This window comes from Leucopleurus acutus, assembly GCF_964270905.1.
Source record: "Leucopleurus acutus genome assembly, chromosome: 10".
In the NCBI taxonomy this organism is placed as follows: Eukaryota; Metazoa; Chordata; class Mammalia; order Artiodactyla; family Delphinidae; genus Leucopleurus; species Leucopleurus acutus.
Window position 1 is genome coordinate 47121387 of NC_139153.1, and position 144179 is coordinate 47265565.

The 144179-nt window shown below is 44.2% G+C and overlaps 1 protein-coding gene across 4 annotated transcripts; it reads left to right on the forward strand.

Moving 5' to 3' along the window:
• Positions 1 to 5267: 5267 nt before the first annotated feature.
• ABHD5 (abhydrolase domain containing 5, lysophosphatidic acid acyltransferase) lies at positions 5268 to 51641 on the forward strand. 4 transcript variants are annotated; one of them, XM_082849154.1, is made up of 8 exons: positions 5270 to 5373; positions 11315 to 11365; positions 31248 to 31333; positions 34370 to 34742; positions 41979 to 42133; positions 44865 to 44976; positions 49218 to 49404; positions 49996 to 51639. In XM_082849154.1, the coding sequence occupies exons 1-8, from the start codon at positions 5327 to 5329 to the stop codon at positions 50083 to 50085; spliced, it is 1101 nt and encodes a 366-aa protein (XP_082705280.1). In that variant the 5' UTR covers positions 5270 to 5326; the 3' UTR covers positions 50086 to 51639. The 4 variants fall into 4 exon arrangements, with proteins under 4 accessions (XP_082705278.1, XP_082705277.1, XP_082705280.1 ...); XM_082849151.1 differs by lacking the exon at positions 11315 to 11365 and having other exon boundaries at positions 5269 to 5373; positions 49996 to 51637; XM_082849153.1 differs by lacking the exons at positions 5270 to 5373; positions 11315 to 11365 and adding an exon at positions 5783 to 5925.
• Positions 51642 to 144179: the final 92538 nt, after the last annotated feature.

Consider the following 144179-nt stretch of genomic DNA (forward strand, 5'->3'; position numbering starts at 1 on the left):
GGAGATTGGGATTAGCAGATACAAACTACTCTATACAAAATAGATAAACAACAAAGTCCTACTGTAGAGCACAGGGAACTATATTCAATATCTTGGAATAAACCATATGAAAAAGAATATATATTCTGTTCACCAGAAATTAATATAACATTGTAAATCAATTATACTTCAATTTTTAAAAAAAGAAAAAAATAGGAGAAAGAAAAAAGAGGCTACCTAGTAATACATTGAAAACCATTGGTGATTTCAGGACTTCCCTGGTAGTCCAGTGGTTAAGAATCTGCTTTCCAATGCAGGGCACAAGGTTTTGATCCCTGGTCGGGGAACTAAGATCCCACATGCCGCAGGGCAACTAAACCCATGCGCTGCAACAAAGAGCCCGTGCGCAGCAATGAAAATCCTGCATGCCGCAACTAAGACCCAGCACAGCCAAAAATAAAATAAATAAATATTTTTTAAAAATTAAAAAAAACCATTGGTGATTTCAACAAATGGTGTTGGAACAATTGGATATCCATAGGCAAATAATAAAAACCCTTGACCTAAACCTCTCACCTTATACAAATACTAACTCAAAATGGATCATGGACTTAAATGTTTAAATGTAACATGTTAAACCATACAACTTTTAGAAAAAGACAAAGGAGGAAATCTTCAAGACCTCAGGTTAGGCAAATAATTCTTAGACAACATCAAAAGCATAGGCCATAAAACAAATCAATACATTGGATTTCATTAAATTAAAATATGTTTTCTCTGCAAAAGCCCATGTGAAGAGGATAAGAAGACAAGCTGCATATGGGAGAAAATATTTGCAAACCACGTATCTGACAAAGGATTAGTCGCTAGAGAATATTAAAAATTCTCAAAACTTAATAGTTAGAAAATGGGCAAAAGACATACATGAACAGACATTTCATTGAAAAGAACATACATACGGCAAATAAGCATGTAAAATAACGCTCAGCATCACTAGTCATCAGGGAAATGCAAATTAAAACCACAATGGGACATTACTACTGGTCTATCAAGATGGCTAAAATAAAAAATAGAGACAACACCAAATGTTGGTGAGGATATGGAGAAATTAGATCAATTATATTTTGCTGTTGGGAACAGAAAATGGTACAGCCATTCTGGAAGATAATTTGGTGGTTTCTTTAAAAAATCTAAATATGTAACTATCATGTGACCGGCAATTACAGTCCTGGGCAGTTATCCCAGAAAAATGAAAACCTTAGGTTTACACAAGAACCAGTTTTATTTGTAATATCCAAAAATATTGGAAACAACCCAGATGGCCTTCAACAGGTGACTGATTAAACTAACTGTGGAAAACTACTCAGCTCTAAAAAGGAATGAACTATTCTGTTCGTTCACTTGACAACTTTAATGAATCTCCAGGGAATTATGCTGAGAGGAAAAAAGTCAATCTCAAAAGGTTATACATTGTATGATTCCATTTATATAACTGCGGGGGAGGGGAAGCTCCTGGCCTTTCTCACGTGCATATAGAGGCGTGTAAAAGGAGGTTCCCTTCAGTATTCTAATAGAAAAAAAAGAAAAGAAAAATGAATGAGAATGCCTATGATTAAATAAATTCCAGTACCCCCATAATATGAAATACCGTGGTAGCAATTAAGAAAAATGAGGTAAATCTATATGCACTAATATGGAAAGCTCTCCTGAGCATATGTAGAAAAGGCAAAATCCATGAAATTACCAAAAGTTGGTTCTTTGAGACTAATAAAATTGATAAATTCTTAGCTAACTGACCAGGGGTAAAAAAGAAAGTGCAAGTGAACAATATCAGGTTTGAAGAGAGGCTATCACTACAGAGCCTAACAACATTAGAAAGATAATTAGGCAACATTACAAAGAGCCTATGCCAATAAATTTGACAACTTAGGTACAAAAAGACAAAATATTCTACATTTTAAACAGGTAACTCTCAAACTATTTTCCATTTGGTGGAACTGCCAACCCTTCAGGCTTTACTCCAGACTTTAACATCCGTCCCCTCATCAAACTCCTATCCTCACCCTCCACACACACTTTGAAAATAACATCTCAGAACCACAGGACATCAGATGGGACTGTGGGAATTGTCTGGTCTCAAACTCTCATTTTCATAAATCTGCATCTTGCTGTTCGACATGGTAGCATTAGCCACATGTGGCTTTAAAGTTAAATTAATTAAAATGAAAAATTTGGTCACACTAGCCACACTTCAAATGCTCTGTAGATACATGTGACTCATGGCTACTATACTGGAAAGTGGGGATTTAGAACACTTCCATGATTGCAGAAAGTTCTAGTGGACAGGGCTGCTCGAGAGCTTTGTTATTTAAAGGGTGGTCTGCTGACTAGCAGCCGGAACACAGGCGTCACTGGGAGCCAGTTAGAAACACAGAATCTCAGGCGCCACCCCAGACCTACAGAGGCTGAATTTGCCATCTAACAAGATCCACAGGAAGTGTGGATGCAGGTTAGCGTCTGAGAAGCCCTAATCATGTGATTCCAAACCTCCCCAGGTCATACAGCTGACTGGTATCCAGCCCTTCCCTGGATCCAGCTATCATTTTCCCTTACTATCCCACGTCCTTATTATTTCCCTGCCACACTTGCTCTCTTACTCCGTTTAATCACAGCACTTTATCAACATTTACAGGGCAGCAAGGCCATCGAAGTCCTCAGAAAACCCTTCATGCCCTTATCCTCATTCTGGTTTGCAAGTGCTAGCCTGGCAGACTTGTGATAAAGGCCCAGCCCTCTCTGACAGCCGTGGTGGTGTTCAGCATTTCTACTGGAGAATCACTGTTGAGCGGCTAGAAATTAAAGCCAATCTTGACACCAGTGGGGCACCAGTCATCACCTTCTATGATACGCTGGTATAATGGTGGTATAATGGTCTTGGTGGTATAATTGCAGCATTAGTTCTTTGGACGCCACAGCCCTGGGGTAGCGCAGGCAGAGCAGGCTATGAATTTGCCTTGATGAGTGTCACATCTGACCATCTGATGAGAGAGAGAGTTCAAAGTAGGCGCAAGTGATCCCCCAACATAAGTACTGCTGAATCAAAGTAACTGGTTAGTACGTCCTCAAAAAGAAGTGGATTTGGAAAGAGGGCACCAGGTTGGCCTGGAACTCTGGGAGGTGTGCTCTCAGGGCACCACCAAAGTACAGGGAGGCAGTGATGGAGGTCTGGCCAAGCAGTGACTGAGGGTGGTATAGGAGGAGCTGTCCAGGTACAGGTTGCATCAAAAGATGTTGGTCTCACTGTCTCCCAAGAAGACACAGTCCAGGAACTCCAGGGTGGTGTGGCAGTCACAATGGAGCAGCAGGGGTTCCTCCACTGCTGGCAGCACCCAGGGGCTGGGTGATACCAGCTTGGACTTCTTCTTGTCATAGTCAAGGACAGCTCCTCCACCAGCAGCAAAGTGAAGCCTGGGCAGAGACATCCCCAGATTTGGGGAAGATCATGAAATCCCATAGCCCTATGCACTGCTCTGTCAGTTTCTGGATAAACTCCAGCATTGGATCAATGATTTTTTTTTTTTAAACTGTGCAGCAGCCATAGGCATCTATGAGAGTGGGCTCCAGGTCCACAAAGTCTTGAGGGCGCATACTTGCCAGTCCAAGTTTCTGAAGGTGCTGCAGGAGTTGCTGACATATTCTTAGGTTTTGATACTGGACTCAGTACCACAGGGCTGGGACTGTACTCCACGCAGCAGAGTCCTCAATTACCTGTCTGGCCCATATAGAAAGAGGTGTCCCCAGTATGGATATGGTCTGATAGGTGGAGATAGTCGAGAGTCAGTTTCTGCAGACACACTGCAAGTCTCTGGCAACACCATGAATTCCTGGAACGGTGTTTTCATATGTCCTAGTCTTCCCTAACATACTTACGAATTGGATCAAATACAATAAGAATATTTATTAGTTATTGCTATGCCCAAGGGATTATGAGTTGCTTTTTTTCCCCCTGAATCACGGAAGACACCATCCCTACCCTCAAGGAACTTCCAGTGTAGTTGGAAGAATACTGATTAATGTCCATTAAAAAGCCACAACAAGTAGTCAAGGCTGAGAATCTGAGTGTCAGATGAGTGATAGAAACTGTCTGGTTTAGGGGGACTCAGAGGAGAGAAAAAGAGGCTGCAGACAGGGAGGAGAGTTAGGGAAGGAGAGGGATGAACTGCGTCTAAAATAAAGGGTAGGGCTTTCCTGGTGGCGCAGTGGTTGGGAGTCCGCCTGCCGATGCAGGGGACACGGGTTCGTGCCCCGGTCTGGGAGGATCCCACATGCCGCGGAGCGGCTGGGCCCGTGAGCCATGGCCGCTGAGCCTGCGCGTCCGGAGCCTGTGCTCCGCAACGGTAGAGGCCACAACAGTGAGAGGCCTGCGTACCGCAAAAAAAATAAAATAAAATAAAGGGTAATATATTAGCGTAGGCTCCGTAAAGAAGTGAGCCCTACTTCAATCCATTGTTTCTAAGCGCCTAGAACAGAGTAGGGATATAGTAGGCAAACGGTAAATACAAATGAATGAATGGCAGGAAGTGATATAAATACAAAAGCAGGTAGTATCTGACGGTTAAAAGGCTTGAAAACAGGTCAAGAAGTGTTGATATTTACATTAGTGGTGTACTCTCAAGAACTCATAAGTACCTAAACGCCGACTCTTTACATTCCTCCCGTGTGTACACAGCGCGGGGTGGACAGGAGTTGCTGGTTTTGGTCACTACAGTAACTCCAGGGTCTGGAGTAGTGTCCCGCACATCAGTGAATATCAACTGACTAAAGGTCGCCCTCTTCCCTAGGCCACCCACCTGCGAGGAAGGGCCGGCGGCAGGCCACACAGCTCCTCCATTACAGCATTTCCATTCGCTATTGCAGCATCTATCGAATACTAGATGGGCTCTTTCAGGGCAAGGTCGCGCCTCATTCCCCAGGGAACTGCTAGGTGCCTGTCCAGTGCCCAGCACCTGACAATCAATATCAGCGGATGATGCATTAATACGGTTATGACTGAAGTTAGTTACCACCTAACTCTGCCGGGCGAGTCTCGTTTCCCCCAGGTTGACTGCCCCGCCTAACGCCCACACCCGAGCGCGTCGGACGGGAGGACGCATGCGTGACTGGTGGATGAAGGGGGGTCAGATGGCCCGGCACGCGCAAGCGCGCGGCCGCGCCGCCCGGTCACGCGATGGGGCGGCCGACGCCTACGCTGGCGGCGGCCTTAAGGGCGGCGGCGGGTCCCGGCCTCCCAGTCGGCCTGTCAGCCGGCTTGGAAGTACAGCCGGAAGCTCGCGCGGCGACGGCGGCCATGGCGGCTGAGGAGGTGGAGGTGGACTCTGTGGACGCTAATGAGAAGTAAGTGTGGCGGGGGCTACGTCAGGTTCGGGCGCGCGGGCAGCGCCGAGGACTCTTTAACTCGCCCGGCGGCTCTGTCGTTCGGCCCCGGCGCGAATCCGCGCGGCGCCGGGAGGAGAAGCCCTGGCCTCGCTCTGCCCCCGGTGGGCGCCCTTCGGGTCTGAGTGTGACCCAGGCAGCGCCGGGAGGCCGCTTGACCCCCGCGCGGAGGGGCCGCCGCGGGGTCGTGTCAGCGGCTCGGCGGGGCGGGCGGCGGGGGTGACCCGGCACTCAGTCCGGGCTGGTCGTCCGCTGAGGTCTCCTTCCGGGCAGAGACGGCTGCGGACCCAGCCCTGCCCCCAGCGCGGCCCGCGAGTGCTGACCGGCGTCCCTGCACCTGACTCGAGTTATGGGAAACGGCTGAGTCACTCTGTCCACTTCCGAGCGCGGCTTCGGACCTCAGGTTCGCGCTGTGCTCGGTCCATCCCGGGGCGAGTGCCACCCGGCCGAGCGTCTCGGGAGCCTGAGGAAGGGGCGGCGCTTCTTCGGGACAGTGTTGGATGGCGAGCCCATGTTCACCCCAGAAGCCGCGGGAGGGAAGGGAGTGTCGGGGGAAGGAGGAGCCCAGAATGGGGGAAAGGGGCTGGGGGAGTGAGTCTGTGGCTTGAGCTTTCAGAGGACGTTTAATTTACAGATGCTTTATAGAAAGAAAATTAACACGATATGGGTAGCAAATTCAGAGTCAGTAATCTCTCAAATGGAGATCTTCCTTTGCTTCCAAGTGTTCTGGCGTTACTGGAGAGATGTGTGCGTTTGCTTCTCAGAAGACACACTATGTGTAGGAAACTTTATGGAAGTGGGGGGACAGACGTCTAACGGGAAGCTTTTTAAAAAATTTTTATTTTATTGAAGTGCAGTTGATTTACTATGTAGTGTTAGTTTCAGGTGTATAGCAAAGTGATTCAGTGTGTATATATGTGTGTGTGTATATATATATATATATATATATATACACACATATTCTTTTCAGGTTTTTTTCCATTATAGGTTATTACAAGATACTGAGTATAGTTCCTTGTGCCATACAGTAGGTCCTGTTGTTTATCTATTTTATATATAGTGGTGTGTAGCTGGTAATCCTAAACTCCTAATTTATCCCTCCCCCCTTCCCTTTTGGTAATAAGTTTGTCTTCTATGTCTGAATCTGCTTCTGTTTTGTAAATAAGTCCATCTGTATCATTTTCTTTTAGATTCCACGTGTAAGTGGTATCATGTGATAGTTGTTTTCCTCTGATTTAGTTCACTTAGTATGATAATCTCTAGGTCCATCCATGTTGCTGCAAACGGTCATATTTCATTAGTTTTTATGGCTAATATTCCATTGTGTGTGTGTGTATATACACACACACACAATGTATATATATACCACATTTTCTTTATCCATTCATCTGTTGATGGACGCTTAGGTTGCTTCCATGTCTTCCAGCACTTGTAAATAGTGCTGCTGTGAACATCGGGGTGCATGTATCATTTCAAATTCGAGTTTTCATCTTTTCTGGATATATGCCCAGGAGTGGAATTGCTGGGTCATATGGTAGCTCTATTTTTAGCTTTTTAAGGAATCTCCGTACTATTTTCCATAGTGGCTGCACCAATTTACGTTCCCATCAACAGTTTAGGAGGGTTCTAATGGGAAACTTTCTGATATACGAATATACTGTTTGTATTATTCTTTTCTACCTGTAACTTCATGCACTTGGCAGTAGATGAATAGCAGTTAATTAGTGGAAAAATTAAATTGCTGTGAACATTATTGCCCTATTTCTCAAGGCCAGTCATTCAGATTGGAAAGTAAATAAACTTCTATGCTACCCCCCATATATGTTTAATATTTTGACAACAATTCTATTTCAGATGTCGGGAGAAATTAGCATATGAAAAACTAAATGACAGAAGGGAATATAAAGTATCATGACAGACAGGGGTATTTGGAAAGATGACAGAGGGGAAGAGTTGTGAAATATTAGAAACGAGGTTCTTCTCTTGAGTTTTGTTTATATGATGAATAGGTCCATTATTTTGGTTTGTTGATGAACTTCCTTGTTGAGGTAAGATGCTGCAGGCCGTGTGAATACAAGTCAGAACCTGTTAGCTTGTTACCCTCTCCTTTGTCACAACATTTTTGGCTCTCAGATTGCTTTTAGGAGGACTCTTCGGCCTCCATGTTGTTGTGGGACTTGGGAGTCCAGGGCACAGCCATGAAAGGAATTTGTGGTTTTGGGTGATAGCAGGAGGTCACTGGGGACGGACTATAAACTATCCTTAGCAGCTAACCAGCCGCAGTCCCTTGTTAGAGGTGGGCCTCCTTGGTGCTCTTGGTGATACACTTGATCAGTGTCCAGTGTACAAACTGGTATGGCCTTGTGAACTGTATAACAAGCAAGTACCTGTTCCTGCTGGGTGTTCCCTAATGTGTTCATGTTAAACCTTAAGGTCGACCCTGTGTGCTAGGTATTACTGTTCCCATTTTTCAGGTGGAACTGCAACTGGGACTGCTGCTAGCATCCCACCAGCAAGTAGCAGGGATGGATTGGAGCCCCCTAGGTATCTGGATTTAGTCTAAGGAGCTGTCACATATCTCTGCTGCCTCTCACCACGATAGGATGTTTGGTTCATGTTTCTTTTGCTTATTCCACTGATACTTCGTTACTTATTCCTTCATTGATACAGAGCTCACTTTAAAAATTTTTTTAATTGGTTGATCAACAATAGAACTATCCCAAGAGCCAAGTGGATTGTGGGAAAACTGAAGTCTGAATCAAGTTCCCTATTCTCAAGACATCTCAGATTTATAAGGGACAATGACATTAACAAAGGAAACAATTATAAAAAAGGTCACCTGAAGGCTTTTTGGAGTATGTAATTCTTGTTGTTTCCTTCTTAGTGAAGACATGCATGCCTGGGAGCCATTTGGCTTTCAACATCTAACCCTTTTCAGATGTAATACAGTTGAGAAAGCAATATGTAACAAGAGCTGGGTAGATTTCTGTGAATTGCTGCAAGGTTGTCCCAGAGAATAATTAAGTATCAGGTGAGTTTAGAGGAAGGCTGTCACGGAATTGCTGAGTTGCAGAGTAGACCACAGAGTAGCAGTTTGCAGTGGTGGTCCAGAGTTATTACTAAATTTTCAGGAATTTTGCCAACCATTGGCACCTTGAAATCAGCCATGGTGGTAGTACTTACACCATGGAAATCATCAAATAGTAATAAATAAGGGATTTTTTTTCCCCTCCAGTGGGTTTGCACTACAGGATTTCATTAGAGTTTTACTGTATTTCTTTGCCTTGGAAATAAGAGACAGAAGTCCACTCTCCTATCTTTTAAAAGACTTCTAAGATAAGTGACTCCTCTCTGTTAACCATCTCCCCTTTCCAAGTCGTTACCTCCTGACTTATTAAACATCACAGAACTTCTCAGTGCCACATCCCAGTGGACTTTTATTTTTCTCAATACTTATATTTCTTGGGTCCTTTTTAGTGTCTGACACATTCTAGCGAATGATAAGAGCCATCTTCCGACATTTTGCTTCTTGTCTTACCTGAGATCAGTAGTTAGTTTTATTTGCCCCCCCATTCTCTAAATGGAGTCATTCTCCAATCTGCCTCCATCTATGTTTTCATTTTTGCCTTGTTTACTCACACTCCTTTTAACTATCCTGTCTGTGGAGAGGGCTGAAATCTCCTCAGGATGGAGCCGCCTTCAGTACTCAGTGATGTTTCTGTGTGCCAAATGTTTGCAACTGATTCCTCAAATGTAACAAGTGCAGACCAGAATCTCATTTGCACCGCCTTCCCCTGAACTAACAAGACAAAAATCTCAGTTCTTCCCCTTGACTTCCTATTTTTGTTAGGGCACTTAGGTATTTAGTTTCTTCTGGTCATCCAGATTAAGAACTGTGGCACCGGCTTCCCACTCGCCCTCCCCTGCCTTCATTGCTCCAAATACCAACTCCTTTACCACGTGCAGTAGATTTTAAGTGCAACATCACCTTTCCATTCCCACTGTCACCTGGGGGCCACCTGGTTCAGATCCCCGTTACTCCCTTTTCTGATTTATTGCAGGCTTTAGTAATATGTTCTGTCCCTATGCTTTCAGTGTAATTTATTCGTTACTTTCACACCCCCAAGAGGCACAGTCTTGCTTGTAGCACAGCCACACACAGTGACTTTATTATATGTCCTCAGCCTGACTTCAGAGCCCTTTACAGGCAGCATGGCTCTTGTCTTTGGAATCTTATTTCCTCCCTGTGCACTGGGCCCTGGCCAAGCTGTGTCTTTCATTGTTTCCTGAACATGTTTCTTGCTCACTTCCCTTTTCCACATGACTTGGTTCAAGTTGTTTTCTCTGACCCAAAACAGATTGTGATCTTCCTTCTCTAAAGGTCCATGGTATTTTCCAAAACTTTCTTCATGGCATCTCCACCATGTCTTGTAGTATAGTTTTTCTATATTTGTTTTGTCAGCTCATTGAGGACAAAGCTTTTGTCTTATTCAAATGTCTGATAGAACCTAAAGAGGCTTTACAAATAGAAAGCTTCAATACATTTTTAAGAATCAAACACTTCAACTGTTGTAAACTTAGGCTGAAACAAATATTAAGATCAAAAACCTAGTACTTGATTATTCATTTTGCAGTTTGTGATTTAAATTTTTTAATCCTAAAATATCCAAAGGACATCAATAGATATATTCATAAGAAATTCAAAGTTTGAACTTGACTAGGACGAGTTTGAGCCATTAGGATCATGAACTTAAATTATATTGGAGGGGTTGGGAATATGATTCTTTTCCTTGACCTTGGATGAACCAACAGGGAACCATGCTTCACTGTTTTGCCTGTTCTCCAAAATGCCAATTACAGACCAGCAAATGCAGATTTCATCCTATGACAAAGAAATTAACAAAAGATTGTAGGGGCTTCCCTGGTGGCGCAGTGGTTGAGAGTCCGCCTGCCGATGCAGGGGACGCGGGTTCGTGCCCCGATGCGGGAGGATCCCGCATGCCGCGGAGCGGCTGGGCCCGTGACCCATGGCCGCTGAGCCTGCGCGTCTAGGGCCTGTGCTCCCCAACGGGAGAAGCCACAACAGTGAGGGGCCCGTGTACCGTGAAAAAAAAAGTCCCATGGATGGTACACGTAGTAAAAACAACACTGAATAATACATTTCAGAATCAAATGTGTCTCTGAATGAGTCCTTAAAGTCTGTATTGTTTATAATAGCCATTCAGAAACATTGTATAGTTAGATATTTAGTCTGATTCCACAGTTCTATAATCTCTCACTCCTGATCGTGAATCATAAAAAAAAATTGTATAGAAAGATGATTTTATTAAAACTTATTATTCAGTTTGAGACTTAGGATTTTTAGTTTTTATTTTCTTTATCTAGTGGATGAACTTATTTTGGAATTAACACAAAATGTCACTTGGATTTATTAAACAATGTAAATCTAAAAGTACACATGTAGTTTCTTTAATTATGTATGTTGGATGATGATGTGTCTGATTCTAGAATGGCTTGTTTACTGTGTGTGAGAAGGTAGGAAACAAATGGGGGAAGATATTACCAGCACATGGCTATGTCTAAAACACCAATTCTCCAACTCTAGGTCTTTAAAAGTCACAGGTTAGGACAGTAATGTTTAAAAATTGTATAAAAGTTTCTTAAAAAATAGAAAAAAATAATAGTAAAAAAAGTAAAAGTTACAGGTTAGAAATGAAAAATAGTTAAAAGAATGCTAATTAACGTGTTAAAATATACTAGAGGGCCTGTGTTGTCATTGCTCTAATGGTTGTGATAATTTGAATCACTAGCATTATTTATTTAAAATAAAATGGCATATTAGTCACTTAAATTATGATTGTGTGAGACATACTCTATTTTTTTTTTTCTTCCTCTTTTCCAGGATAGGATTTAAGAAGTCATTTCCCAGGAAAGAAGGTCTTTATTTGCCCAAGTGTGTTATCATTTTCAGCTTTCAAGTTTTCAGTCATTCATTGGTTGAGGAATTATTTCAGAGGAATGTGTATATTCATATGTCTAATAAATTTGGATATTTATAATAAAATCAAAACCTCATAGTTTCTCTAAATGAGATAGACTACTGTGCATAGAGTGCTTAGAATAGCTTATATAGAGAGCAGTAATAAACATAGTTTTTCTCTCTTGACAATACCAGTATAGGGAGGGAGGCCATTTAAAACAAAATTGTAATATAATGAAATCCTCTTTACTTATAACCTAATTAGAAATGTTATTTAAGTGGCCAAGGGTGTGTGGAAATTGACCAGACTTCTGTATATTTTCTTCAGAATACTTTGAAACCTCTTTCACTGTTTCACAATATTTACAGATTGTGCAAATCAGATTTAGTAATACTATAGATAGTCAGATGCCTTAGAGAACAAAACAGGAATTACTAGCCAATTTACTGTTGATGTCCTAGGATACAAATGCAATGTTAAAGATATTTTTTTTTAACAAAAGATTACATAGAGAGTTAAGAGAGGACTTCCCTGGTGGCATAGTGTTTAAGAATCCGCCTGCCAATGCAGGGGACATGGGTTCGATCCCTGGTCCGGGAAGATCCCACATGCCATGGAGCAGCTAAGCCCGTGCACCACAACTACTGAGCCTGCGCTCTAGAGCCCGCGCACCGCAACTGCTGAAGCCCGTGCGCCTAGAGCCATAACTGCTGAAGCCCGTGCGCCTACAGCCTGTGCTCCGCAACAAGAGAAGCCACCGCAATGAGAAGCCAGTGCATCGCAACAAAGAGTAGCCCCTGCTCGCTGCAACTAGAGAAAGCCTGCATGCAGCAACAAAGACCCAGCACAGCCAAAAATAAATTAATTTTAAAAAAAAGTTAAGGGAAAAAATATTCAGTTTTATCTCTCAAACTCGGGATACTTAAAATCACATTCTTAAGTTAATAAACTCTGTTAGTATGCTAAGCACATCCTGTTTGGCTTCCTTACAGTTGCCACCTTTAGTGTATGTTTTAAAGCTTTTCTTACTCAGAAGTCTGCTCACTAAAAAGATTCCTTCTATCTGTTATAGGTTATAAAGCAAGATTATTTAGTTTTTTGATAAGATGCTTTAGGGCTTAGATCGTCAGCCTTCCTAATGAGGTCAGTTCTCAACAAATGGACAGCGTAGAAAACCTTTTGGTGCACATTGGTAAGCCTTCCTGATGCCATAGATAGATATAGTTCCTGTAGTGAATGGCTTATCTTTACATTGCGATTGACACTTTTCTTCTCTTCTGAAGTTAGGGCCTCAGCAGTGTATGATGGTGTTTATTGATCTGCTTAAATAAATTAGAGAAGTTAATTTTTGCTTTTCTGTGTATTTTCCAAAGTTCTGAGGAGGCAGCCCTGTATCTTGTTTACTGTATTATGGCCTTGGTAAATTTAATTTTTACTTTGGTTTTTGTGACCTCAGAAGTATGGCTGGATATCTGACAAACTTCAGTCTGTGTCCTTATTTCCAATCTCATGTCCTTAGTTCCAGTCTTCCACACACTAAGCCTAGAAATGCAGAACAACACTGAATGGCATAGGAGATTTTGTGGAAGAGGCAGAGGGTTTCTTTGAAGATGAGGTCAATTTACCCCAAAGGCAGGAAGTGAGGTTGGATGGGTGTTTTAGAGCAGGGGTCCCCAACACCCGGGCTGTGGACCGGTACCGCACAGCAGGAGGTGAGCGGTGGACCAGTGAGCGAAGTTTCATCTGCCGCTCCTAATTGCTCACATTACCGCCTGAACAGCCCCCACCCCCCCCCACCCCCCCGCCCCAGTCCATGGAAAAATTGTCTTCCACGAAACTGGTCCCTGGTGCCAAAAAGGTTGGGGACTGCTGTTTCAGAGGGTTGAAGCAATAGAGGTTGCAAGCTAAGGTGTGGGAACTCAGTGAACAAAGGGTGATAACCTAAAGGGTGGAAAAGATAGACCCTTGCTTTTCACTCTTTAAAAATGTTCCTTTGAACCTACTATGTGCTAACACTCAGTCCTGTAGAATAATAACTCTAAGAAAGAAGTAAAGGCAGTTTATATAAAACATTGTCATCTGGTTAAGGCAAAACCCGATTAGATAGAAACATTATCGTGGCTTAGGGGAGAGGTATCTTTACAGTTCCATTAACAGTGAAAATAAAATATTTTACTATGTTTTGTTAAATATAGATTTTTCAGTTTAAATATACTTTAGAAAAGCTCCACTTAAAAAAAAATTATCTACTTTGATGAAAAAGCTGCTGTAAAAACTTGAAGAGTATTGGTGCCTCTTGTGGTTGAAGAGCCCTAATTTTTAATGTAATACAGTAGCCTTGCAAACATAAAAGCATTGTTTTGCCCCTTCTCTTTGAGTTAAGCCAATCACTAGGAGGAAAAAGGCATAGACAAGACAATCCTATCCTTTGAAAGTTGGTTTTGTGATGAGTGGTAAATAGGTAGAGGTAGGCATGAGTCTTGTATTACCGGCTGATATATCACATTTTAAACTCTAGTGCCTTGTGCATAGTAGGTATTCAGAGACTGAGTTTTTTTTTAATATTATTTTTTTTGAAGACTGAAACAAAGATTGCATTTGTGTTTTCTCTGCCCCAACATGTCTATGATGTAAGTGGGAACAGTAGTAGGTTATAGTTCATTTCACTTTTATTTGTTGTTGTACTGATCTCTGATTCTCTTTGGCCAAGAACTGTGCTATTATTTGAGGGATATTTGTTGAAAAAAATTGATGAGATTGAGTTGTAAGTAACTTTCTGTAGGTACTAGTTCATATATTTGTGGCCGAACATAGACATTGATGACCATGTTGTCAAGGACTTTTTTTATTTTAAGCTCCAAAGATCATGAGATTCTTTCCTTTTAGTTGCCTGTTAAACTGCTGTTTTCAACAATTGAAAAAATTGTTGAATAAATTGAAAATTTCGTTGCTGAAGGCTTGAGTTGTTTTTCCTTGATAATTTGTAAATAGTTTATATATTTACAGTAAACTAATAGTAGTAACGTTTTCTATTATCTTGATACCTTGATAATAAGTTACAGGTAACATTTGTCAGAGATGCCTAGAGGTCTTATCTCCTGTTAATTCAGAAGATTTGAAACTGGCAGCAGAGAACATTAGACTAGAGCCTTATTATAATGTAGGCTATTATGGATCTTCTGTTCTATCATTCTTTTTTTATTATTGAGACATAATTGACATATACCATATATTTGTTTCAGGGGTATAATATAATGATTTGATATTTTTATATATTGCAAAATGATCATCCCAGTAAGTCTAGTTAACCATGCATAGTTACAGAATTTTTCTCTTGTGATGAGAACTTTTCAGATTTATTCTCTTAGCAACTTTCAGATATGCAGTACAGTATCAACTATAGTCACCATGCTGTACATTACATCCCCATAACTTACTTTATTTGTAACTGGAAGCTCTTACCTTTTGACCCCCTTCACCCATTTTACCCATTTTCCACCTCTGGCAACCACCAGTTTGTTTTATCTCTGAGTTTATTGTTGTTGAAAGATTCCACATATAAGTGAGATCATACGAATTTGTCTTTCTCTGCTTATTATTTCACTTAGCATAATACCCTCTAGGTTCATCCATGTTGTGCAAATGGTAATATTTCATTCTTTTTTATGGTTGAATACTATTCCATTATGTATATATTTTGTGTATTATACATATTTTCTTTATCCATTTATTTGTTGATGGACACTTAGGTTATTTTCCCCATATCTTGGCCATTGTAAATAATGCTTCAGTGAACATGGGGGGTGCATATATCTTTTCAAGTTACTTTTTTTGTTTTCTTCAGTTAAATACCCAGAAGTGGAATCGCTGGATCCTATGGTAGGATTTTGAGGCACCTTCATACTGTTTTCTATAATGACTGCACCATTATACATTTCCAGCAGCAACAGTGTACAAGGGTTCCCTTTTCTCCATATCCTCTCTATCACTTGTTATTTCTTATCTTTTTGGTAATAGCCATTCTAACCAGTGTAAGGGAATATCTCATTGTGGTTTTAATTTACATTTCCCTGACGTTACCAATGTTGAGCATCTTTTCATGTCTGTTGGCCATCTGTATGTCGTCTTTGGCAAAAAGTCTATTCAAATCCTCTGCCCATTTTTTAATTGGACTGTTTTTTGCTATTGAGTTGTATGAATTCTTTACATATATATATATTTTAATTAATTTATTTTTGGTTGCGTTGGGTCTTCGTTGCTGCACGCTGGCTTTCTCTAGTTGTGGCGAGCGGGGACTACTCTTTGTTGCGGTATGCGGGCTTCTCATTGCTGTGGCTTCTCTTGTTGCAGATCACAGGGTCTAGGTGCGCGGGCTTCAGTAGTTGTGGCCCACGGGCTCTAGAGCGCAGGCTCAGTAGTTGTGGCACACGGGCTTAGTTGCTGTGCAGCATGTGGGATCTTTTCACAGCAGGGCTCGAACCCATGTCCCCTGCATTGGCAGGCAGATTCTTAACCATTGCGCCACCAGGGAAGTCCATATATTTTGGATATTAACCTCTCATCAAATTTATGATTTGCAAATATTTCCTCCCATTCAGTAGGTTGCCTTTTCATTTTGTTGATGGTTTCCTTTGCTGTGTAGAAGCTTTTTTTTTTTGCGGTACGCGGGCCTCTCACTGCCGTGGCCTCTCCCGCTGCGGAGCACAGGCTCCGGACGCGCAGGCTCAGCGGCCATGGCTCACGGGCCCAGCCACTCCGCGGCATGTGGGATCTTCCCGGACCGGGGCACGAACCCGCGTCCCCTGCATCGCCAGGTGGACTCCCAACCACCGCGCCACCAGGGAAGCCCTAGAAGCTTTTTAATTTGATGTAGTCCCACTTATTTATTTTTGCTTTTGTTGTCTTTGCATTTGGTGTCAGATTCAAAATATCCTCAAGACCATTGTCAAGTAGCTTACTGTTTTCTTCTAGGAGTTTTATGCTTTCAGGTCTTAGATTCAAGTCTATAATCCATCTTGAGTGTATGATATAAAATAGTGGTTGAGTTTCATTCTTTTTCATGTTGCTCTCCACTTTTCCCAACACCATTGATGAAAGAGGCCATCCTTTCCCCATTGAATAGTCCTGGCTCCTTTGTTATAAGTTAATTTATATATGTGTGAGTTTATTTCTGAGCTCTTTGTTCTGTTGCATTGATCTGTGTTTGTGTTTTTATGCCAGCACCATTACTATTTCAATTGCTATAGCTTTGCAATATAGTTTGAAATCAGGGAGTGTTAATCCTCCAGGTTTGTTCTTCTTCCTTAAGACTGCTTTGGCTATTTGGAGTCTTCTGTGGTACCATACAAATTTTAGAATTGTTTGTTCTATTCCTGTGAAAAAATGGCATTGGAATTTTGATAGGGATTGCATTGAATCTGTAGATTGCTTTGGTTAATATGGACATTTTCACAATATTCTAACAATCCATGAGCATGAAATATCTTACCATTTCTTTGTGCCTTCTTCCATTTCTTTCATCAGTGTCTTAGAGTTTTCAGTGTACAGGACTTTTAAACTCCTTAGTTAACTTTATTCCTAGTTATTTTATTCTTATTGATGCACTTGTAAATGGGATTGTTTTCTTAATTTCTCTTTCTGATACTTCATTATTAGTGTATAGAAATGTAACAGATTTCTGTATATTGATTTTTGTATCCTGCAACTTTGCTGAATTTGTTTATTAGTTCTAACAGTTTTTTGTTTTTTGGTGAAGTCTTTATTGTTTCCTATATATTACACCATGTCATCTGCAAATAGTGGCAGTTCTTCTTTTCCAATTTGGATGCCTTTTATTTCTTTTTTTGCCTAATTGTGCTGGCTAGGACTTCTAATACTATGTTGAATAGAAGTGGCAATAGTGGGCATCCTTGCCTTCCTCCTAATCTTAGAGGAAATGCTTTCAGGTTTTCTCCATTAACTGTGATGTTGGCTGTGGGCTTGTCATATATGGTCTTTGTTATGTTGAGGTATGTTCCCTCTGTACCAACTTAGTTGAGACTTTTTTTTTAATCATAAATGGATGATGAATTTTGTCAGATGCCTTTTCTGTATCTATTGAGGTGATCCTATGATTTTTTAAAACATCTTTATTGGAGTATAATTACTTTAAAATGTTGTGTTAGTTTCTGTTGTATAACAAAGTGAATCAGCTATATGTATACATATATACGTGTATGCCCTCCCTCTTGCGTCTCCCTCCCACCCTCCCCATCCCACCCCTCTAGGTGGTCACAAAGCACCGAGCTGATCTCCCTGTACTATGCAACTGCTTAGCTATCTATTTTACATTTGGTAGTCTGTATATGTCCATACCACTCTCTCACTTTGTCCCAGCTTACCCTTCCCCCTCCCCATGTCCTCAAGTCCATTGTCTACGTCTGTGTCTTTATTCCTGTCCTGCCCCTAGGTTCTTCAGAACCATTTTTTTTAGATTCCATATATATGTGTTAGCATACGGTATTTGTTTTTCTCTTTCTGACTTACTTCATTCTGTATGACAGACTCTAGGTCCATCCACCTCACTACAAATAACTCAATTTCGTTTCTTCTTATGGCTGAGTAATATTCCGCTGTATATATGTGACACATCTTCTTTATCCATTCATCTGCCAGTGGATACTTAGGTTGCTTCCATGTCCTGGCTATTGTAAATAGTGCTGCAGTGAACACTGTGGTATATGTCTCTTTTTGAATTATGGTTTTCTCAGGGTATAGCCCAATAGTGAGATTGCTGGGTCATATGGTAGTTCTATTTTTAGTTTTTTAAGGAACCTCCATACTGTTCTCCATAGTGGCTGTATCAATTTACATTTGCACCAACAGTGCAAGAGGGTTCCCTTTTCTCCACACCCTCTCCAGCATTTATTGTTTGTAGATTTTTTGATGATAGCTATTCTGACTGGGGTGAGGTGATACCTCACTAAGGTTTTGATTTGCATTTCTCTAATGATTAGTGATGTTGAGCATCCTTTCATGTGTTTGTTGGCAATCTGTATATCTTTTTTGGGGAAATGTCTGTTTAGGTCTTCTGCCCATTTTTGGATTGGGTTGTTTGTTTTTTTAATATTGAGGTGCATGAGCTGCTTGTATATTTTGGATTAATCCTTTGTCAGTTGCTTCGTTTGCAAATATTTTCTCCCATTCTGAGGGTTGACTTTTTGTCTTGTTTATGGTTTCCCTTGCTGTGTAGAAGCTTTTAAGTTTCATTAGGTCCCATTTATTTATTTTTGTTTTTATTTCCATTTCTCTAGGAGGTGGGTCAAAAAGGATCGTGCTGTGATATATGTCATAAAGTGTTCTTCCTATGTTTTCCTCTAAGAGTTTTATAGTATCTGGCCTTACATTTAGGTCTTTAATCCATTTTGAGTTTATTTTTGTGTATGGTGTTAGGAAGTGTCTAATTTCATTCTTTTACATGTAGCTGTCCAGTTTTCCCAGCACCACTTATTGAAGAGGCTGTCTTCTCCATTGTATATTCTTGCCACCTTTATCAAAGATAAGGTGACCGTATGTGTGTGGGTTTATCTCTGGGCTTTCTATCCTGTTCCATTGATCTGTATTTTTGTTTTTGTGCCAGTACTATACTGTCTTGATTACTGTAGCTTTGTAGTATAGTCTGAAGTCAGGGAGTCTGATTCCTCCAGCTCCGTTTTTCTTTCTCAATATTGCTTTGGCTATTCAGGGTCTTTTGTATTTCCATACAAATTGTAAAATTTTTTGTTCTAGTTCTGTGAAAAATGCCATTGGTAGTTTGATAGAGATTGCATTGAATCTGTAGATTGCTTTGGGTAGTAGAGTCATTTTCACAATGTTGATTCTTCCAGTCCAAGGCCACGGTATATCTCTCTATCTGTTTGTATCATGTTTAATTTCTTTCATCAGTGTTTTATAGTTTTCTGCATACAGGTCTTTTACCTCCTTAGGTAGGTTTATTCCTGGGTGTTTTGTTCTTTTTGTTACATTGGTGAATGGGATAGTTTCCTTAATTTCTCTTTCATATTTTTCATCATTAGTGTATAGGAATGCCAGGGATTTCTGTGCATTAACTTTGTATCCTGAAGCTTTACCAAATTCATTGATTAGCTCTAGTAGTTTTCTAGTGGCATCTTTAGGATTTACTATGTATAGTATCATGTCATCTGCAAATAGTGAGAGTTTTGCTTCTTCTTTTCCAATTTGGATTTCTTTTATTTCTTTTTCTTCTCTGATTGCTGTGGTTAAAACTTTGAAAACTATGTTGAATAATAGTGGTGAGAGTGGGCAACCTTGTCTTATTCCTGATCTTAGAGGAAATGGTTTCAGCTTTTCACCATTGAGAATGATGTTGGTTGTCATATATGGGCTTTATTATGTTGAGGTAAGTTCCGTCTGTGCCTACTTTCTGGAGAGTTTTTATCATACATGGGTGTTGGATTTTGTTGAAAGCTTTTTCTGCATCTATTGAGATGATCATATGGTTTTTATCCTTCAGTTTGTTAATATGGTGTATTTCATTGATTGATTTGCATATATTGAAGAGTCCTTGCATTCCTGGGATAAATGCCACTTGATCATGGTGTATCATCCTTTTAATGTGCTCTTGGATTCTGTTTGCTAGTATTTTGTTGAGGATTTTTGCATCTAATTTCATCAGTCTTATTGGCCTGTAGTTTTCTTTTTTTGTGACATCCTTGTCTGGTTTTGGTATCAGGGTGATGGTGGCCTCGTAGAAAGAGTTTGGGAGTGTTCCTCCCTCTGCTATATTTTGGAAGAGTTTGAGAAGGATGGGTGTTAGCTCTTCTCTAAATGTTTGATAGAATTCACCTGTGAAGCCATCTGCTCCTGGGCTTTGGTTTGTTGGAAGATTTTTAATCACAGTTTCAATTTCAGTGCTTGTGATTGGTCTGTTCATATTTTCTATTTCTTCCTGGTTTAGTCTCGGAAGTTTGTGCTTTTTTAAGAATTTGTCCATTTTTTCTAGGTTGTCCATTTTATTGGCATATAGTTGCTTGTAGTAATCTCTCATGTTCCTTTATTTCTGCAGTGTCAATTGTTACTTCTCCTTTTTCATTACTAATTCTGCTGATTTGAGTCTTTCCGTTTTTTTCTCGATGAGTCTGGCTAATGGTTTATCAATTTTGTTTATCTTCTCAAAGAACCAGCTTTTAGTTTTATTGATCTTTGCTATTGTTTTCTTCATGTCTTTTTCATTTATTTCTGATCTGATCTTTATGATCTCCTTCCTTCTGTTAACTTTGGGGTTTTTTTGTTCTTCCTTCTCTGATTGCTTTAGGTTTAAGGTTAGGTTGTTTATTTGAGATTTTTCTTGTTTCTTTTTTTTTTTTTTTTTAACATCTTTATTGGAGTATAATTGCTTTACAATGGTATGTTAGTTTCAGCTTCACAACAAAATGAATCAGTTATATATATACATATATTCCCATATCTCTTCCCGCTTGCGTCTCCCTCCCTCCCACCCTCCCTATCCCACCCCTTTTCTTGTTTCTTGAGGTAGGATTGTATTGCATAATCTTTCCTCGTAGAACTGCTTTTGCTGCATCCCATAGGTTTTGGGTCGTCATGTTTTTGTTGTCATTTGTTTCCAGGTATTTTTTGATTTCCTCTGATTTCTTCTGTGACCTCTTGGTTATTTAGTGGCATATTGTTTAACCTCCATGTGTTTTTACTTTTTACAGTTTTTTCCTCCTAATATCTAGTCTCATAGCATTGTGGTCAGAAAATATACTTGATATGATTTCAGTTTTCTTAAATTTACCAAGTTTTCTTAAAATTACTTGATTTGTGACCCAACATATGATCTATCCTGGAGAATGTTCCATGAGCACTTGAGTAGAAAGTGTATTTTATTGTTTTGGGGTGGAATGTCTTATAAATACCAATTAAGTCCATCTGGTCTAATGTGTCATTTGAAGCTTGTGTTTGTCTATTTTCATTTTGGATGATTTGTCCATTGGTGGAAGTGGGGTGTTAAAGTCGATATCCCCTTTTATGGCTGTTATTGTGTTACTGTGGTTGTGTTACTGTTGATTTCCCCTTTTATGGCTGTTAGCATTTGCCATACGTCTTGAGGTGCTCGTATCTTGGGTGCATAAATATTTACAATTGTTATATCTTCTTCTTGGATTGACCCCGTGATCATTACATAGTGTTCTTCTTTGTCTCCTGTAATAGTCTTTATTTTAAAGTCTATTTTGTCTGATATGAGAATTGCTACTCCAGCTTTCTTTTGATTTCCATTTGCATGGAGTATCTTTCTCCATCCCCTCACTTTCAGTCTGTATGTGTCCCTAGGTCTGAAGTGGGTCTCTTTTAGACAGCATATATATGGGTCTTGTTTTTGCATCCATTCAGCCAGTCTGTGTCTTTTGGTTGGAGCACTTAGTCCATTTACATTTAAGGTCATTATCAATATGTATGTTCCTGTTACCATTTTCTTAATTGTTTTGGGCTTGTTTTTGTAGGTCTTTTCCTTCTTGTGTTTCCTGCCTAGAGAAGTTCCTTTAGCATTTGTTATAAAGCTGGTTTGGTGGTGCTGAATTACCTTAACTTTTGCTTGTCTGTAAAGGTTTTGATTTCTCCATCGAATCTGAATGAGATCTGTGCTGGGTAGAGTAATCTGGGTTGTAGGTTTTTCCCTTTCATCACTTTAAATATGTCCTGCCAGTCCCTTCTGGCTTGCAGAGTTTCTGCTGAAAGATCAGCTGTTAACCTTATGGGGATTCCCTTGTATGTTATTTGTTGCTTTTCCCTTACTGCTTTTAATATTTTTTCTTTGTGTTTAATTTTTGATAGTTTGATTAATATGTGTCTTGGTGTGTTTCTCCTTGGATTTATCCTGTATGGGACTCTCTATGCTTCCTGGACTTGATTGACCATTTCCTTTCCCATGTTAGGGAAGTTTTCAACTGTAATCTCATCAAATATTTTCTCAAGCCCTTTCTTTTTCTCTTCTTCTTCTGCAACCCCTCTAATTTGAATGTTGGTGTGTTTAATGTTGTCCTAGAGATCTCTATGACTGTCCTCAATTCTTTTCATTCTTTTTCCTTTATTCTGCTCTGCAGCAGTTATTTCCACTGTTTTATCTTCCAGGTCACTTCTCTGTTTTCTGCCTCAGTTATTCTGCTATTAATTCCTTCTAGAGAATTTTTAATTTCATTTATTGTGTTGTTCATCATTGTTTGTTTGCTGTTTAGTTCTTCTAGGTGCTTGTTAAACGTTTCTTGTATTTGCTCCATTTTCTTTCCAAGATGTTGGATCATCTTTACTGTCCTTACTCTGAATTCTTTTTCAGGTAGACTGCCTATTTCCTCTTCATTTGTTTGGTCTGGTGAGTTTTTGCCTTGCTCCTTCATCTGCTGCATATTTCTCTTTCTTCTCATTTTGTTTAACTTACTGTGTTTGGGGTCTCCTTTTCACGGCCTACAGGTTCATAGTTCCCATTGTTTTTGGTGTCTGTCCGCAGTGAGTGAGGTTGGTTCAGTGGCTTGTGTAGGCTTCCTGGGGGAGGGGACTGGTTCCTGTGTTTTGGTGGTTGGGGCTGGATCTTGTCTTTCTGGTGGGCGGGGCCATGTCTGGTGGTGTGTTTTGGGGTGTCTGCAAACTTAGTATGACTTTAGGCAGTCTCTCTGCTGATGTGTGGTGTTGTGTTCCTGTTTTGCTAGTTGTTTGGCATGGGGTGTCCAGCACTGGAGATTGCTGGCCGTTGGGTGGAGCTGGGTCTTAGCGTTGAGACAGAGTCTCTGGGAGAGCTCTTGCCGATTGATATTATGTGGGGCCGGTAGATCTCTGGTGGTCTTCTGGACTCAGCTCTCCCACCTTGGAGGCTCATGCCTGACATCCGGGTGAAGCACCAAGACCCTGCCAGCCACACAGCTCAGAAGGAAAGGAAGAAAAAAAAGAAAAAAGAAAGAAAATAAACAGTAAAATAAAAAAATAAGAGACAGCAACCAAACCAATAAACAAATCCACCAATGATAACAAGCACTAAAACTTAAACCAAGATAAACATAAAAATCAGAAACAAATCAGTTGCAGAAAGCAAACCCCAAGTCTACAGTTGCTCCCAAAGTCCACCGCCTCCGTTTTAGGAATATTCGTTGTCTATTCAGGTATTCCACAGCTGCAGGGTTCATCAAGTTGATTGTGGGGTTTTATCTGCTAACCCTGAGGCTGCACAGAGAAATTACCCTTTCTCTTCTTTTTTGCTCAGCTTCTGGGGTCAGCTTTGGTTTTCACCCTGCCTCTGTGTGTAGGTCGCCCTCAGGCATCTATTCCCTGCCCAGACTGGAGGGGGTTAAAGTAGCGGCTGATTAGGGCTCTCTTGCTCACTCAGATCAGGGAGAGGGAGGGGTACGTAGTCATAATTGGAATGTGGGGTGAGCCTGTGGCAGCAGAGGCTAGCATGACATTGCAACAGCCTGAGGTGCACCGTGTGTTCTCCTGGGGAAGTTGTCCCTGGATCTTGGGACCCTGGCAGTGGTGTGCTGCACAGGCTCCCGGGGGTGTGTGGGTAGTGACCTGCGCTGGCACACAGGATTTTTGGTGGCAGCAGCAGCATTAGCGTTTCATGCCTGTATCTGGGATATGAGCAGATAGCTGTGGCTGGCGCCCATCTCAGGAGCTCATTTAGGCGGTGCTCTGCCTTCTGTGGGCACACGGGGAAGGAATCCCCTCTCCTCGCACACCCCCAAAACAGTGGTCTCTTCCCTCCTTGGCAGGTCCAGACTTTCCCCCAGACTCTCTCCTGTCTAGCTGTGGCACCCTAGCCCCCTTCAGGCTGTGTTCACGCAGCCAACACCAGTCCTCTCCCTGGGATCTGACCTCCAAAGCCCAAGCCTCAGCTCCCAGCCCCCACTTGCCCTGGAGGGTAAGCAGACAAGCGTCTCAGGTTGGTGAGTGCTGGTCGGCACTGATCCTCTCTGTGGGAATCTCTCCGCTTTGCCCTCTGCACCCCTGTTGCTGCACTCTCCTCTGTGACTCCGAAGCTTCCCCCCCACGCACCCCCCATCTCTGCCAGTGAAGGGGCTTCCTAGTGTGTGGAAACTTTTCCTCCTTCACAGCTCCTTCCCAGAGGTGCAGGTCCGTCCCTATTCTTTTGTCTCTGTTTTTTCTTTTTTCTTTTGCACTACTCAGGTAAATGGGGATTTTCTTGCCTTTTGGGAAGTCTGAAGTCTTCTGCCAGCGCTCAGTAGGTGTTCTGTAGGAGTTGTTCCACATGTAGGTGTATCTTTGATGTATTTGTGGGGAGGAAGGTGATCTCCATGTCTTACTCCTCCACCTTCTTGAAGGTCTCTCTTGATCATATGATTTTTATCCTTCATTTTATTCATGTGGTATATCACATTGATTTGCGATTGTTGAACCATTCTTGTATCTTTGGAATAAACTCCACTTGATCGTGGTATGTGATCCTTTTAATATACGTATTGTTGAATCCAGTTGGCTTACATTTTGTTGAGGATTTTTACATCTATGTTCATCAGTGATATTGACCTGTAATTTTCTTTTTTGTGTGGTGTCCTTGTCTATTTTGGTATTGAGAAATGCTGGCCTTGTAAAATGAGTTTGGAAGTGTTGCTCCTTTTCTGTTATTTGGCATAGTTTGAGAGGGATTGGTATTAATTCTTCTTTGAATGTTTGGTAGAATTCACCAGTGAAGTTGTCTGGTCTCTTACTTTTCTTTGTAGGGAGTTTTAAAACTACTGGTTCAATCTCTTTACTAGTCATCATTCTGTTTAACTTTTCTGTTTCTTCATGATTCAGTCTTGGAAGGTTGTATGTTTCTAGGAATTTATCCATTTCTTCTCAGTTGTCCAGTTTGTTGGCATATAATTTTTCATAGTAGCTCTCTTATTATTCTTTGTATTTCTGTGCTGTCAGTTGTAATGCTTCCTTTTTCATTTTGAGTGAGTCTAGCTAAAGGTTTGTCAGTTTTATCTTTTCAAAGAACCAAATCTTGGTTTCACTCATCTTTTCTATTGTCGTTTTAGTCTCTGTTTCACTTATTTTTTCTCTTTGTTATTTCCTTCCTTCTACTAACTTTGGGCCTTGTTTCTTCCTTTTCTAGTTCCTCGAGGTGTACAGTTATGTTGTTTACTTGAGATTTTTCTTGAGGTATAAAGTTAGGTTGTTTACTTGATTTAGCTACTTTTGCCTTTTAATCTTTTTTTTAAAATAAATTTATTGGTTGGTTTTTTTAAATGTATTTTTGGCTGTGTTGAGTCTTTGTTGCTGCATGCGGGCTTCCTCTAGTTGCGGTGAGTGGGGGATACTCTTCGTTGCGGTGCGTGGGCTTTTCATTGCGGTGCATGGGCTTCTCATTGCGGTGGCTTCTCTTGTTGTGGAGCATGGGGCTGTAGGTGTGCGGGCTACAGTAGCTGTGGCGCATGGTCTCAGTAGTTGTGGCTCGCGGGTTGTAGAGTGCACGCTCAGTAGATGTGGTGCACGGGCTTATTTGCTCCGCGGCATTTGGGATCTTCCTGGACCAGGGCTCAAACCCGTGTTCCCTGCATTGGCAGGTGGATTCTTTTTTTTTTTTTTTTTTTGCGGTACACGAGCCTCTCACTGTTGTGGCCTCTCCCGTTGTGGAGCACAGGCTCCGGACCCGCAGGTTCAGCGGCCATGGCTCACAGGCCCAGCCGCTCCGCGGCATGTGGGATCCTCCCGGACCAGGGCACGAACCCGTGTCCCCTGCATCGGCAGGCGGACTCTCAACCACTGTCCCACCAGGGAAGTCCCTTGTGTTTTAATCTTCATACTAGTTTTAGTAGTGGTTAGTGCACTACCTTTATGTATATTTACCTTTACCAGTGAGATTTATACTTTGATATGTTTTCTTCTTAGTAATTAGTGCTGTTTTTTTTCAGCTTAAAGAAATCCCTTTAACATTTCTTGTAAGGCTGGTTTAGTAGTGATAACTCCTTTAGCTTTTGCTTGTATGGAAAACTCTACCTCTTATTTAGTTCTGAATAACTTTGCTGGTTAAAGTGTTATTGGTTCGAAATTTTTTTTCTTTCATGACTTTGAATATATCATGCCACTCCCTTCTGTCCTGCAGTTTCTGCTGAAAAATCAACCGAGAGACTTATGAGGTACCTTATGTATAAAAAATTATTTTTCTTTTTCTGCTTTTAAGATTCTCTCCTTGTTTTTAACTTCTGGCATTTTAATTATAATGTGTCTTAGTGTGGGTCTCTTTAGGTTCATCTTATTTGGAACTCTCTGGGCTTCCTGGATCTGGATGTCTTTTTCTTTTCCCAGGTTAGGCAAGTTTTCAGCCCTTACTTCTTAAAATAAGTTTTCTGCCCTTTTCTCTCTCTCTTCTTTTTCTGGGACCCCTAAAGTGTGAATATTACTCAGCTTGATGTTTTCTTACAAGTCCCTTATGGTATCTTTATTTTTTTTTTATCATTCTTTTTTCTTTTTCCTGCTCTGTTTGGGTGATTTCCTCTGCCCTGTCTTGGGTTCATTGATCCTTTTTTTTCTGCTTTATCTAGTCTGATGTTGAACTCACCTAGTGTTTTGTTTTGTTTGTTTGTTTGTTTGGCTACACTGTGTGGCTTTTGGGATCTTAGTTCCCTGCACAGGGATTGAACCCAGGCCCCTGCAGTGAGAGTGCCAAGTCCTAACCACTGAACTGCCAGGGAATTCCCACATCTAGTGTATTTTTTAGTTCATATTTTTCAGTTCTGTGATTTCTGTGTGGAACTCTCTTGTATTTTCTGTCTCTGTGTCAAAATTCTCACCATGTTTATTCTCCCAAGTTCAGTGAGCATCTTTACGACCATTACTTTGAACTCTTTATCAGGTAAATTACTTATCTTTGTTTCATTAGCATTTTTTTTCTTTTTTCCTGGGGTTTTATCATGTTCTTTTGTTTGGAACACATTCCTCTGTTTCTTCATTTTGCTTGATTCTCTGTTGGTTTCTGTGCAATAGATGAAAAACAACCACTTCTCCCAGTCTTAAAGGGTTGACCATAGGAGATAAACCTTATTGTTTAACCCTGCCCTAGCTCTTCGTGTCTTTCAAACTTTTGTGATTGTCCAAGAAGCTTATTTTATTTTTACTGGTTCCCAGTAGTTGAGGATGTGCCAAGGCCAGTGTCCCAAAGGGGAATATCTTGGTCAGCACCTAGATTCAGGCTGAATGGAAGCCAAAACCTTAGGTATCAGTTTTTAAATAATGCAAATATGTATATATATATATATTGCTGTGGGACCACAGCCGTAAGCTTTGCTGGCCTCCAGGTTTGGATGCGTCGCTTGGGTAGCAGTCACACAAATCAGGGCTCCAGAGGAGTACACAAGCTCCTTTCTGGGAGATATTGGTGAGCTATAGCAAGGCAGAGGGTGAGTGCAAAATGGCATCTCCCAGCCTCTGTTCCATGAAAGCACCTCTGTAGTCGTTAATGTGTGCCAAACCAGAAACCTGCTTCTAAGGCCAAAACTCCTGGACAAATAACTAGGCCACATTCTCAGAGAGACTAGGGATGTGTTTCTGTCAACTGTCTGTGTGGTGTCCTGAGAGTGGCAGTCTGCCAAGAACTGTCTCTCTGATTGTTACAGTCCCATGGGACCCAGGAACACAAGCCCCTCTGACTGCCAGAGCCAGGTGATCAAGGGGTGTCCTCTGGGTAGCAAACATGAAAACTGGGTCACCAAACATAAAATGGCAGAGGGGGAGCAGGAAGATGGTGTCCACCAGTCTCCATCCCTGGAGAGCATCCCAGCAGGCCCCTGCTCCTTTGGCCATTGCTTTAAAATTAGGAAATTAGTCTCTTTCACGTAAAGCCCGGGTGATTTCAAAAGGCTGCTTCTGTGCTGGGCCCTGGTGCAGGTGAGTCTGCACACAAGCCCTTTAAGAGCCATTCCTCGATTTGCCACACCCCATGTGTTTCATGGGCTTGAGCCCCATTGGTCTTCAAAGCCAGACATTTTGGGGGCTCATCTTTCAGCTGCCAGTCTTAAAAATCGGGATGCCCAATGTGGGTTATGAGCCCTTTGCTCCTCAGGGAGAAGCTCTGGGTTTTGAGTTCCCTCCCGACTGTGGGTCGCTGCACCAGGGTGGGGTTTATCGTGAGATTGTGTCTCAGCCTTTCCCACCTGCTTCGATGTGGTTTCTCTCTGGTTTGGGTGATGTGGAGGGCCTTGCTCTGCCAGTTTTTAGGTTATTGTCAGAGGAAATTGTTGAATGTGTAGCTGTAGATTTCAGTGTGAGTGTGGAGGAGGTGAGATCAGGATCTTCCATCTTGAACTGGAACCCTGACATTCTTTTATTCACATAATATCTCCATAGTATAACCCACATGCCATGAAAACCTGACCAAATACATCTGCTTATAGTCCTGTCCTTTAATCCTGTGTTTGTGTGTACATGCATACATACATACATATATACATGCTTACTTACGGACCTTACTAGGAAGTTTTTACATCTGAAGATAAAGAGACAAGAAGAAAGTTGACTAGCAGATAAGAAGGAAAAATTTATATATATGAGAAAAAATGTGAGTTACAGTGCTTTTCATCACCTTCCTAAATTGTTCATTCTATTGATTACCCTTTTCTTGATTGATCTTTTTGCATTGACATTTGTTTGTTTTGTTTTGGGGGGGTTTCAGGCCCACATCTTGCCCATATCCTGTCACCTAATAAAGAACTAGTGGAACTGTAAGTGCTCTCTGCCTATAGAAATGAACCTCATTTGCCTTCCTCCATCCGCTTCTTGTATTTCATTTGACCAAGGCCTTCATTTCACACACACAGTTACCAGGCACTCACGTGGCCACAAGCCGGTTAGTGTGTTTGGCACTGGCAATATACGAATGACTTTTAACGTGGGTTTAGTATTCATTGTGCTCAGAGTGCAGTAGGGCAGATAAATAGTAGACAAGTAACCACAGCAGTAGTAACTATACCTGTAACAAGGGCCAGAGGACTGACTAATCACCTGTGCTCTTGGCATCAGGATCAGGGACAGTATCTCAGAAAAGACAAGGTATTCTGGGCAGAGGGAAAGGCCATAGAGGCATAAAATAACATGAAATTTTGGGAGTTTTGAGGTATTGAAAAAGTACAATGTGGGGCTTTCCTGGTGGCGCAGTGGTTGGGAGTCCGCCTGCCGATGCAGGGGACGCGGGTACAATGTGAAAAGACGAGATGGGGCGAAGTATCCTGTGGATGCATTGTAAAGCATCTTCTGTGCAGATTTAAGGAATGTGATTTTATTCTGACAACTCCTCAGACATTTTAAGGAAGGTAGTCACCTGAGATAAAAAGTGTTTTGAAGTCACTCAGAATTCAGGTCACATCTCTGCTTATGTCACTTACTAGCTGAATACTCTTGGGCCTGCATTTCTGAACCTCAGTGTTCACATCTGTGAAATGGGTGTAGCTTGGACTGAGAGTACCTTGGTTTGTGAGTGACTTAATCATTCAGCAAACATTATTTATTGAGCGCCTGTTATACATAATGCCCAGAGAAATTTTACAGGGAAGGGAAATGCAGTAGGATAGGCCTACAAAGCTTAGAAAAGGTAGATGCTGTATCAACGCATTTAGAACTTAGCACATTTCTCTATTCACAGCTATTCTTTTTTTTTTTTTTTTTTTTTTTGCTGTACGTGGGCCTCTCACTGCTGTGGCCTCTCCCGTTGCGGAGCACAGGCTCTGAACGCACAGGCTCAGCGGCCATGGCTCACGGGCCCAGCCACTCCGCGGCATGTGGGATCTTCCTGGACTGGGGCACGAACCTGTGTCCCCTGCATTGGCAGGCGGACTCTCAACCACTATGCCACCAGGGAAGCCCCCTGTTTAATTTTAAATATTCCTCATCTTCTTGTCTCCATTCCTGTTGCCAAAGCCTTCGTTCTGGCTCTTACCTCTCATCTGGACTCTGCAGTAGTTGGCTTCTCTTCTTCTTTAATTCATTTTCTCTTTGATGAGAAAGTTCTCACTTTAAGTGATACTGGCCATATGCTGAGCGCTTGCTAACTGTCAGATGACTGCTAATGCCCTGCATTATCTCAGATTGTTAGGATATGCCTGGGGTCTGCTGCTAGACCAGGAGTTGAAGGCTCACCCTCTCCTTGGTTGGCTAAGAGCAAAGTGTGTCAGTTCCAGCCTCCCCATGCCTTTTGTCTCCTCTTGCGCAAGGCCTGCTTCCTTGTTCTCTTTGTTTCCGCTGTCTTCTGCCAGATGCCTGGGGCCTTCTCATCATCTACTGTTTGCTGGAATCCAAAGCTTTTAAAAGTTAACCGTTCATGCTAGGTAGATTGGACATGGGCCCATCCTCTGCATTTGTATTAGGGGTGTGTTCTACACTTAACCATGAGATTTGAAGCTTTAAAAAAAATCTCATGTTTTAATAAGATGTCTCTTCTCTCAGCCCTCACAGTAGGTATATTTTGTACTTGCTGTGAACCTGCCATTGAAATGATCGTACTCATGGTCTTTAACTTTTTTGTACTTCCACCCTGATAAGACACTGTCTTGCAGTGGGGTGGTGGAATGCCTTTTTTGTCTTTTCTTCTTCTGCCCATTTTTAGTCTCTGCTTGATTATGTGGAATCTGACTATCCATGAAGGTAAGTTGGACTTGGAGATCTACTTGTAGGTTCTCAGGTTGAAGGTATCTGTATCCCAGTACTTTATCACAATGCTTTGTACCTATTAGGTGGATTTGTCACATACAGATAGCTTCCTCGTCACACGGACAGTATACTTTCTATTCTGCTTTTCTTCTCCCTATGTAACAGTTGGGAGTTGAGAAGAGCATTAACTCACTTATTTGTATTTTGTTTTTGATGCTCCAGGTCAGGATGGCTAACTGGTTGGCTTCCCACATGGTGTCCTTCGTCAACATCACACCTTAAAGAAGCTGAAGAGAAAATTTTAAAATGTAAGGTTTTCTTCTTACAAGTTAACTGAGCTATTTACTAAAATAGGTCCAATATAAAGCATCGCCTTGAAACTGAAGATCAGATTCTGTTGTGTGTTAGTTGTTGGCAAAAGAACTTTTTTTTCCTTTTACATGTCATCAGTAAGTACGTAAGTGTGGGAAGAAGTCAAGGGTTCTCAAACTTTTTGGTCTTGAGTCCCTTTTATACTCTTAAATTAGGAAGTACCCCAAGGAACTTTGTTTAGAGGTTATAGCTATCAATATTTACTGTATTAAAAATTAAAACTGAGGGCTTCCCTGGTGGCGCAGTGGTTGGGAGTCCGCCTGCCGATGCAGGGGACGTGGGTTTGTGCCCCGGTCAGGGAGGATCCCACATGCCGCGGAGCGGCTGGGCCCGTGAGCCATGGCCGCTGGGCCTGCGTGTCCGGAGCCTATGCTCCGCAACGGGAGAGGCTGCAATAGTGAGAGGCCCACATACCGCCAAAAAAAAAAAAAAAAAAAAAATTAAAGCTGAATAATTCAAAATATGTCAACTTATTAATTTATTTTAAAACAATAGTAATAAACCCATTGCAGGTTAAAATAAATACCATGTTTTCTAAAAATAACTGCTTTCTAAACAAATGTAGTGAAAAGAGTAACATTGTTTACAAGTTTACACCTCTTTAATATCTGGCTTAATGTAAGGCAGCTGGATTCTCATATCTGCTTCTGCATTCAGACTGTTGGTAGTCACTTATCATGTGACCTCTGGAAAACTCCACTGTATACCCATCAGAGAATGAGAGTGAAAAAGGCAAATAAAGTCTTAGATTGTTATGAAAATAGTTTTGACCTCGTGAGACCTCCTGAAAGGATCTGTGGCTCACCAGAGGTCCGCAGACTGCTCTGAGAGCAGGCTGTAGGTATCGCAGACCAAGTAGCCTTGTCTAGTAGGACACATACTGGACTACATCCAGGTAACCTGTTCTAGGCCCAGGGCTGCAGTCCAGGGGTTACAGCATCTTGGGCAAGTTCCTTTTCTCACCTTCCTAGTTTTTGCCCATAAGAGGAGTGGGCGGGGTGATCCTTAGTCTAGTATTCTAGGATTCCTTATGTCTACATTTATATTAGTGTGGAAACCTTTATCTTTTTTGTTTCTTGTGAGCACTGAAATTTACCCACACTTGTACTGTCAGAGTGTTCCCAGATATCTGTGGGTATACGTTCAAGTAATGGTGTTTACTGTGAAATTTTGTTTAGAGGAAGAGCTTAAGTGGTGCAGTGCACATACATGATTATTATGTATATTTGTGCATATACTTGTCCACACCTGTTTTTCATACTCTCTGCCACAAATGAATTTTGTTTGTGCATTTGAATGATTCAGGAGTAAGTGACCATAACGGGATATATCCAAAGAAGGGGACAATTAGCCATCTTATATGGATTTTTAACATGCAAATGGATTTCTACTCTGTATGGTTGGGTAATCTTGTTCTCTACAAAGCTGGCAAAGTTGTCATTGTGATTTACTAAAAGAAAAAATTCTTGTCAAGAGATAAAAAAAAGGGTGCTAGATACTCAATTCATGTGTTTAACAGACATACTGATTTCCTACTGCTGGGTTCTAGGGATGCAAATAGGAGTGAGAATTGGCCCCTGCTTTAATATCAGACATAGAAGCAAGCAGCTAATACAGCGGGGTGAGCTCTCTCATAGAGGTCACAGATCGTTTTTATGGGAATGCGCAGACATCTATGTTCAGAATGTGGTTTGTCTTGGCACTAGTACCGGATCACCTCCTTTTCTAAACTGGTGTCATTTCCACTCACTCTGGGCTCTGTTAATATTCTGAACAAATGCTGGGTTTCCCCTCTGCCACTATGTGGGTACAAAACTGGAGATTATTTGGTTAAAGGGCAGAAACTCCCGGTTCCCCATGTTTGTCCACTGCAGATGTATATGCACAAATAATTAAGATATATCTAAAGTGTAGCTATTCAGTTGATAATTTAATGTAAAAGAATTTCAAATTAGTTTCATCTTTAGTCAGTTTTGGGGGAGATTTAAAGTATTTAGTCCTGTAGCATTGAGGGCAAGAAAGATTTTTTATCTACAAAATTGTGATTATTTGCTTTCTCTAGAGAGATTGTTGGATACGAACTCAGACTACCTGGCACCTCATGCTGAGGAGTTCCTGCCATCTTTTTCTACTAAACATTATGATGACTTAAGATTTCAGTTATGTGTTTAATACATGTTAATTCTTCCCTAAATTCATGATGATGTTTTAGGGAAAAATGTTTCTTTTGAGTCTGAGTTCAATGTTCAATGCTTAATCTTCAAGTGTTCTACACATACAAGGTAGTATTCTATTGTCTGTAAAGCTAGAGACTTTAAAATAATGGATTCAGCAGCCACTAAGTTCCACTCCAGTACCCTCAACTGATAGATATGGAAAGAAGTCCAAAGAGCTGACATGACTTGCCAGAAAACCTAGGCCACAGTTGCTTAAGACTTGTCTGAGATAGATCTTACCACCAAGATATAAAATATGGTAATTAAGAAATACTTGCTTTGGGACTTCCCTGGTGGTGCAGTGGTTCAGAATCCGCCTGCCAGTGCAGGGGACATGGGTTTGAGTCCTGGTACGGGAAGCTCCCATGTGCTGCGGAGCAACTAAGTGTGTGCACCACAACTACTGAGCCTGCACCCTAGAGCCTGCGAGCCACAACTACTGAGCCTGCATGCCACAACTACTGAAGCCTGCTCACCTAGAGCCCGTGCTCTGCAGCAAGAGAAGCCACTGCAATGAGAAGTCTGTGTACCACAATGAAGAAGTAAACAAACAAATAAATAAATAAAATTAAAGAAAAAAAGAATTGCTTCAATAAAATGTGCACTTTTTTTTTTAGGGCTGATATAATAAAGGCTAAACTCATATAAATGAATACCAGATGGTTTCTAAATTATTAATTTCTGATTGCTCTGAGAATACTCCCCTTCTCAGAAGTAGTGACACTAAGCAGAATTTCTCTTTTATGTTTCCATTAGGTGTCCCCTGCACATACAAAAAAGGACCTGTTCGTATATCTAATGGAAATAAAATATGGACACTGAAGCTTTCTCATAATATTTCAAATAAGACTCCACTTGTCCTCCTCCATGGTTTTGGAGGAGGTCTTGGACTCTGGGCACTGAATTTTGGAGATCTTTGCACCAATAGACCTGTCTATGCTTTTGACCTGCTGGGCTTTGGACGAAGTAGCAGACCCAGATTTGACAGTGATGCAGAAGAAGTAGAGAATCAGTTTGTGGAATCCATTGAAGAGTGGAGATGTGCATTAGGATTGGACAAAATGATTTTGCTTGGACACAACCTGGGTGGGTTCCTGGGTGCTGCCTACTCACTGAAGTACCCATCAAGGTAAGTGATGGTGACAAAAGAGAGGCACCCAAGCGCTGGTTTCCAGTTCCCCTCTTTGGTGGTTGTTGGTGTCTGAACCTTATAAGACAGACATTGTCTTAAAGGACCCTGTAGACTGAATAGCCACAACTGATGGCCAATTTAGTAGCAGAAATAGTGTTGTCAGGTTTTCCTATTACATATGCTACACATTGGTAGGAGGCTTGTGAAAGGACTTTCTATTTGTTAGAATGTACACAATTTAAGCCACGAGTAAAAACTGTTGTGTTGTTATTGTTTACAGTTATTATTATCATTAGACCTATGGATCCAGCAGGCTTTTCCTAACCTTTTCCAGGTTTTAGTAAGCTGCAATAGAAAACCAGAGGTTAGAAATTAGAAGACGTAGGTGCTAGTGCTGTCTTTATGGCTTAGAGCAAATCACTTAATCTCTAAATTTTAGTTTCCACATCTCTAAGCTACAGAAAATACACCTGCATAGAATATCTTTTAGCTTTTTTTATTATTATACTGTGCCCTAACCTTTACTGCTATAGAATTTTTTTCTGAGTCATTGAATTAATGAGCGTTTACTTCAGAATCTTTGTAACATCTTTTCCTTTCTTTTTTTTCTTTTTTTTGCGGTACGTGGGCCTCTCACTGCTGTGGCCTCTCCCGTTGCGGAGCACAGGCTCCGGACGCACAGGCCCAGCGGCCATGGCTCACGGGCCCAGCCGCTCCGCGGCATGTGGGATCTTCCCAGACCAGGGCACGAACCCATGTCCCCTGCATCGGCAGGCGGACTCTCAACCACTGCGCCACCAGGGAAGCCCTCTCTTCCTTTCTTTACCTTATTTTCTTATGCTATTTCCTATTATTTATGTTGCTCATCTGGGGGGCGGTCACAAAATCATATTTTGTATGATTAGTAAGTATAGACCAGATGATACCGCAGTGTAGCACACAGTATAGGAAGGTGGCAGTTAACCTCTAGGGTTCTTCTTCCCCCTAGCTTTTTTCCTATGTTGCTTTTCGGGATGGCTTTCCTTGGAGCACTTCTCTTTTACCAGAGAAGAAAGAGATCAATGAATAAGAATGTCTCTGTTCTTATAGAGACATCATTTCCTTTGCTGCAGACGTCCTCACTGCTCCGTAATGGTCCCCATTTGTGTTAATTTCTTACCTTACAGAAACTTTTTCTGCTTGATCCTGACTAAGCAAATTCATCTAGATTTCCATAGAAGATCAGATGTTATGGTTAATAGAACAGTTCAGCAGACTCACAGATCCAAATGTAGTTAAACACAATTGACTGCTACCAGTGTAAGTGTTCATAATTATAGCAAACCTCATAGTGAGTGAGACTTAGCATTAGCTGTTTCTTCAAGTTGCACTCCTACTAAGCAGTTGGGTGGTTGTCAGGGTCGCCATCTGTGTGATCTGAGAGGTTTTACCTGAGCCAGAAAAGCTGCTTGGTGGCATACACACATTTTCTCTGGTGCAGCAGAGTGGTCTGTTTTATACTGTAAGTAACTACCTACTCTAAATGTCACTTATCCAACTTTAACTTGATCCAGGTACCTTTTTAAAAAACTTTTTTTAGAGCTGTTTGAGAGGGAGGTACAGAGATTTCCCATGTAATCCTTGTTCCTACACATGCATAGCCTCCCCTACAAGGACCATTTTTATTATGCTGTCATGAGATTAAATCTTTGAGTTTCAGAAAGATTTTGGTGGGGTGGGGTGAGAGGAGGGGAAAAAATGGTCTAATAGAGACCAAATGAAGTTCAGTTAATTTCCTTCACTCACTGTGCTTCTTTTCTTATCTCTCTTTCTCTCTTTTTTCTCAAGTGGACTTTGAGAATATGACTTTTTTCTTTGCCTCCTCAGGTATGATAGATATAATCTGTACTTTTTTTTTCTCCTAAGTAAAACCACAGCTCTTTAATTCTATTGTTTCTATGCATGGAGGAAAAAACCACAAAGACAACACTTTTTTTTACTTGTTGGGACTTATGTCCCAATCCATACCTATTTCTGCCCTTAATCTTTTATGGGCAGCCCCATTCTTTCATTCTTTGTTTATTTTTATAGGACAGTTTGAGGAGAAGCATGAAAATGCCTAGTTTAATGTACTTGTTTAGGAATGATTCTAATAATAGAAAATAAATAAAAACTAATTTTTTCCAATTTTTGGTACATTAGGTCAACCTGTGTGCTTCATCTCTATGAGCAGCAGAGTGCCTCTGTCCATAAAAGTTGTTCTATAGCCTAACTTGTGGCAGTGATCCCATATTTTCCCCAGATTCTTGATATTGATTAAAAACTGAGTATTCAGCAATTGTGATTCTTTATGTAAAAGTACCTGGATGAGTCCTTCATTGAAATAAACAGGTTGGTTCTGTTTAAATAATGTTGAGTGACTTTGTGTGCTTGTAAGGCTTACAGTGCATTGGGGGAAAAGACACAAATAACCACATGAGTAGCATGACAGCTGTGAGAAATCTTGATGAATATCTGACCCAGTCTCAGGTCCATTATGGTATCCTAAAGAAGTGTAATTCAAGCTGAGGCGGAGGTCTCAAAGGGATGTAGCAGGAGAGCATTCTAGGTAGTAGGGACAAAAATTGCAAAGGCCCTGTTCTAGGGGGACATCTGGGCCATTCTGGAAAGGCTGTGTGGTTGGTGGGCAGAGAAGTTATGAACTGATTAATGGATAACTCCAAATGGAGGCACAAACCTCACGTTCCTTCGGCTAAAATGACCTTAGTTCATCTCCGTTCTCTTACCGTGATGTGTGATAATTAGAGATGTTTTCTGTAATTTTACTTGTAGATTAATGTGCTGCATTAATTAAACCAGGACCACTGTGTGAGGTGTCTTGGGCTGCCACTCTGTAAAATCTTCTTCATCAAGCAGTGTCTGATCACCTTAAGGGGGGAACAAAGGGAATAGAGGAAACCAGCAACAATAGCCAAAGATACCGTCTCCTTTCTTTCATCTGTGTACTCAGTGTTTCCTTTTCATTTTCCTTTTCATCCTGGCCCCTGCTGTTCAGGATCCCATACAGAGACTATCTGTATTTTATAGGTATTTGTTATAAACTAAGGAAAAGGACACTATGAAAACTTTTATTAACTTAGAAAGTGTTTAGCAAAGAGATCCATTCCAAGTCACAACAGTATAGGTTACAACTGGTCTTCTCCACTAAAAGGTTTTCAGATCATCTTGCTTTTGACCTTGCCTGGCTCTGTCTCCTGTCTCCAGACTATGTGGAGCTGGGCTGAGCATTTCTTATCAGCCCGTCTTGAGAAGAAAGACTGTTCTACTTGACTCGAAGTTAGAGGTATTTAAGTTTATTGTTCTGTGCCCCATCCTCCCCTCAGTGGCTTGGAACCAATGGGAACTATCTGGGGCTAACTTCTTTTTGAGAATGCCTCATTTGTGCACTGACTCGAGTTCTTTCTGGTCCTTTTCCTTGTTCCTTAGTAGGTCCTGTAAACTCCTTTGTACATTTTGGTTCTGGGTCTGGTCATTCCTGTTGTATTATTTCTGGCTGGTAGCTGACTTTAAGTCTTGTGAAAGTCAGGTTTCCATAGACTTGTTAGCATTTAGACTCAGCTGTCCCAGAATGTTGGAGCAGGTGTTACCTACTTCTTTGCCCTGTAGGCTGTAATCTGCTCACCATCTTCAAACTCAAGACCTACTGTAATGACTAACCTGGAGAAGAATGCTTCATTATCTTTCTATACTGATGAGCTCTTCTTGTGTTCCTGCTTTGCTGGTTCTTTGTTTTTCCTGTAGTTTGCATTAGCCTCTGATTCTTTTTTTTTTTTCTCTTTCTTTTTTTTAGGGGAGGGGGTCTTCGTTGCTGTGCGCAGGCTTTCTCTAGTTGTGGAGAGTGGGGGCTACTCTTCATTGTGGTGCACGGGCTTCTCATTGCAGTGGCTTCTCTTGTTGTGGAGCACGGGCTCTAGGCACGTGGGCTTCAGTAGTTGTGGCATGAGGGCTCAGTAGTTGGGGCTCGCGGGCTCTAGAGTGCAGACTCAGTAGTTGTGGTGCACAGGCTCAGTTGTTCCGTGGCATGTGGAATCTTCCCGGGCTTCCAGGGCTTGACCCTGTGTCCCCTGCATTGGCAGGTGGATTCTTAACCACTGCATCACCAGGGAGGTCCCTAGCCTCTGATTCTTGATAAAGATGTCTGATAGGATGACTCACATGCTGTCTGGCTAGACCCGTTCCTTAAGCCTAGATGTGAACTAACAATCCCATCAGGCTATCCTCTATGGGATATTAGAGGGTCGAGTCTGGATTAGTATATGAGTTTGGATATACATTAAAACTAAATAACGCCTAGCAAATGAGGAGATAATCTTCTTACTAGAGAAGCAGGTGAGAAGATAGCCTGGGAACTTGGTCTGGTGCAGGATTATAAGGAGTGTGAGCCAAAGCCTGTGATAAAGCTTTTCTGAAGAATAAAAAAAGTTAAATTACTCATTCCTTACATGGTCCCAGCCACTGTCTTCCCATGCTTCTAGAATGAATTATTCTCTAGTAATCTTCCTGTATTTGCTACTATAACTAGCTAGCATTTACTGGGTATTTGTTATTTGAGAGCCGCCAGCCTAAGTGCTTTGCATGGTCTCTCATTTAAAATCCTTACAACCAAAAATAAGCGACAGTTATTTTCTGAGGTTTTTTACAAGTGGAGGCAGATGATATATAACTACAGTTTAGACGTTGTTGCAGAGCTTTTAAAAAATTGTTTTCCAACTTTTTTGACTACAACCCTCAGTAATGATTATATGTGTGTCTGAAACAAAAGTTTTGTTATATGATACATTTTTCTATTCCAAATTATACAATTTTATTAAAAAACAGACTGGCTCTGACTCTGTAAGTGGATTTTACTACCCACTAATGAGTAATGACCTGCAAGATTAATATGAGAAATAACACTGGTGTTCTAATGTCATCCAGGGGACCAAAAAATTCAGACTGGACTAACTCCTATGCTTACTCTGGTTATACTTTATAAAATTTGTACATCATTATAGATAAGGATCAAAAGGAAACTGGAAAAGCACAATATTCCAAATGTTTACTGAGCATCTACCATGTGCTAGGCTGAAGGCATAGGATCAAACAACAGTTGGGGCAATTTACTCCATTTCAAAAAGAAAAAAAATGTTATCTGCTCCTGTATATATACTCTGTGTAACCTGTTAAAATCTCATAGATCCATACTAAACAAGGCAAGCCAAAACTAAGGCAAAAACAATGCCATCAGTTAGCTAGAGATAGGTGAGACTTTCCTCCCTCAGGTTTCCTTTGTCCTGCCCCTTCTTGGGTTAGCAGGCCAGTAAGAGCTCAGAGCAGACTGGGCAAAATCCCATAACTAGTTTGTAAGAAAATTTAATCATCTTTTCCTGTAGCGTATGTTTTAATAAAGTGTTCGTTTTCTCTTTAGGTAAGTCAGTAGTGAATAAAACCAGCTATTTCCCCGAAATGAATCTCTGCTGCTTTCAACTAGGTGGCTGTTTCATTAATTCCACTCATACCTGTGGCATGTGTCCCCCTCCCCAACCCTCAGATCTCACCGTGGGCTGTCATAGGAATTTAGGAGGCAGTCAGAATATGAGAGAGAACTTTTTTAAAAGAAAATTCACTTTCACCTCCATTTCCATACACTATTAGAAAATAGTCTCATAAAACTTTTAAGCAGTGATGTCACTCTAAGTATATGGAAATCTCACATTTGACATACCTTCACACAGATTCATAGCTACATTCTACAGACCTTCTGGATGCTATGAGATTTAGAGTATAGTGTTAGGACTGGCCTAGAGTTGATAAGAGTTAAGCCCTACCTTTACTAATCTGTTTAGCTTATGTTGCTTGGCCTATTCTTAGGAAAGAGAGCCTTCTGCCCGATGGCTTGTTGGCATCTGTTAGTACACTGGGGTTGGGAAATAAGGATCATAGCCCTAGTTCTGCATTGACTAGCTTTAGGTTCTGGAGTGAGTCACATAGTACATCTCAGCTTTCTTCTCATCTGATGAGATGAAAGATTGGGCTGGGTATTCTCCAAGGGTCCTTGGAGCTCTATGCTCTGGGTCTGTGCTCTGAAGCTTTCTGTTTGAGAAAATGCAGTCAGAGCAAAGGATTCATTACTAACTCATCCCTATCTGTACTGACAAAAATAAGAAAACTTCTTATATTGGGAAAATGATAGCTGTCTGTTCCCATGTTCTGTTTTTTTTACCTTTCTATTTCGATTATGACCGACACAGAATCAGTGTCGGTTCACCCTTGGGAGATTTTTGCTGCCATTTGTTGACTGTTTTGGCTACAGTTGAATATCGTTTTGTGTCAGGACGTTTATGTTTTGTTGAAGATCTTTATGATGTGTTATACCGTGATACAATCACAAGGACATGGTTCTGGTTTTCCCTCATCAGAAAGATGCTTCCTAAGATGGAAAAATTAAAACTATTAGTGACATGAAACAATTTTTATATGAGTTTGGAATGAAGCTTTTCTGTCTCTTTGAAGTAAAGAAGAAAATTAGGAAAGGATTAGGAACAGAATCTAATGCCAGTATATCATGATGTTATGCATAGGGTAAATGTGTTCCTGTTCACCAAACTGAAATCCCAAACTAAGGGTATAATTTCAGCCCATATTGTTACATTATCTTCATGTTTGTCAAACGTTCATTCAAAGTCCTTTTGAATCCACCTAAAGTGCTAATGCCTCATAAATTTTTAGAATGATTTGGTTCATAGGAGATAACTATTGTTGGTGTCCGAAGCCATTTTATGAGTGTAATATTAATCTCCAGTCATTTCTGCAGTGTCAACCATGAGATACATGGAACCATTGGATTTTTCTGGATGGTCAGTGATCTATATCATCTGCCAGAGTGTAGCTTAAACAACAACAAATGCTGTCTTTTCTTGTTTCTCAAGAATAACCACAGTTATCATATACCCTTTCACACATCCGTTACTTTCCACATATAGAAAGATTAAAAATGAAGCCCTCTTTCTACCATAACAACTCTCAAATCCTACCAAATCTCATCAATTTATGCATAATAAGAGCATGATGTAACCTGTTCAGTCATTAGTTTTTTCTTTAATGCAAGGTTTTCGAAGGAAGTTCATTCTATTTTTACTTTATAAATCATGTAATTTCTTTATAGTCCTAGGGTGAATTTTCCAAATGATCTGAAGTCTGTTCTTTCCCATGCAGGGTTAGTCATCTCATTTTAGTGGAGCCTTGGGGTTTTCCTGAGCGACCACACCTTGCTGATGAAGAGAGACCAATTCCAATTTGGATCAGAGCCTTGGGAGCAGCATTGACTCCCTTTAACCCTTTAGCCAGCCTCAGGATTGCAGGACCCTTTGGTGAGTGCTTGCTTGTATATGTATCCTAGGAAAGCAAAATGTTTATACATAGCAATAGAGGAGTATTTGCTGATCACCATTGTTAGTTAAAATCTTAAAAACAAACAAAAAAACTGAACCTTACTTTTTCTCCTCCTCCTCTAAAAAGTACCAGTCCATGCGTAAAGGTGAATGAAACCAGGCTCCTCTCCTTAAAAAGGAGTCTTCAGGGCTTCCCTGGTGGCGCAGTGGTTAAGAATATGCCTGCCAATGCAGGGCACACAGGTTCGAGCCCTGGTCCAGAAAGATCCCACATGCCACAGCAACTGAGCCTGTGCTCCACAACTACGGAGGCTGCGCTCCAGAGCCCATGAGCCACAACTGCTGAACCTGCGTGCCACAACTACTGAAGCCTGTGCGCCTAGAGCCCGTGCTCCGCAACAAGAGAAGCCGCCACAGTGAGAAGCCCGCACACCACAACGAAGAGTAGCCCCCGCTCACCGCAACTAGAGAAAAGCCCGTGCGCAGCAATGAAGACCCAACGCAGCCAAAAATAAAATAAATAAATTTATTTTTTTTAAAAGGGGTCTTTATATTGTAAACATCACAGATAATTAGCAAGCAGAAGAGGTGGGAAATGCTAAGGATGAGGTTAGGTGACCTTGAACATTCTGAAAAAAGCCAAGCAAGTAGTGTCTTGGGGAAGTTTACTTGCTAGCCCCAGGCATGGAAGTTTATCTGCTAGCCCCAGTGACCTGTTGAGCCTTTGGCCAGTTAGTGATGTCCAGCTGACAGGTCACAAAGCCTGACCTGACCGATAAACGTGGGATAACAGGTATCATTACTCAGATTCCTTTCTTGCCCTGTAATGTCAGAGTGTTAAGAAGATAAAAGTCATCCTTTCTCACAAAGATTTGGGGGACTCCTGATTTGTGTTTCTGGTCATATTTTGAGTTTAGTCTCTGATTTAAGTTATTTGACCCTCAGCTCTTCTGTCTCAGCCTCACAGCCAAGGGAATTTCCTTCCCTCGTTGTCACAGATGGTGATGGTCTGGACCTCTGCCTTTCCCTCTTACAGCTTGTGTCAGTTAAGAGGGCTTTTGGCTGAAAGGGACTGAAGACCTCAGCGGTTTAAACCAGAAGGCCTTTTATTATTTCCTTAACAAGCAGTCTGGAAGCAGGTGGTTTTAGCATTTGTTCCCAAAGCTAGCTCCTTGATGTTAGGGTTTGGGTCTGTGTATGTGATTCTCTTGACCTTTTACCTCAGTGGTTGCTAGGACAGGAAGCATGATCTCACAGGCTCTCTGAACAAGAAGAAAGGAAAGCATGATGCTCTTTGTCAGGGAAGGACGTCTTCCCTGGGAGCCCCAGCAGACTTCTCCTTATGTCTCTGCCCACCCCTAGTTCTTCCATTAGCAAAGAAGAAGAAATTTCTATGACTGATCAATCATCATTTGTTCCCAGGGGCTGGAGCGAGGGGCCTGCTTTCCTGGGAACGTTGCTGCCTAAATGATACACAAAAGTCAGGTTCTCTTAGCAAGAAAAGAATAGCGGTGTGGCAGGTGGGTGAGGGTGAGGCAATACCTGCTGCATAGGTGACTGTAGATTCTGCTGCCCCCTGTCCAGGCCTGCCCCCGCCCTTGCCTGAGTGCCATCCCTTTGGGAGAGCAGCGGGACTACAGCAATGAGAAGAGGGCACAGGGGCTGAATTGGTGACCACACTACATGCCCTCAGTACTCGTGTAGGTAGCCTCTTTTCACCGCCCCCCCCAATAGAGCCACGCCTTCTTAGGTGCCTGGTCCTCCTTTGATGAGCTGCTTAAGAGCTTTATAGTCCTGACATGTAAGTGGATTTTGCTTGATCACAGTTACACAGGTAGCAATTATGGGAAAAGTAAAGCATAAAAAGAAGTTAGGACATAATGATGGGGGAGGGAGGAAGCCTAGGAGGGGCCCTTTAAAGCCATGTCCTCTGCCTCCCATTGTTGTCTGCACATGGTGGTGAGGGTGATGCAGAATGTCCACTGCATCATGAGAATTCTTGGTGGAGCTGTGTAATTCCTTCAGAGATGGGAAGGCAGGGCCAGTGAAGAAGTAATAAGATCTTGCTAGAGTATTGGGCAGTGATTGCAGAGAGGGAAACTGGCCAGTCCCTGGGTCCCCGAGGGAAAACAGTAACCAGACAAAAGTTCCTGCTCTTCATCCTCTTTGCTTTGGGGGCCTTGCCCCTGCCTCTCACCTCAGGGGTGGGACCGTGAGATCCACTGTGGATGGACTTAGCGGGGACTTCTGCTAGTGTCCCAAGCAGAAACTCTGAATTAATTTTCCCAAGAAATATTTATATACCAATTCACTTCATATAGATGCTAATGTGTTGTAATTGTGGAAGAAATACAAATTATTAAGTTAATTTTATGTATGAGCTGTCCTATTCACCTCCCTTGTTTAATACAATCTATTTTCCTACAAAAACAAGTCTTAGGCAACTGTTTTTGAGCTCCTAAAGCATATTAGTAAGTCAACATATGACAGACTTTTATTCTTATTTTAATCTTTCCTTAGGGAACTTGAGGAGAGCAGTTTCTAGGATCTGTGCTTTTTTCCACTTAAAATACATATTTGAATACATGTGTAATGTAGCATGTAGTGCTCATTATAGAAGCAAACACTAAACTCTTCTATATTTGTATATAAATTAAATTATAATTTAAAACATACATATAATTTAAAATGTTTGTTTTCTATTAAATAGGTTTAAGTCTGGTACAGCGTTTAAGGCCTGATTTCAAACGGAAGTATTCTTCAATGTTTGCAGATGATACTGTGACAGAATACATTTACCACTGTAATGTCCAGACTCCGAGGTAAGGTTTATCTAAATTTACTGTGTTTGTGTTTTAGACTTTTAGTTTTTGAAAATATATGAATAGTCCAGGAGATTTTTATCAGTATGTAAATGACTAAATTTAAAAGGACAAGTAGTTAAATGACTAACACTTCTTAATTTACTCATCTATTCATGGAGTACCTACCATGTAAAACATTGTACTGGATTCTGATGAGAGATTAAAAAGCCAGACAGGGCACAGTGGTTGAGAATCTGCCTGCCGATGCAGGGAACACGGGTTCGTGCCCCGGTCGGGGAAGATCCCACATGCCACGGAGCCTGCGTGTCCGGAGCCTGTGCTCCGCAACGGGAGAGGCCACAACAGTGAGAGGCCTGCGTACCGCAAAACAAAAACAAAAACAAAAACAAAAGCCAGACATACTCTCTTCCCCTAAGGTGCCTGTGGATAGTTGAGGGAAGTCTTGGTCTTGGGCATCTTGTTAAGGTGGTCAGAGTTGAGAGAGAAAGAAGAATTTCAAATAAAGCAGCATTCCCAAATGAGTATGAATGTTCTACAAAAAAGGAGTTCTGGGTTAAACAAGAATGGTTTTCTGTACCATGGATCTTCTTAGAACCGTTTTTTAAGCCAAAGGTTTTTTGTTGTTGTTGGTTTGTTTTTTATTTTCAGTTGTGTTGGGTCTTCATTGCTGCATGCGGGCTTTCTCTAGTTGCGAGCGGGGGCTACTCCTCGTTGTGGTGCGTGGGCCTCTCATTGCGGCAGCCTGTCTTGTTGTGGAGCACGGACTCTAGGCTCGTGGGCTTCAGTAGCTGTAGCTTGTGGGCTCTAGAGCGCAGGCTCAGTAGTTGTGGCACACGGGCTTAGTTGCTCCGCGGCATGTGGGATCTTCCCAGACCAGGGCTAGAACCCGTGTCCCCTGCATTGGCAGGCCGATTCTTAACCACTGTGCCACCAGGAAAGCCCAAGCCGAAGGGTTTTGAATCTCCCAGGTGCGTGGGAGATACTAGGCAGCATTTTCAAGTTCATTTGCTGATTGCACCCTTCTTTTACTCAGCACTTCTTCAAGTCTGTGTGTCAGCATGAGAAACACTGCTGCAGCGGTGAGGAGTAAGTGAGGGTCGAGGGGAAGGGGAGTCTGCGTGAATTTTGACAGTGATTATGAGAGAGAGCATAGTAGAGGGAGCAAGAGGGCCAAGCAAAGGTATTTCTTTTTCTTTTTTTTTAAAATTACTTGTGGATGTTGTGTACAAGGCACCGGTAGAGAAAACAGAGCCTGAAAGTCTTGACGAGCTGGGAGGATCCTGGAAGACAGAGCCTACAGTCATTAGGGAGAGGATCAAGAATGGAGTATGATGATGAGAGCTCCAGTTCTTGTGCTGGGTTCTGTACCAGAATTATTAGAGGAGTTTGTCAAAAATGTGGTGCCTCAGCAAAGGAAACCATAAACAAGATGAAAAGGCAACCCTCAGAATGGGAGAAAATATTTGCAAACGAATCAATGGACACAGGAGTAATCTCCAAAATATACAAGAAGCTCATGCAGCTCAATATCAGAAAAAACAACCCAATCCAAAACTGGGCAGAAGACCTAAATAGACATTTCTCCAAAGAAGATATACAGGTTGCCCACAAACACATGAAAGGATGCTCAACATCACTAATCATTAGAGAAATGCAAATCAAAACTACACTGAGGGTATCACCTCACAACAGTCAGAATGGCCATCATCAAAAAATCTACAAACAATAAATACTGGAGAGGGTGTGGAGAAAAGGGAACCCTCTTGCACTGTTGGTGGAAATGTAAATTGATACAGCCACTTTGGAGAACAGTATGGAGGTTCCTTAAAAAACCAAAAATAGAACTACCATATGACCCAGCAATCTCACTACTGGACATATACCCTGAGAAAACCATAATTCAAAAAGAGACATGTACCACAATGTTCACTGCAGCACTATTTATAATAGCCGGAACATGGAAGCAACCTAAGTGTCCATCGACAGATGAATGGATAAAGAAGATGTGGCACATATATACAGTGGAATATTACGTCAGCCATAAAAAGAAATGAAATTGAGTTATTTGTAGTGAGGTGGATGGACCTAGAGTCTGTCATACAGAGTGAAGTAAGTCAGAAAGAGAAAAACAAATACTGTATGCTAACACATATATATGGAATCTAAAAAAAATGGTTCTGATGAACCTAGGGGCAGGACAGGAATAAAGACACAGACATAGAGAATGGACTTGAGGACACAGGGAGGGGGAGGGGTAAGCTGGGATGAAGTGAGAGTAGCGTTGACTTATATACACTACCCAATGTAAAATAGATAGCTAGTGGGAAGCAGCTGCATAGCACAGGGAGATCAGCTCGGTGCTTTGTGACCACCTAGAGGGGTGGGATAGGGAGGGTGGGAGGGAGACACAGGAAGGAGGGGATATGGGGATATATGTATGCATATAGCTGATTCACTTTGTTGTACAGCAGAAATTAAGACAACATTGTAAAGCAATTATACTCCAATAAAGATGTAAAAAAAATAATAATTGTAGTGAAGACCATTGAATATTAAAAAAAAAAAAGAAAGTGGTACCTGAACTCTGTCTCTAAGACTCTAATTCAGCAGTTCTGGGCTGCATCTTTAACAAATGCTTCAGATGATTCTAGCCATAGACCATACTTTAAAATATAAAAGTGGTACCTCATCCTTTCTAAGACTGAAACTTGGGTGAAAGGCTGAGAGGTGAGATGCAGAGACAGCCTCCTTCACTTTTTTTGTTGTTGTTCCTCTCTCACTTCTGTCAGAGAATATGTACACCTACTTTATTAAAAAAATTGAGGCCTTGAGAGCACTTGAGGTATAGCTGTAGCCTCAGTCTTTTTAATAAAGTAGGTTAGAGGTTCTCTGCCAAAGGTGAGGGAGGCTGGAGAGGTTTGGGGGTCCCCCAAGGGTTTGATGTTTTGTGACTCACCAGGCAGTTGGGTCTGATGGTTTAGGTCTACACACTTCATTGACTTGTTTCAACATTTTTAGTGGCCTGTTCCAGGGACATCATCTGTTTTCCTGCATGGTCTTAGTGGTTTGTTCTTCACCTACCCACATTCCATGATTACGTGTGCCTGTGTAATCCTAGTTTGTTGCCTTTTTGTGGTGGAACTTGAATTCATAAACGGCCGTTCAGAAGCACACCTAGTATGAGGAAAGAAGAGAAATGACGGCAGAATGGATCTGTCCTAGGAGTTTGCCAAATGTTCTGTATTTTATGTGATGGTCAGTCAGCTGTGGCCATGAGAGAAGGCTCAAGAAAACAAAGGACAGGCTCAAGGACAGGCTCAAGAAAACAAAGTTTAGTATACTCACAGGTCCTAGAGAGGGGGTCACTGAATGCTTTGAAGGGTCGGGGGGATGCACCAGATTTTGGTCAGGTGGCAGAAGACAGGAGTGAGGGAAAGTCCAGGCAGGAGCCTTTACTGGGTTCTGCAGGAGAGGCAAGGCAGCGCAGGGTAGGCAGTGTAGGATTTGCTAGTTGAATAATTTCAGTGGGCACTAAGATATAGGGGTGGTTTCTAGTTGTCTGGCACCTGGCCCTGGGCTGATTAAGGCAGAGGAACATTGCCTCCGGGGATGTGCAAGCCAGACAGAAGAGGTGCAGCTCTGGATTGGTTAGTTTGCATATAAAGGCAGTCCCAGTTGAGTCCTTTGCTGTCTCTACGAATTGGCTAGCTCCAGGAGGCTGTCTCTCCCCAGCCGGAAAGGTTTTTAAAGACGGCAAACATCATAACAGGCAGAAAATTTTAAATATAAACAATACACAAAGAATACTTAAGCTGAATGTGTTCTTATCTTGGTATTGGTTTTGCCATTGTAGGTAAAATGCTGGTGCGATGAACATGTGGAAAAGCTCCCTTGTAAATAAGTTAGAGTGAAAAAACGTATTTCAGCTATCCCCACAGGAAATTTGATGATTTTATGATAGGGACTTAGGGTTGCATGTTTTGATTCAGAAGATGATCATTTTTTTTAGGAGTTTTTTTAGAGTTTAAAGCATCCTTGTTTATCTAACAAAAGCATATAACTTCTGTGGGGTTTCTTCCTTACATTTCCTAGTAAAGTATTTTCTATGTAAGCTGCGGTTTTTCTTAAAAGGAGGAGAAGCTAAATATGAGTCTGTTTTGGTAGAGGTGGGAGTGTGATACATACTTATCCCCCAGAATCATACATATGATTTTCTCCCTTTCTCCCTCTGAACGCAGTGGTGAGACTGCGTTCAGAAATATGACTGTCCCTTACGGATGGGCAAAAAGACCAATGCTGCAGCGAATTGGCAAAATGCACCCTGACATTCCAGTTTCGGTCATCTATGGCGCCCGATCCTGCATAGATGGCAATTCTGGCACCAGCATCCAGTCATTACGACCACATTCATATGTGAAGACTATAGTAAGTGTGTGGTTTATTTTTGGCTTATAGTTGTAGGCGAAGTCTGTTCTATTATCTTTGCTTTCAGTGAGATTTCAGGTCATCCCTGTGCTTTCACATCTAAGCTATACCTGCAGCTTTGGTCAGAGACCTGCTGTCACTTGTGACGGGGGCAGGGTTTGACCCATACAACTCTTCATGTCCAGACAGCGAATCCCCATTCTTAGGCCCTTGTCTGTCCTAGAGCCACAGCATCTCCGCAGTGGGAGAGACCGAAAGAGGGACAGACAGGTCCAATAGCACTGCGACCACCTCCCAAGGCAGCAACATGCTTACTTTGTTCAGTGTTTCTGTTGGCCCTATTGTTAGAGGTCAATTTAGAATGTTATTTTTGCATATGAAAATTTTAGTAAGGTTCACTGGATTTTCTCTTTATTCTCAGATCCTTTATTTAATGAAGTATATAATAGTTACTACAGATCAGTATTGCTTTTTCTTTTATGTTTTATATATAGCTGTTCTCACTTTCATTGCTAAGTGTCTTTGTGTGTGTCATTGTGTTTTATTAAATGCTTTTACTCACTGACCATCTGACTGCTTTTCCTTTCCTAGGCCATTCTCGGAGCAGGGCATTATGTGTATGCAGATCAACCAGAAGACTTTAACCAGAAAGTGAAGGAGATCTGTGACACTGTGGACTGAGCACACTGCAGATGACGTGGAAATGCACATGGGTAATACAGTTCCTCAGCAATAATTTGCAGTCTGCGATGCAGAGAGTAAGGAATCTCACATGAGAACCAGGCAGTCTTCTTGACTGTACTTTCCCCATGTTTTCTTTATGAAGCTGCTAGCACATTTAAACCAGGTAGTGCCTTCTAGAAGAATGACTTTCCTTTCTCCAAAATCAACATGTACAAGAGTCTCCAAATCTGGTAGCTTTAATAAAAGGTTATTTGTCGCTCTGCTGTACTGAAATATTGTAATTTTTCAACTGAAATTTTTATTTCCATCTAACTTTGCTATATCAAGTATTTTTTATATTGCAGTCTGTACTGCCAATTTTAAAAAGTGATTTCTGGGTTCATTATTTTATATAATGTAAAGGTGCACCTTATTTTCCTTGCTTATATATACCATGTCTAATAACTGATAGAGTTAAACAAAATTCGGTGTGTTTTGATGTAAAAATTTGTCACTTTCTTAGAATGCTTCACTTCATTTTTGAAATGGAGTGTTGAGACAGGGTTTTGGTTAAAAAGATGGGAGTTGATTTCTAGCATTGATTTTTCTGATTTTCCTTTGTTCTCTATTTAAGGCTGCAAAGCCATGTTCACCATTTTAAATGTGATCCATCCTTAAGTATTTCAAGTACGGAAAAGCCTTAACTAAAAGTCTATCCTATTTTCCCCCATTAATACTGTTATTCTTTCCTTTGAGCCTGCATGCAGCAGGAGGAACAGATTTCCTCACTGAGGGGTCATTAAGACTGTTACCTTCCAGTAAGCCAAATCATATATTTTCATCTAATTCTTGCAGACGGGTGCTAAAACTGGATTACATTTTTACCACTAAAATATAAAAATCGGTGGTGCTGTTATATCTCGTGGCACCAGAAGTTAGCTAGTACTTGGGGGGTTTTTTGTTTTGTTTTGTTTTTTTAAGAGTTTTGTGTTGATTAAATAACTTACATACTTTATTACAAAAATTCTGTAAGGTTGATTGAACTATTTGACAGTAACTACCATCAAGTGTAGCACTTTCTTGCTGTTTTTAATACAAGGAAAATTTCTCTGAAACTGAGAAAAAGCTCCATGTGGTAACTGGCTACTACTGAGAAGACCCTCCACAAAAGAAAGTTGAATAGGATGGTCACCAGCAAGTCATCTTTGCCTTATGTTTTGCTTAATGTTGCTTGTCTAGGAGAAAGGTGGTTATGTAAATAAAAACAGTGAACTAGAGCAAATAATGACTTCATAGTTTTGATTGTTGCGTTTAAAAAATGATTAGGAAATCTTTAGTTGTTAGGAAATGTAAGGTTGTATCACTGTTGATTAACTGTGAGGAAGACGAATGTTCTGTTTTCAACAATATCTCCCCTGCCCCAAAAATAGGCACATTTCACTGAAGCATGACAAGTAGCTTCCCAGTGAGCAATTTGTCTCAGTTGTGGGATGGACTAGGTTAGTCCAGATGGTAACAGGAGAGCCAAGTCAGATTTCTCTACCTTGAGAATAAAAGTAGTCTTTACTTTTTTAGTTTGTATCTTGGATGGCCAGATTCAAACCTATAAGTGGTGCAGATAATTTGGGTCATTTTTGGTGTTTTTATTTGACACACTCTCCAGTCTCTCTTAATTTTCCTTTGCTGGGTGAATGACAGTTTTTAGTCGTACAGGAGGGTTTCTGCACAGGAAACGTGGTCTCAGAACTTAGAGGGAAGTTACTAGTTTCACTTAGTAGATGGGGCTTCTAGCCATAGATGTGCCAAGTGATTCAGGGAAAAGATGTACCCAGGTGTCAAGTGGAACTTATTTTCCTAACAACTAATTTTGGTTTCTTTGAAAAATATTGCCATAATTCTTTTTAAAAAGTGAATTTTACCTTGGGCTATTGTATGTGTAATTTTGTGAAGATTGAGCTAACATAGAAAGTCCCAATCCTTGAATTCCTGAAAATAGAGTGGGTCCTAAATGTTTTCTTTAAAAAAAAAAATCTGGGCTTCCCTGGTGGCACAGTTGTTGAGAGTCCGCCTGCCGATGCAGAGGACATGGGTTCATGCCCCGGTCCGGGAAGATCCCACATGGCGCGGAGTGGCTAGGCCTGTGAGCCGTGGCTGCTGAGCCTGTGCGTCCGGAGCCTGTGCTCCGCAACGGGAGAGGCCACAACAGTACATTATGTACAATGTACTTTATTTTACAGAAAATAAAGGAAGGAGGGATAACACTACTAGATACTGTAACATACTATAAAAAATGAGAAAAAGTCCAGGAATTTAGTATATGATAAAGGAATCATCTTACTGGTGGAGAAAAAGACTTAAAAAATGGTGTGGAGACAAATGTGGTTAAACACCTGGAAGACAGTAAAATTGAATCCATTTCTCACACTGTACAGAAGGATAAAATCCAAATGGATTAGAGACCCAACTGTAAAAATGAAACCTTCTAAATAACTGGAAGAAAACATAGGTGAATTCCTTTATGATCTGAGAGTGGGGAAAACATTCCTATGACTGAATATCCAGAAGCAATAAAAGGAGGAGTTTATATCTAACTGAAAGAAAGAGATTTGGATGGCCAAAAAAAGCAAAGTTAAAAAGTAAATAGTAAACTGGCAAAAATATTTGCAACATTTATCACAAAGGGCTAATATAATATAGCCCTAATATGTGAAGAATTTCTAAACTTTGAAAAGAACCAGAAAGAATGGGCAAAAAGATACAAACAGGGACTTCCCCGCTGACGCAGTGGGTAAGACTCCGCGCTCCCAATGCAGGGGGCCCGGGTTCGATCCCTGGTCAGGGAACTAGACCATATGCATGCCACAGCTGAGAGTTCGCATGCCACAATTAAGTAGCCAGCAAGCCGCAACAAGGGAGCCCGCCTGTTGCAACTAAGACCCAGTACAGCCAAATAAATAAATAAGATATGGACAGTTCATAGAAAATAAATTGCAAATAAATAGCTCTTAAACATATGAGGATACACATAATAAAGAGAAATGCAAATTAAAACTACTGAGTTACCATTTCTTGCCTGTTGGATTGTGAAAAGTCCAAGTTACACAGTGCACTCTGTTAGTGAGACAGTGGGGAAACAAGCACTCCAGAAAGTACAGATTCCTGTGGATGGAATTTGTTAATAACTATCAAAATTAAATATGAGTTTATCCCTCAACCAGCAGGCTCCCTTCTAAAAATCTGTCTGAGGTGTACTGGTAAAAATATGTGATGGTGTATGCACAAAGATCTTCATTACAGTGCTATGTATAGCAGCCAAAGAGTGGAAGCCACCCAAATCTCCATCTAGAGGGGATTGATGGAAGAAACCTGGCACATACATACAGTGGAATACTGCACAGCTGTTAAAAAAAAAAATGAGGGAGCATCTCCAGGAGGGAAGAAGGTGAAGGCTGCAGAACCACACACACATGGGGACACATCTCAGTTGGTCTCTAATCTTATTTGTGAGGATTCTGCTAGTTGAATGCCTGAAAAGGGAGGTGGGATGGCCTTCGGATTGTACCAGCTTAGCTGGCATTGCTAACCAACTGTTGCAGGCTCTGAAAATAAAAACAATCTTGAACTCCTGCCCCTTCCCCCCCGCACCCCCCAAAAAAAATGCTGTCCTGGAGTCCTCTTCAGAGTATAGGAAGTGAAAGTGAAGAACAGGTTTGTTGTGCTACCTGATTGTGTAAGAAAGGAGGGGACAAATGAAAAAACAAGCATGCATTTACTTATGTTAAAAAAAAAAAAAGAAAAATGGAAGGATTAATTACATCAATAACTAATAAATCAGTTCCCTTAGGGGTGGTGGTAGGGAGCTGGCCAGAGATGGCACCTAGATCTGTATCTTCGTTTATACTTTTTACTTTGGGACCCTGTCAGTGTTTTCTATAATTAAAAAATCAACTCTTAAAACTAAAACTTAACTGTCCGTCAAATTGGTGGTGTAACCACTCACAGAACAATTACTTCAAGCGACTTTAAAGCCCAGCATTTGTCTGCACTTTCCTAATGGAATATATCCTGTGAACTACAATGAAAACTTAAACTGCATTTAGTATTTTTATTTTTAACAATGATATTGGTGGTGTCCTTTTGAAACTCTATGTATTTACATATGATAAAGCAAATATTAAGTCAAAGGAAGTAAGAGCCAAGATTTTTAGTACAAAAAAGAAAAGATACAAGAATAAAATTAAGTAAAAACCCTGTAATTGTATATTTCAGTTGGAAGTACCAGCAAAATACAGTGATTTATTTTTCCTAAAAAATACATGTTGCATAGCTTTATCCACTGAAAAGGCCTAGAAGCAATCAGAAGTCAGTGGCAAGGCATACCCTAGCACCAAGACTGTCCCATTAGAGGGGGCAGGGAAGGGACAAGATGAGGCTAGACCATCTTGTGTCTGAAAGCAAGAAAGCAATCAGAGTAAGGTCATGTCAAAAGGACCCAGGAGTCAACTAGAAGGGGCTTCCATTGGCCAAAGATGGAACAATTTGAACATCAAAAAGAATAACAATTGACACGAAATATATAAAAATCTATGAGGTCATAATGATAGTTTAAAAAAATCTATTAGTCATCTTTGAAGATTATTAGGGCACCAACTTACTATTTTGAAAATTAACTGGAAATGAAGTATTTATCCTGATTTCTTTGTGTACCAGGTTAACCTGATAAGAGAACGTTTTTCACTTAAAAATCATAACTAAATGCCAGAGAATTGATAGGATTAGGAAATCACCCTATTTAGTAACAATACGTTACTCAATAACCAAGAGATCACTGAAGAAATCAAAGAGGAAATCAAAAAATACCTAGAGACAAATTACAACAAAAATACGATGATCCAGAACCTGTGGGATGCAGCAAAAGCAGTTCTAAAGGGAAGTTTGAAGCAGTATAGTCCTATCTCAAGAAACAAGAAAAATCTCAAGCAATCTAACCTTACACCTAAAGGAACTAGTGAAAGAACAAACAAATCCCAAAGTACGTAGAAAAAAATCATAAAGATCAGAGCAGAAATAAATGAAATAGAAACAAAACAATAGCAAAAATCAATAAAACTAGAAGATGGTTCTTTGAGAAGATAAGCAAAATTGATAAACCTTTAGCCAAACTCATCAAGAAAAAGAGGGAGAGGATTCAATAAAATTAGAAATGAAAAAGGAGAAATTACAACAGACACCGCAGATATACGAAGCATCATAAGGGACTACTACAAGCAACTCTATGCCAATAAAATGAACAACCTGGAAGAAGCAGACAAGTTCTTAGAAAGGTATAACCTTCCAAGACTGAACCAGGAAGAAATAGAAAATATGAACAGACCAGTCACAAGTAATGAAATCGAAACCGTGATTAAAAATCTTCTAACAAACAAAAGTACAGGACCAGATGGCTTCACAGATGAATTCTGTCAAACATTTAGAGAAGAGCTAACACCCATCCTTCTCAAACTCTTCCAAAACATTGCAGAGGAAGGAACACTCCCAGACTCATTCTACGGAGGCCATCATCACCGTGATACCAAATCCAGACAAAGATGTCACAAAAAAAGAAAATGACAGGCCAATAACACTGATGAACATAGATGCAAAAATCCTCAATAAAATGCTAGCAAACAGAATCCAACAACTCCAACAACACATTAAAAGGATCATGCACCATGATCAAGTGGGATTTATCCCAGGGATGCAAGGATTCTTCAATATATGCAAATCAATCAATGCGATACACCATATTAACAAACTGAAGAATAAAGACCATAAGATCATCTCAATAGATGCAGAAAAAGCTTTTGACAAAATTCAACACCCATTTATGATAAAGACTCTCCAGAAAGTGGGCACAGAGGGAATCTACCTCAGCATAATAAAGGCCATATACAACAGACCTCAGCAAACATCATTCTCAATGGTGAAAAACTGAAACCATTTCCTCTAAGATCAGGAACAAGACAAGGATGTCCACTCTCACCAGTATTATTCAACATCGTTTTGGAAGTCCTAGCCATGGCAATCAGAGAAGAAGAAGAAATAAAAGGAATACAAATTGGAAAAGAAGTAAAACTGTCACTGTTTGCAGATGACATGATACTATACATAGAGAATCCTAAAACCAGAAAACTACTAGAGCTAATCAATGAATTTGATAAAGTTGCAGGATACACACTTAATGCACAGAAATCTCTGGCATTCCTATACACTAACAACAAAAGATCAGGAAGAGAAATTAAGGAAACAATCCCATTCACCACGGTAACAAAAAGAATAAAGTACCTAAGAATAAACCTACCTAAGGGGGTAAAAGACCTGTACTTAGAAAACTATAAGACACTGATGAAAGAAATCAAAGAGGACACAAACAGATGGAGAGATATACCATGTTCTTGGATTGAAGGAATCAACATTGTGAAAATGACTATACTACCCAAAGCAATCTACAGATTCAGTGCAATCCCTATCAAATCAGCAATGGCATTTTGTACAGAACTAGAACAAAAAATCTTAAAACTTACTTGGAGACACAAAAGACCCCAAATAGCCAAAGCAATCTTGAGGGAAAAAAACAGAGCTGGAGGAATCAGACTCCCTGACTTCAGACTATACTACAAAGCTACAGTAATCAAGACAACATGGTACTGGCACAAAAACAGAAACATAGATTAATGGAACAGGATAGAAAGCCCAGAGATAAACTGATGCACCTATGGTCAACTAATCTGTGACAAAGGAGGGAAGGCTATACAATGGAGAAAAGACAGTCTCTTCAATAAGTGGTGCTAATATATACAATGGAATATTACTCAGCCATAAGAAGAAATGAAATTGAGTTATTGGTAGTGAGGTGGATGGACCTAGAGTCTGTCATACAGAGTGAAGTAAGTCAGAAAGGGAAAATCAAATACCGTAACATATATATGGAATCTAAAAAAAAAAAAAAAAAGGTTCTGAAGAACCTAGGGGCAGGACAGGAATAAAGACGCAGACATAGAGAATGGGCTTGAGGACATGGGGAGGGGGAAGGGTAAGCTGGGACAAAGTGAGAGAGTGGCATGGACATATATACACTACCAAATGTAAAATAGCTAGCTAGTGAGAAGCAGCCGCATAGCACAGGGACATCAGCTCGGTGCTTTGTGTCCATCTACGGGTTGGGATAGGGAGGGTGGGAGGGAGACGCAAGAGGGAGGAGATATGGGGATACATGTATACATATAGCTGATTCACTTTGTTATACTGCAGAAACTAACACAACATTGTAAAGCAATTATACTCCAATAAAGATTAAAAAAAAAAAGGGTGCTGGGAGAACTGTACAGCTATATGTAAAAGAATGAAATTCAAACACTCCCTAACACCATACACAAAAATACACTCAAAATGGATTAAAGACCTAAATGTAAGACTGGACACTATAAAACTCTTAGAGGAAAACATAGGAGTAAGATCTTTTTTGACCCACCTCCTAGAGTAATGGAAATAAAAACAAAAATAAATGGGACCTAATGAAACTTAAAAGCTTTTGCACAGCAAAGGAAACTATAAACAAGACGAAAAGACAACCCTCAGAGTGGGAGAAAATATTTGCAAACGAATCAACAGACAAAGGATTAATCTCCAAAATATATAAACAATTCATGCAGCTCAATATTGAAAAAACAACCCAATCAAAAAATGGGCAGAAGACCATTTAATAGACATTTTTCCAAAGAAGACATGCAGATGGCCAACAGGCATATGAAAATAGGCTCAACATCACTAATTATTAGAGAAATGCAAATCAAAACTACAATGAGGTGTCACCTCACACCAGTTAGAATGGGCATCATCAGAAAATCTACAAACAACAAATGTTGGAGAGAGTGTGGAGAAAAGGGAACCCTCTTGCACTGTTGGTGGGAATGTAAATTGATACAGCCACTATGGAGAACAGTATGGAGGTTCCTTAAAAAACTAAAAATAGAATTACCATATGATCCAGCAATCCCACTACTGGGCATATACTCAGAGAAAACCATAATTCAAAAAGACACGTGCACCCCAATGTTCATTGCAGCACTATTTACAATAGCCAGGTCATGGAAGCAACCTAAATGCTCATCAACAGACGAATGGATAGAGAAGATGTGGCACATATATACAATGGTAAATAGCCATAAAAAGGAACGAAATTGGGTCATTTGTGGAGACGTGGTTGGACCTAGAGACTGTCATACAGAGTGAAGTAAGTCAGAAAGAGAAAAACAAATACTGTATATTAACGCATGTATGTGGAATCTAGAAAAATGGTACAGATGAACTGTTTGCAAGGCAGAAATAGAGACACAGATGTAGAGAACAAACGTATGGACACCAAGGGGGAAAAATGTGGGGAGGGGGTGGCGGCGGTGGGATGAATTGGGAGATGGGGATTGACACATATACACTAAGATATATAAAATGGATAACTAATAAAAACCTGCTGTGTAATAAGTAAAATAAAATTCAAAAAACTAAATAATTAAAAAAAAAGAATCATAACTAAATGCCAGAGAATTGATAGGATTAGGAAATCACCCTTTTGTCACCTGTAGTGAAATAATGGATCTAGGCTGCTGAAAGTATTAGGTAAAAAATTTATGGGAGGGGCTTCTCTGGTGGCACAGTGGTTGGGAATCTGCCTGCCAATGCAGGGGACACCGGATTGAGCCCTGGTCCGGGAAGATCCCACATGCTGCGGAGCAATTAAGCCCATGCGCCACAACTGCTGAGCCTGCGACCTAGAGCCCGTGCTGCACAGCAAGAGAAGCCACCACAGTGAGAAGCTCATGCACCGCAACGAAGAGCGGCCCCCACTCACCGCAACTAGAGAAAACTAGAGAAAGCCCGTGCGCAGCAACAAAGACCCAACGCAGCCTAAAATAAATAAAATTTTTAAAAATGTATGGAAATGTTTTATTGGATGACTCAGGTTGATAACATCTGAACCCAGTGATCAACCTTAGCATTACTAAAAAAGGAACAACCAGAAGTTACATGCCTCTGACGTTTTGCAATAGCAGGAACCCAACACCAGCCATGATGAATTGTTGCCCAAAACAAACAAAATAGAACCGGAATCTAAGCAAGCCTTTTACATCTAACGATCAATTTGTGAAAGCACGGGATACTGAGGAACATGTTAAACAACAGGCTTAATCCAGAATGTGGGAAAGTCCACAGGACAAATAATCCACTTTATTCAACAAATTGAATGTGTAAAACAAAGATGGTGGTGGTGGGACTTAAATAAAGATTGGAGAAACTTAAAGGACTTGTTTGGATCGTGATTTGAACAAAACCAACCTAAAAAGACATTTTGGGGAACAATTAGAGGAGAATTTAAGATGGATTGGGTATCAGATGATATTAAGGAATTATTAACTTCACTAGGTGAAATAATGGTATAGTGACTATGTGTTGTTTTTTTTTAAAGCTCTTATTTGTTAGAGATACATACTAAGTATTTGTAGTTAAAATTATGACTGGGATTTACTTGAAAATATTCCAAGAAGAAAAAGGCAGGGGCCAGGAAATAGAGAAAATGAGCAGAATGATATGTTGAAGCTGAGTGACAGATACACAGGAGTTTATTATTCTATTTCCTTTACTTTCATGCATGCTTGACAATTTCCATAATAGAAATTTAAAGAATAAAAGAGAATGGGAGAATGGGGGAGATTGGAAGTTGCCAGTATAGACAACTTTCTTTTTTTTTTTTAGGAGTAAAGGAAGAGCAGAAAAGTATGTAATAGCTAGAGGGGGAACCTTATGATTAACTTGGCAGAGAGGGGGAAAATGATGATGCAGGAGAGAATGGTTGCGGTGATGTATTAGCAAGGCTAAGGGCAACTAGGAACTCCCACACACTGCTGGTGGGACTGTAAATAGGTAATCACCACTTTGAAAAATAATTTACAATATATTGTAAAGCTATATGTGCCCCATACTACTTGACACGGCACTTTCATTTCCAGTATTCAGTCCCACAAATACCCCTGCACCAGTGTGCCAAGACAGCTACAAGCTGTTCACTGCAGCACTGTAAGATTAAAAATCTGGAACCTGATATGTGACTGATTAAATTCCACACTGGAATATTATGCAGCCTTAAAAATGAGGTGGATCTTAATATATACATGTATCAAATCATCATGTTGTACACTTTAAAGTTACTCATGTTATATGTCAATAAGATTGCAATAAATGGAATGTATGAGATAGGTCTATCTATAAGTTACAATATGGAAATTTTCCAGAATATCTTTAATGGAGAAAAACAAAGGGGAAACCCCCCAAAATTCAGAATAGTATTTCATATATATATACATACACAGACATATAAATATATGTATACAGAATACACTTACAGTGTACTCATATATATAGCCATTTTGAGGAGGGTAAACATGTACATGAGTTTGTTAATAGTGATTAGCTTTGAAGAGGACAGTTCTGTTGTGTATGCTTTTATAAAGTTTGGATCCTTGCACATTCTTTATATTTTAATAAAATCCCTATAAAATATAGAAAAAATCTTGTTTACATATGAAATAGGTAAGAAAATAACTGAAGGGGCTTACTGGCTCGGTGTTCTGTGTGGATGTGTAGACCCAGACTGGGGGGAGAGGGACAGGTGTTCAGTGTATGGAAGGCTGTAAGTCTCAGTAATTTATATTGTTGAAAATCGAGCTATAAAGTTATAACTGGTCTTTGTTTGACCTAAGATAGAAACACAGTCCCAACTTGAAACTGCCCTCTTCATTTGCTCTCTTTTGCTTAAACTTGTTGAAAGGGTGACCTGAATTAGAATATCTATCTCCCAGTTGGAAACCAGACTTAAGTGCAGGTCTTCCCTCTAACCCTTACTCTTTTCACCTTTCCTCACAGGCCTCCTCTTTCAAATAAGTCCTGATGGGCAGCAGAGAAAGGTTTATTGATAATGTTGCTATTTGGTGTTAAGTGATGGGGCTTTTTCTTCTCTTTTGTATTGAGGGGGTGGGAGTTGGGTGTGTAATTTATAAGTACTTTTGGGCATGAGCTGTCTCTCCCTTTTCACACCCCTACAATTCTCTAAAGGGGCAAACAACCTTCCCTTTGCCTTGGATTCTGAAGTGTTCCTGTTTGTCTCATCCCAGCCCTGTCCAGATATTTTTCTTTGATTTTTAATTTTTTTTAATTAAAAGATACCAATATGAGATTTAAAAAAAAAAAAGAATATCTCCGTATCTATGAAGCTCTACCTCTATTTCTGTCTCTCCCCATCTCATATGCACTCCTGTATTTCTCTTGCTATTTCCTCTAAAACCAATCTTTAGAAAAAATTTTGTAACATTATACTAAATTAGAACTAGAATATCTTTTTTTTCTGTAGTCTGGCTTTTAGGATTACTTAATTAGATTAGCTCCCAGATTTAAAATTGAAAAACACTCTTATCAAGTAGTTTACTAAATAAATGGGTAAGGAATTTTATTCAACCATATAGTTTAATCCTTAAAAAAATTTCTGTATACTCACTTAAGGCTTAGAGTGTTTCCATGAAGTGGCCATTATTAATTGTTTGAAAATTTAGAATAACCCAAGCCTTTTTCCTCATTAAACATTGAATCCATTTTGAGAGAAGGGTGACTTAGCCAACAGATGTGAGGGCTGAGAGTTATAAATCGGGTTTGTCACACTGTATGACTTGGGACACTTGTTATGAAGACAGGTATGAAAAGCTAAATGACTGGGCCCATGTCCTCCTTGGTAAAATTAGACGTATTGGTCACAGTGACCAGGGTGGGGGGATTAAGTGCATTACAGACATTACTGCTGTTTGTTGTGTTCAGTATGAGCTATTTCCTAGTTTTTACCTGTGAGTGTTTTTATAATTGGAAGTTACAGCAATGGAAACAATGTTGAGACTAAGATGCCAGACACGAATGATTGGTATTTCACCTTCCTGTGCCAACCAGCTTGCTATATTTCTGCAGCTTTGCAAAAACTCCAACAGATCTTTAACCTACATCTATTCAAGTCTTGAAAATGCTGCTTTCCATGGGGTGGGGCGGCGGGCTTCGGGGGATATGGAGAGGAAAAGATGGCAGGGGGAGGCCTAGTGCTGACGTGCAGGAGACTACCGAAGGACCGGTGTCCTGTCTCTGTGTGACGGGACATATTCTAAAAGTTTTCAGTGATGATCTTAAGAAGGGAAGTATCTCCTCTGTGTCTCCAAGTGACTTCTCAGCTTCCCGTGGCCAGCATCAAAGATGTGGGCAGCTGACACATCTTCCTTGGCAGACAGACACCGTCTCTTCAAGTGCAGCCTGTTTCAGCTGACATCTGAGCATGCGGTGTGGACTACATCAGCTCTCAGCAGCGAGGCTCCAACTCTGCTCGAGTCATTGAAGCTCCTGTTTTTTTTTTTTTCTTTTTTACATCTTTATTGGAGTATAATTGCTTTACAATGGTGTGTTAGTTTCTGCTTTATAACGCAGTGACTCAGTTATACATATACATATGTTCCCATATCTCTTCCCTCTTGCATCTCCCTCCCTCCCACCCTCCCTATCCCACCCCTCTAGGTGGTCACAAAGCACCGAGCTGATCTCCCTGTGCTATGCGGCTGCTTCCGACTAGCTATCTATTTTACGTTTGGTAGTGTATATATGTCCGTGCGGCTCTCTTACTTTGTCACTTTTGACAGTGCAGAGTTGAGGCCTTACCCCCAGGGGATGCTGATGCTGCAGATCTGTGGGTGTGGCCTGGGAATTTACACTTTGACATCCTCACCCCCACCCCCAATACATCTGACAGAGGAGTGTTGGGTTTTTGTTTGGTTTATCAGGCAGTTCATTTGATTGGACTCAAACTGCTACAAACGCTGTCTCTTGGTGGCAGCTGAAATCTCAGTTCAGTCACTGTATCCTTAGCTGCAGTCTGGCCCTTACAGCCAGCTGGAAATTTGGGCAGAGATTATATCCAGACTTTGAGGTTCCCTTCTCTGAGGTTCCCTTCTCCCCCTTCCAGGACTCCCCGTCATTTTGCAGTGACCTTGCTTGCCCTGAACTCTCTGGTTCTTGAAGCCAGAAAGACTGCTGGTTGTCTCCCAGAGTTCTGGGTCCTGGGTTGTGACATTCCCTCAGGCTAAGAGCTGTGAAAATGCCGTTCTCTATTCAAAGTATCAAGTTCCTTCCTTACTCTGCTTGCCTTTGATCATTCTCTAGTGCTTTCAGAGTATTATTTCTTGGTCTTGTCCAGTTTATAGTTGTTATAGGTGGGTTTATTGGTCCCCAGTAGGATCTTCCCCAGCTCTTCTGGAAGTGGAACTCTTGGATCAGACGTTGAGATCACCGTTGTCTCTTGTACAGGCTTGAGACCTGGCTAGGAAGAGGCTTGTATCACTGAAAGACAAAATTGCATCTTATTTCTGTACTTAGCAATATGTGGAGAGTTCACTTTACTGTAGAAATGTCAACAAGGATTAGCCAAAGCAGGAAATGTGGTGTGGTATTTGTACTGCTTTTAGAGAGTTTGGCCCAAAACTAGCTGAGATGAAAACCAAATATAGTTTGCAGTCAGTATCCCGTCTGGAAACTGCCATTTCTACCTCATCTCCCTAAAGCAGCTTCGTTTTAAACCTTTCTATCTTTAGCTTTTGCTGGCCTCATAGGCCTTGCTTACCATGCCCACCAGTGGCTCCAGAGCTTGCAGTGTTTTGTTGGCCCATTATTTCTGAGTCCTTTGCCCTCTCTAGAATTATATTTCTCATACGTATGGTTGGAGCCATGCTGGTTCACTGTCATCTAATAGCCATAGTGCTGTACATTTCTACTAAGCCAACAAAACCAAAGTGCTTAAATTCGTAAGAAATGCCAAATTCTCATAAATCAGGAAGGTTCCGACAACTTCAGATAGTAAAGTACCCCAGTATTCTGCATTGCCCAGAACCCCATGGCATCAGCTGTAGAATGAGATTAGTGAAATCTTTTTAGTCTGGAAGTCAGCAAAAATCTTGAGGGATGAATGCTTTTAAACTTATGCATTGCTGATGGAAACGATTCATAATTCCCTAAACTAACCCGTAACAACCCTAAGAAGTAATGCTCCTGACACATTCCCTCCATATCTCCACTTCTTGATCCTGGTAAAGAAGGAATCTGGAAATAATAAGCTGGCTCTACTAAGGGGTTTGTTTACTAAAATAATGGAATTTATGTACTAATATAATATGGAGTTCTGTGAATCACAGTCCTGTGACCTGTGAATTGGAGCTCTGACATCCAGCTCATCCTTCATTCATCTTTGGCTTGTGGGGAGAGGAGCCAGCCAGCCATTAAGGCAGCTGTCACACACATACCTATTGAGCAGCCTCCACTATCAGAGACACAGCTGAGAGCCAAGGAAGAGGAATCAGGCCTGAGGGCTCAAAATGGACACCACCAAGACTTGCACATAAAGCCCTGGATGTCCGAAGATGCAGAGACCCTCCCGCAGCATTCAAGCAGCTGGCATTCTCACCACACTTCCAAATGGCTCTTTTTTAATCTGATGTGTGGCTTTAATCCACATAAAAGCAAGGATTTCCTGTTTCCTCGCCTGTTTTCTGGGAGAGCGTCTGAACAGCAAAGAATAAGTTGGTTCATTTTAAAATACAGGCTTTTTATGTTTTCATGGCAGCTCTAACCATCATGGCCTTGGATGGAGCTCCCAAGAGATCCACTCTCTTGGAAAAGCAGTAGGTCCCCTCCCTGTAAATGAGGAGTTAAAAGAATGTTCAGTGGTGGTGACATCATGATGAGCTTGGCAGAGAATATACAATTGGGAACCTGGTGATTTTGAGGAATGGAAAGATGGTCATCTCAGAGGAGTGGAGGAATATGGGGTCCTGTGGATGAGAATGGGGAAAGCACAGCACTTTTATAAAGGTGCCACAAGTACCTTACCTCATCCTAACTGTCTGTTCTGGGTACCCCATAAGATTTTGGATTTCATTCTAAGGACAATATATAGATGTGGAAGTATATGGGGAAGGTGGAGGATGGAACCGGGTACATTTGAAAGGTATTTCCATTTTTACAAGGAGGAAAATGAAACTCAGAGAGGTTAAATGACTTGCCCAAAGTCATACAGCTAAAGAGTGGTCAGCCAGGACGTTGGAACCAAAATAGTCTCATTCCCTTTAGAGTTTTTTCATTTGGACTTCCTTCTGCATAATGTTGCCAAATATGATAAATAATGTGCAGGTTTGCCCTGCCCTGTGTTCGAGTGGGCAAGATCTTTACAGAAAACTAAAGACAGGACAAAGGTCATTTGATGAGCTGTGTTTTGATCTAGATCTCACAAAACTGCCAGCACCCGAGTGATGCAGAAGCACGTAGGTATTTTCAGAATGATTACACACTTCTCTATGATAGAAGGTGCCCAAACAAACGTTATAACAGTACAGGCCACATTCAGGACAATGAGTGAGGTGTACACCCTCTCCTACTGGGTCATAAGCTCCTTCTATTTCTGCTTATCATTCTTCTGTGTACTTTTGTTAACTTACTGTAAGATAAACACATTGCATTGTTGCAAAGGGAGAGGGATTGCATCTGGCCTGGGGGGATCAGAAAACTGGAAAAGGGAGGTGGCATAAGAAGCTGGTGTTAAGAAGCCAGTGTTTAAATACTATTCATCTTTCATAAGAGCTAACGTTTATGGAACACTAATAGTGTGCTCGAAGCTTTGCAGCATTGTTTTATTTAAGCCTGATAACATTGTTTTATTTAACTCTGGGGAAATGTACAGTTATTTCACAGATGTACCTTGTTAGAGCAGATGCTACCGATGCCAGTGCCCATGTGGCTTTTGGTGAGTCAGCTTCTACTGGCATGGCTGTCAGCTGGTTCACCCTGACCTTACTATTGAGGACTGCTGGTGGCTGACAGAAGAAGCCTTGCCTGGAGATGTAATCTGGAAGGCAAAGTCAAGGGAATCTGACAGAGATAAGAAATAGGAAAAAAACAAGCTGATGAGAGGTATGAATATTGGAGTTCCCGGATCTATCTTCCATCTAATAAACATTCCAGAAAGAGAGACTTTAAAATTTTTTTATTTTAATAAGGAATAGAAAATAGTGGGGTTTTTTGTTTGTTTTGTTTTGTTTAAGGGAATTGCTTTGAGGTGCCCCCAGGTTGTGAGAAGCAATAACGGGGGAAAAAGTCACACACAGACATCACCCAGTGAAGTTTCAACCTCTTAAAGACGCCAAAGATCCTTGGCTAAGGATAAAGAGAAAATCCTGCAAGTTTCCAGAGGGAGACATACACGTGAAGTTTCAGCAAATAGACTGGCATCTGATTGCCCGTCCTCAAAGTGGGAGCTATCTACAAAATTCGGAAGGAAAATGATTCTGAGCCTAGAATTCTATGCCCAGTTTACTATCATTAACTGTGAGAACAAAATAACAATGTCCTTGAACGTGCAAAATGCCAGACTGGACTGTTTGTGGGACACAGTGCAAAATGAAAATGTGGGTCCCCTTGTTTAAAAATGTTAAGAATTTTAAGATGACAATATCAGAACATTAAACCAAGTGTGAGGCTCTTCTGAATGCAGGGCCCCAGGCAACTACCCAGGTTCATGTGACCATGACAATCCCCTGGACCTAGAAAGCTTACCACCTGCAAGCTCTTTCTGGAAAAAAGAAAAATTAATTTTTAAAAAAAAAGGCGAGGGGGGAATCCCCTGGTGGTCCAGTGGTTAGAACTTGGTGCTTTCAACTGCCATGGCCCCGGATTCAGTCCCTGGTTGGGGAGCCAAGATCCTGTAAGCCACGTGGCGTAGCCAAGAAAAAAAAGGAAATAAACAGGACAAAACACCAAAATATCCTCCCAGTAAAACTTCTAAGTCCTCTGTGGGCCATAGTTTGCCAACCCCTGATTTAGAGTCATATGACATAGGTGAATCAGGAGGGGTCAGGGTGAGACAGGAAGTGTGAAGGATTAGGGTTAGCAGGGCATTGCCTCATTCACCTCAGGCTGTGTAAATGGCATCCCACGGAGTTGTGCAGTGCACAGACTCTACAACCGTACATGATAGTCCTGAGGGTAAGATTAAAAGAAAACAAACCTTCCAATCTAGACTGTCCTACCCTAGGAATGGCTAAGTGCTAAGGCCCTAGACAGCACCCTGTTCCTTGGTGGGGTGGGAATGACAGATTGTGAAAGGGCCTTGGAAAAGGAAAGTAGGGGTGGGGTGGGGCCACTCACTTGCTGAAAGGTAATGCACTTCCAAGAATATCAGGTTCTCAGCAGTTGTCAGGATCATGCAATGTATTACTTCCCAGAGGATGACGAAGGCAGACCCACCCGGTGACCTGGTCTCATGGAATTTGGCCTCCCTGCTTTGTAGGGCCTGTCCAGCTCTGCTCCACCGTGGAAGCAGGGTCAGCAGTACAGAAGGAAAACCCTCGTGAGGCAGAATCATGCATCTCAGAAAGGACTAAGAAGGTCATCGTTCTCACTTCCCTGGAACTCCGTTCCTGGGCTCCTGGGCCAGTTGGACACACGGTTGTGCAGTAAAGCCAAGGTAAACTTTGGCCACTCCTGATAGCATCTGCTCCAGCAGGTCAGGGGCAGGACAAAGTACAGGAGAGAGATTAAAGTGGTTGCTGCTTTCAGCGGGTTTGACTAAGGCTGGGTAAGAAAGATGCAAAACTCATTCGTCTGACAAGTTCCAGGCTGTTGGCAAAGACCATCACGAGAAGTTCTGCTCTGGACAGGGGAGTTTGCCCAGCAAATGCTGGGACGGGGGAGCTGTGCTCAGGAGTCAGGGGATCAATGAGGCAAGGCTGGAGAAATGGACTTGGAGCCAGAAAAGGAGGTGTTAGAGCAAGGGAGGTCCTGGTGGGAGACGGGGAAGGCCACTGCTTTGCCAGGGTCTGGCCTGCTTGGCAGGACCATGGGCATCACCTAACAAAGGAAAAACACAGGCCTGGCTCTGGTGAAAACAGCAGCATCTCCACCAGCTGCTTTTAAAATCCTGATCTTGGCTGTGGAGCTGAGGATCCATTATGCGACAATAGCATTCACACGGCTCACCCAGAAAATCAACTCAAACTTCTCATCTCTTGCTTTGACTCAAGTCCCCATGGGTGTCCTGCTCCGGAGCTGGCTGTGTACTCAGGGGTTGAATGAGTTGCTCAGGAAAGTTTATGGATTGAATAACACCAGGATGAGTAACCAGAAGTAGCTTTCTAAAAATAGATCTCCAGAGAAAGAAGACCACTAACAGGTTCTGAGACCTGTATAGGTGGGTTGCTTCCTGGAGATCAATGAATGCACCGGATTGAGGGTTCTTGAAACTGGTAATGTAGCAGAACGACCTCAGGGTCTTGTTAAAAGTTCTGAGGCCCAGACTACGGAATCGGATTCTCTTGGCAGGGAGGCCAAAAATCTGGATCCGACAAGTTTCCTGGGTGCTTTAAACATACAGGCTGGTTTGGAAATCCAAGCATAGGGGACCTCCAGAGATCATTACTGTCCCCAGAGCAGAGCTGCAATGACTGCCCCAAGCTGCCCACGCTGCCCCGCTGCTCCTGTCCCGTGTGCCTGACTGTGCTACAGTCCAGAAGAGGGAAACCAGGAGCGCTTGGTTAGGACCTGCCTCCAGAAGCCCCCAGTGCAATGTTTAAATCATGGCACCAGCTACGTGCCCCTCCCCAGGCAGGTACAAAGTTAGGGAATCCAGCCCTTGAATGGAGTAACCACGGCAAAGCAGGAAGGTGATTAAGAGTTGTCTTCCCAGTGTGCAATGGCTGCAAACAGCAGCCTCCTCAATAGTGTATTCAGCCTGTTGCCCTGAGGGACCTTGGAGACAGCCCTTTCCAGTGGACGTCATGACTGGCACGCTGTCCCCAATCTAGGCTCCAGACGGGTATGCGAGGTGCCTTTGGAAAGCCCCAGGGCACAGTGGCCAGAGTCCACATTGGCCAAGTCATAAAGTCCATCCTCACCAAGCTGCAGAACAAGGAGCATGTGATTGAGGCCCTCCACAGGGCCAAGGTCAAGTTCCCTGGTGGCCAGAAGATCTCCAAGAAGTGGGGATTTACTAAGTTTAATGCAGGTGAATTTGAAAACATGGTGGCAGAAAAGCGGCTCATCCCGGATGGCTTGTGGGGTCATATACATCCCTAATCGTGGCCCTCTGGACAGATGGCGGGCCCTGCGCTCGCGAGAGCCTTGGTGCTGTCCCCTCCTTACTCGTGTCCACCAATAAATCCTACTTTCCTGTCAAAACATTAAAAAGAAGAGTCGTCTTGCTGTTTTGGTGGTGGTGGTGTTTGTTTTGTTTTTCGTTCATGTTGGTGAAAATCCAAAGGAGCCATGTCAGGCCACTCTCAAAGGCAGTTGGTACAAGGGATCATTCACTTCTATCTGCACGTGTTTAAAATTCCATCAGCAAAGTCGTAAAGCATATAGAAAAGAGAAAGGAAAGGGAATTAAAGCTTCTAACAGAAGAATAAGAAAATACGCTAAAATACGCAGAATGAATATGGTGATTAAGGACGCAAAGTCAGAATAACCGCGCCCATATTCTAGTGGTCAGTACTGAAGATGCAAATACATAACGAGACACACAAACTAGAAACACATTTTACGTTAAAATGAAAATTTGTGCTAATGGAAAGAGGATTAAGATCTAGAAAATCATCCAGACAGCATTGTTTTTAAGCAAATCAAAGTTATCAGACTCTTCAGTGTTTGGTAGACTCCTCCAGTGAAATGCAGAGGCCTGGAGATCTTTGTGGGGAGCTTTGTGGTTACAAATTCAACTTCTTTAATGGTTGAATGGTCCTCTAACCATTAGAGAAATTGAATTCAGAGTTTAAAATTTCCTGAAAAAATAAATCTCTTCTGGTTTCAGCTCTGACATGTAAAGAATCTGGAAGTCATTACTCCCATCCTGAAGAAAAAGCTTTAAAAAACTGAAAGTCAGTGACTTTTCTTGGACCCATCACAGAACTGAGGTCACAGGGCAAACAGCCACTTCAGAACCTGGAGAGACAGGCAAATCCAGAGAATCACAGCCAAGATCTGTTTACCTGGGGCAGAAGCAAATGGTGAACTGGGGCAAATGGTCTTCAAAGATAGAATAGACAAAAGGATACTGTCTTTAGCAGATAAAGGGCTGACACCCGTGATGGGGAGAACATGCAGACCCCAGAGAGAAAGTGAGCAAAGACTATGGATAGGCAAGAGGAGACATAAAAGTGCTCAAAACAGTTGTGGGAATAAGTTCAAGTTCACTAACGATGAAAGAAAAGCAAATTAAACCCCTGAGATAGGTTTCCTAAATTCTCTCCAAGCTGGCTGGAGCAAAGACTCTCTCTGGTGGCCATATCACACTGTTACATCCTTTCTGGAAGGCAGTTTAGCAGCTGATGTCAAGAATCTTAAAACACTATGTACCCTTTTGCCTAGGAACTCCAATTCTAGGAAACTGCCATGAGAAAAACAGTTGGGGTCAAAGGCTGACACCCAAACATGTTTGCCTCACACTACAGTGATAAGGAAATGCCGGAATATGCAAAATGCTGGCAAGGAGCGGGTGTGTAAACAATTCATGGTATCTGTTAAAATGAATGTGGAGAATCCACTAAAATTACACTTAGAAAACGTTCCTGATGATAGGATAAAATGCTTATGGTGCTGTCTAAAGGGGAACGAAGAATACAAATTTGTATAAATCACATATTTTCACCTGCACTTAAAAAAAAGCAGTCGAAAGGAAACATACAAAATATTAAAAGAGTTTATGTCTGGGTGAGAGCTGGCAGGGAGATTGGAAAATAGAGATAAATATTCTTAAAACTAGAATTTCAATATAAACAAGCAATTTTATGTTCAAGACTTCTACAAATCTTTTTTGTTGAGCTTAAAAACCTTTTTTGGACTATAAAAGTACATCAACTCAATGAAAGTTAATTAACTAACAATGTGCTGAAATAATTAAATTGATAAGAAAACTCATGGAATTTTCTAAAAGCCCTGACTACTGTGATTATATAAATTGTACATAACAGAGAAAATTATTTTAGTGATAGGAGGAAAGGAAGAGGGGGATGGACCATGAGCCTCTGTCAAAACCAGTGTGTGTGTGATGGAGGGTTTGTGTGATTCATTTATGAAATCACATAGGAGAGCAGTTCTTTCTCCATTTTTCTATCCCTTTAAAAATATTTTAAACACAGAAAGGACAGAGTAATATAACCCACTCCTAGATTCAACACGTTAGCATTTTGCTACGTTCAGATTCTTTTATTTTTTTAATTTATTTTTAATATATTTATTTATGGCTGCGTTGGGTCTTCGTTGCTGTGCACAGGCTTTCTCTAGTTGCGGCAAACGGGGGCTACTCTTCGTTGCAGTGCGCGGACTTCTCGTTCCGGTGGCTTCTCTTGTTGCAGAGCACGGGTTCTAGGCGCACGGGCTTCAGTAATTGTGGCTCGTGGGCTCTAGAGCACGGGCTCAGTAGTTGTGGCTCACGGGCTTAGTTGCTCTGCGGCATGTGGGATCTTCCTGGACCAGGACTCGCACCCGTGTCCCCTGCATTGGCAGGTGGATTCTTAACCACTGCGCCACCAGGGAAGTCCTCAGATTCTTTTATTTTTAAGGAAATAAACGTTGTGGATACATTTGAATTCCCTCCTGAAAACCCTGCCCCCTCCAGTTCATTCTCTCCATCCCACCCACCTCTTGTCACACTCACAGCTGTTGATTTGCTGCTTTCCTATCCTATGAGAGAAGCAGTTGTCAAAATTGTAGCCATGAACTTCATTTATTTGTGCATCCAGTACAGCAGAGGTTTCCCCCACCATAACCTGGCCAGGTGACTCCCTGCTGTGAGCCTGTGACCATGTCCCTCAAAGGGCACCCCCCTCCCAGTCAGAGGCCCTGGACACTCTCCCTGCTCAGCCCCATGGGCTGTGTGACCTGAGAAAGTCTTCACTGTAAGACAGCCTCTTCCTTGGTACCAGAGGCATCCGGGCTGTGATTTGTGATCCCTTCAGGCTCGAGAGTAGGAAGCTAGGCAGCATCTCTGGGTCCCTCCCCACATCGCAGCCTGTTTTTCTAGCCTTCCTTTTTTGTCTTTCCTATGCTGACTCTGAGAAGTGTTACCCACATTTCATCCTTTGGGAACTGCGATGGTGGAGGAAGCGGACACGTGGAGGGCAGTGAAGAGCTGGGGGCTGTTATCGTCTGTCCGCAGGGTGCTTTATTCACTAGCAGCTGCCGGGTTCACTCATCAAAGATTTATTGAGCCCCTGCTCTATAGGAAGCACTGTCCCAGGCTTGGGCAGACACAGACTCAGCTTCTGTCTTGATGAGCTGCCTCTTCCTGCTGTAATAAATTACTGCAAACTTGTGGTTTAAAACAACACAAACGTACTGCCTTATGATTCTGAAGGTGAGAAGTCTAAAATCAAGGTGTGGGCAGGGCTGGTTCCTTCTCAAGGCCTCAGGGGAGAATCTGTTATTAGCCTTTTCCATCTTCTAGAGGCCACCCGCATCCCTTGGCTTGTGGCCCCATCCTCCATCTTCAAAGTGTAACCCGTTACTCCAACCTCTGATCTGTCTTCCCATCTCCTTTTTCTGATCTCGGACTCTCCTGCCTCTCTTTTATGAGGAGCCTTGGGATTACATTGCCCCCCACCCCGCCACCGATGATCCGGGCTGATTGCCCCATCTCAAGAGCCTTAACTTGATCACACATGCAAAGCCCCTTTGCCACTAAGGTAACATATTCACAGGTCCTGGAATTTAGATGTGGACAGCTTGAAGTGGGGGGATCAATCTACCTACCACACTGTCCCCGTGGCAGTTTTCACTTGTGATTAGTTGTTAAGTCATAGCAAATGCAGAGGGAGGAGAGGTGGAGAGCCTCAGCAGGGAGGTCAGAGCCCTCCCCAAGGAAGCGACACTTACGCCAAGACTGGGAGGCTGAGCTATATTGAACATTTGCAGAGGGAACAGCCCCTGCGGAGGCCAGGCAGCAGGATGAGGCCGGGGCGGGGGCTGCGGGGGTGATGAACTGTCTGAAACCTGATAGGTCAGGAGGAGAGAGTGGCCTGAGATGAGGTCAAAGGGGAAGGCCGGGGCCAGACAGTCCAGGCCTAGGGATTTGGTTAAAAGATATTTTTCTTACTATCAGTGGAGATGTGTAAACAGGGGATGACTGACTGACTTATTTTTGACTAAGTCCCCTCTGGCTGTATTGTATGGAGATGACCCTGGGGAGGGTATTCTGACCTTACCCTGTGTGATGGAGAATAAGGGCTCCCCCAAAGATAGTCATGTCTTAGAGAAAGACAAATATCACATGATATCGTTTATATGCAGAATCTAAAAAACGGACACAAATAAACTTATTTACAAAACAGAAGCAGACTTCCGGACTTAGAGAACGAACTTACGGTTTACTGGGGGAAGGGTCAGGGGGAGGGATAGGGAGTTTGGGATTGACATGTACACACTACTATATTTAAAATGGATAACCAACAAGGACCTCCTGTATAGCACAGGAAACTCTACTCAATGTTATGTAACAGCCTAAATGGGAAAAGAATTTGAAAAAGAATAGACACATACATATGTATAACTGAATCACTTTGCTGTACACCTGAAACTAACACATTTTTAATCAACTATACTCCAATATAAAATAAGTTTAAAAAAAAGAATGTATGTATATGTGTAACTGAATCACTTTGCTATACAGCAGAAATTAACACAACATTGTAAATCAATTATACTTCAATAAAATAAATTTTAAAAAATCATTAAAAAAAAAGTCTTAATCCCTGAAACCTGTGGATGTACTGTTACATGGTCAGGGGGAATTGAGTGGCAGATGGAATTAAGTTGCTAATCAGCTGACCTTAAAATAGGGAGAGTGGCCTGCATGACCCAGGTGGGCCCTATGTAATCACTGAGGTCTTTAAATGTGGAAGAGGGAGGTAGGTGAGTCAGCATCACAGTGATGTAAAGAAGACTCAACTAGCTACCGCTGGCTTTGGAGGCAGAGGACAGGGCTTCCAGCCAAGGAGAACAGCAGCCTCCAGAAGCTGGAAAGGCGAGGAAATGAATCCTCCCCTTGAGCCTCTGGGAAGGAGCATAACCTTATGGACATCTTGATCTTGGTCCAGAGAGATCCATTTTGGACTTCTGAACTCCAGAACTAGAAGACAGTGAATTTGTGTGTTGTTTGAAGCCACTAACGTTGCAGTCATCTGCACAGCAGCAATAGGAAGCTAACACCCCTGGAGGTTCCGGGACACCATTGAGGCCTAAGTCGGGGAACAGGGAATCGCCGAGGGAGGGGACTTGATGGATTTTTCTCTTAAAAGGCCTTGATCCTGGGATCTGGGGAGCTGGACACTTCATTTTATGAAAAAGGAATCAGAGGCTTAGAGTGAGGGATAAAGCACTTTACCTAGGAAAGAACAAAGTTAAGAATTACATCCAACTTCTCAGAAACCATGCAAGCAAGAAGAGCGTGGAGTGAAGTATTTAAAGTGTTGAAAGAAACCACCAACCTAGAATTCTGTGCTTTGTGAAACTATTTTTCAAAAGTGAAAGAGAAATCAAGGCTTTCTCAGACAAACGAAAATGGAGGGTATTTGTTGCCAGTAGATCTGCCTTGCAAGAAAATGCTAAAAGACATTTTTCTCTAAGAAGGAAAATAATATAGGTCAGAAACTCAGGTCAACATAGAGTAAGGAAGAGCATCAAAGAAGGAATAAGTAAAGGTAAAGTAAAAAACTTTTAGTTTTCTTATAAATGGATCAAAAAGATACATTTGCTCAACATAATACCGACAATGTATTCGCTCATGGGTAATTGTGCTCAGGCCGCACAGCTGGAAGTGGTGAAGGGAATAACCAAACCCTTGTCAGTTTGGGAAGGTAAAGCCCTGCTGAGAGCTGCAGCCCCGCACATGGCGTCAGCATGTTACAGGTTCGTGCAGCACCCGTGGAACTGAGCGGTCCGGAGTCCCGTTGGGGAAGAACTTGTCCAGCTGCAGGACGCAAGCCGTGAGCATCTTCACATCTGCCTCACCCAAGGTGGGACGCCAGCACATGCGGCACCTGAGCCAGCCAGGGGCATAAAAGCCTGGCCATGTGGGTCAAATGTGGATGCTGCCAGGCGATCCTTGCTGCAGAGCCCTTTGCAAGACCAGAACAAGTCTTTGGACGGCAAAGACAGACCTTGGAGACAGAAATGCTGCAACTAGGGGCTGAGGGAGCCCAGCTTTGCATTCTAGGTAGTATTTTACTCCAGGCTGCTTTTGTTTTCAGCACAGAAAAATGAGTCAGGGGCCTCCCCATCTTTAATGCTTGTTTTGGTTTTTGTTCTTTCTTTTGAAGGTGAGGAGTGGGTGCTTGCACATGTGTCTTGATAAGGGAGAAGCAGAGCTCTTGGACGGTGGATTCCTGGGGAACTAGCATCCTCCTGCCCTGGCCAAGTCATACTCATGCCTCTGCCTGGCTATACATCTCATCTTCCTGCCCCCAGCTGCTTGCAGGCAACAGAATGAATTCAGCGCTGGGCAGGGGCACCACATTATCACCTGATTCACAGTCTGAGAGGGAAGCTGACCTTACCCACTCAAAGGGCAGGGGGAGCCATTTGTCCCCACTCATCACAACTTCCTCCTGGCTCCTGCCTCCGACTTCTGGGAAAAAAGAGGGCACTTTATCCACATCAGCACGGTAGCTTCTGGTGAGAATGGAAGGGGTGGAACAGGGCTCAAGCAGCCATGAGTGAAGCCTCAGAAAGCTACAAGGACCACGTAACAATAGGGATGTGGATACCAGCCCAAATCATTTTTCTATGTCAATCCCTGAACACTTTGTTTTTCAGAAATTCTCTCTCTATATATGCAGAGATTTTAGTGTTTCAGCTTCACATGTAAGAAGCTTGGAAGTCACCATTCTGTCCTAACAATACATAAAAAGCTGAATAGACTGAATAACTCCTCCTGGATCCATAAAAGAGGAGGACACCGTCAAACCACTGCCCCCCAAGATGGCAGCGGCAGACAGGTGAATACAGGGAGTGCTGGCTTAGCTGAGCAGAGACTCATGAGTGGAAACCAGTGCGGGAACCAGTGCCTGGGTAGGAAAATCTCAAGGTAATTGATGAATCATTGGAGCTCATTGTGGACAACTCAGAGTTAAAAAACTCCAGGGGAACCCCAAAAGTCTAGGGGTAAAAGACTCCATGACACTGTGAGATTTACCTCTAGGAGTTCTACCAGTATTCCCACAATAAATATCTGAGAAAAACCTACTCAGGAGGCTGGCAGGTGGAGAGGAAAATACCACTCTGCAATATGCCTTAACAAGGCTGCCCCCAGGAGAAACTAGTTAACCAGAGCCTAACCTGCCTGCTGGGGTGTTATCAGAGCCTGAGTAACCCGGGGAAAGAGAAATACCCAACTCAAGCCCACTCAAGCCATCCTGTCCCACCTAAGAGGAAAAGAAAAAAACTCTTGTGAAGTTCACAGACCAGGAGCACAGGCTCACGGAAAGACTGAGACCTAATCACAGGACTATAGAACACTGCCCCTCCCCACTATATTGCTAAAGGCCTATTTATAGCAGTTCCTTTTTTTTTTTTTTAACTGAATATAGCAGTTCCTTTTACCCAGTACATCATGTCTGGTTATGAAGTAAAAATACAAGGCATACCAAAAGACAACAGTTTGAAAAGAAAGAATAAGCATCAGAATCAGACATGGCAGTGATGTTAAAGTTTAAAACAACTAGGATTAATATAGTAAGGGCTCTAACAGGTAAAATAGTACACAAGAGCAGATGAGCAATGGAAGCAGAGAGAGAAATCCTAAGAAAAAAACGTAAAAGAAGCACTAGACTAAAAAATACTAACAGAAATAAAGAATGTCTTTGATGGGCTTTTTGTAGAGTGGACATGACTGAGGAAAGAATCTCTGAACTTGAGGATGTCTCAATAACCAAAAAGCGAAGAGAACAAAAACAGAACAGAGTATCCAAGGACTGTGAAACAACTACAAAAGTATAACGTGTAATGGGAATACCAGGGGGAGAAGAGCAAAGAACAGAAAAAATATTGAAGAAATGATGGCTGGGAATTTTCCAAAATAATCTCAGACATCAAACCACAGATCCAAGAAGCTTAGAGAATAACAAGGATAAATTCCACCCCCCCGCAAAAAAACCACCAAACTATACCTAGGCATATCATTTTCAAAGTACAGAAAATCAAAGATAAAGAAAAAAATCATGAAAGAAGACAAGGGAAAAAAAGCACTTTACCTATGGAAGAACAAAAGTTAGAATTACACCCAACTTCTCAGAAACCATGAAGCAAGGAGAGAGTGAAGTGAAATATTTAAAGTGTTGAGAGAAAAAAACCACCAACCTGGAATTCTGTACATTGTGAAGTTATTTTTCGAACATGAATGAATAAAGACTTTCTCAGATAGACAAAAATTGAGGGTATTTGTTGCCAGTAGATCTGCCTTGCAAGAAAATGCTAAAAGACATTTTTCCTCTCTAAGAAGGAAAATAATATAGGTCAGAAACTCAGATCTACCTAAACTAAGGAAGAGCATCAAAGAAAGAATAAAGGTAAAATAAAAACTTTTATTTTTCTTATTCTTAATTGATCTAACAGATAAATTTAAATAATAGCAAAAATGTATTTGCTGATGTATAATTGTCTTATGTACATATATATGCTTATGTATGCTTATATCAATATATAAATGCAATGAGTGACAGCAATGAAACAAGGAATGGGAGGGAGGAAATAGAATGATTTTATTAGTGTAAAGAAATGCAACAGATTTTTGTATATTAATCTTGTATCCTGCTACCTTGCTGAATTCATTTATTCTAATAGTTTTGGTGTGGAGACTTTATAAAGTTCTATGTCATAGAGTATCATGTCATCTGCAAGTAGTGACAGTTTTACCTCTTTCCTTCCAATTTGGATCCCTTTTATTTCTTTTTCTTGTCTGATTGTTGTGGTTAGGACTTGCAATTCTATGTTGAATAGAAGTGGTGAGAGTGGGCATTCTTGTCTTGTTCCTGAATTTAGTGAGAAGGCTTTTAGCTTTTCACTGTTGAGTACTATGTTGGCTGTGGATTTGTTGTAAATGGCTTTTATTATGTTGAGATACGTTCCTTGTATACCTATGTTGGTGAGAGGATGATTGTTTTTATAAGGTACTCATACTTCCCATGAAGTGGTATACTAATAATATTTGAAAGTGGACTTGGATTAGCTGTAAACATATATTGTAAACTCTAAGACAACAACTAAAAGTAAGAAAGGAAGTATATAACTGGTATTCTAAGAAAGGAGAGAAAATGGAATCATGTAAAATGCTCAATTAAAACTGCAAAAGGCAGAAAAAGTGGAAGACAAGAATAAAGAACAAGGGCGACAATTAGAAAACGGTGAAGAATACGGCAGATATTAATCCAGCCAGATAAAAAATCACTTTGAAGATCGATGGTCTAAGTGTAACGATTAAAAGACAGAGAATATCAGAATGGATCAAAAAACAAGACCATTGTTGTCTACAAGAAACCCACTTTATTTTATTATTTTGTTGGCCCTGCTGCGCAGCATGTGGGATCTTAGTTCCCTGACTGGGGATGGAACCCGTGCCCCCTGCAATGGTCGCTCAGAGGACCGCCAGTGAAGTCCCAAGAAGCCCATTTTAGAGATACATATAGATTAAGAGGAAATGGATGAAGAAAAATTTACCATGCTAACACGAATCAAGAGAGAGCAGGAGTAGTTGCATTAATTTCAGACAGAGCAAACAGAATTCAAAGCAAGGGAAGTTATCAGGAATAAAGAAGGGCGTTTCATAATGACAAAGGGGTCAATTATCCAGGAAGAGTAACAATCCTTAATGTGTATGTACCTAATAATAGAGCATCAAAAACTAATAGAGGGCTTCCCTGGTGGCGCAGTGGTTGAGAGTCCGCCTGCTGATGCAGGGGACACGGGTTCGTGCCCCGGTCCGGGAAGATCCCACATGCCGCGGATCCGGAGCCTGTGCTCCGCAACGGGATAGGCCACAATAGTGAGAGGCCTGCGTACCACACACAAAAAAAAACTAATAGAAGTGTGTGATGAATTGGGAGATTGCGAATGACATATATACACTAATATGTATAAAATGGATAACTAATAATAACCTGCTATATAAAAAAATAAATTAAATTCAAAAAAAAACTAATAGAACTGCAAGTGAACCTAAAACTTAAAGTGTTAATAATAAAAATACCATCAGGAAACTTTCTTATGCATGTCTTTTTAACGAGAGGTCAGAATACCAGAGGAGAGACAGAAAGCAGTGTGTGTCTTCTCTAACGCAATCCAAGCAGTTTCCCGTTACCCCAGTAGTATCACCTTTGCACATGCGTGTACTGGTGTGCTAGTAAGTGGTTGAAAGCTCTGATTTGTAGCCTTTGCCGATTTCCGTGTTATAAACATTCCCCCCATGGCTGATATCAAGCTACTAAGGTGACATTACTGAACACAAGAGATGGGCAGCAGCTCACTGTTTTATAATATATCCACCACTCCGGTACAATAAACATAAATAACCTCAAAGCACAGAGAACAGAAAAACGTAGTGAAATAATTAGGGAGTGATGAATTTATTACCTTTGTTTTTAATATCATTTAATTGAAAATGTATATAATTAATTTTATAATGGATGTGTTTAACAACCGGCTCATGAAATTCTTGAACATTTAATAAGCAGTTCTCATGGGGCAGGGAAGAGCCGGCTCCAGCACAGTGCCACATGTATGGCCATTTAGCAACTCCATGTCACTTCATAGCTACCATCCCAAATGCCACTAGGGTTGAGTCTGTGGGTTCAGATACAATAACAGATGATCTGTGTGGCCCCTTTTCCCCCCACCCTCAGCCTGTGCTCTCCTTTGCAGTATCTGGAGGTAACATCGGATGAACTTCACTTCTTGGAGGGAAAGAGCATAATATAGTGGAAAGAGCACAGGCTTTGGAGTCAGAAACAGCAGGATTTTTCAGTTCTGCCACTCACTGTGGAGTGACTTTGGGTGAGGTAGTTAACACTCTGAGCCTCAGTCTTTTTTTCTCTAAAATGGGGGTAATAGTGACTACCTCATAGGGTTATTATGGTTTTTGACAGGGATTACTAACTATACCCCATTCTCCCGTTTAACATAGATTTAGAATTTTTAGCCAGACACATACCTGTCTGGATGAAAGATTACATTTCCCAGCCTCTATTGCTGCTAGATAAATACGTTCTGATTGCTAAGTGAAATAAATCAGACAGAAAAGGCCAGCTGTTGTCTGATTCTACTTATATGAGGCAAGTAGATGAGAGGTTACCTGGGGGTGAAGGGAGAGAGAAATGGGGAGTTATTGTTTAAGAGGTCAGAGTTTCTGTTTGGGATAAAGGTGGAAGTGGTGTGTGCAATATCCAGGCCATACTCCTAAAGGGAAGGAGCATACCTCCCTTTCCCATGTTCTGGCTTCTTGCTGGCTGGAATGCTGATGTGATGGTGGGGGCAGAAGCAGCCATCCAGACCATAGGGGGAGGCCACATGTCAAGAGTGGCAGAGTACTCAGATAGAAGGAGCCTCGGGTCACCTGGCAATTGTGGGGTCACCTTACCAGCCCTGGGCCACCTGTTTAGCCTTTTATGAGTGACAGGAATGGTATTTAAGCCTCTATTATTTTGAGTTCTCTTTAAAACTTTTTTTATTGCCATAAAATATAAATAACATAAAATTTATCATTTTAAGTGTATGACTCAGTGGCATTAAGGACATTCACAGTGTTGTGCAACCATCACGACTGTCGTTTCCATAACTTTTTCATCATCCCAAACAGAAACTCTGACCTCTTAAACAATAACTCCCCATTTCTCTCTCCCTTCACCCCCAGGTAACCTCTCATCTACTTGCCTCATATAAGTAGAATCAGACAACAGCTGGCCTTTTCTGTCTGATTTATTTCACTTAGCATAATGTTCTCAAGGCCCATCCATGTTGTAGCATGTATCAGAATTTTGTTCCTTTTTAAGGCTGAGCAGTATTTCATTGTAGATATATACTATATTTCATTTATCCATTCATCTGTTGATAGACATTTAGATGTTTCCACCTTTTAGCTATAGTGAATAATGCTGCTGTGAACATTGGTGTACAAGTTATTTGAGGTCTTTTTGTGAAAGAAGTAGAACCAATATACCAACTAATACCAGTCTGAAATTAAATACTGCATACAAAATGTCGTCCCAGTGACGGTATGCGTGTCCCCCCACTACTCATTCTTTTTCGAGAGAGTAGGTCAAGGGGTGTGATGAAGCAGTTTGGGGTAAAACCAGTGGTGTGACAGAGCTGGCTCACAAGAGCCACTGCTTCAGCTCACGCGAGCCCCTGATTAAGTATTCAGTGAATTTGTGAGCTGGCTGTTAGAATCTTGGTGACCTCAAATCAGCCATGGCGTGGGTATTTACACTATGGTAATTGGCAAACAGTACAAATCAGGGCTTTTCGGTTTCTTGGAGAGCTGGCTGTTGAACGAGTAGCACCTCACTGGTGAAAGCCATCCCTTGCTGGAGGTACAATCCTTTACTGCCTACAAGACTTTATTATAACCCCCTCTTAGGTGTAGCAGGTTGTGGTAATGTTAACTCCATTGCGGGAGGGTGTGGATTGTTGTGTATAAAGATTACGAAGCAGACATTTATTTGTGCATGTAAGTACCTATAACCCTTGCTTAAGGTAACAGCAGAGAGGACACTAGCTAGACATGCCAGAAGTTGGGGGCTAAGAAAATGCACGATTCTTCATGCTCTCTTCCCTGCTGGGCCACGCTCGGAGGCTTTGTGTTATGATGGCCGTTCATGGGAGTAGAGCCTCCATCAGCCCCGGGGTCCCTGACGGATAAGAATAGAAGTCCCAGCTGACATGTGGTGGACAGGAAGCACAAGCAAAAAATAACCCACTGTGGTTTTAAGCCGCCGAGACGTTGGAGTTGTTTCATCTGCATTGTAATCTAGTTTATCCTGACTGATAAACCTCCAAGTGAAGAGGCTGGGTAGGTAGCTGCATAATATAAAAAAAGAGTACTGGGCTCCATGTAGGTGGCATTGAAATCTCTGGGATTAGATGAGGTCACCAAGGGAGTGAGTATAAATAGAAAAGAAAAGAAGTCCAAAGACTGAGCCCTGGGGCTTCCTCAGTGTGTAGATGTTAGAGGGATGAGAAGGACCTGGGGAGGCAGGGGAAGCCAAGAGAATGTGGGATCCTGGAAGGCAAGTGTATCAGGCAAGAAAGAGGGGCAAATCTGTCACGCTCGACCCAGAGTTGTCCTGGCACCAGCAAGGGCGCGGGTGTTCTGGTGACCTGTGATGGGTGGGGTGAGAGGCTGATTGGCACTAGCTCACAGCAGATGCGCAGGAGGCGAGCTGGAGAAAGGAATTGTTGCAGGAAGGCGGACCCCTTCCGGGGCCTGAGAGTGGGCTCTTATCTAAATCTCGGAAATGAACTGTCCGAGGAGACACACGTGCTGACACAGCAAGAGACTTTATTGGGAAGGAGCACCTGGGCGGAGAGCAGCTGGGTTAGGGAATGCAGGAGAAATGCTCTGCCATGTGCCTCGCAGTCTCGGGCTTCACGGTAATGGGCTTGGTTTCCGGGTTGCCTCTGGCCCATCCTCTTGCTTGACCCTGTAGTCTGAGTCAGGGTCCTTCCAGGTGGCGCGCGCGTCTCTCAGCCAAGATGGATTGCAGTGCAAAGGACTCTGGGAGGTTGGTCGTCTCCGCCCTCTTCTGGCCCCTCCCAACTCTTGCTGGTTAGTTTTCCGCTGCAGCGCGGTGTTCCTTGTCGGGACCTCCTGTTGTGAGACACCTCAGGCAAGTGGTTATTCTCGTGCGTGCGGGGCGAGGCGGGCGGGCAGTTTCGTTCCCTCACAGAATTACACGCAGCTTTTCAAGGACGGGGCTGCGAAGGGGAGGAGAAATGGAGTAACACCTGGGAGGGAAGTGGGGCTAGGAGAGGGTCGTTGTTTTTTAAAGAGAAGAAATAAGACCATGTTTGTGTGGCGGTGAAAGGTTGCAGTGGAGAGGGGAGAGTTACTGGTGTGTGAAGCGCTGAGAGGAGATGGGGACTCGGGCCGAAGGTCCCTCTCCAGTACCAGAGGGAGAGGGGTCTGAGGCAGAGCGTAGAGGATGCGGCGGGAGAGGGGCTATGGGCTTCCCTCCAATGGCTTCTGCCTCCTCTGTGCAGTAAAAGGCAGTAGGAGGCAGGGAAGGGCCAGGAGCTGGCGGTTTGAGGGATGGTAGGACCAGAAAAGGCAGAAAACCCTGGAACAAAGTCAGGACTGAGGTGGGGTCATGACTGGCGCTTTGGGCAGGAGAGAAACTACACACAGGAGTGCGTACACCTGCTGCCTTTCCTCCGGCCACGGGCAGGACGCTCAAAGGGAGGAATATGCTGGTGTCTTGGCTGCTTTTTGCCTCAGGGGAATAGGGTCTCACAAGGGAAAATATCAAGAGCAGAGAGTAAAGCTAGAACCAGAAATTATTCCTCTTAGGCTGACTGTAGTCAGATAGAAGTAGCCTGTCGTCTCCCAGTCAGTCCGTCAGTCAGTCAACAAACATTCATCTTACAAACACCTACTAAGCTCCAGGCACTGAGCGGTTGCTGAGGATATTAAAATACTGTCTTTCTTACTAGACTAACTGTTACTTAATGTGGCTGGAGCTCCGTCAGTGAGTACACCCTGAAGAGGGAGTGAGTCTTTCCACCCAAGGGGAGAGGGCAGAGGAAGATCTCCACTAAGAGCTGCCAACTCTGCTTTCCTGGTTGGACCCTCTCTGTTCCTTGAACACACCTCACGCTGTTCCCTCTGCCCAGGGCTCTCTACTCTGGCTCTTTGCATGGCTGACGCGTTCTCTCTTAGGTCTTATCTCAAAACCCTCTACGCCTCTACCTAGAGCACCTTTGGACTCTGCCTGGAAGGCTGCGCCCCCACTCACCTGTGGCTCCCTCCCGTTTGTCTGTTCTTTTTTTCCACTTCAGCCTTACGGAGGTCTACTTGACAAATAAAATCGTAAGATATTTAAAGCATACATGCTGATTTGATATACGTATACATTGTGGAATGATTACCCCAGTGAGTTAATTACCATATCCATCACCTCACATATTTACCTTTTCTGTGTGTGGGAGAATATTTAAGCTCTACTCTTAGCAGATTTCAATTATACTATACAGTGCTATTAACTAGAGTCACCACGTTTTACATCAGATCCTCAGACCTTATTCATCTCATAGCTGAAAGTTTATACCCTTTTACTCGCACCAACCTCTCCCTATTTCCCCCACCGCCAGCCACTGGCAACCACCTTTCTACGCTCAGTTTCTATGAGTTCGCCTTTCTTTTTTTTTACATTCCTCATGTAAGTAGTAGCAGGCAGTATTTGCCTTTCTCTGTCTGGCTTAATTGACTTAGCATAGTATCTGCTAAATGCATCGTGTTGTTGCAACTGGCAGGATTTCCTTCTTTTTAATAATACTGAATAATAGAATATTCCATTGTATATATGCACTGCATTTTCTTTATCCATTCATCCATCGATGGACATTTTGCTACCTGGTGAGTCTCTCTGGCCATGTCCAGCACATCCCCTCCTGTTCCTTCCTCTGTGGTCCTTCACCACACTCATCCGATCTGACAAAGTTTCTATCTTACTCATTTTTCTGTCTCTCCTACCAGAATGCAAGCACCACAAGGGCAGGTGTTCTGGCCTCTTTTCTTCATCCTGTATCTCCAGGGCCAAATGCCCAGCAGAGAGTACATGCTCAGTAAATCTTTCTTGCTTCAAGGAGTGAAGGAAGGAAAGGTCACCTTGAAGAGACATGCTTCAAGGTCAGAGAGACTCTCCCTCCCCGCTCTGCCCACAGTTCCTCCTGCACCTGCTTGTTTCCCTTATAGCCCTCATCACTCTTTGAAGGTCATCATTTTTTCTCTCTACCCATGGAGTAGAAGATCCCTGGGGCTAGTTTTTCTGTTGGTCTTGTTCATAGCGTTTTCCTCCAACATCTGGAAAGTAGCACAGAGTAAGACGTGTGCAGTGAATAAGTGAAAGAGTGAACGGGTGCACGTGGCTGCCTCGCACACACAGGGGTAGCAGGGGTCACCCTGGGCACTGGTGTTGGGGTGTGGATGGGAGCGGCCAGCCCTTCCTGTTGGGAGAAGTTATGAGAAGTGTGAAGAAGTTTCAGGTTATGTGTGAGGAAATCGTGTAAATATTTAACACACACAGAAAAATTCAGTAAATGGCGGCCAGCATGTTTATTTTCAATTTTATCTGTCTATCTTACATAGGTGGGGTTTCACAAAGAAACCTCATCATTCCTGGCTGTGGCAAAAGGCAATACAGAGGGTCTCCAGGGAAACTTCGATATTACAGATCATGGGATTTCTTAGGATTTATGGCTAATTAGTAACTGGCCTAAATCTCTTACCAAAAACCTTCAGTGAGGGCTACAGATTGCCCAGTTCTCCACAGGGCTGGAGCCCGGGTAAGGAAGGCTGTGCCTGCAGCTCTGGTGCTTGTGAGAAATCACAGCTGCTGACTGCCTCCACCCTGGGATTCAGAGGAATGAGCCCCCGTTCTGCCAGCTGGATGTGTGTGTGGGGGGGGAATCGTTTCTCCCCACTTCCCAATGCCACCTGCCCCTCCACTTCCAGGAGCGGGACCGGTGGACAGGCCTGAGATCCTGATTTTTTGGTCACGTTGGTACCAGGGTCAGAGGCAGCCTCTGAGGCCCCCTCACCCCTCTGGGCAGTCACCGCTAGGGGGTCAGGGGGCCCTCAGTGGAGTCGTGTGGTTCCCGAGTCCAACCGTAAACGTCACTCTCTGGTCCTGCTGGTGTGAAATCTTTCCCACATGGTGCTATTCAAGTGCGAATATGTCTCTGCGGCTGTAGGGAGGTTTCTGTGGAGAAAAATATGACTTAGGAGGCACACGTGTGGGCCTGGGCACTGGTAGCTTGAGGGTAACCCACCCAACAAGGGAGAAGTAGGATCTAGTCAGGATGGAGGATAGTGAACTCCTGAAGGCGCCTGGCCCGGGAGCCATACCGGGGTTCTCTGAGTCAGGAGAGGCGGGGAGGATAGGGGTGGCTTTACACCGGGAACTGGACTGGAGGCTGTGAGGACACAGTGTGTCACAGATGCAGCGGTGGGAGTCGGGGAGGTGGGGACGAGAGTTAGGGCCCCTCGGAACCTCCCGCCTGATGCCGTGACTGTGCCCCTCGGTCAGCCACTGTCTGTTTGTACCCCGTCTCCTCTCCCCCTTCTCTCCCACCTCAGCTTAACTCCAACCCCCAGCCTCATCTGGCTTAGGAAGGGCAGAGAAAGGGGTGCGGCCCTGGATTAGCAAAAACCATTCAACCCTAGGAGACCATGATGGACAAGGGACACAGACAAATGTCCCAGGGTGGAAGGGGGGGGCCAGAAGGAGGACCCTTGGGTCACATTAGGCCCATGTTCACTGAACTGAAGTTTTCAGACTCCAACTCTGATGTTTTTGAGGCAGCTTCTGCCAGGGAGCCCTCCTGTAAGTCAGAAATTTGAGGCTGGATGTAGTCACCAAATTAGGCGTGTCACCCCCAAAAGGGACGTCTGGTGTGTTTAATCCCTGAGCAGTCACATCCTTGAGTTACTCCCTCGTGGGAAGATTGGTGTCTAAAACCTACAGAGGAGGGGACAGGAACTCATATTTATTGAGGAGCTGTGATGTGATTTATTTAAAATAGCAGATAACATGCGAAATGCTTTCACATTTTCTCCTTTAACCCCACACCATCCCTTCTGGTAGGTATTATTATATCTGTTAGGAAACAGAGGCTCAGATGTTGAATAACTGACTGAGATCAGGGGTCCAAACCAAGATGGACAGCTAACCCGGGTTCTTTGCTACCCAAGGCTCACCAGCTCCTGTGGCTGCTGGGAGCACACACATAACACAGTAGAGGAAGCAGGTCTGGGGGATTTGTGAGAAAATCAGCTCAGGGGTGATGATATGGTGCCTCCCCTAAATTAGAAGGGGTCATAGGGACAGGAGGACTGCTCAGCCGTGGAGGAATATAAGCCCAAAATTTCCATACTCTTCAGGTTTTCAGTACGCGGTACGTGGGCCTCTCACTGTTGTGGCCTCTCCCGTTGCGGAGCACAGGCTCCGGATGCGCAGGCTCAGCGGCCATGGCTCACGGGCCCAGCCGCTCCGCGGCATGTGGGATCTTCCCAGACCGGGGCACGAACCCGTGTCCTCTGCATCGGCAGGCGGACTCTCAACCACTGCGCCACCAGGGAAGCCCCAGAAATCTGGATTTTGAATGCAGTTCTCCACTTTTAATTTTTATTATTTTTTTTTTTTAAAAATCTTTATTGGAGTATAATTGCTTTACAATGTTGTGTTAATTTCTGCTGTACAACAAAGTGAGTCAGCTATACGCATACATATATCCCCATATCCCCTCCTTCTTGTGTCTCCCTCCCACCCCTCTAGGTGGTCACAAAGCACCAAGCTGATCTCCCTGTGCTATGTGACAGCTTCCCACTAGCTATCTATTTTACATCTGGTAGTGTATATATGTCCATGCCACTCTCTCACTTCATCCCAGCTTACCCTTCCCCCTCCCTGAGTCCTCAAGTCCATTCTCTACGTCTGTGTCTTTATTCCTGTCCTGCCCCTAGGTTCCACTTTTTAAATACCATTGCTTCAAACACTGTGCTGGTCAAACAAGACACATTTGTGGGTCAGCTCCTAGCTGTGAATTGGGGGTTCCCAGGCGTACTGGTCAGGAGTGAGTTCAGCTGTGTGTAACAGATACCTGCCTGGGTAGCATAAGCATGCAGGAATCGACTTTCTCTCTACACTGTTCCTTCCTCCTCAGGATGAAGTACTGGGATGATGTGGCAGCTCCACAGTGCTGCTGCCAGAGACCCAGGCTTGCTTCATCTTTCTGCCCCACTCTTTTGCGTCTGTGACTTTTATCCTTATGTTCACAGGATGCAGCATTTCCGGGCATCACTTCTTGTTTCTGCTAGGAGGAAGGGCAAAATGAGAAAGCATGAGCTACCCAGTCTGTCCCCTTAGGGAAATGATAGCTTTCCTGGAAATTCCACCTGGTACACTTTACCTTACATCCTATTGGCTAGTATTGGTCTCCTGACCATCTCTAGCTGCAAGGGAGTCTGGAAAAAGGAGTGTTTTTAAATAGAAACCATTGCTAATCAGGACAAAACTAGGATTTCATTAATAACTAACAAAGGGAAAATGAGTATCATATAATCGTGTCTTTCTCACTGTGCTAATTTTCTGAGTGACGTTGACTGGTTGACTCCTGCTGGTAACAGCAAAGGAGGTGCCATAGCTCTGTTGGTAGCAATTTTACACTGTTCCTTCCTTCTCTGGGTCTCCAACATTTGGGCAATATAACCTGTGTTGGTGTTTTTATTGCCCAAATCCTCCTCCCAACAGAGACACCTCTGGAGCCAGCCAGATCCCTGGTAAAATTCATCCACATGGCAAATTCTGTCCCTTCAAGTTGCCTGCTTTTGTCTTTTAATATAATCTGACATCAGTTTTTGCCCTTCTTTTTTTTTTTTTCTCATTCTTAAAATTAAAAAAAAATTTTTTGGCCATGCCATATGTCATGTGGGATCTTATTTCCCTGACCAGGGATCGAACCTGGATCCTTGGCAGTGAGGGCACAGAGTCCTAACCATTGGACCTCCAGGGAATGCCCTCCCATTTGTTGATAGACATTTTTCCTAAGGATATCTCCCTATTATTACATATTTAGTTATAATTTATCTACATTCTTTAGGAAATACAACATCAACTGCCATTGAATTTAGTTATCTAAACTACAGATTACAGGGTGTATCAGTCAGGACAGGCTTGGTTAAGCCACAGTAACAAAGAACCCCCAAAACCCAGTGACTTAAAATGGAGTATTACTCAGCCATAAAAAGAAACAAAATTGAGTTATTTGTAGTGAGGTGGATGGACCTAGAGTCTGTCATACAGAATGAAGTAAGTCAGAAAAACAAATACCATATGCTAACACATATATATGGAATCTAAAAAAAAAAAAAAGTTCTGCTGAACCTAGGGGCAGGACAGGAATAAAGATGCAGAGGTAGAGAATGGGTTTGAGGACATGGGGAGGGGGAACGGTAAGCTGGGACCAAGTGAGAGAGTAGCACTGACATATATACACTACCAAACATAAGGTAGATAGCTAGTGGGAAGCAGCCACATAGCACAGGGAGATCAGCTCGGTGCTTTGTGACCACCTAGAGGGGTGGGATAGGGAGGGTGGGGGGGAGATGCAAGAGGGAGGGGATATGGGGATATATGTATATGTATAGCTGATTCACTTTGTTATAAAGCAGAAACTAACACACCATTGTAAAGCAATTACACTCCAATAAAGATGTTAAAAAAAAAGATTAATTTCTTACTCACATGTCCACTGTGGGTCATTACAGATATGGGAAGACTCTGCTCATAGTGGTCATTCAGAAATCAAAGTGTAAAGGAAGCACCGCCATCTTGAACATCGCTAGTCATCACACCAGGGGGAAAAGAGGGCTCTGGAGGACCTTGCATTGGCAATTAAATGTCACTTTCCCTTGCAACTTATTGGCTAGAATTGCTCACGTGTCCTCAAACAACCAGAGGGGCCGGGAGTGCAGTCCCATCATGTTCACGGAGGGATGAGAACAAGAAGTATTTGGGAAGCAGACAAAGTACTCAACGTGTGTAAGCAAGGCCAGATCAGGGGTCCGTCTGGTTAAAGTTTGTTCTTGATGCAAACCTCCATCAGTGAAGCAAATCTGTGATGGTAACTGCTCTTGAAGGAGGCCCCGTCCCTCTGAAAGGTGCTTGCTTCTGAGTCAGCCGGAGGAAAGAGGAACCTAGAAAATGGCTTTAGCTTTGCACAGTAGAATTTCCCCCCAAGTAAAATAAAGAATGTTCTAAACTCTTTACTTCAGCCAATCTCTGAGGTCCCCTTCCCTCACATAATGCCTACAACATCTTCCTCAGGAGCCACCTTCAAAGCCTTTCCACGGAGGTTCTCTGGCTGTGCGTGGAGAGTGCGGTGGGGGAGGGGTGTGGCTGGGGGAGAGTTGGAGGGCAGGGCCAGGGTTAAGTGAGCGCCGTTCCTCAAATTCATGGATCCAGCATTTCTAAGGAAGACTGGGTAGGTGGATTTTCAGGTCCATGGTGACAGTCACCGGACACATTCCTTTCTTTTCCACGTAAGGTTATAATAACAAGGGTGCTATTTTGTTTTCCCTATTCTGGGATAATTGCCCCAAAATGGTGAGACAGGGAAAAAGCTCTGTCTGCTCTGGCCTTTGCTTCAGCACCGCTTTGGTGCAAGAAGGTATGAACAGCAAGTGCCTCGTGGGTATCGTTTTCCTTCTGTTGGTGAGTGGGAGGAACTGTAGAAGATGTTAACTCACACACATCACAGACGCACACTCTACTCCCATAAAGATGTTAAAAATAAGTAAATAATTAATTTTTAAAAACGATGCACACTTTCCTTTGGCTGCAGGAGAGGGAGCAACGGAATCTAGCACAGAACTTTAGGCTGATGAATTAACTTACCCTCTTCGCAAGAGAGGTTTGAAAGAAAAAAATAATCACTAGGCTAAGGAAAGCCTCCCTAGCTTCCAAAACTCTAGCAACTTTCTCTACCATAATTTTGCCGGGCATGTTGTCGGAGGAGGACACACCAGCATCTGTCTGTCTGCAGGACTCCCGGAGCGGTGTTAAAGCTCCAGGTGGCCTGTGGATGGGGACTCTCACAGCCAGCATTGGCGAGAGTTCTAGGCATTGGCAAGGGTTGTAGTTTAGGTCTTCCGTCTGTATGGGGGTTTGCTGTTATATTGTTGTCATTGTTTCTGCTGGGGTGGCGCTCTGTTTGAGGCAGTTTATGCAGTGAATAGTTGAACCTGAATTTGAACTCAGGCTCTGGCACTTACAGCCAAGGGATGTCCCAGGTCTGGTTCTTCAAAAGCAGAGCCTTTGCATGCAGTGTGTCACTGGGAAATGCTCCCAGGAAAACCCAGGAGAGGCCAGGGAAGTGGGACCCGGCAGGGAAGGAGCTGGGCAGGGGTGCAATGTGCGGCATCAAACAACATCCCACGGAGGGAAGGCTCCCAGTTGGCTCTGTTCCCCTGGGAGCTCTGGGGTCCGTGTCCCATTAGGGGTGGGGACCTAGTTACTTATCCATTTCCCCAGGTCACAGTTTACCAGCCTGCCTCTAAATCCCCAACATCAAACACCGTGATAAACCACCTGGTACTATGTGAGAATTTCCCTGGGACTTACGTGCCCAGGAGTGGGATTGCTGGGTGTTGGAGACAATGGATTCTGCATTTTGCTAAATGCTGCCTGCAAGCTGTCCTGAGAGGTGATTGCGGCTTTCCCCTCCCAGCAGTGCAGGGTTCCCACCTCCCCACATTTCTAACTTAGCCTCTCTGCTGGGTGTGAGAGGACCTCTTGTTTGAATTTGAATTCCTCTGATCACTGCTGACCTGGAACTACTCTCCACATACTTGTTGGCTGTTTGGTCTCCCCTCCTGTGTATTGCTTGATTACCACTTTGTTTCCTCTTAAAATTGGTGGTGGTGGTATAGTTGTTGATTTGTAACCAACTGTATCTTTGAGAGTCTGGATAGATATCTTTGGATTTTCAACACTGCAAATACCTCAGTTTGTCATTAGTGTGGAAATTTTCTCCCATGTCCTTTTAACCAACCAGACATGCAGTTGTTTAAATATAGTCAAAAGCATTAACTGAGCACATACTATGTGGCGACCCTCTGTGAGGTACTTGTCTTAGTTTCTCTCTCCCTGGAGCGGACCCTGAGACAAAGACATGGGTGGGAGTAGTTTATTTGGGCCATGAAGACAATGCTTATAGGATGTGATCCGGGTAAGGGGAGGCAGCCAATAAACGGTGTATTATCCAGCAAGTTACCACTCTACGTGAGGGTGACTTAATTCTGCTGGAGACTTGTGGGACTCAGAGCCATCCTACCAGAGAGGTAAGGGAGCCGGGATGTTTATACACCAGTTGCCGTCAGTCGTTGGCTGGGGGGGCAGGGAGGGTGTCAAATCCCCAGCACTTCAAGCTTGCTGCTGAGGCAGCAAAATGAGCTCTAGGCAAGAGGAAGGTTTCCCACAAAGCAGTGCAGGGACTTGCAGTCTCCCACCACCCGCCAGGTGTGCTCTGAAATGGTGAGGAGATATGGACGGGGCACCAGGGGGGGCCTGCTACCCTGCTGTATGTACGTCATCCCTAACCCAAACATCAAACAAAGCAAAAACAGAAACACTCATAGGTAGGCATGATTGTACCCACTTTTTAGGCTGGGACAAAGGGTGAAATAAATGGAGTGAAGTTAGTGGCAGAATAGTGATTGAATTGCCTGGAGGAGTTTATACAAGGCAGGTTCTACGCCTGAGGTGAGGCTCAGAGATCTACATTTTTAACGAGGGTCTGATGTAGGTGTTTGTATTCGTTATCTATTTCTGTAAAACAAATTACCTCAATACTTAGCTTAAAACCACAAAACATTATCTCCCACAGTTTCTGAGAATTAGGAATCCAGGGTGGCCTGGCTGGGTGGCTCTGGGTCTCTCAAAAAATTGCTGTCTGCAGGGGACACGGGTTCCTGCCCCGGTCCGGGAGGATCCCACATGCCGCGGAGCGGCTGGGCCCGTGAGCCATGGCCGCTGAGCCTGCGCGTCCGGAGTCTGTGCTCCGCAATGGGAGAGGCCACAACAGTGAGAGGCCCGCTTACCACAAAAAAAAAAATTAAAAAAAAAATTGCTGTCAACATGTGATTCACTGTCAAGTTTGCTCATGTGTTCCTCATGGGCTGTTGGTGACAGAAATGTTCAGTGTCTTGACTGGTGGCAAGTACACCTACATGAGTGATAAAAAGTGTGTAGAACACCAGAATTCCCTGGTGGTCCAGTGGTTAGGATTCAGTGCTTTCACTGCCGTGGCCCCAGGTTCAGTCCCTGGTTGGGGAACTAAGATCCTGCAAGTCACATGGTGTGGACAAAAATTTAAAAAGTGTTGGGACTTCCCTTGTGGCATGGTGGTTAAGAATCCGCGTGCCAATGCAGGGGACAGAGGTTCGAGCCCTGGTCTGGGAAGATTCCACATGCCGTGGAGCAACTAAGCCTGTGCGCCACAACTACTGAGCCTGTGCTCTAGAGCCCGCGAGCCACAACGACTGAGCCTGTGTGCCACAACTACTGAAGCCCCTGTGCCTAGAGCCCATGCACTGCAACAAGAGAAGCCCCTGCTCGCCACAACTAGAGAAAGCCTGCGAACAGCAACGAAGAGCCAATGCAGCCAAAAATAAATAAATAAATTTATAAAAATAAAATAAAAATTACAAAAAGTGTGTAGAACTCAACTTACAAATGAGTACAAATAAAACTGGGGAAGCCTGAACCAGGTCCACAGTGGATTATATCAATGCCAATATCTTGGTTATGATATTGTACTGTAGTTTTGCAAGATGTTCTCACCAAGGGAACCTGGGTAGAAGGCACCCCAGGTCTCTCTGTATAATTTCTTACAACTGCATGTGGATGTACAGTGATCTCAAAAAGTTAACAAAACAACAAGACTCTGGCAAGAATATCCATAGCAGCTTTATTCATAGTCACCTTCAACCTCAAAGCCCATAAAACCAAAGAAAGTGTAACCAGATTGTGGTATATTGACACAGTGGCACAGTATAATACAATGAAAATGAACGAAGTACAATTATACGCAACGTGAATGAATGGCACGTGGCGTGGAGTGAAAGAAGACAGCACACCCAATGTGAGTCTATTTATATAAATACAAAACCTGGCAAAACCCAGTCTACGTTATGAGAAGTCAGGACAGTGTTACCATCCTGGTGGTGTACTAACATAAGGGATGATGTGGGAAGGGGCTTCTGGGGCCCTGGCAATGTTTCCTCAGTTGTCTGGTGTTTCCTGTTTGGGGAAATTCATCAAGTCATACATTTATGATATGTGTGCTTTTCTGTAAGGGCGCATCAATAAAAGTTTTTAAAATATTTAACATATGGACTTGGGAGGGCATTATGCTAAGTGAACTAAGTCAGACAGAGAAAGAAATACTGTATGATACCAATTATATGTGGAATCTAAAAAATACAACAAACGAGTGAATATAACAAAAAGGAAACAGACTCACAGATATAGAGAACAAACTAGTAGTTACCTATGGAGAGAGGGAAGGGGGGTGTAGGGGATTAAGAGGTACAAACTATTATGTATCAAATAAATAAGCTACAAGAATATATTGTACAACACAGGCAATATAGCCAATATTTTATAATAACTATAAATGGAGTATAACCTTTAAAAATTGTGAATCACTATGTTGTATGCCTGTAACTTATATAATATTGTACATCAACTATATCTCTAAAAGAAAAAATATTTAACATACAATATATTAATACCTAGCATTAATTGAGTGCTAGCTACATGCCAAGCCCTTTCCTAGCCACTTTACGTGCATTTTGTCATTTCAGTTTTTGAGGAATTTTCTATTATTATCCCCATTGTACAGATAAGAAAACTGAGGTTAACCGCCTCCCAGCTGCCCTGTGAGGCACCTGGAAATCCCCCATGCTCGAAATCACCTTGGGTTCATAGACAAGGTTCTATAATGGCCAAGTTCATATGGTTCATAATGGCCAAGCCATTAGCAACATCATTGAAAATGGTCCTGTTCACTCAGCAACACATGATTGCCCTGGTAACACTAAACATGGCTGCTTGCCCAAAAGGAGGGGGACCCCTACAAAGAACAGTTGTGAAATCCAAGCACTTTATCTTTTACTGAAAGCCAGGGTAGGCCCAGGATGGGGGATGAACTGCTAATTGATAAACACTGTAATTAAGTAGAGAGGCTTCAGTTCAAACGACCAGGATTGTAGTTGACAATGGAAGTGTGAAAATGACCATGATTAATGAACTAGCTAATAGTGTTGTCCTGTTAATGACATTCTTTCATGTTTTAGCTAGGAGCACATGTGGTGACTGCAGATCAGCCAGTGGGCAAACCAATGTAACTTTCTTTAATTATTTCTGGTTTCTACCCTGGAGTCCCATCCAGGTGGTGAAAAAATGTTAGTCAATTCAGGGCTTTTTCTCTTCCCCCTTGCCCCCAGGGAGAGTGCTGGGGTGACGGTGTCCAGGCCTTGATGGTGGTAAGGGTGGCATCTGGTTCTGATTGTCATGTGTCCACTCTGGCATCCCTGGATGACAAGCTCCAGATGTGACAATGCACGTTGACATTCTCCCACACTGACAGCTGCCATGGCGTCCTTGTCCCTCCACGGCCAGCAGGCCTGTCTCCTGATCTACTGCTGTGTTCTCCTTGTTTTGGCCACAGGCTTTGCCACTGGTTCCTCTTGTCACTTCCTTCAGTAGCTTCTCAGAGGGATAATTGGCTGTACTGACTATACTGGATGCTGTTGGCGCAGATGCTGAAAACTTGGCCTCTGTGCGCTGGTGCCAAATCAAACCTCAAAGACAGAGTTTTGGGTAAAGTAGAAAAGAGTGGCTTTGTTGCTTTGCCAGGCAAAGGGGTGCACAGAGGGCTTCTGCCTCAAAAACGGTGTGTCCCAACCCGGAGGATTTGGTGAAGAGTTTTATAACAATGGTTCAAGGGTGGGGTTGCTGATAAGGATCAGGGTGTGTGCAGGGCCTGTACTCCTTTAATCTGGCTTCAGGTAGCCTCTTTATGAGCTTCTCTGGTTCCTTTCATCTGGCCTTGGGTGGTCTTCTCTGGAATGAAGAATGCTGACATCTTCCATTTGTTGGGGGTTTTAGTTCTGTAAAGAGCTCAAAGATATTGTTATGTGTATCCCTTGAGGTGGAACCAAGACCCTATCCCAAGCCCGCACTATTGTTTCTTAGCTGCTCCGTCTTTGTCTCTGCATCCCCGCCCTTCCCTGATTAGCAACTGTTCAAATCTGCCCTTTGGAACTCAGGGAAGGTCATGGAGGCTGGAGGCTGTTCCCTACAAACAAGAAACAGGGAACACAGAAAGACTTCCATGCCCAGGAGCCCCACAGTACCCTGCTCGGTTTCAGTGTCCCATCCAGAACACTTTCTCTGGGCCAGTGCATTCATCCCCCAGGTGCTTGGGCACTGGAAGCTAAGAATTCACAGCTGCCCTCCTCCAGAATTGTCCACGGCTGATGGGAAACACCTCACCTGGGGAGGGGACAGTTAGGTCTTCCTCCTCAGGGCAGCCCACAGCCATGACTGATGGATGAGTGTACCAACCCTTCCCCTTGCTTGAAGGTGGTGTGATGGCCTTTCTCCCGAAACCAAATGCGCTGTATTTTTTCCAGCACCGATTCTACAATTCTCCAACACCAGCTGGGTGTCCAACAATTCATTCAATTCTGACACTGACTCCCCAGAGCCAGACTCCAGGCTTAAGGGTTCAGTTCCACAAGACTGCCCTTACTTCAGACGCCCACTTCAAATGGGGTGTCCAGGCCGCTCAACTTCTGCCTGGCCTACTACAAATGTAGAGGATGCCATGACCCCCCTCAGGTTGACAGTTTGCTAGCATGATGCACAGGAGAGTGCTTTACTTACTCTTACTGGTTTATTATAAAGGCTGCAACTCAGAAATAGCCAAATGGAAAAGATGCACAGGGCAAGGAATGGGGGAGAAGGAGGTTCAGGGGCTCCAGACCCTCTCTGGGCCAGCACGCTCTCAGGACCTCACTGTGTTCGCCCCCCTGGAAGCTCTCCACCACATCCTTTAGGGGTTTTTGTGGAAGTCTCATTACATGGGCACGAGGGATTCAATCACTGGTCATTGGGGATTGAACTTTTTTTTTTTGGCTGCATCGCGCACCTTGCAGGATCTTAGTTTTCCAACCAGGGATCGAATCTGGGCCCTCGCAGTGAAAGCGTGGAATCCCCTGGTGATTGAACTTAATCTTTTAAGTTTTCTTTTCTCCTTCCTGGAGGTTAGGGGGTGGGGCTGAAAGCTCCAGCCCTCTAATCACGGCTGGTCTTTCTGGCCACCAACCCCCATCCTGGAGCTCTCTAGGGTCCCCTAGTCACCAGTTATTCATTAGCATCCCCAAGAAGCTCCAACCACTCCCTTGCCTCTCAAATCCCTACAGCTCCCAAATCATTTCTATTAGTTAGGATGTCTTGAGCTACAAGTAAGAAAACCTAACACAAACCAGCTTAAATAATTTCAGGATCACACATCTAGAAGCCCAGGGGATGGGTGGGCTTTAGGGTTAACTTAGTCTGAGTCCCAACTCTGATTTGCTTCACCCTCTTCCAGATATTGGCATCATCTTCTGTTTAAGAAGAGGTAATGCCCAGAATGCTCCAGGCAGCCCATCTACAGCTCACGTTCGAGGGAAGAGAGTAATACAGAACTGATTCAGGAAACCTCTTCAGCAGAGTAAGGAAAACTTCCCCCAAATCTGCTGACAAACCTTGCTTTGAATCTCAGTGGCCTGAATTTGGCCATGTGCCCATTTCTGAACCCATCTAGCCCAACCCTGGAGCTGGGGATGGGGTCTGCCTCCCTAGGGAGAATACACGAAGAGCACATCAGGGTGCTCCTAGAAGTGGGCTCGGGGAAGCTTCATGCAGGGTGGACAGACAATAATGTTCACACACGATATTGTTGTCCGGTTGGCTGGGGTGGGCACAGGGCTCAGGAGGCTTTCCTAGGAACTCCTCAGGTTCAGTATCAGCAACTTTATGTTGCTCAACCAAATGCAGTCAGATGCTCTGTGAAAGGTCACACGACTTTACGTTCTAACCAGATGGCTCAAGGGTTCTTACTTTTTGACATCTTCACCAGCACCTGGTATTACCTCCCTTTCTAATCTCATTATTGCTTTAATCTGCACTGTTTTGAATTCCAGACAGAATGCTCATTTGATCATGGGTAGTCAGCCAGTTCATTTCTTCTCCAATGAATTACCTATTTATAGACTTTGCAAATTTTCCTGGTGTATGTTTTGCCCATTCCCTCCATATTCTAGATCAGGGTCAACAGACTTTTTCTGTAAAGGGCTAGATATTAAATATGTCAGGCTTTGTAGGCTGCGTGGTCTGTCACAACTTCTCAACTCTGCTGATATAGCACAGAGCGGCTACAGACAATTCATAAATGGACAGGCATAGCTGTGTTCCAGTAACACCTTATTTACAAAAACAGGCAGGCAACCTGCTGGACTTGGCCCTGTGGGTTGTAATTTGCCAACTCTTATTCTACATAAATATGAATCCCTTCGTTTTATTTTACTTTTTAAAATTGAAGTATACTTGACCTACCACATTATTAGTTTTATGTGTACAGAATAGTGGTTTGACATTTATATACACTATGAATTGATTGCCACAATAAGTCTAGTAACCATCCGTCACCATACAAAGTTATTACGATATTATCAACTATATTCATGTAACTATGTTACATCCCCATATCTTATTTATTTTATAACTGGACGTTTGTACCTCTTTATTTCTTATTTAAGTATAGTGGTCTTTACAACTTTGTGTTAGTTTCTGTACAGCAAAGTGATTTCGGTTATACATATATACATATTCTTTTTCATATTCATTTCCATTATGGCTTATTACAGGATATTGACTATAGTTCCCTGTGCTCTACAGCAGGACCTTGTTGTTTATCTATTTTATATATAGTAGTTTGTATCCATTAATCCCAAACTCCTAATTTATCCCTTCCACACCCCCTTTCCCCTTTGGTAACCATGAGTTTGATTTCTATGTCTGTGAGTCTGTTTCATAAATAAGTTCATTTGTGTCATATTTTAGATTCCACATATAAGTGATATCATATGATATTTGTCTTTCTCTGACTTAACTTCACTTGGTATGATAATCTCTAGGTACATCCATGTTGCAAATGGCATTATTTCATTCTTTTTTATGGCTGAATAGTACTCCATAGTGTATATATACCATATCTTCTTTATCCATTCATCTGTTGATGGACATTTCGGTTGCTTCCATGTCCTGGCTATTGTAAATAGTGCTGCAATGAACATTGGGGTGCATGTATCTTTTCAAATTATGGTTTTCTCAGGGTATATGCCCAGCAGTGGGATTGCAGGATCATATGGTAGTTCTATTTTTAGTTTTTTAAGGAACCTCCATACTGTTCTCCATAGTGGCTGTATCAATTTACATTCCCACTAACAGTGTAGGAGGGTTCCCTTTTCTCCACACCCTCTCCAGCATTTGTTATTTGTAGACTTTTTGATGATGGCCATTCTGACTGGTGTGAATTGGTACCTCATTGTAGTTTTGATTGGCATTTCTCTAATAATTAGCAGTGTTGAGCATCTTTTCATGTTCCTATTTGCCATCTGTGTGTTTTCTTTGGAGAAATGTCTATTTAGGTCTTCTGCCCATTTTTTGATTGGGTTGTTTGCTTTGATGATATTAAGCCACATGAGCTGTTTGTAAATTTTGGAGACTAATCCCTTGACAGTCACATCATTTGCAAATATTTTCTCCCAGTCCATAGGTTTTGTTTTCATTTTGTTTATGGTCTCCTTTGCTGTACAAAACCTTATAAGTTTGACTAGGTCCCATTTGTTTATTTTTGCTTTTATGTCTATTGCCTTGGGAGACTGACCTAAGAAAACACTGGTTATCATTTATGTCCAAGAATGTTTCGCCTCTGATCTCTTCTAGGAGTTTTATGGTGTCATGTCTTATATTTAAGTCCTTAAGCCATTTTGGATGTTTGTACTTCTTCATCTCCTTCACCTGTTTCACCCAACTCCCACATCCATCCCCTCTGGCAACCAGCAGTTTGTTCTCTGTATCTGTGAGTCCGCTTCTGTTTTGTTTCGTTTGTTCACTTGTTTTGTTTTCAAGATTCCGCATATAAAACATGCAGTATTTGTCTTTTTCTGTCTGACGTATTTGCTTAGCATAATACCTTGTAGGTCTATCTGAGTTTTGCAAATGGCAAGATTTCATTCTTTTTTATGGTCGAGTAATATTCCGTTGTATATATATACTACATCTTCTTTATCCATTCATCTACTGAGGGACACTTAGGTTGCTTCCATGTCTTGGCTACTGCAAATAATACTGCAGTGAGCATAGGGGTGCATATATGTTTTTGAATTAGCGTTTTCATTTTCTTTGGATAAATACCCAGAAGTGGAATTGCTGGATTATATGGTAGTTCTGCTTTAATTTTTTTTAGGAACCTCCATACTGTTTTCCACACTGGCTGCACCAACTGACATTCCTACCAACAGTGCACAAGGATCCCGTTTTCTCCACACCCTCACCAACACTTGTTAGTGTCTTTTTGAGAATATCCATTGTAACAGGTGTAAGGGAATATCTCATTGTGGTTCTGATTTGCATTTCCCTGATTAATCCCTTCATTTTAGACAAAGCAAAATCTTCTCCAAGTCTTCACCCAGCTGTTAGCTCTGTCTAAAGTTTCTTTTTTTTTTTTGAACAAAATCCTTACTTTTGATGTAGTCAAATGCATCCAATTTTCATCTGAAGGTTGTGCTTTTTAGATTATGTTAGGAGATCTGTCCTCCTCATTCCAACAACACAAAGATATTCTGCTCCTTTCTTTCCTAATAACTCCTTATTTCTGTAAGCTTTCACACCGAGTGAAGGCTTGGACCTGTCAGGTGTTTCCTTTTGTGTGTGATGTGGGATGCAGCTTTATCTTTCTCCCTGTGGGTGAGCTACTGACCTCACACCAGCAACCAAATCATCCATCCTTTCCCCACTGATCTGTAGCAGATGTAACCTTTACTTGGAAAGAAGACAGGAGAAGCTGAAAGGCTTACCTCTCCAACCAAATGCTGGTCCTTCTTGGCATGAGCTGTTCCCTCTTTGCATGAAGGGCCCTTCCTCATGCTTTAGGCCTTACCTCAAATATGCCTCGCAGATGCCTTACCTGAATACCATCTCATCTGCTCTGCTATTTAACCCAACTGGAAATTACTGCTTGCACTTGCTTACGTACTTACTGTCTGTCTCGCCCTCTTACAATGTGAGTTCCAGGCAGGCGGAGACAGGAACCACATCATTCACCAGTCACTGCCTCCCCCGTGCCTGACACATAACAGGCCCGAATTAGAGTTCTCAGCAACAGAACAAATGAGCAAGTGCAATTGATTTTTCAGAGGCAACGGGTCATTAGATTGCGCCAGCGTTGTCCAATAAATTCTCTTACCCCCTTTGACAATGTACAGAATTAGAATTAAGGGTTGTCCTTCAACCCCACTCTACTCCACACCTTTATCACTTGATCAAACATCCCAGGAGCTGGAGTGTGCTTATCACACCTGCGTTTATTCACAGTTCGACGAGAGCCCTCGTTAACTCCCTTAAAATGTCTGATTGAATTTCATGTGGACGCGAATGCCACAGATTAAATATATGTTGTGTGAAGAAGCTTCCCGTTTTAACACAGCCTGTGCACTGCCAGAAAAGCATTCTGCATGTTAATTAAGATAGCTGGGGAATTTTTAAAAGACTTCTTTTTCTCTGACTTTCTAATGCATTCAGAGAACGGGAACTAAGGCAACTATTTGCAAAGCTGTAAAAAAATCAGTGTCAAGTCAGATGGCTTGCGGGGTCCCAGTGAGGTTCAGTGACAGGCCAGGGCCCTGTCTCCGCATGTCAGAGGCAGGTGGATTCTGAGATGTCGGCTGCAAAGGAGCTGAGGGAGGCCGCAGGGAGGAGGTCCCGACTTCTGGCTTCGGTAGGAACAGTGCCCTTTTGGCTAAGACAGGAATTTCACCCCGGGAACAGTTAAGCAAGACGGACGCAGGGTGGGAAGTGAGCAAATCCGAGAATCACAGTGGACGAGATGAATTGGGATACTGAGAAAATGGAAAAATCTCACCTTCCACCCAACTAGAATGTCAGCACAGCCAGGACAGTGTGGCAAGACCAACGGGGCTGTGCCAGTGCCTGCTTTGGCTGCCGTAGAATAAGGGCACGTTGGTCTCCCTAAGGGGCCCAGATTCAGAGGTCGCGTGGTAACGTGAGAAACGCAGGCGCTTGGAAGCTCTTCAGACCTGGGTTAAAATCCTGGCTCAGCCCCTTGCTTAGACAAGTCACTAACTGGTCCTCAGTATCTCCATCTGTGAAATGAGCACGGGGGCACTGCTGGATCCAGGGAGCACAGGTGCAGCTGGCACCTGGCCAGCCTGCAGCAAATGACCCTCACTGCTGTTAGGTAAGAACTCGTGCTCACTTCTTATTGGCAGGGACCCAGTGCACTGCTGAGTGTTTGATTTCCACCCCCCCCCCCCCCGGCCCTTTCATCTCCCTGCCCCTCCACTCACCATTAAAACACAGCCGGCCCTTTAGAGGCAGAAAAGATGTCAGGATGATGTGGGGAGTAGTTCTAACCGTTTGCACAATCCCAGTAAGCTCTGGTGAGGGGAAAACACCCTCACACGAATAGTTCCGGAACACTGCTGTTTATTTGGGAACCCCTGACCCGTAGCCTAGGAGTCAGGCATTATCAAAATAGTGTTCCAGGTGGGGTGATACTGAAAGCAACCAGCAGATGTCTGCACCAACCACTGGCAAGGGCTTCCCTGGTGGCGCAGTGGTTGAGAGTCCGCCTGCCGATGCAGGGGACACGGGTTCGTGCCCCCGGTCCGGGAAGATCCCACATGCCGCGGAGCGGCTGGGCCCGTGAGCCATGGCCGCTGAGCCTGCGCGTCCGGAGCCTGTGCTCCGCAGCGGGAGAGGCCACGGCAGTGAGAGGCCTGCATACCGCAAAAAAAAAAAGAACCAAAAAAACACTGGCAAGTTTCTCCTCCCTGACACCCTGTCCTTGGCCCTGTGTATTGCCATGCCTTTCCCAGTTGTGGCCAGCAGGGGGCGGCACCTCTCTCGTGTCCATTTCCACACTCCTCCCAGTCTCTGCCTCCCGCCTCCCAGCCCTCCTGAGACAGGGCCCTGGCTGCTTCCTTCTGTGGTTGGTAGACTGCAGGGTGGGGAGCTCCTCCCAGGCTGGGGAACAGATGCCGTGGCATCCTTGGCATTGGATTGGCTGGTCTCTCTCCTTCCTGGCTCCATTCCAAGCAGGACAGTCCCCGGGAGAGACCCAGGCTGGTCCTGTCTCCAGCTGGGACAGGAAGCCATCAAGGGACTCTCAGTCATGAGACATCCCCATCAGAGATGAGACAGCCGTCAGAAGGTGTGTCACGGACCAGGGATGACACACACCCTGAAGACGTAATACGCTCTGAAGAGGTGACACACCTCTCACTCCACAGAGGTGACATACCCATTTGAGCTCAGCCCTACCCAGACACTTCGGCATCAGAAACATGCCAATGGCACAGCAGGCCCCACAGTGCCCACCCTATAAGCCCGGCTCCTCGGTTGCGAGATTGCAGCCCAGACAGCAGCCGACAGCCAGCCAATAACAGCGGCCTGGGCCAGCCCAGCTCTGGTGCCCCAGCTGGAAGGTGGCTGCCTCCCCTGGGTGGGGTCCCTACTCAGGAGGAACGGGGTTTCCTGAGCCCCAGCCCTCCTGCCTGTCAGAAGCTCTTGCAGTTTCAAGTCCAACAGACAGACAGACACCAGAACCGGTGAGAGGGAGAGTCGTTTCTGATTTACGAATAATGAGCTGATTGAATCCCGGCTTTCTCCTGTGCCTCCCATTTCGTACTTTGTTCCATTTCTTAATGGCTTGAGTTCTTTATCGGACTGTGGCAGAGGAGAGCGGTGAGTCATCACTCCAGGGATGTGAAGGGTGAGCTGCATATACTGGGACCCGGGGAGGCAGGTCCCGAGAGACGGGCGTCAGCTCCGCCCTCCACACCCTCCCTGGCAGGGCAGGTCCTGTCTCCGCGTCCAAGCGGCGGGAAGGAAGCAGGTTTGGTGGCCTCAGCTGGGTCATAGCAAGCCCTCTGCTTGTCCTTAGATTGGATGTTGGGGGAAGATAGGGATGATGGGGGTCGAGGCCCTGCAACACAGGCCACTTTCAGCTGCTCCATGAGTGGGATAAGAGCTGGGCATCAGGCTGCCCCCATCCTGCTCAAATCCTGGCTGCCACTTTCTGTCTTTGTGACCCTGGATGCATCGCCTCACCACTGGGAGCCAGAAAAAAATGCTCCAGGGCTTCCCTGGTGGCGCAGTGGTTGAGAGTCCGCCTGCCGATGCGGGGGACACCGTTTCGTGCCCCGGTCCGGGAAGATCCCACATGCCGCGGAGCGGCTGGGCCTGTGAGCCATGGCCACTGAGCCTGTGTGTCCGGAGCCTGTGCTCCGCAACGGGAGAGGCCACAACAGTAAGAGGCCCGCGTACCGCAAAAAAAAAAAAAAAAAAAAAAAAAAAAAAAAATCCTCCAAACAGTGAAGGTTCTCGCCTCTGGCCTGGCTGCCTGAATCTGTTAATTGAATCAGAATCTGTTGTCTTCAATCTTCTATTTCTTTTATTTGTGTTTTCCACACAAGGATACTGAGGCTTGGGGGAGGTGAAGCCCCTTCACGAAGAGGGCAAGAGGGTGACTGGTGAACAGAGAAGGGGAGATGGGAGCCTGAGAAGGCCTGGAATTGAGACACCAGGGTGGCCCCTTAGGGCTGGCTCTGCTGTGCCTGGTCCGTGTCATCCTGCTCAGGCATCTGGATCCCAACGCGCCGCCATGCGGGATAAGCAAGCAGGAGGTGTGTCGGGGGGCTGGACTGACTGTAGCGGCCCCTGAGAGTACAAGGAAGGAAATCACTGGGGTGGGGGGCGGGGCTCCGGTTACGTGGACAGGCAACGGGGAACGGTGGGGGCGAGGAGAAGTGTGGGCCGTGGTATTTGCAAAGTTAGCACCCGCTGTTGGCATTTATCCTGTGAAACAAGGGTCACTGTGTCCATTTTACAGCCAGATAAACTTGGGATGAAGAAGTTCTATAGTTGCGGAAGCAGCACAGCTGGTGCGAGTGGAACCTGTCTTCCTCCAAGTCTCTCTCTGCCCACGGTCCCATGTGCAAGGCCACCTGCTCTGTGATAACGGTTGTCCTCCTTGGTGGTCTGGAGGTCCCTGGTCATTGCCATGTACATCACCCTCTTTGATTCTCCCACTATTCCTGGGAGATAGGTATGAACAAGGACTGGTTTACATATACATATGAAATGCTTTTTTCAAGTATAACATACAAACAGAAAACTGTGCATCTTGTAAGTGCACAACCCCCTGAATCGTTATAAGGACTATTATTTTAACCACATTTTGCCTAAAGAAAACTGGAGCGGAGCTTAGAGAAGTTAGGTCTCCTTATGTATTGAGCCCTGGGAGCAGTATTCCAGCCTAGGTCTCTTAACGTCCATGTTTTGGAATGGATTTTTATAATTAAAGTTTTGATTTTGATTTCTTTTGAGAGCAATACAACTTAATGGAAAACAGCAATGCTTTTATCTTATTAACTTTATTACAGCAAGTAGTTATATGAGAAGGAAATTGGGCGCTGTAAGCCCTGCACTCTTCTGGTATAAAACTCTTTATTTGGGGGATGAGAGTTCTGTTGAAGTATCTTAAGGAGAATTTGTTAAAAACTTACAGGGTAAACTTCACGGTGAAGTCTAAAGTTTGCAAATTCAGAAAGGCTCCAGGAAGGAACGTGTACTTGAATCGTTTATTTTTGCAACATGTAATTTAGCAGTCGTTATTTACATCAACACTTTGGAATATTTTGGAGAATCAACAAAGCCTTCTTAAGAGCAGGCTGATCCTCTGTTTGCAAGTCTGTTTTTTTAGCTGTGAAATAGCTTTTTTAATCCACTTTTCAGAGAGAGGAAAACATTTCTGTTCAGTTAAGTGAAGGGAGTGGGGAGTTGTCTTCATTATGTGCAAGGGCAGAGACCCCCTTAGGATGCTCTGGCCCTCGCCTTAGAGGAGGGGGACAGAGAGGGGGCCTTTCTCCCGAGGGGAACCTGGGTGGATTCCCAGTTCTCTGTTTTCATGGGAAAACGGGTTGGGGGGTGCATTAGAAAGCCCCTTCCGGTTCCACGAGAGCATGATTTAGGACAATTAGAAACAATTCCACCTTAGTCATCTTTTCCCTTCAAAGAGATGTCTGGGGACTTTCCCGACTGCCTTTGGAGCAGAAGCGACAAAACCTCAATCAATTAGCCAATATCCACTGACTAGGATGGACCCTGTCTCTGTCTGGGAATGGCTGGGGAAGCAGAGCCTGTAAAGAGATCCATCTGGCAGGGGAGGGAAGATGAATCCAAAGACTGGGAGATCTGGACTCGCTGGGCCACACTGGGCTTTGCAGACGGGGTCGTGGAGGGCCGGGGGAGGGGGACAGCGGATGCCACCCCTGCCTCACAGTCCTGCCCTAGGTCCGGCAGCCTTGGCAAGGTGGGCAGCAGGTGGAGAAGCTGCTCTCTGCCCCAAGCAGGAGGGAGGATGCTTTGCCAGCAAAACCTGCAAGTCATCCTGCGCAGAGCTGCAGGGCTGAAGGGGGGTGGGGGAAGGGAGCTCACATGTTTTTGTTTTCACCTAGAAGTCCCTGAAAGGTTTCAGCACAGTCTGATCCACCAGCTGACTTTCCCTCTCCATCACATGCCCAGGCATTCTGTCCACACCCAGAGGGGCCACTTACCTGCAGTCACACGCACTTAGGGAAGATGCATTTGGTTGGGTCCATGAAGCGCTAGCTAGATAATTTCACTATTTTAATGGAACTAGTTGCCAAGCTCTAAAAATTCAGAAATTTCACATATAAGCCCAGTCTTCCTGCTTCTCTTGAAAGCTCTGGGGACGCTGGGTTAAATACCTGCGTGGTCATGGAGAGAGTGTGTCATCTCCGGGGGCCACGGTCCCTACCTCTCCCCTTTTGCAACCCCATGTATATGCCTGCCTCTCCAGGTCCACTGACTTGGTAAGCTCTCACGTTGCATTTGCAGAGGTGAGCCTGGCGTTCTCCTTCCCACCCTGTATTTAAATGATCTGTTTATGCCACAAGGATTGCAGCCATTTACGGGCATTCGTTTATATGTCCTTCCTCTTGCCCGGGCTCAGAGGATTTAATTTCCTTTGGAGACAAATACTGAGATGTGATTCCCCTCGTCCGTGACCCAAGGAAGGCTGAGTGGATCCAGTGATATCTCTCGTTTTGAAGACGAAGAAACCAGGTCTCAGAGCGGTTTCCCAGGGTGACACTGCTCACACGAGCATGGGAAGATCCTTCAGGCATAGCCTCCCTCTGGAGCACTGTCCCCTGCGGGGATGACCACAGCAACTCTGGTGGTGGAGCGGCAGGGGGATGGACCCTGGGGCACTGATCCTCTGCATAGCACAGGCACACCCGGCGCCCAGAGCCCCCTTCCAGAAGGTTCACATGCCCGTGGCTGCCCCGCAACCTGGGGGCCAGTGGCCCAGTCAGCCCAGGCCCTGCTTGGCTTCCACTTTCAGAGCACTCAGCACTGGATGGGGACTCGGCTGGAGACAGAGTCAGTTATACTCACCCTCACTTCCAGTTCAAGGCCATCATTCAGGAGCCACTCCCTCTGGAGGACAGGAAGTGGAAAGTGAGCCAGGAAGAGAGAATAGATGGAGGAGCGCGAAGGACTGTTAGAAAAAGCTTCTTTCTTTCTCTAACTTCCTTTCCAGCCTATTCAGAGCTGTCCTTAGGGTCCCACGGCCTGAAGGCAGGCCCTGCAGCTCCGGGTGTGTGCAGAGGCTCTGAGTTGGTGCGGATGACACCTTTGGAAGGGTGTCGGAGACGGGCCCCTGAAGACTTTGATCCTTTGTTTTTAATAACTCCAAGTGGGGAAAGGGCTTGAACTTGCACCCTCGGCAGTGAAGACGCGGAGTCCTCACCACTGGAGGGCCAGGGAATTCCCAAGACTTTGATCTTGAAGCATAAGTTTGCGAGCCTAAGGGGTGGGGTGTATGTGTGTGTGTGTTTTGGGTTGAGGGGTAAGTCCGCCCTCGGTAGGGCTCCACGTGACCTCTATGTGTCCTCAGTGAAGTGTAGAATTCTTGCTTCAGGTAGTACTTGTTAACCAGCTGTCCTGATAACAGGAAGCTCCATATGCTAGAAGAATAAGAAAGGGTTTGTTTCGTTTTGTTTTAGCTCTGCCTGTACCCTTTTCTGGTTGCTGGGCTTCAGGTAGCCCAGAGCCTCTCTGTCAAATGGGGCTACGAACTCCTGCCCTCCCTGCCCTTCCATCTCGTTGTGACCTCAAATGTGATGGCATTCCCATCGTGGAGGTGTTTTACAGGCTGTCCAGGGCTTTGCCAAAGAATGAAGTACACGCTTAAAACCCACATCCTTCTTCACAGTCATTCGCAGCTCAGCCGTCCGGGTAGGGAGGCAGCCTTCTCTGGGCACTGTGTGTCCAGTCCTATTTTCATGTCCTCAACAACTGGCATCTTAGCCGTAGCCTTCTCGTGCGGGGGTAACAGGAAGTTGTACACCTTCTCAGAGTATCGAGAGGGCTAGAAGGTTGGGATGGGGGGGAATCGTGATTTTTATATTAAAACAGATACTTCTACATGATGATTGTGTGGAATGCAGAAGTTCATAATTTTTTTTTTTTTTTTTTTTTTTTTTTTGCGGTACGCGGGCCTCTCACTGTTGCGGCCTCTCCCGTTGCGGAGCAAAGGCTCCGGACGCGCAGGCCCAGCGGCCATGGCTCACAGGCCCAGCCTCTCCACGGCATGTGGGACCTTCCCGGACCGGGGCACGAACCCGCGTCCCCTGCATCGGCAGGCGGACTCTCAACCACTGCACCACCAGGGAAGCCCAGAAGTTCATGAATTTTAATGTTAAAAGCAAAGAAGGGGGTGTCGAGGCCCCTTGGGGCTGCTTCCCTAGAGGACTCGGGGGACTTCAACATCGTCCTCTGCCGTTAAAGATATTTTAGTAGAAAGTGTGAGGAACACTGTGAAGGTGGGGGAGGCCCTGTGCTGGTCTCTGCAGGAGGGGCAGCAGTGTTGAGGAAGGGAGCCCCACAGAGGGGTAGCTTCCTTCCTAGGCTGTATGGGAGTGCAGACAAAGGCATCAGAGGAAAGAGAGCTCTGATCTGGTTGAAGTGATGGCGATGATCTAGGGGACTTCCTGGAGGAGGAGACAGGGCAGGAGGTGAGATTTTAGGAGCCCAGGAACACATACTCGGAAGTGCAAGTCAAGCTTGGTCACTGGCAGGAGAATCAGACCTGGGCCAAGGTTTTGGAGAGAGGGGATGTGGCAGATGTGACTGGGGCCCCTGGTGGGGAATCTGGGATGAATACAACAGCTCTTGGAAGTCCCAGAAATTTTCTGAGCATCAAAATGACAGTGGTGAAGGGTGATTAATTTCATGCTCTAGAGGATTAATTTCATGTTGGAGATGGACTTCTAATTGTTTTCTTTTGCTTGGATAGTTGTCCAGACAAGGGGGTGCTTTTATGAGTTTTTCGTCCCAGAAGAGAAGAAATTCCTCTGAGAGAAATATTCTTTTAGCTCAAATGTAGCCAACATATTACAACACCCTTTTTTTCTTCTTGCTACTCAAATGAGGAACTGTGGCCCAGAGAGGCCAAGCAACTCACCTCATGTTGCCCAGCAAATTAGAGCTGATGTTGAACAGCAAGAGCCACAGATCACTGGGGTAGATGGGTCCGGGCAGATCCTCCAGAAAGGTGGGCACCGTGTGCGTCACAAAGTACCACCATGGAACATGATGCCTTTCTTTATGCATGAACTCTCCACAGGAGCCCTCAGCCTACAGGCTGAGCAGATAGGAATGGCAATAACCCCCCTTCCTCACTGCTTGCGGGGTGATTTGGCCGCTCAGATCCTCTAGACCAGTAAGACTTCACAGTCGATTTCAGGTCTTGCTGAAGAATAAGATCCACTCTGCAACTGGGCACGTGTCTGGTCTATCACCCAGAATAGAACACGAGGTAAAATGAAGCTGGGCTGCAGCTAGAGGCTGGTGACTGAAAGCTGAGCACCCCCGCGCCCCTCACTCCCCACCCCAGTGCTGGGCAGGGCTCAGGGCGACTGGGCAAGTCTCAGTCTCTGCCCCACCCCTACCCGCCAGCCACCCTGACCCTCAGCTTACCCCATTCTCTCCTTACCGCTTCCCAGGCTGTCAGCAGGGGTATGAACGGCAGTTTGATCCATTATCAAGCTCCGTGTGTATCTGTTCATCATTTGACTCCTGAAACATTTATTAAGCGCCAGCTGGATTCCCCGCACCCTCTAAATGCTCGGGTAGAGCAAGGAACAAGGCAGAGGCAGTGCCCACTCTCCCCGAGGGAATTGGGAGCGCGATGTGGAAACAGGCTTGGCAAACACTCACACACACACACACACACACGCGATGGCAGGCTGAGATCCCCGCCACAGAGGAAAAGCCCAGGGTGCTTCACGAGAGGATGCCAGGTGGTCAGTTTCAGCTCGGAGGGACGGGTGACAGGGAAGAACTCTCGGAGGATGGGACATTTGTGCTCAGACCTAGAGGAAGAGAAGTTGGCCGAGGGAAGGCAGAGGCTGTTGGGGGAGAGGGAGGATTAGGCGTGAAAGCCCCAAGGTGAAGCCCCAAGCTTGGGAGGCGGGAGAAAGCCCCAGAGACAGGTAAGGGTGGAGCTGGGACCGATAGGAGCAGTGCGAGGGTGTGGGAGGGGTAGGTGTGACAGTGTCCCAGCCTAGCCCCACTCTTATGGGCCTGGTCTCTACCCAGGCCAGCTCCAACACAATGGCACCGGTGCCAACAGAGACCCTTCCCCTGGCATGGAGGCCAGGCCCCAAGGTGGCATCATGTACACGGGAGTGAGGAGTCCCTGTGTCAATTCCCCTGCCCTCCAGAGGAGCAGACAGATGGCTCTGCGCTGAAGCCTCGGCTCTGTCCTTCTCTAAGGGAGCTGGGGGCTGGGGGCTCTGAGTGTATAGCCCTGAGGGCCATTGACGTGAATCACCATTGGGCTCTCTACCAGGCTGGGTCCTTGGGGCCAGACTGGGCTGTGCTGAGTGAGGCCATGCATGGACATAGCTCCCACTACTCCCAGACTCCTCCTCCAAGCTGTGCAGGAGTGAGGAGGCTGCCGCATGCAAAAAGAAATAACTGTAGCATGAACATTTCTTGAGCGTTTTCTGTGAACCAAGCACAGTGCCAAGCGATGGTGATGGATGGCTGCAATCACGGCCCCAGTGAAGCACACCTCCTGTCACCCACCCCCTTGTGTAATCGCCTCCCACACGCACCGTGGGCTTGGCCGTGGAACTTGCTTTGGCTAATGGACATCAGCAAACGTGGTGCAGGCAGAGCCTTGATAAGCACTTGGGCGTGAAGGCCACCCCTCTGGGAACCACAACCTCTGGAGAACACTGGCCTGCACAGCTGGGGAGACCCTGGGGAGGAGAGCCTGGCGCCCTAGCAGGCAGCGTGACAGGTGCGAGGTGCGTGAGCGAGGGCACCGTGGACTCCCCGGGCCCAGCTGAGCCTCAGATGGGTAACGCTTCGTGAGTGACCGTGGGAATGACCAACGGGTGAACCGCCCAGCTGAGCCCCACTCACAGTGCAGAACCTGAGCAAAAGATGATTGTTGAAGCAACCGTGTTTTGGGGTGGGTTGTTACACAACAGTAGCTAACTGATACAGTGACTAGCAATCATCCACCATCTCATTTGATGGGCACGACAATGCTGGGAAGAAAGCATTCTTCTACATCTTAGACGGAGCCTGATTCAGAGGGAATAACTCACAGAGGCAGGCAGTGGGTCTGTCTCTACAGCTTCTGCCCTGACTCTGTCTACTGCCCCGAGGAGGTGGGGACAGAGTTAGACAGATATTCAGAGCGTGAGGGGGAGGCAGGCCTGCCTTTACCTGCCAGTGCTTGGATAAACCCCGATGTCGGCTGAGGTCGCCCAGCTCTGCCCGCAACAAGGCTGCCCCCTGAGGCCTGGTTCAAGATTCCTGGGATTTCTTCTTCTCCGTCTCCTCTGCTCTGTCTCTGCGACTCTTCCACTACCTTCACTTTTATTTTTACCCATGATGGAGCGCCCTTGTTTCTTGCTTCTACTCCTTAAGCAACCGCAAGCACGAGGCAGTCGCTTGTAGCAGAATCTTTAGTAACGATTTGTGGATCGTGAAGAGTCTTGTCAAACTCTGCTCTCGCACAAGCTCAAATCACGCATCAGGTGTCCTGCCCTTAACCATCAGTTGCTCACCAGGTACTTTGTCCCACTTGGTAGCAGCATGTGTCATCTTCCGCTGTCCTCTGCCTCCTTCCCATCCTCCTTCTCCTCGTCCTGAGAGCACTGAAGTCCTCTCTCTCGCCGTCACTTCACGCCTGACGCCCAAAGGCAGCTCCCCGACAGCCCAGGGGTCTTTGGGTCAACCAGAGGATTCCCTGCTTAGAAGCCAGCTGTGGCAAACCCTCTCCCCGCCTCACCGCACACATTTGCATGCCCAGAGAGGGGACTTCGGAGGGCATCCCGCCAGATCTGTCGTTGTATGACCGAGGCCCAGAGCCCAGGGAGAAGGGGTGACTTGCCAAGGCCCCAGCTATGGCCAGGGCGGGGCCTGCGAGGCAGAGTCCTCCTTGCTGCGTGTGATCGTTCGGTGGCGCGGGGGCGGAGGACCCGAGCTTGCTGTCCCTGGACCGCCCCAGGTGAGGCAAGGTGAGGCAGCAGACATGCTGACCTGCACCATCCTCCTCCCTAGCCACTCAATCCCCGGGGTCACGCACACAGGCCCAGCCCATAAATATCTTATTTTGTGTTCCTGCCAGTGCCCACTAATAGGGCTAATGCTTCCTGAGGAGCAGCCCAAAGCTGCATTAGTCGCAGATGTTTGATTGATTTAAAACAAAGAGCCTGACCACCAGCCTCTCTCTATGGTTTCTCTTCCTGCCACTTTGCTTGCAGGGTTATCTCTGAAATGCAATTAAGGGGCTTAAAAGTACATTTTCAGGAAGATGCAGAATGGATGAGGGGAGCTGGGCCCTGTGGGTGCCTCCATGGTTCCAGCTCCAGGGCAGGGAGCGGGACCCTGCCCAGAGCTACGTCCACACCCACCAAAGTGTCAGGCCTCCAGGGTAAAACCCGCCCCCAGGAGCCCAGGGAGGTTTGGTGGGAGGGGCTGCCTTCCAGTGGAGCGGCTGCCCCTTCCTTGGTCCTGTGCTTTGGAAGGCCCAGCGCCTTTGGGGAGGCCTCTGGGCGGGGGAGCCGGGGCTGCAGGCCCGCAGGCGGCTCTGGGGGCTGCCAGCTCCGGAGCTTCCTGAGAACATCCCTGTGGCGGTCGGGCTTGTCCAGGACCCAGCCTGGGCAGCTTGGGGCGGGAGAAAGTGGTATTTACCAGAATGTCTTTTAGGAGAGGTTTGCAAGGTTGGGAGGTAGCTTCTGAGAAGCGGTTGTGTGGGTTGGAGAATGCCCAAAGGCAGCGCAGGGCACAGAAAGCATCTCTGAAGGGCGTCTGCTTTGCAAGTGGTGTGTGGAGTTGCCTGAGCTAACCCCTCCGCTGTCCTGCTTCTCTGCTCCCTCCGTGGCACCCCTGCCTTGAACAAACTGTTAGCAAATGTCAGGTTTCAAGGGACACCACATTCTTAGCCTGTACAGGCTGTAAACTCTCCCTGATCCCATTCTGACAGCACAGGAAGGAGGGCAAGGTCACCTTCTGCCGAGGTTGCTGGGGAAAGTTTCACCCTGGACGTGCCATCCTAGCTGGGGCAGGTGTTGAGTTGACAGTTGGAGGTGCAGAGAAAGGGCCTTTCTGCTAAAGGTACACGGGAAGAAGTGCGAATTTGTGGAGTAGGTATGGAAAACAGTAAATATCTGTTTGCTGAAGCATCATGCCGAGTGAGAAGAGACCTCAGTGGTGGATTTCCATGTCTTGCTAAGAAGTTTGGGATCTACTGGCTAGGCAATGATGAGCCATAGATGGCTCTAGGGCAGGGGGAGAGGCAGAGTTAGAAATAGGCTTCTCGAAGACTAATCTGGTTGGGAATGGGGAGAGAAGGTAGGTGCTTTTGTGATAATTAGCTGCTTCTCCAGGTCTCTGAGGGGGAAATTTATCTCAAACCATAGAACACGCAGCTTTGACGTTCCATGGGACCAGTCCCTTGGCCACCTCACCTGCTGCCAACACATCCTCCACCATGTCTATCTTCTTTCTTTCTGGAAACTTCCAGACAATTCCTGCTTTCCCTGGTAACCCACTCATGGCTCTCGGCCACCTCTCTCCGCCATCAGCTGCTGAACTTTCAGACCTTCCCCTCATTCATCCAAGACTTGAGCAACCAGGATTATTCTCTTCCTCTGGCCTTTGTCCTGGGACATGTCAGCTTCCAACTCCCAGGCCTCGCAGCCTGTCAGCCTCCTCTGCAGCAATTGTCTCCTTCACTCTTCTCAGGCCCCTCTTGCCTGCAGCCTGGACCTCATCCTCACTGTAACTGCACCACCTCTGAAGCCACCAGATCAAACCCTCCTCCTTATCTTAATCCAGGGCGTGGCACAAGCTGTGGCCCACTGACTGTTTTTGTAAATAAAGTTTTATTGGCACACAGCCCTGCCCATTCATGTACCAATCGTATGGCCCACGAAGCCTGAAATACTTACTACGTGGCCCTTTACGGGAGGGGTGTTTGCAAGACCCTGGCTGTAGCTGCAGGAGCCTCGTGAGGGCTGCAGGGATGTGGTGCTGGCACCCCTGACCTCTGCTGCTCCCCCTGTGCCCATGTCTCTACGAAGCAGGCCCCTGGGTCCTTTCCACTTGTTTTAAACACTGTCCCAGTTCTCCCATTTAAACAAAACCCTCTCTTGAACACTTACCCTCCACACTCCCCTTCCTTCTGTCTTCTCCCTTCAGTATCAAACCAATTAGAAGTGAAACCCGTGGTCACCGTGCGTGTTCCTCACTCCCACCGGTACCTCAGCCCATTTCAATCGGACTTCTCCCCTTCATTCTGACAAAACCGGCCCCCTCAAGTTCAGCTCCACGGCGCTCAGTCCGACGGACATTTCTCAACTCTCCCCATGCCGGTCTCCTCCGTAGCATCAAACACTTTTGCCCACTTCCATCTTCAGACGCTCTTTCCTCCTGGATTCCAGGACATCGCCAACTTCTGGGCCCTCTCCTGCCTTTATGCCAATTGAGGGTCTTCTGGGTGGGCACGTAGGCCTGAAAATGAGACAAGGCCCCTCCAAGCCTCTTCCCCTCGCAGGACCCATCCAGGCCCACAACTGATTTTTTTTTTTTTTGACTCACTGGGTTATCGGTTTATTACAAAGAACACTAAAGGCTACAAATCAGCAGGCAGCTGAAGAGATACAGAGGGCAAGGTCCCAAACAAAGGAGCTTCTGTGCCCGTGGAGTTCGGGGCCTGGCACGGCACACGTACATACATGGTTCACTAACTTGGAAGCTGTCTTAACCTCGTCCTTTTGGGGTTTTGTGGAGGCTTCATCACACAGGCATGGTTGATCCATTTGTGATTGCCAGGTCCACAGCTTTAAGCTCCACCACTAAGGGGACGACGCACATTGTTTTCCGTAGCTTAGATCTTTCCGGTTGCCTATTTGTCGTTTTCTTTCGGAAATCTCAAAGCATTTCAGAGTCCGTACTGGACACGTGACTCCTCCAGCCCTGACAAAAACCCATGCCTGGACCTTTCCAAAATCTCAGTGAGTTGCAGTTTATCCATCCAGTTGCAAAGGTCGGAGACATCCTTGCTACCTGCCCTGCTCCTCCCTCCCCCAAGCGCTCCCGCATGGCCCAGTCCTTCCCTGACACTGGATGGTTTTATCTCCTGAATCTCACGTCAGCTCTGCCTCTGTCACCCCACCACGAGTCAAGCTGCCACTGCCCTGCCCTAGACTCTTGCTCCCAGCCCGGGACTGGCTCCCTTCCCGTCCTCTTTGCTGTAGCGTTCACCTTGCAGAGGGCTCTTTCCACAGTGCAAATCTGATTATGTCCCACCTTTGCCTGTGGCCCTTGTCTCCCCATTGCTCTCCTGACCGTGGGTGGCAGACCTTGCAGGCCTGGCCTCCTCTAGTCTCCCACCACCCCCCATACACACAGCCGCTCCCTCCTCACCTCACTGGCCTGCGTTCAGCTATACTTCTTCCCGCCCCTGGGCTTTTGTCCTCGTCAGATCCTCTGCCTGGAATGCTCTGCTCTTCTCTTGTTAGTTCTTCCATTTCTGATCCTAACTCAGTCCTTACTTCCTGAGGGTCACATTCCCCAAGGTGAGCTCTCCTGGCCCTGTGGAGGTGACTTTCTATCTCCTGCCATATGTAGACTGGGATCAGGGGCCATGTCTGTTTTGGATCCCCATTGGGTACCCCCTTACCCTTGCCCAGTGCACTATTTGGCCACTGTGGGCACTAAATCAAGATCCACTGAATGAGGGACTCCGCCTGAGAATAATCTTATCCAATAACATTGGGGTTGGGTCAGTTCGCTGAGCCTAAAAGCAGAGGTTCTTAATGAGAGGATGGGAGCAGAGGTCAGAATCTCCTTGAAAGGATTTCCAAAGTAAACCTTTCCCATGGCTTTACCTCCAACCTCAAGATTCCTTCTTGGGGGAAAAGGGCAATGTGTGCATATTTTATTCCTTTCTCTCACAGAAAGATGAATTGTATGAATTTTAAGGCCATTTGATTGGCAGTAAAGAGTCCTTGCAAGACCAAGGCTCTGGCATCATACCGTCCTGGGTCCGAATCCTAGCTTTGTCATTGGTCAGGCCTCTTTGAATCTCAGTTTTCTACTTTGTTCATTAGGGATCAGAACACCTATCCCTTAGGGTTGATCTGGGGAAATGCTGGGCATCTGACGGTGCTGGACAGAAGCCATGTGGGACTGACTGCCCTTCCCTTCCTGACTCACAGTCAGAAAGTCGTTTGTCTCAACGCCCTTTCCCCAGATTTTCATCCTCTTCATTATTCCTTGAACAAGGTTGTTGAAGACTCACCCGGGAAGCCTTTCTTTCAACTTCCCCCTCTTGTCTTCCTGGGTCTTGCTTTGGTTTGTCTTCCATTCTGCAGAGATCCCAGAGAGGAAGGTTGAAAAGATGAAGTTGTTTTGTCCGAGGTTTTTGCTAACCATACACTGGGTTTTCTGCAGAGTGATTCATGGAACTGCATTTACAGCTGAAGTTGTAGATCTGTTTTTAGAAATTATTAGCAGGCATTAAACAAAAACAGGCTTTATTAATAATTCACCAGAAAAAAAAATATGGTGTAATATCTCGCAACAGTTACCTCTAATGCCGGAATAAGTATTCCGTTTCTTTGTTGTTTTTTCCTCCCTTCAGCCTAAGAGAGGCCCAAATCCTCTGTAAACTGAAAGAAAGGCAGGTCTAAGAGGGCATAATTATCAGCTGAGCAGAGCACGATTCTGCCTGTAGAGTCAGAAACACAGGACAAATTCTGGGTGCCAGCCTTTAGAAATCAAGTGGAATCATCAGAAGCAAAAATAGGGCGCGGGCTCTATGTCAGGGATATAACGTAAGTCTCTGCTCCTCAGACCTCTGCTTTGCTTTAGCTTCAAGGCCTCATTAGTTCACAGATGCCGCAGACCCCAGGGCCATACCCGCACCCCTCTGGCCCACCTGGAGATCACTGCAGACCTTCTTGTGCCCACTGATGGCTTTCTGGGTTGTCCTGCCTGAAGGCCTGAAGCTTTCGCCAGAGATGGCACAGAAGTACCAGGAATTTAATGCTCCCTCCCAGTGGCAACTCTTACCAACAAGGCGAGGGATTGGGGGGACTAATCCCCCAGGCTCCCTGGCTCTCTCTGGGGTGGTGCAGAGGTATGTTCCATATACAGTCTCAAAAACCTCCCTGGAAGCAACATGTTCATTTGTAACGTGTCATCCTTTCTGGGTTTTCCTCTGTCCCCTTTCTTGCTTCCCTACATCCTCGCTGTGTTTCCTGGAATCAGCCCCAAGATCAACCACCTGCACCCAAGTCCTAATCTCAGGTCTTTCTGGGAAACAGGAGAGTGAGACAGGGAAAGGCGGAAATCTAACAAAAGTGTGCTAAGCAGAAGGTGCCCCACCAGGAGCACCAAGGGCCCCACCCCGGGGGACCCTCCGCCATGCTGGAGTGGCGGAAGAGGGGGGCGTCTGGAGCGTTTGTCTCCTAGCTCCCAGCCCCGCTGGTTGAAGGTTGACCCTGGGGCATTAAGCCTCACTCCACTTGCACCCCCATTGCTCTGACCAAGCTCCCTATGCCAGAGAGAGCCCCCAGAAAAAGAAGAAAGACAATTCCAGAGGTGGGAAGGTGTCAGCTGCTGGAAACTGCCTGCTGCAGCTGAGAATTCAGGTGGCCAAGTGTGGGAGCAGGGCGTTGACAACTTCGCTAGGGGCGCCCTCTCTGGTCCAATCGAAGTGGCCAAAGAGGTGGCGGGGTGGGGAGCGGGAAGCAGGACAGAAGTGGGCTGTGGCCGTCTGTGCGTGAGGAACTGGTAGGGCTGTATCCCTGCAGGGACAGGTGTGGTCTAGCTGAAACCTTGATCATTAGCCCTAATTTAAGCAGAAATCTCTAAGACATGGTGAGACTGCAGCAGAGCACAGCCAGCGGCACTCAGGGCAGGATGCCCAGGCAGAACACGAGACGGCTTTCAGTGGCCTGAGCTGCCCTGCTCGTTTATAAAGCAGGCGGGCTTTCTCTGGGCCCTCCCCCCTTTCTTGGGATGCCTCTTTAGCTGTGACAGCCGCTCCTCCCCAGCCTCCCAGTGCCCTCTGCATGGCCTCTGGCTGCCCTGCCACTCCCGATCCGCAGTTAACCTCTTTCTCCAAAGAGACAGGCCCAGCCTTTAAAATTCACTCCCCTTCCCCAAAGGCCATTGGCCGCATTAATTCATACTGAATTGTGAAGGGCTGGCACCTTCAAAGCTCTCTTGGTACTTGAATCTAAAGGGGGAGCTTAGGCACCCAAAGGAGAGAGGATCGCTTTGCAAACAAGTGGTACAGTAAAACACATAAACACAAACAAATAAAAACCACACAAAGCCTTCTGAAGCTTTTCTAGAGAAAGGCAGGTGACACAGTGGGGAAGACTATGAGCTCTGAAGCAAGGATCCTTGGGTTCAAAACTTAGGCACAGGGCGCTTCCCTGGTGGTGCAGTGGTTGAGGGTCCGCCTGCTGATGCAGGGGACACGGGTTCGTGCCCCGGTCCGGGAAGATCCCGCATGCCACAGATCGGCTGGGCCCGTGAGCCGTGGCCGCTGAGCCTGCGCGTCCGGAACCTGTGCTGTGCAACGGGAGAGGCCACAACAGTGAGAGGCCCGCGTATCGCAAAAAAAACAAAAACAAAAAAACAACTTAGGCACACACCCTCCCCACACAACACACAACATTGGTGCGAACTTGAGCAAGTTACTTAATTTCTCTACGCCTCGGTTTTCTCATCTAGAGGATGACATACAAACTTACCCCATAAGGTCGTGGGGAGGATTAAATGAGTTAATACAGCCAAAGGGCTTAGAACTGTGTCTGGGAGCCGGTAAAGCTCAGTACGTGTCAGCCATGGCTACTCTTGGGTCTTCAGAGATTCTCAGGAGTGAATCTTTTCTCTGACTTTGGGCTGGATCAGAACAAATGTCAGTGATGAACAATCCAACAGGAAGCATTTCAGGAGAGATTTGTTCCAGCCCCAAGGAACTCTGGGAGGTTAGGACGACTTAAACCTGAGAAGTGGTCCCGGGTCCCTCATTTCACTGTGTCTCTGAGTTGCTGTAGTAGCCAGGCCTTGGAGACACCACCCTCACAGACATGGTAGAGAGGGAACCAGCTTCTTTCTGTTTCCCTGTGACCTGGGCACCTGAAGAGGGACTCAGGGGTCCATCAGTCCATCTTAGCTCCCAGGTGATGTTCTCAAAGTCCATCCAGTGCCCAGATTTGAGATTCAGTGAGAAATTGCTAAATAAATCTGGCCAGAGGGACTCAGGTATGGTGGGAGGCCTAATTTTTTACTTTGTCAGTGTGCACGTGTAAATCTCTCTCTCTCTGTATATGATGATGGATAATAGTCTCTTTAAGATAAGCTTGTTCCTTGCTTTCCTCCTCCACATTCTCCTCCCTGCCCTCATCAGCCCCGGAGTCATTGTCTGCAGAGGCCCCGAAGAAGGGCCGAGGTGGTGGTGACCTGGCACTGAATTGCACAGTCCGGCTCATGACTTAGCCATTATACTTGAAGTTTCCAAGTATTTTGAAGATGAATTACAATGTAATGTACAGTTTTCTTTTTGAGGGGGCTGGAGGAAGAACTCAGGCTCCTGCTCAGACAGAAAGTCTCAGATAGTTACCTTGAGATTTTAAGATTTCTGCTTTGTACTTAACCATTAGGTACTTACCAGAAGTTAATGATCTTAAGTTGCAACATGGTCCTTTCTGTGCAATGATTAACCAGCCCCAAGTGTGAGAATGGGCTGCCCCAGAGTTTCCAGGTCATCCCAGTGACAAAGCCACCTGCTTGTTCTGAAGGGCAGAGCACGGAGACCTATAACCAGGTGTCAGTTTCCCCCAGGCTTGCACCTGGAAAGAGGGGGAAGGAAGTCGGGCCCCTATTTGCTCAAATTGTTCCCTACAAAGATGCCACAGTGGACTTGCAATCCCATAGTCTCAATAGATTATTAATTATAAAATGTCACTCAAAGACAAGTATACATCTTTCAGGACAGAAGGGTAAGGGTTTATCATAATCCCACCCAGGCTGAGCAGGTCTGGTCCCAGAAAGGTGAGAGGCAGCCTGGGTGGGAGAAAAGTGCCCAGAGAGTGGAATTGACTAGTGATTAAGAGCTTGTGCTTTCAAGTCAAGTGGACTTGGCTTGTCCTAGGCCAGGTTCCCAGGAGCCAGACTCTGAGATGGAGATGAACACATAGGAAGTTTATTGGGACCAAACCCTGTGGGGTGGAGAGAGAGGAAGCAACAGTGGGCAGAGGGAGGAGATGGGCTGTGACCTCAGCCAGTCCTACACTGAAGTCCTGGAGTTGTCCCAGTTGGAGGCAAGATGACCCCACAGTGGGGTATGACATTGGGTAAGGCAGTTCCCTTTGGCCTTGGGAAATTCCTGGAGAGGGACTCAGCTATGAGTCATTAGAAACTGTGGGAAAGGGTACCCAGTCCAGAAGGAGGATCTGGGCAATCACCACAGCATCCACTTATAGGTGTTATGGACTGAGTTGTGTCCCCCTTCCCCCAACAGCAAATTCATACGTTGAAGCCCCAGTCCCCAGTGTGATGTTTTTGGAGATAGGACCCTACTCCAGTAGGATGGGTGTCCTTATAAGACGAGGCAGAGACACCAGACACCTCTCTCCCTCCACAAGGGCCCAGAGGAAAGGCCATGTGAGGCCCCAGAGAAAAAGTGGCTGTCTACAAGCTAGGAAGAGAGGTCTCACCAGAAACCAAGCCTGGCATCTCAGTCTTGGACATCTAGCCTCTAGAAGTATGAGGGGAAAAAATGTCTGTTGTTTAAGCCACCCAGTCTCTGGCATTTTGTTATGGCAGCCCAAGTAGACTAGTACAACAGGTGTATTAATAGTCATCAATATCCCTTTGCCCTTCTGAACTTAGGCATGACCATAGGTTTAGTCTATGAAACAGAAGCAGAAAGGGCATCTGTGAACCATGGTTACAGAACAACATTATTAATCGGGACATCTCATGCCTTTACCAGGGGTCAATGCCATGAAGACTCAACTCTTATTTCAGTAAAACAGCTCAGGCCATTTCCAGCTTGCTGAAGTTAACCTTCATAACACAATGCCCTTATAAAGTGCGTAAAGAAGGATATATATCCAAGGATAACCGGGAATCATCTGAAAATGAAAGAGAGTAACGGTGTACTTGCCTCCCTTGATGGTAAAATATATTACAAGACTCTTGTTGTCCAAACAGTATAGTAATAACAAGGGAATAGGTGAAACAGAATAAGGAAGCTAAAAATATATCCTAGTATATATTGTATTTTAATGTACAGAACAGGTGGTGTTTAGATGGAATGAGACCATGATGTTTTATTTAATAAGTTACGGTGACATCACTGATTTTCCATCAGCAGGGAAATAAATTTAGACTCTTACATTACGCTTCATACGAAAATAAATTCCAGATGTATTAAAGACTTCAGTGTAAAAAATAAAATTATGTAATTTCCATTTCCAGCCAAGATGGAATAGCCCCATTCCTCCCAGTTCCTCCCTCTTACAACTAAAAATCACAACACATTTGCACAGGAAGACTCTGAAAGGTGGAAAAAAGAACCTCTGTGCTCTGATTCCCCTCTGGTGTGCTCTGGTGGTGTCAGTGGGCCGGGCCAGCAGGGAAGCAATTTTCCTTCCTGCACAGGGTGGAGACAGGAGGAGAACTCCAGTTCTCCTGCTAGCAGGGCAGCTGATCTATTCCCTACTGAGTGGAAGTAGGCAACTTCTTTCTTTTCCCCTGCTGGGACTGGCTGGGGAGCTGATCTTCCATCCCCCACCAGTAGAGGGAGGCAGTGCTCTGATTCCCCTGCCGGGGTAATGTCAGGGTGGTCCAGGGGTGTGCTTATCCTCTAGCCCTACCCAGCAGTACAAGGCTTAATGAGGTGCTGCCAGGCAATGCTTGTCCCTCCACCCTTCACCCTCTCCCCTGGGCGTCAGCAGGCCCAATGGAGGGTTGGACTACCGTGCCCACCTGGCATCATGAAATGGATTGAATGGTGGGAGGTGGGAATTGTTGGCAGTCTGTTCCCACCCCTCCCCCGTCTCCTCTCCTGATGTCTGCGGGGCCCAGTGGGGAGCCGAACTTACACACTTACTTAGAGGCAAAAAGGTGATGCCAGTCAGTACCCCACTTCCACTGGGAAGCTCTCCATGGGACCAGCTAAGCTTTCACTCCATCTGTCTGCAATGAGGCAGTGAGAATCAGTGTTCTGCTTTTGCTGGGGTAGTGTCAGTGGAGCCCAGAGAGGAGACCTACGTGTCACACCTCCACAGCAGCACTGCCTGCTAAAAAATAAGATCAAATAGGGTCCAGAGTCTCATAATATAATATCCAAAATGTCCAGGACACAAGAGAAAAATCACTTATCACACCAAGAACCAGGAAAATCACAACTTGAATGAGACACAAATACTAATGACACTAATACTGAGGTAAATCAGATGTTGGAATCATCTGACGAACACTATAAAGCAGCTATCATGAAAATACATCAACAAGTATTGTAACATTCTCATGAAGCAAATTTAAAAAATAGAAAATCTCAGCGAAGAAATAAAAGTTATTTTTTTTTAAAAAGAGAACCAAAAGGGAATTATAGAACTGAAAAATACTAAGTGAAATAAAAAATTAAATTATAGGGGCTTCCCTGGTGGCAAAGTGGTTGAGAGTCCGCCTGCCAATGCAGGGGACACGGGTTCGTGCCCCGGTCCGGGAAGATTCCACATGCTGCGGAGCGGCTGGGCCCGTGAGCCATGGCCGCTGAGCCTGCGCGTCCGGAGCCTGTGCTCCGCAACGGGAGAGGCCACAACAGTGAGAGGCCTGCGTACCACAAAATAAATAAATAAATAAATAAAATTATAAAGATCCTAGAGAAAATTTTAGGTGAATATATGTTTAACTGCGCGGAGTCCGTTTTAACTAGACAGAAAGGCCAGAAACTAAAACTTTTTGGTTGAGTTTATCTGGTGCCCACAAATAACATCATATTTAATGACGAAAGACTCAAAGCTTTCTCCCTAAGATCAGGAATAAGACAAGAATGTCTGTTCTCACCACTTCAGTACGACACGATACTGGAGGTTCTAGACAGGGCAGTTAGGCAAGAAAAATAATTAAAAGGCTTTCAGATTAGAAGGAAGAAGTAAAACTATCTCTATTTGCAGATGATGTGATCTTATATATAGAAAATCCTAGAGAATAAAAAAAATACTAGAACTAATAAATGATTTCAAACAAGGTTTCAGGATACAAAATCAATATACAAAATTCAATTGTATTTCTATGCACTGGCAATGAACAATCCAAAAATAAAATTAATTAAAACAATTAAATTTACATGAGCATTAAAAAGAATAAATACTTAGGAATAAACTTAACAAAAGAAGTATAAGACTTGTACACTAAAAAACTGCAAAACGTTGTTGAAAATAATGAAAGAAAAATGATATAAATGGAAAGATCTCATGTTATGGATCAGAAGACTTAATATGGTTGGCAATAGTGCCCAAGTGTATCTACAGATTCAATATAATCCTCAACAAAATTCCAGCTGTCTTAGTTGTGGAAATTGACAAGCTGATCTTCAAATTCACATGGAAATACAAAGGACCCAAAATAGCCAAAGCAACCCTGAAAAAGAACAAAGTTCCCAATTTCAAACCATCCTACGATGTTACGGTAATCAAGACAGTGTAGTACTGACGTAAGGATAGACATGTAGATCAATGGAATTGAATTGAGAGTCGAGAAATAAGTCCTTACATTTATGGTCAATTGATTTTCCATACCACTACCCTTCAGCCTCTCCCTTCCCCCCTCATCCTGATCCCCTGCCCCGTGGGGAACTGAGCCTCTCTCCCTACCTGGCATCAATGAGGCAGAAATACAAGGCAATTCAATGGAAGAAGGATCGTCGTTTCAACAAATGGTGCTGGGACCACGGAATATCCACATGCAAAAGAATGAACTTGAACCCCTATCTCATCCAACTTACAAAATTTAACTTAAAATAGATCATAAGCCTACACATAAGAGGTAAAGCTATAACACCCTTAGAAGAAAACATAGGAGCAAATCTTCATGACCTTGGATTAAGCAATGGTTTCTTGGACATGACACTAAACCTTATAAAAGACCAAAAAAATAGACAAATTGGATCATCAAAATTAAAAATTTTGTGCTTCAAAGGACACCATTAAGAAAGTGAAAAGGGCTTCCCTGGTGGCGCAGTGGTTGAGAGTCCGCCTGCCGATGCAGGGGACACGGGTTTGTGCCCCGGTCCGGGAGGATCCTACGTGCCGCGGAGCAGCTGGGCCCGTGAGCCATGGCCGCTGGGACTGCGCGTACGGAGCCTGTGCTCCGCAACGGGAGAGGCCACAGCGGTGAGAGGCCTGCGTATCACCAAAAAAAAAAAGAAAGAAAGAAAGTGAAAAGACAAACCCACAGAATGGGAGAAAATTTTTGCAAATCATATACCTGATAAGAGACCTGTGTGAAGAATGTATTTAAAAACTCCTGCAGCTCAACAATAAAGGCAACCCAATTTTAAAATGGGCAAGGATTTGAATAGATATTTATCCAGAGAAGATATACAAATGGACAATAAGCACATGAAAAGACGCTCAGCATCATTAGTCACGGGAGGAATGTAAATCAAAACTACAATGAAATACCACTTCATGCCCCCCAGGATGGCTATAATCAAAAAGACAGATATTAACAAGTATTGGTGAGGATATGAAGAAATTGGAACTCATACACTGGGAGTGTAAAATGGTACAGCTGCTTTGAAAAATACTGTCAGTTCCTCAGAATGTTAAACATGGAGTTACCACAGGGCCTAAGAGCTCCACGCCTAGGTTATATACCCTAGGGAAATGAAAACTTGTACAAATTGGACATGAATGTTCATGCCAGCATTATTCGTAAGAGCCAAAACGTGGAAACAATTGAACCTGTATATTAATGTTTATATGAACATTATTCATAATAGCCCAAATGTATAAACAACCCAAGTGTTTATCAGCAGGTGAATGGATAAACAAATGTGATCTATCCATACAGTGGAGTATTATTCAGCCACAAAGAGGAAAGGTATGGATACATGCTACTGCATGGATGAACCCTGAGAACATCATGGAAAGTGAAAGAAGTCAGACAGAAAAGCAGCCCCTGTCCTCCTGGAGCTGGCCTGGTGCTATCGCTAGGCCTTGGCGTTGCTCCTGAGCTGGCGTGGGTGTTCTCCTTGGAATATAGAAATGTTCACATCAACAGCAGATGAGGCCTCTCAGTGATGATGATGGATCAAAATAAAAACAAGGTCGCTCTCTAGTAATGTCCAAACATAGACAAAATATGAGCATTGCTCAAACCACAGGAATCACCAAGCGTCCCCTATCCTGGCTGATATGAGTAATGGCTGCTTCTTTCCCAGTTATACCTGGAGGCTCACTCTGGTGTGCCGTTCCTCTAGATGTGATTTATTAAGATACCCAATCAGAGACTGGTTCCCCACTTCCTGACAGCATCTAGTCCAGAGCAAAGCCCAGCTTCCTCAAACCCTCTCCAAGTCCTACCATAAGTCCTTCCCAACACCCTTTTACTGGGACGCCCCCATGGTCCCCCACGTTGTGTGTGCTCCCTCCCTGGGATGAGTGATAAGTACAGCTTGTTATATTGCAGGGGATCCCGGAGGCCTTTGTCTGGAGCACACTGGCAAGCCTTCACCTGGCCCTAAGCCTGCAGCCATGCCTCCCCTCCGGGAGCATGCCAAGGGCTAAACTTGGTTTCTATCTGTAACAGGGATCAATCAACCCCAGCCCTCCAAGTTAGTTCACGAGCTGTGCCCTCTACTTAGGGTCTCACCAGGCTGCACCTGAAAGCATAAGTTTATGCTCTATGGTCTCAGCTGCTTCCTTGGCCCAGGTTATCCTCCCTGGAGTAATGAGTCCAAGAGGGGAGTCCGTCACTGTGCAGGGACCGCCGTGGGGCTAGGGAGACCCATGAGGCCATGAGTGGAGGAAATCTGTGCAGAGCCCAGGTTTGCAAGTTTGCACTGCAAACCCAGGCCATCAGGCTAAGGGTTTTAGCTCCTCCACCCACACCCCGACCTCTTGCATCAAGGTCTTTGGAGCAGCATCGGATGAGCCTGGAATCATTGTCTACCTGAATTTTCTGGGTAGTCACTTGCTGAGATATTTAGAGCTGGACTTGGTCCTCAAACAGAGCTGATCAAGGATCAGGTTAAAAGTTAATCAGGTCATGAGATGGAATGATACTACTGGCTACAAGAGAGGAAAGAAGGGTGTTGCCACTGTCCAGGCTCTGGGTGGGAGAGGGGTTTGAGCTTGAGTTGTCCCATGCAGCCCTCCCACCCCTTAGCCCCCCTGGGGCTCTCCCTCCCCACCACTCCTCCAGGCGCGCAGGGCCTGTGAGCATCCTGGGATTCTGAACATGACGAGGGTGCCCACAGGGCAAGGCAGATAGGAACCAGCAGAGTCATGGGGCTCAGGGAGGTGTCACTGGGGGCGTGCTGCATGCTCGTCGCACAACAGCTAGCACCGGTCCTCAGAATGGTCCGGGTGGGATGCTCTCCCAGTAGACCCCGGTCAGATGGTGAGCATTGCCTCAGCCTCCACATGACTCCTGGGAGGTCATGCTGGCTGCTGGCTCCAGATGTTGCCTCCACAGCTCTCTGTTGACACCATTCGGGTCAGGTTCCACCACCTGAGACCCCATGGCCTCTCTCCCTCTGCCTCTGTCGTGCTCATCTTGCCCGAGGACCCCTTTTGAGCTTCAGGAATAGGAAAACTTGCTGGTTTTCCTCATGTAACCTCTCAAATATGTCCTCCATGTTTTGATTCCTTTTCCCCAACTTAACATATGTCAACAAATAATTTAAATAAAATTAACACCCGCTGCGTAGGCCGGCTAGCCCCCAGTGGCCAGTAAAACATACATGTGGCTGAATCTAGCCTATGGGCCACCACTGAGACTTCAGGTATTCCACGCTGCCGGATGTATTAGGCTGGGATTCTCAGAAGCCCACCTTGAGATGGGGGTTCATGCGCAAGGGATTTATAGGAAGTGTTCCCAGGAACTTTTGACAGGAGAGTGAGGAAGCAGGACGGAGAAGGGAAGGGGGCCAGGCAAAGATGCCATAACAAGCAGAATCCCAGGAAGGGTAGTTTTGCTTCGTCCTGCAGGAAGCTCTGCTACAGTGTAGGTCTTGCCAACTGGGGGCAAAGGAGCCATAGGGTCTTTACTCCCATACTTATGGGCCACTGGGGCTAAGGGCAGACTCTGGGGAAAGACAAATATCCAGGCACCTCCTGTTTTCCATGCACACAGGCAAAGGGGCTCCAGAAACCTGAGGGCGGCTTTCCAAGAAAAACTAGCAGGTGCTGGCTGTTGGGAATGAAAGCACCCGGGGGAGCCAGCCTTGGGGGTCAATGAGGAAGCCGTCCAAGGAGCATCCGCTACCCCATGAAATTAGCTGGGTGTATGATGGCAGCAGTCACTGGGAAGAAACTGATCTTGAAAGAAGCAATCTCTAGGGGTTGAATTTCCCTAAATCAATTATAAAAGATGTCATAGGGCAGGCACTAGTGACTAGAAGCTAGTTCCCTCATGGCTAATCTTAGCAGCCAGAGACAGCACCCAGCTTAAGAAGTAGGCTCATGAGTTCATGCCAATGGACCCAACAGCAGATAGACCTGTGTAGCCCAGAGCAAATGATAGAGCCTGAAAATCCGAGCCAAAGACGTAAAGGCCATTGCAGATCGAAGGAGATTAAAGATAAGACGCAAACTATGACAAATGTGCTAAACCTGTCCCTGTTACAAGAATGAGGCCAAACTCGCAGCCAATGTTCTTAGAAGAGAGAGGGAGAGAGGTGTAGGAATCTCCCTTTAACTCCCAGCTGACACCCCGGTCTCCATGAGGGTTTGGGCCTGGATGCCCCAGAGCCCTCTAGGGTGAACATCTCCGCTGTATTTCTGCACAGGGCCTTGGAAGGTCTTCTGCCATCTTGAGACCAGAGAATTTTAGATTCCCATCAGGGAATATAATGGCTTTCTTGGCAGCCCAACAGACAAGATTGAAACCTTCATTTTATTTTTTGGGGGAGGTTAATCACTCTAGCCTGACTCACGTATTCTAAAAGCCCAGTTGCCTGGGCTAAATAAATATTCTCTGTCTGCCCTTGAGAGTGACTTAGTAATGAACTCAGCATTTTTGAGTTGAACTCCACAAACATTTATTGAGCATCTACTATGTGCCTGGCATGGTGATAGATCTTGGGGGTATAATATTAATAAGATTTAGGGAGTTCTTTGTTTTAGAAGCCCAGTGGAAAACAACAGCAACTTAGGTGTCAGTTCATTCCACTCCCCACACTGTAGAGGAATTTTTGGACCAAGGCTGAGTTTGGAGTGAATCAAAGCTTTTGTATCCACCCCCATATGTATATTAAAGAAAGGCTGTTGAGATGCAGTCATAGGGAGCTCATTCGCCTTCACAAGCCTGTAAAACCAGAATTCAAGTGAAGCCCTTAAGTCAGAGAGGAGGTGAGGAGAATTTTATTGAGCTGAAAGAACAAGAACTAATCTGGAAAAATTTGTGTGCGTGAGATCAGAAGTGATTTGAGGAATTAGCTGACAGATATACACCACAATGTTATGAGTGGTTTTCTCCAGGGGATGGGATTTTAAGTTGTTTCATTTTTTTCCTCATTTCTCCCTTTTCCTTAGTTTCTCGCTCCCTCCTTCCCTCCCTCCCCTCCTTCCTTCCTTCCTTCCTTTTTCTTTTTTCTTATGCTTTGTTAGTATTGGTAACATTTTCTACAATACGCCTCTATCAACTTTTGAAATAAAAAGGCCTTATTTTAAAAAGTAAGCCAACTAAGAATATAAGGTATATTGCATTTGTGTCTAAAGGTCAGCCCAGATTGATGCCAAACATAAGCTAACTCTGCAATGTTCTCCCCACGCCCCCATTTCTCCGCATCTCTCCCCCAGGCTCCCAGCACTTGGCCGCATTCAGACTGGTGGCATCAGCTCAGGAGAACTAGTATCTGCTTAAACAAATCCAAATTTAAAATGTCTATTTATTAAAATAGTTTCTGAACCCAGATCCATATTCTTACCATTTCCCCCTCCTTGGAGAGTCACAGAACATTTTTCTTAAGAATGAAAATAACTCGGAAACCAAGAGATCACCCTGACCAATTATTATTTTTTTATGTTAAATAACAACCTCCTACTTCTTTTTTTCCATTATGTTTTTTCATAGGATATTGAATATAGTTCTCTGTGCTATACAGTAGGACCTTGTTGTTTATCCATTCTATATAGAAAAGCTTACATCTGCTAGCACCAACCTCCCACTCCATCCCTCCCCCAACCCCTCCCCCTTGGCAACCACAAGTCTGTTCTCTGTGTCTGTGAGTCTGTTTCTATTTCACAGATAGGTTCGTCATATTTTAGAATCCACATATAAGTGATATCATATGGTGTTTGTCTTTCTCTTTCTGACTTACTTCACTAAGCATGATAGTCTCTAGTTGTATCCATATTGCTGCAAATGGCATTATTTCATTCTTTTTTATAGCTGAGTAATATTCCATTATATATATATATATGTACTACATCTTCTTTATCTATTCATCTGGTGATGGACATTTAGGTTGTTTCCATGTCTGGGTTATTGTGAATAGTGCTGTTATGAGCATAGGGGTGCATGTATCTCTTTGAATTATAGTTTTGTCTGGCTGTATGCCCAGGAATGGGATTTCTGGATCATATGGTAATTCTATATTTAGTTTTGTTAGGAACCTCCATACTGTTTTCCACAGTGGCTGCACCCACTTACATTCCCACCAACAATGTAGGAGGGTTCCCTTTTCTCCACACCCCCTCCAGCGTTTGTTATTTGTAGGCTTTTTAATGATGACTGTTCTAACTGGTGTGAGGTAGTACCTCATTGTAGTTTTGATTTGCATTTCTCTAACAATGAGCGACACTGAGCATCTTTTCATGTGCTTTTTTTTTAAGCCCTTGTCGGTCACATCATTTGCAGCCCTGACCAATTATTGACATGACTTTTTTTTTTTTTAAAGGAACTTTGCGTTCAGTAAGGCATCAATTGCCCACATAAAGCAACTGTAATTTTAGTGGATGGTTACATTCTATATCATAGAGAAGCATCTGAGGCAAGGTGACAAAAGCACCAACAACTTTTCTATGGAGGAGAAATATCCCCCAAAAAGAAGAAGTAAAAGCCAAATTAGTTATGTTTGTTTAAAACAAAATATAAATCGAAATCTGACTGCTTCCAAGGAATTAAATCGAACAGAGAAACCAAGGAAGCATAGAATTGTGTTTGTTGTTCTGTCTGCTTGACACCTGAGCATTTGGAGTTTTGTACTCTAGGCTAGTGCTTTTTAAATTTTAGGTCAAAACCCATTAGCTATAAAATCCATTTAGTGGGGCTTCCCTGGTGGCGCAGTGGTTGAGAGTCCGCTTGCCAATGCAGGGGACACGGGTTCGTGCCCCGGTCCGGGAAGATCCCACATGCCGCGGAGCGGCTGGGCCCGTGAGCCATGGCCGCTGAGCCTGCGCGTCTGGAGCCTGTGCTCCGCAACGGGAGAGGCCGCAACAGTGAGAGGCCCGCGTACCGCTAAAAAAAAAAAAATCCATTTAGTGAACTGAGACCACTAGTTTTTACAATGAAGCAGAATAGAAAATATCACAGTGCTTTGCTTGCAGTAAAATATCACAGTGCTTTGCATGCAGAGTGCTTTTCAGGGTAGTGTGTGTGTGTGTGTGTGTGTGTGTGTGTGTGTGTGATGACATGTCAATGTATTTCTCATTGTGGCCTGCAGTTAAAAAATTTGGAAATCGCTGCATAGACAGTCTAATGGTGCCACGGGTGGGTCATGTTGCCTTGAGTCGCTTGTAGGATGCTTGGAACTACCTGATTTAGAATGACCATCCCTCGTGGGAGACTGCAAGGGATTCAGGTGGAGAGAAGGATTTGGAATGGGTGACCTCTCAGGCTCTTTCCTACTTTGCAATTCGGATTCTTGGATCCAACAGAGTTATAACAGTCTGATCAGTAGGATGTGGCTGTACACGTTTTTAAAAGTAGGTTATGTAAATAAATGATCAAAATCATGGTCCCATAATGAGTCCTGCAGTGACTCGGGACTCCTCTCCCAAGTGTCTTGAAGTGACCACAGAGGATATTAATATATTTTTACAAAGCTCAGTCCCATCCAGCTCCTCCTTCCATGTTATTGATCTGTGGGCTTCTTCTCTGGCAGGGTTTGAAGCCCTGGCATTGGCAGGGCCATCTCCTCAGTGCCACTCAGCCCACCCCCTCCAGCAGGTGGGTGTGGGAACCAGGGAGCTGGTGGACAGGCCAATCACCAAGTCTGCAGAAATGGGGCAATCTTTTCTTTGGAAAAGTGCATCTGGGCTGCACAGAGGGGCACTTGTGGGCTTCCAGGGTTGGGAAGGAAGCTTTTCTGTCTTCTTCAACCCTTCAGTCTTCCCACTTGTAGGAAATGACACCTCCACTAGAGTTCTCAGAGCCCTCTCCTTTGCCCTGCCTTTCCCATGGCCAATCCATCACCTAGTCCTGTCCACTCACCTCAACTTAGAGCTCCAGTCTCTCCCTGTCTTTCTTTCTCACCTCGGGCACAGCCACCATCATCATTTGCCTGGATGACCAAAGCCACCCTCTAACTGGCCTCCCCACTTCTCTAGCTCCCCTCCAACCCAGTTTGCACTCTATGGCCTGAGAGTTATTTTTTGAAACGCATATTAAATCATACCATCCCCTGTTCATTTATTTTTTTAATTTCTATTTTATATTATAGCATATAGAGTTACAATGTTGTGTTAGTTTCAGGTGTACAGCAAAGTGATTCAGTTATACACATACCTATACCTATTCTTTTTCAGATTCTTTTCCCATATAGGTTATTACAGAGTATTGAATAGAGTTCCCGGTGCTATACAGTAGGTCCTTGTTGATTATCGATTTTATTTTATTTTATTTTTTGGCTGCATTGGGTCTTCATTGCTGCGTGCGGGCTTTCTCTAGTTGCGGCGAGCGGGGGCTACTCTTCGTTGTGGTGCTTGGGCTTCTCACTGTGGTGGCTTCTCTCGTTGTGGAGCACAGGCCCTAGGCACGTGGGTTTCAGTAGTTGTGGCTCACAGGCTCTAGAGCACAAGCTCAGTAGTTGTGGCACATGGGCTTAGTTGCTCCGTGGCATGTGGGATCTTCCTGGAGCAGGGTTTGAACCTGTGTCCCCTGCATTGGCAGGTGGATTCTTAACCAATGCACCACAAGGGAAGTCCCTCTATTTTATGTATAGTAGTGTGTATATGTTAATCCTAACCTCCTAATTTATCCCTCCCTGCACCTTTCCCCTTTGGTAACTATACGTTTGTTTTCAGTCTGTCTGTTTCAGTTTTTGTAAATAAGTTCATTTGTATCATTTTTTTTAGATTCCACGTATAAGTGATATCATATGATATTTGTCTTTGCCTAACTTACTTCACTTAGTATGATAATCTCTAGGTCCATTCATGTTGCTGCAGATGGCATTATTCTGTTCTTTTTTATGGCTGAGTAATATTCCATTTTCTATATGTACCACATCTTCTTTATCCATTCATCTGTCAATGGACATTTAGGTTGCTTCCATGTCTTGGCTATTGTAAATAGTGCTGCTGTGAACATTGGGGTGCATGTATCTATTCTAATTATGGTTTTCTCCAGATATATGCCCAGGAGTGGGAATGCTGGATCATATGGTAGCTCTATTTTTAGTTTTATAAGGAACCTCTATACTGTTCTCCATTGTGGCTATACCAACTTACATTCCCACCAACAGTGTAGGAGGATTCCCTTTTCTGCACACCCTCTCCACTATTTATTGTTTGTAGACTTTTTGATGATGGCCATTTTTACCAGTGTGAGGTGATACCTCATTGCAGTTTTGATTTGCATTTCTCTTATAATTAGTGATGCTGAGCATCTTTTCACATGCTTTGTGGACATCTGTATGTCTTCTTTGGAGAAATGTCTGTTTAGATCTTCTGCCCATTGTTTGATTGGGTTGATTGTTTTTTTGATATTGAGCTGTATGAGCTGTTTTCATACTTTGGAGATTAATCCCTTGTCATTCACATCATTTACAAATATTTTCTTTTATTCTGTGGGTCGACCCAAGGCAATCTACGGATTCAATGCAATCCCTATCAAATTACCAATGGCATTTTTTGCAGATCTAGAACAAAAATTTTTAAATTCATATGGAAATACAAAAGACCCTGAATAGCCAAAGAAACCTAGAGAAAGCAAAACAAAGCTGGAAGAATCAGGCTCCCTGACTTCAGACTATACTATAAAGCTACAGTAATCAAAACAGTATGGTACTGGCACAAAGACAGACTTATAGGTCAAAGGAACAGGATAGAAAGCTCAGAATAAACCCACACACCTACAGTCAATTAATTTATGACAAAGGAGGTAAGAATTTATAATGGAGAAAAAACAGTCTTCAATAAATGGTGCTGGGAGAAGTGGAGAGCTATATGTAAAATGATGAAATTACTACATTCTCAAGCACCACACACAAAAATAAACTCAAAATGGATTAAAGACCTAAATGTAAGCCTGGACACTATAAAACTCTTAGAGGAAAACATAGGCAGAACACTCTTTGCCATAAATCACAGCAATATATTTTTGGATCCACCTCCTAGAGTAATGAAAATAAAAACAAAAATAAACAAATGGGACCTACTTAAACTTAAAAGCTTTTGCACAGCAAAGTATACCATCCCCTGTTTAAGACCCACTAATGGCATCCTGTCCCATCATACTCAGGACAACCTTCAGACTCCTGGTTACTGCTCATTCTGCCCTCCAGTCTCCACTCCCCTTCCCCCATGGCTGAATTTGCCCTTCCCCTCCTTCCCCCCAACTTCTACCCTTGTTGTGGCCCCTCGAAAGCAACCAGCTTGGGGACTTCACAAACGCAGGGACCAGCCCTTCTCAGCGGCGTCTGCTAAACTCTCCTCATTCCTCAGATCTGGAGGGATTTCTCTGACCCTGGGCCCACCCCCAACTATTTGGGGACCCCTGCTTCTGTCTCTCATAGAACTTAGCTTTCTTCCTTAAAAAATTTAGGGCATATTGTAATCACATTTGAATGGATTCATTTAATATTTACTTCCCCTTCTAGTCTGTAAGCTCCAGAAGAACCAGCAGTGTCTGCTCATAATAGATGATCAATAAGTATCTGCTGAGGGAATAAATTAGTGGGATCCTGGTGCCACCTCCTTCCGCCTGGATACTGAAAGCAGATTTTATCCATCAAGACACCCCCCAAAACTTCTTCTTCCAGTCTTAATATCCCAGCACCTTTAGCCTGTCACACCTAATTTATAACCCTTTAATAATCTCCCAGACTGCTGTAGTTCCCCCGACAAAATCACCAATCTCCTTTCAGCTGAGAAGCCCAGCATGGTTTGTTGTGTTTGAAAATATTTCTGGCCAGTACTGAGGGTAATGGGAAGATAGCCCCGTGATCCTGACAGACAGCCTCCTTCTCAAACTCCACCATAAAGGATCTCAGACTAATGCTGGAAATGGCAGGTAGTTCAATTCTGCTCAAAATCATGGCTCACGCTGCCTTGACAGTGCTTGTTCTGGAGTTAGAATTTTCTTGCTCCCTCCCTCCCTCCCTCTCTGTCTTCCTCCCTTGTTTCTCTGTCTGTTCTTCCCTCCTCTCCTTTCTTCTCCTCTCTCTCTCTCTCTCTCATTCATTCATTCGCTGATTCACTCATTCTGTTTTGTTTTCAATCCTGAACGGAGTACTTCCTTTCCCATCTTGAGATCAGAACTAGAAGAGGACAGTAAATGTACTTAGAATGAGGACCCAAAAGCCATTCCTCACAGTGGCCTTGAGTGTCCCAACAACCAAAGTGAATACGTTCCTTATGACCCTGTTTGGACCCTCTGCCTCGTTGGCAAGTCGGCTGTATAATGACAGTCAATGCCCTCTGCAGAAATCAGGGCCTGTGAACGGGGCAACAAAGAGCTTGAGGGGGGCCCTCGACATTTGAATCAAAGTGGAGGATCTGACCGGTGAAATCGATGAAGTGTGAAATGCTGTTCCTCACACCGAGGCTCCATTTAGCACCTCGGCCCCGGGGTTTCAGCAAAGAGAAAATCTTCTGGAATCGATACTACTATCATTTCACAAAATTACAGTATTGTGTCCTGAAAATGAGCCATAAATCAACTGCAGGCTTCACTTGCTGGAAGAAACAGCTTTGCTGTGAGAAAGCTGGCGGCTGGAACAAATTTCAGGAGTTCAGGGGGTCCGGGCCCCTCCCATGGTTATTACCCACCTGGAAAGGCAGGCGATCTGGGGTGAGGGCCCCGAGCCCATGGCAGCACTGGAGACAGGCCGGGCGGTCTTTGGTGCGTTGGAAATGCAGCACGACTGAAATCAAACAAAATCTCAGAATCTCCAAATTCAGTCAAACAGAGACTGCTGAGAAGAAATTGGGAGCTTCTGGCCTCTTAAGTGATCCCCGGCCCACTCACAGGCCCTACCTAATTTCATTCTTCCCAGCATGGGCTGCCTTGGTGAGATGTCGAGCCTGTGGATTTCAGTTGCAGAAGCTGGCTGGGAGGCTTGTGGCAGGGAATTCTTTGCTGGCTGTTGAGCTCCTGACCCTGCACCACACAGGGTCGTCTTGAGGGCTTGCTTTCTTCTTTGGTTCCTGTCCGATGCGTATTTACCAAAGGCCAGAGGTCAGAGCACTGCTGTCCTGGCTACAGGACTTCAGGTAGACTATGGAAAGAGTGGACACGAGGGCCAGGGGTTATCAGAAGCCCCAGTCCAAGCACCTTGAGATGAACCAAGCTGCCCAGCCTAGGGAAGTCCCCACGTGGCATCCACTGGGAGGGTCTTGGGCTACCACTTTGCTGTCCCACAAAATTGTAATTGCTGGGCTTCCCTGGTGGCGCAGTGGTTGAGAGTCTGCCTGTCGATGCAGGGGACACGGGTTCGTGCCCCGGTCCGGGAAGATCCCACATGCCGCGGAGCGGCTGGACCCGTGAGCCATGGCTGCTGAGCCTGCGCGTCTGGAGCCTGTGCTCCGCAACGGGAGGGGCCACACAGTGAGAGGCCCGCGTACCGCAAAAAAAAAAAAAAAAAAAAAATTGTAATTGCTGCAGAGCACAGACTCTTGCCCTCCATTTCTCGTAGTCTTTCCTGGTCCTAGCAGAGTGCAAAATACCAAAATATATAACTACTGAGGTTGAGAACTAAATATCTCCCATAGTCTTCTGATTGCCAAGACCAAAGGGGAAAATAAATCCAGGTCATAGACTTCTAAGTATCTGGGTCTTTATCTGCCACTAAATTCTAAAAGGGATTTATTTTGATGGATAGTTATCTAAGGGACACTGGAAAACAAAATGAAAAATATTTCAACCTGGTTTCCATGAACGATTAAGAAATATTTTTAATAAGCTGTACCATTGACCTTCTCTGGGCCTGTTTCTTTTTTCTTTTTTAATTTAATTTTATTTTTAATACAGCAGGTTCTTATTAGTTATCCATTTTATACATGTTAGTGTATATATGTCAGTCCCAATCTCCCAGTTCATCCCACCACCCCCTCACCCCACCCCTGCCACTTTCCCCCGTTGGTGTCCATACATTTGTTCTCTACATCTCTGTCTCTATTTCTGCCTTGCAAACCGGTGGGCCTATTTCTTCATCAGTAAGTAGGAATAGTAATAGAGACATTCTTATCATTACAACTCGGATATCACAGCACGTTGTGAATTTTAAAAAGTTAATGGAGAAGAATACGTTTTTCAAATGGCAAAGTGTGTGTGAGCATCGTGTGACCTTGACATAGGATCATCAGCACCTCTCCCCACGGTGTACCGGAAGCGCAGCTCTTGTCCAAAGCACTGGGATCCGTCCCCCCGCCGTCCCACCCCACACACAAAGGCAGGGAAGGCTCTGTTTGAATACTCCAGGGAGTCTCTTGTAGGAGAGCCTACCCTCCCGCTAAGTTAAGCTGCCTCCATTGCGGCTTTCTGTGGAAGCAAAAATAATTATAAACGGTCTCGTTTCTTGAGTGTTTTCCACGTGACGAGCATGCTTTACCTGCGTCATTGCGCCGAATCCCCTCGTGAGATGGAGATGGTGCTATTAGCTCCCCATACTTCACAGGAGAAAACTGAGGCTTGGGGAGGTTAAGTAACTGGCTCAGGGTCCCACTGTGGGGAAGATTTGAACCCAGGTTGGTTTGACTCCAGAAACCACGTGCTGTTCACCGCCAGGCTGTCGTTCCTCAAAGTGGGGAAGAGAAGTGAAAAAGAACACAGCGAAGGGAGTGGAAATGGACAGTCGGCAAGTGTGGGTTTGTTCCCAGGCTGCTAGAAGTCTGCTTGACCTCCACCCACTCACTGAAATCCTCTGAGCCCCAGCACCCTCATCTGTAATTGGGCAAAACACAAGCCTGATCTGCTCGTCCTACGTTTACGTGATACTCTGCAGTTTGCAAAGGTTCTCCCAGTCCCATCCCTACAGCAGCTCTGTGAAGCCGAATCATCACTTCCATTTTACAGATGGAGCAACCAGTCTCCATCAGCATTGCTGTGAATGACAAAAAGTTATCACGGATGAGATCCTTTTAAAATGGCCACGTGCCACGCGAGCATCATCATTACATCATGACCTTGATGTGGGCTTGCTCAGAATCACCTGTGTAGCGGGTGCACCCGTTGGGATGGAGACAGAGCTCTTTGGGCTCCACATTCATGTTCTTTCCAGCTGCCTTCGTGTGCCTCACGTTCTTGTCCACCATCTCGTGGCCCGTGTTCTTGGACACGCCTGCCTGCGCCTCAGGCCAAAGGGCTCACTGCCAGCCTGCCTCCCACCAGGACTTGTCTGCCTTGTGGAGATGCTGAAATTTCTAAGCCCCTCCCGCACAGTCTTCTTACTTCAAGTGCTGGGAACATGGGCTTATGTTTGAAGAAAGACCACTATGGTCCCACTGTTGGGGAGGACTCTTCCAAGACAAGTCTCAAAGCGATAATGGAAGGGAATTTTCACGACCTGGAGAAAGGCATGAATTCCCCAAATAGAAAAATCACACTGAGTTAAAGGCAGGAGGAAACCAACACCCAAAACTGAAAACAACAAAAGCAAAAGAAAATATACCAAAAAGATCCTACCTAAACAATGAGAGTGAAACTGCAGAATATAAAACAAAACAAAAAGCTATTGGAGACAACACGATCTCCCAAATGACAAAAATTAGGCCCGCATCTAGGCTGTATTTTACAATTAGATTTCCCGTCAGCAACAACAGGGGTGCTAGAAGACAAAGTTGGTGCATGTACAAAGTCAAGACTGAATAGTTCTGATGTCTCCTACTCACACCTGTTAAAAATTCCCAGTATAGAGCATGCAAGAGACAATTTCTGGTTCCTCTCCTATTATCAGAGGGTCTGTCCTTTGACTAGTGGGTGCTGTTAGGACTGTGAACGCTTCTTAAATGATTGTCAAAGAGCTTTTCTCAGTTGGTGAAGAAGTAAAACGTCCAGTGTTGTTGAGGATGGAGGGAAATGGATCGTCTGGTTCCTGGGAGGAGTGTAAAGTGAACAGCCTCTAGGGGCGCTGTGGGGCATAGCTCTGTACCAGAAGTTCCATTTCTTGGGATCCATCCTACGTACATGCCCACACACAAGCACAAAGAGGCCGGCTCTTCGCCACCTCCATTCTTGGGTGATGACTCACAGGGTCCCTGGTCAGGGGATATTTGAGGAGACATGACCTGTGGCTCTGGGGACCCACCGTTAAGTCACCCTCTCTGTGTGTCACTCTCTGACCTCATGCACCATCTAGAGGCTCGTGTCCTGCCTTCCCCTTATGAGTCAACCTCTACCTTCTGCTTCTAGAAACTGAGGAGGTGGAAACAATTGTTGAGCCCTTGTGTTGCTCCCACCCCCGACCCCGGGACCAGTGCTTGCCTTGTCACTGTGCCTTGTATCCAGTGTTGTGACGTTGCTTCCCTCCCTCAAGACTGCAGAATGTCCTGGATGGGTCTCAGGTCCTTGCAATGGAAAGATGCAGGTCAGGAACACCAGGTTAGTGCTGCTTGAAAACGTCAAGGTCACACTGGGGTTTCTGTGCATTTCCACCTGGAACTTGGCCACACGGAGCCACTGCAGGTCCCCTGAACCCAGACATACTCTTTCTCTCTGTGACTTTGCGTGTTTGGTTCCTGTCATTCCCTAAAGCCTTCCCTGACCTCTCAGGGCTGGGATTGGTCCCTGTTCGGATCTTCCTCACTGACCCCAATGTACATCTGTCAGAGCTGCCAGCACTCTGTCAGGCATTGCTTTGCTTGTTTTCCTCCTTTGTTAGAGAGTAAATCCACCAGCACATGGTCAGAACCGTGTTTGTTGACAGGATGGATGAATAATGCCATGTCTGTGTGGGTTCTGCCCTCAGCACTCGGCCTTCTCTTCTCTACCAGCTGAAACATACTTAAGGCAAGTGACAAAGATGGAAGTTTGGATCCAACTTCCTCTGGCCTCTGCTGTGGCCTCTCTGTGTCTCTCGTCTCTGTGTCTCCCCACGTCTCTCTGGCTCCCTGGGTTGGAAAACAGGTCTAAAGTCAAGTTGGAAAAGGGACCTTGTCTTGGCCAAGCTGTAGAGAGTCTCTGACATTTTTCAGTCGTGTCCTATGTCGCTGCCATTTCATCTGCTGCCTGTCTCGGCAACCAGTTCCGCCTCCTGGGGACTCACTGGATCACACAAGACAGAGAAAACTGGAGGTGTTCAGCCCCAGGGAAATGTGCAAGTGTCATTTACCCACAGTCTCTGTCATTTCTTTCCTTCTTCCTAAAGACAGTGCTTCCCATTCTATGTTTCTCTTCCACAGAGTTCTCCAGCCTGACACGTCTCCTCATTGCTGATCCATGGCCCCAGGGATGCTTGGTGGCCTACTTTTCTTTCCTTCCTTTGGCTTCCCAGGCCATCCAGGAATGTGCCAGCAGAGCAGAATCCCAAAACTCACAGAGTTAGGGATCTTCCAAGCATCTCCCACCCCTGGATGTAGCTATAGGAAGGCCATAGGGAAGGCTGCATATCTTCTGGCTTGGGCTATGGGATTTTTTGTTTTGTTTTGTTTTTTTCTTGTTTCACCTTTACTTTTTTAAAATTGAAGTATAGTGAATTTACAATGTTGTGTTAGTTTCTGGTGTACAGCAAAGTGATTCAGTTATACGTACATCTATATATGTGTATATATATTTTATATATATATATATATATATATATACTCTTTTTCAGTCTTTCCATTATAGTTTATCACAGGATATTGAATATAGTTCCCTGTGCTATACAGTAGGAACTTACTGTGTATCTATTTTATATATAGTAGTTTGTTGTTTATCAATAAACTTTTATTTGTTACTTTTATGTAATATCATCACTGTTAACATTTATCCTTTATCAGTTTAATAAGTCTAATAAGACCCTCTTTTTTAAAAAATGCTTGTTTTTTTTAATTAGATTATAGTTGATTTACATCGTGTTAGTTTCAGGTGTACAGCACTTGATTCAGTTCCATATATATACACTTTTTCAGATTCTTTTCCATTATAGTTTATAACAAGATATTGTTCCCTGTGCTATACAATAGGGCCCTGTTGTTTATCTATTTTATATGCAGTAGTTTGCATCTGCTAATCCCAAAGTCCTAATTTATCTCTCCCCACTTGAGCTATGTTTTTACACTGGCAGGATAGACAAGTCTTGGGCAACTTTGAAAACTAAAATAATAATAACTATAACTCTGAAGATGAACATTTACTAGTGTATTCCTCCTCACTGTCGCCTGCACAGCAGATCCCTCCTCTTTGAGATGGATGGAGAGAGAAGACAGCCATGCCGGCCTCCAAGAATCTTTCATGAGTCATCATCAGAGATCAGGGGCCCAGAGGTGGGGGGGAGTGTTTGCTCCACTGATGGCCTGATCCTGGGGCCACCCCGCAGGGCTGCCTTGACTCGTCCCCCAGTACTGAGCTGCCCCAAATACACCCATTTGTTTGAGCATCCTCCTTCCCTCCCAAGGCTGGCTAGTGGCAGCCCGTAGGAATCAACAGGTGGAGCTGGAATGGAGGTGGAGCCTTTCCCATCGTGATGCTCTACCAGGATCCATGGGAGTGATGACAAGAATTTCCTTTTTGTCCCTCGAAGTTTCTTGCTCCTTGAGGCCAGGGACAAGGCAATTAATCTCCCAGAACCTCATTTACCTTGTCCTTACAAAGGGGGTGTCCCAGGAGTGCTCATCTCAAAGGGCTTCTGTGAGAACCATAAAAGGTATTTATAAGAAAATATTCAATACTTCATAAACCATAAATCAGTGGATCTCAATTTATGGTCTGTGGCCCCCAGAGGGGCTCTGAAACTCTTTCAAAGGGTCTCAGAGGTCAAAACAATTTAAAAACTAACACTAGGACTTCATTTGCCTTTTTCACTGGGTTGACATTTGCACTAATGGTGCAGAAGCAATGGTGGGGTATAAGTGCTGGCGCATAGGCGTGAATTAAGTCCATGTACCAGACTGTACTAGTGGTCAGTGTATTCTTTTTTTTTGCGGTACGCGGGCCTCTCACCGCTGTGGCCTCTCCCGCTGCAGAGCGCAGGCTCCAGACACGCAGGCTCAGCAGCCATGGCTCACGGGCCCAGCCGCTCCGCGGCATGTGGGATCCTCCCAGACCGGGGCACGAACTCGTGTCCCCTGCATCGGCAGGCGGACTCTCAACCACTGCGCCACCAGGGAAGTCCCGGTCAGTGTATTCTTCACCTACTTGAAGAGAAAAAATTTTGCAATTAAGAATATCTTTGATGAATCAGCACAAAGTATTAATTGTATTGAATCGCAATTCTCGAATGTACATCTTTTTAATATTCTATGTGATGAGATGGGAGCTACACGTAAAGCACTTACATGGCATTCTGAAGAGCAGTGTTCATCTCAAGGAAAACTGTATGATTATTTGAGTTTTGATATGAACTAGCCACTTCTTTCATGCAACACGATTTTTACTTAAATGGACAACTTACAGACTTAGGTATTTGACAGACATTTTCTCAAAAATAATGAAGCGAGCCTGTCACTTCGAGGAAAATAAATGACAGTGTCTGTTATCAATGATAAGATCTGAACTTTCATGCAAAAACTAGAGTTACGGAAAATTTGTATTTGCCTTTCTGAGCGTGGCAGTGTTCCGATGCTTAAACAGTTTGGTGATGCCGTTTTAACATACATAATGAAATGTTTCAAGGTCTGAAAGATCTGCCATGAGTTCATTGGACCAGTATTTCTCAGGTGGCCGATACGTGGTGCTACAGAATCATGCCTGGGTGAAAGATCCATTGAAAATGGAAAATTTTAATGAGCAAGTGTATGATTTACAGCCATTTGTCGAGTTTTAGCGTAGTATCAAAGAATAGTCACAGTTTTCTGAAAAGGCTATTTTAGTACTCCTCCCTTTTCCAACTCCATATCTACCTCAGACAAAACAACATTTTTGTAACAGGCTGAATGCAGAAGCAGACAGGAGAAGCCAGCTGTCTGCTAAGCCACGCAGTAAAGTGCTTTGAGAAACGTAAAACAATGCTGCTCTTCTCGCTACATTTTTCTTTGTTTTCGGAAATATGATCCTTTTAGAAAAATGTCATTTTATATTAACATGGAATGATTTTATGATATTTTAAAATAAACTAGTAAAATCAATATTTTAATTTCTATTATGGAAAATACTAGTAGATAAAACCCATATTAAAAATGCTCTAATATTAGGGTCTTAGGAAATTTTAGGAGTGTAATGCTCCTGACACTAAAGGTTTGAGAACCACTGCCATAGAGCACAGTATACATTTCAGTTTTTTTTAATCATTATTTCTCTCCCGGTTCCTAAAATGGATTTCCAAAGGAGACCTCAGGCTACAGCTTCTATTCTCAAGGAAAGAGTCCCCAGCTTGCTTTCATTTTCCAGAGCAAGGCTGAGGAGCTTTCCCTGAGGCTGAAGGCTTCAGTAAAGTCCCCCATAAAGGGGACA

Excerpts from the sequence above, each read along its gene's own strand:
- ABHD5 (XM_082849154.1), top strand. The coding sequence starts at position 5,327 with ATGGCGGCTGAGGAGGTGGAGGTGGACTCTGTGGACGCTAATGAGAA. Across the intron at positions 31,334-34,369 it reads TGAAGAGAAAATTTTAAAAT|GTGTCCCCTGCACATACAAA; the intron begins GTAAGGTTTTCT and ends TGTTTCCATTAG. Across the intron at positions 44,977-49,217 it reads TGTAATGTCCAGACTCCGAG|TGGTGAGACTGCGTTCAGAA; the intron begins GTAAGGTTTATC and ends CTCTGAACGCAG.